Here is a 123,598-nt window from a genome sequence, read left to right as displayed (position 1 = left end):
ACTACAGCATGAAATGTATACATATGCATTTATTATCATTTGTGCTTCAAATGTTTGTTTATTGGAGTATTATTTATTATGTAATCTGTGTGCAATTAATCCATGGTTTATTTCGTAGAGGCTATATATATATATATATATATATATATATATATATATATATATATATATATATATATGTCGGCGCATATTCAGAAGATATTATCTGAGATATATTATATTTGAGGGCATTAATTTGCTCCTATATTGGCATTAGCGCAAGGTGTCATTTAGGGGTTTAGAGCCCAGAGGGTAATCTTTTATACATTTGTGAATTAAATAGATTTTGTATCTTTACATACAATCTGTATACGATTTGGCTGTGAATGATCCCATGATGATACGGTATGCTGCTCCTCAAAGGTATTGTGGAAGCAAAGTAGCCTTAATGATCATCTCTGTATCACTCACTTTTTAGACCGAAAGGGAGGTGTTAACCTACCTGAAAGGAAGTTTATTTAAGGAACGGTGTCTGGCTGTGTGTCTCTAACCTCAGATGAAGTCAGTTTGGTGAAACATGTCAGGGATTGAGCACACAGCGTTTAACTAGGGTCAGCTAAACTGCCAGAGAGACGAGAGGGGGTGTTTTTAATTAGCTATTATCCAGAAATAAGAGAACACATGGCTAATACCCTATCATCTGGTGTTTGTGCCTGCAATTTGTTTCATGAGATCACAGCATCATCTCGGGGATCTCTGCTTGAGGACGATCGGGCGGTGGATAACATAGATGGAACGATCAGCGGGACGAGCCATTCATTCCTTGATGTCCAGACACACCTAGCCCAGAATCATCCAGCAGCGTTACTAACAGTCCATGAGGAGGATTGATTAGACTACTTATTCAGGCTCTACACTTGCCGAGGTCTGGTAAGTGTTCACTTCACAGGGAGTGGGATTCATATACAGAGTGAGAGCGGGTACCAGAGAGTCTATTGCACAGCGGAGCACCATCCCTTTGATCCTCCTTTTGGAACAGTTTGTGTTTGTCATTACCAGCACTGCATTTACTGCATGTTACATCAATTAAGGATAGATGTAGGAGCACTGTTTATGTTGGTTACATCAATTAAGTATGCATATAATTGCTCTATACAATGTAATAATCCCTGGAGAAGGAGAATTACCTGCTGGTGTCTTCAGGGCTGGGGTACTGGGCCTCTAAATCTAGTACGGTGCTAGGAGCGTTGGGAATATCCATGCAGCCATTCAAATTACAGCTTACCAGATGATCCTTTGCACAAGCAAAGGCCCTGGCTGGGTTTAAGCCATGCGCCCGGTTTTGCTTGCCAGCTGGTAAGCAGGTTCTTCTTAAGGTGGTGGCACGTTTTGTTTGATCAAGCTCACTTTGGTGTTTGTTTTCAATCAGAATTTAACTGTCATTGAATACCTGTTATCTACAAGCAATTGTTTGATAAATACCTTCAAGCAGTGCAGCTTCTCTCTTCCAATGTAATAATAATACAATAGAAATTATTGCTAATATAATTACTTGCAATTAAAAATGTTTGTTCATAAGGCAACTTTTGAATAAGCACCTTTGCCTTTTTCCAGTAATAAGAAAAAAAATCTTAAAACCTCTATTCATTGTTCAGTTGAGACATGAGTCATCAGTCTCAATTATACACAGTCTAGCCCCATACCACGTCCAGTCCTTATCTTGTTATTGTAATCTAGGACTCTTAATTTACGACCTGGGAGAATATGAGATGAGGCTCTAAAAATCCTTAGTGAAAGTCTTTGTTCACAAGCAATGAACTTAGTATACAGTAAATGGACATGACCTGACACACACTGTACAAAACACATGGCGGCCTCCATCCCTGATTTAGTGGATAAAAAGGAGGAATTTTGTGGGACTTTAAATGAGGGTACGCCATGTTGAGAGAAAGTGACAACATAAATATGAAAGTACAGTACATGATTTATTTATAGCAATTTACAATACATATCAGATATTTTGTATCAAATAGATAGGTAGTCACCAGACTTACACTAAATATGCTGCTCATAGCATGCAATACAAATATAAAGTAGACATGGCAAATATACATGGTATAATAAATCGATTGAAAGACAAATATAATAAAAACAAGTAACTGTTGGCATTTAGTGGCACTCTACACGTTTCCTGCCGTTACAGCCATTCATCAGGAGTGTTATAAGGTATTGTACTAGGAAGGAAAAAACAGGGATTAATGATAGTACCTTTAGAATAAGGGGGGACAGGGGGATCAAGTCCCAATAAGGTTAATTTAACCTTCTAACAAACAGAACAAAATGGTTTCCCATATGCTCATAAAACTATGTATAAAATAATATGTATAGACCTTAGAATGGCTTCTAGGCTACCCTTTGACATACAGTTACTGCCTGGACTGATTGGATCAGGAACCTTGCCACACCCTCCTCCCATCTCCCAAGCCGCCTATTGGCCATTAAAGCTGGCCATCATAGAAATGGCCCAATAGTGGTACTTAGGAGGTGGAAGGGGGCATGTCCAGAGACCAAGAGAAACTTTGCAATGAGGACAAAGTGTTAAAGGTTAATGAAAAATTGTATTGTATGTAATAATGAAAATGCACAACATTTCTAAAGAAAACCAAATATTTTAACAAGCAGATACGATTATCATAGAAAAAAATAACAGAAAACAGAACACAAAATACGGACTACAGTATTTATGGATAACGGATATATAGACTGTAGAACTGACTTCAGCTGGTTACAGGATTGTAACTCAAAGGTGCAGTTACTTCATATCTATAACTTTCCACATACTGTATGTTAAAACCCAACTACTGTCAAATGGGTCTGTTTTTTATAAATATTATACAGGGTTTTTATAGCGCAGCACTTACAATATAAAGGGAGACAATACAGCAATAATACAATTCAATACAAGAGGGTTAGGAGGGCCCTGCTCCTGCGAGCTTACAATCTAATAGGGAGAGGCTGGAATAACAAAAGGTAGTAACTGTGAGGGATGAACTGTTGAGGGAAGTAGAAGATTCGGTTGTTAGCTGAAGGCAGGATGGGCCTCACTGAAGAAATTAGTTTTTCAGGGACTGCCAAAAAGTGGACAGAGTAGGAGATAACCAGGCAGATTGGTGTAGCGAGTTCCAGAGGATGGGAGAGGCTCTGGAGAAGTCATGGAGAAGAGCATGGGAGGACTTTTTGGATAGAGTGGAGAGGGGTGAGTACTTGCCAGGATTATATTGCTGTCTGAGACTCCATTAAGGAGATTTTAAGGAGTAGAGGAGTAGCTAGGACAGGAAGAACAAGGACAGTTATAAAAACCATGCAGAGGTTCAAACTCATCCCCACTCTACTTAATAAAAGTGTACAGTTGGTTCTCTCCTCATAGTCATTGCAAAGATTTCACATCACTTCCTCTCCCCTTGCAAGGGTGGAGAGAGCAAGGTCAAATGATGAGAATGGGGGGCACTAGAGTTGTAGGGAAGGGGCTCAGGGTAGGTTGGGGTGGCAGAATGGTTAGAGCAGAAATAGGTAGATAGGTGGGTGTGCGTGTTGTGATAGGGCAGAGTTTTGAAAAATGAAAGGGACAAGCAGAGTGGTGGGGTGTGGTAAAGGGGGTCTCAGAGTGATCTTAGCATGGGTTTGTTGGACACACAAGAGTTGCTTTTCTCCAATGGAAATATCCTTCGCCTGCATGACAGTGGGCAGTCTGTACTGCCACTAACACGCATGCGTGGGAAATCTCTGCATTATTGCGATGTAAAAACGATGGCGGAGATATATTGTGCACGTGCATTAGTGGTCAATCTGTACTGCAATGACAACACAGATGCAGGATATCGCCACTTTTTTTATACCAAAATATGGTGGAGAGACCCTCACACATAATTGGTAGACTGGTTATTACCACACATGTGCAGATAATCACCACCATATTGCTGCTGGCCCTTTGGCAGCATGGTGGTGAAGCTTTATCCTGCGCTCCCAATTTTGAATGCACATGTGTTAGCAGATTAGCAATTCTACTTTGCAGACATGGAGAAATGCTATACAAAAAAGTGATAAACAGGACACATATGGAAGATATACACATGCATGGTGAAGTCTACTAGAAATGTAAATGTCATGTTATGTGACAAAGCCGCCATATTGATAGATGGAACCCTGACACCATCCTGAGAAAATCCAATGGGGAAATGTATTCTTTGAAGATTGCCCTTTGTAAGTAAAACTTTAAGGCTGGGTATACACCTAATACTTATGTGGCTCCCAGCAGGGGTCCTGTGCGTCTCCATTCACCATTTTAGGTCCAATTTCAGCCCAAAATTTTGGCTGTATAGGGCCTGAAACGGACCAAAAGACGCACAGGGCTCCTGTGCAAATTCGCAGCGGAGATGTGTGAAGCGGCTCCATAGAGAGCTGGACAAAATCTCCTATTGTGAATTTGCAATGGTGTGAACCCAGCCTTAATTCAAACTAAGCGAACATTGTACAGTATATTCCCATATAATCCAGCGATTATCCTGTATGTTTATTATGAATTTGAATTATAATTTTCAAACTAAAACTAAGGGGGAAAATAAAACACAATTTTATTTTCTGTATTCATCTCAAAATAGAACTAAAGGATATATATATAATTCACAGCTTGAGCCTGCTGCACCAAAAGATTCTTATATTATCTGCTCTGCTACAAGCTATACCGTTACCCAGGTCTGGCATTTTTGAGTTACAAGCTTGAATCTAGTGTAAGTCAGTGTCACTCCATACATAGTGTGCATAAAAAAAAAACCTGCAGGTGTTTCAAAGCGTAATGTACCGTATTTATTGGCTTATAACACGCGCCGGCGTATAACACACACCCCAAATTTAGGAGGGCATTTTAATTAAAAAAACTTTTAGGAGGGAAGTTTAAGGAAAAAAACATTTAAATGCCCATCAATGCAGCCTTATCAGTATCCATCTGCAGCCTTGTCCATCATTGCAAAATGATCAGTGCCATTTGCAGCCTTGCCCAGTGCCATTTGCAGCCTTGATAAGTGCCATTTGCAGCCTTGCCCATTGTCATATGCAGCTTTGCCCAGTGCCTTTTGCAGCCTTGACAAGTGCCATTTGCAGCATGTAGTTGTTTAAATTTGCCGCCGCCGAGATAGACAGAGCCTGTGTACTCAGCTCCTCTCGCAGTCCTGCCCAGCTCCTATGATGGACATAACACAGGTCCAATGGCGGGACTGGGCGGGACTGCGAGTGGAGCCGAGCCGAGTTGAGTACACAGTACACTCGGCTCGGTCTTTTTCGGCAACGCTCGCTCCTCATCCTCTCAGAGACAGCAAGGATGCTGGACGGTGTGACTGTGAGCGGAGCCGAGCACTCGGCTCGGTCTTTTTAGGTGGCGCTCGTTTTTTTCCGGCGGCGCTCGCTCTTTTTCGGTGGCCCTCGCTCTTTTTCGGCTCACAGATAGTGGGGATCGGCGTATAACAAGCACCCACGATTTTCCCCTGATTTTAAGGGGAAAAAGTGCATGTTATACACTGATAAATGTAGGCTTTGGAAAAAGTTTCTTATGGCTAGGGAAAACAGATGATTACAAAAACAAATAGTTTTCTTTTTGTTTTGGAGTAAAGATGGTTCACACTGGCAGCAGTCTCTACCATCCCTCTGAAACCTGCAGTGGATTTCAAAGTTGGAGTAAACTCCCATCTCTGATGCCGCGTACACACGAACGGACTTTACGGCAGACTTTGCCCGGCGGATGGGATTTCGACGGACAATTCGATCGTGTGTGGGCTCCAGCGGACTTTGTTTTCTCAAAAGTTGGACAGACTTAGATTTGAAACATGTTTCAAATCTATCCGACGGACTCGAGTCCGGTCGAAAAGTCCGCTCGTCTGTATGCTAGTTCGACGGACAAAAAGCCACGCTAGGGCAGCTATTGGCTACTGGCTATGAACTTCCTTATTTTAGTCCGGTCATACGTCATCACGTACGAATTCGACGGACTTTGGTTGATGTGTAGGCAAGTCCGTTCATTCAGAAAGTCCGTCGTAAAGTCCGTTGCAAAGTCCGCCGGGCAAAGTCTGCCGTAAAGTCCGCTCGTGTGTACGCGGCATTACTTTTAACTACAGGTAAGCCTATAATAAGGCCTACCTATAAGTACTGTAAATATCTCCTAAACATCTACCGCTTAGGAGGTATTTACTGTAGATGCAACCGGTAACGTCACAGGCGCTCCGAATGAACAGCCATCCAGATCGTTCCTTCAGAGCCCTGTGCCAGACGGCGGCTCCCGAGTGCATGCGCGGGAGTGACGTCATCGCGGCTCCGACCACTTACACAGCCACAGAGTCCATGAACCCGGAAGGTAGACCGAGTGAAGATAAAAGCGCCTTTATCAGTGAGAGCGCGCCGCTGGAAGGCTTCGTTTTCAGGTAAGTTTCACATAATGTGCTAGTATGTGATGCACATTATGACATTACCATTCAGGTTAAAAAAAAACAAAAAAAACATGCAGCGGTTTACTACCGCTTTAAGAGGGTGGTAGTGCAGCGGCTTCAAAGCATTTAGGAGACAATACTGCCGCCTCTGTGCTTTTACTTAAACAGGAATTTTACCACTGAAATATTGCACTGCAACCACTAGCAAAATATTTGGCTCGTGCTGTGCCACAAATTCATTGACATGAGTGAGTGAGTTTGACAGGCAAAACCAAACAGAAATACATTTTCTGCAGGTGCAAAGCAAAATATCATGACGGTGGCATGTAAATGATCTCCATTGGCTGCTATGTTAGAGTTTTGGTGGACAGTAAAAATGAGGCCACTGTGCGAACAAGGCCTAAAGATCATCTTGAGATGCAGCAATTATTGCCAATTCAGTATTTCTGTGTTGCTGTCTCTTCAGATAACCCAGAGTGCTTTGGGAATCTTTTGCCATCTATTTTTTGTTTACTTGTGTCACAACAATGATATAAATATAGTTAAAAACAAATTTAAAACAGTTTAAAACATGCAAAATAAACAAACATAGAAATGACCCAAAGTATTTTTTCAAATGGGTAAATAGGTTTGTGTGCTGTTTGTATACATGCTACAGTGTGGCTGTCAATCCAGGGGGTGCAGTTACAGTCAATAAGATGAATTATGCAGTGTGGTTGTCAGTACAATGTGGGTGGTGTCGGTGAAAGGCGTTGACTCCAAGGGGTTGAGGGGTTGAGTGTAGTGTGATTTTTCATGGTGGGGGTTGAGTGGTGCACTGTGAATAGTGGTTGTCAGTCTGGGGGGGGGGGGGTACAGTTTGGTGTGCAGTATGGTTGTCAATCGGGGGGGGGGGGGGCAAGGGGGGTGTACAGTGTGGCTGTCAGTCCAGGGGATGTACAGTGGGTCAGTCTGAGAGGGCATGTGCAGTATGGTTGTCGAACGGGGGGGGGGGGTGTATAGTGTGGCTGTCTGTCCTGTCCGGGGGACAAAGGGGATGTGTAGTGTATGTGTATAAGACCATAATTTTTCACCAATTCCGTACATCTGCGTTTCTTGGGTGGTGAAGTTTGTATTAGCAGTTTGTGTGACTGAAAACCTGTAGAATATTATATTTTAAATTAACGTCCTCACGGCTGGGCTATAGCCAAAAGACAGCTTCATGCACACATTGCGAGGAGGGCGTCTATGGACTTCCTTTGGTGATCACGCAGGACACATTGGCAAGGATCTGTGTTTGCTGTGTCCTTAGGACACAGCTGATCACAGATCGGGGTAAAGAGCCAATCACAGTGTCCTGATGATCAGTGCCCTGATTATCAGTGTAGTGTAGATGTCCCCTCTATGGATTTGCCTGTTATCGGCGCCCCTCTGCTCACACACTGTCAGCACGAGGAGAGGAGATTGCCGATAACAAGCAATTCCTGTTTACACTGTGATCAGCTGTGATTGGACACAGCAGGTCACATGGTAAAGAGCCGCTGTGATAGGCTCTTTACCCTGATCTGTGATCAGCTGTGTCCTAAGGTCACAGCAATCACCACAGTGTAGCATGACTGCGCAATTGTCATTCCAAGTGTGACAGCGATGAAAGCTGAAAATTGGCCTGGGCAGGAAGAGGGTGAAAATGACCAGTAGGCAAGTGGTTAATATATGAACATCTTCTAAGCATTGTTTAAGTGGCTCTTCGGGCAAAAAATGAAAACGACTGTATATTGCAAGGTTCCCATAAAATATGGCCATTCACAATATGACTACCCTAAGTTAGTATAAGAAAATTACCTGGTGATCCTGTGACTTCTATGATAACTACATGTCTTTCTGTGCTGGACTGACAACGCTAATTCTGCCTCTATTTAATGGCTGATCACCCAAACATTGTTGGTACCCAGAAGCCCCTTTATTCTGCATGGAACTAAAGGTTCCTCTAGTAGCTGTTTACAGCACTTTGGCACTGCTCAGTGTGAAAAGTCCCATACAGCCCCTCTCCCTTCCTTCCCAGTAGTGACATAACATGTGATTTCACACCCACACGCCACAAAGCCTTAGATACAGAGGGGAATTTTTGGTCATGTGACCGTGTCTAAAAGACTTGAAAAAGGCATTTAATTTGAGATTTATAATATTTGGAAGAGTGAAAAACTGCTAAATAATGCTCTGTTGTCACGTTGCAAAGATTCTAAAGATTATTCAGTTTTGAAAACTGATAAAATAGTAACAAAACATGGCAAGTGTCACAATCCTTTGCAGAAACCGTTCTCTTATCGGCCATATTGGACAGTTCCACTGAGGACATTGAAATCTTTCTCGGTGTCCTCACAGATGGTCAGATTTGGTGGGATGCAGACAGCTTGATAAATCCATACTTCATATCTAGATCTTGGTAGTGTTGAATATAAAACCATGGCTTCTCCTCGCCCTGGAAACAACTGGTAGTAAAAAATATAGTTTCCCCCATTCGAGACATGTAAACATAACCTGCTGTGCTGCTTTCGGTTGATTTTGTTTTTAGAGATCTGTGAAGAAAGGAACATAATGTAAAAATGAAGAAACAATCTGCGTAATGCCAATAAAGATATCATTGTAGAGATGGATGTGATTCGGTCCGGTTCGGTTCGCATCCAGAAAATGTGAACGGACCGAAAGTTCACGAGCACCATTAAAGTTATGGGACTCGAACGTGAGAAATCAAAAGTGCGCATTTTAAAGGCTAATATGCAAGTTATTGTCCTAAAAATGGTTTGGGGACCCGGGTCCTGCCCTAGGGGACATGTATCAATGGAAAAGAAAGTTTTAAAAACTGACATTTTGTGAAAACATAAAAGTGAAATATTCCTTTAAATATCATACCTGGGGGGTGTTAATAGTATGCTGTAAAGTGGCGCGTGTTTCCAGTGCTTAGAACAGTCCCTGCACAAAATGACATTTCTAAAGGAATAAAAGTCATTTAAAACTGCTTGAGGCTTTTATGTAATGTCGGGTCCTGGCAATATGGATGAAAATCGGTGAGAGAAATGGCATGGGTACCCCCCCAGCCCATTACTAGGCCCTTTGGGTCTTGTGTGGATATTAAGAGGAACCCCGCACCCAAATTAAAAAAAGAAAAGGCGTTGGGCCCCAAGGCCCTATATACTCTGAACAGCAGTATACAGGCGGTGAAAACAAGACAGGGACTGTAGGTTTGTTCTTATGTAGAATCTGTTTGTAATTTGGAACAGGTACATTTTGTAAGTGTAGCTCCAGCCAAAAAATCTATTTTAAAGCTTTTTGGAAAACATAAGGAAGGGTTATCACCCCTGTAACATTTGTTTTGCTGTCTGTGCCCCTGTTCAGAAGATTTCATTTTCATAGGGGACCGCCTGTATATACTATACGGTCTGCCCTATACACTCTGTGCAAAATTGGGCCTTAGGTGTTGGTTGGTGGTACCAGAACACTGTAAGCCCTCACAGTTACTTTTGCTGGGCGCTGGAACGGGCCCTGCCGTGAAATATTATATCAAGAATTGTAATTACATGCCCCTGTTAAACAGGGGCAGAAAAATTGGGCCTTAGGCAGTGGTGGTGGTGCCACAACACTGCAACCCCTCACAGATACTCTTGTTGAGTGCAGGAACAAACCCTGCTGCAAAATATTACAGCAAAAATTGCAATTACATGCCCCTGTTAAACAGGGGCAGAAAAATTGGGCCTTATAAAAAAATGTTCTTAGAAGTTATCAACATGAACATTGAGGAGGAATAGGATAGACACTCAGCATAACAGGATAGTCACTCAGCATCAGCATAGGCAGTCTTCAAGGGATCCCACATTCATGAAAAAATTAGTCAGTTACATCAGCATCAAGTGCTTGGTAGCTGGTGATCCAAGACTGATTCACTTTGGTTGCTGGAACTGATCAGACCTTGGGGCTGCGGACTAAAAAATTGTCTGAACACATCGGTCAGACGGCCATCTTCTCCACCGCTCCTTCTGTGACTGACCGAAGCCTCAGCAACACGTTGTCCAGGAGGACCAGGAAATTGTAACCTCCCAGGCTCTGGAAACGCATTGCACAAATCTTTCTGCAAGGCCTCCCGAAGATGTTTTCATCTTCTGCTCCCTCTGCGATGGCTGAATAAGTTCCGCCACCTTACCCTTGTAAGGTGGATCAAGAAGGGTTGCCAGTACTGATCCCTCTCCTTGATACTACAAATCCGAGGGTCCTTTAGCAGGCTTTGCAGGATCAGGGAGGCCATGCAGCGTAGGTTTGCTGAGGCATTCGGTCCAGAGTCCTCTGGGTCACTAAGGACGACCTGATCCGCAGCCACCTCCTGCCAGCCACGTACAAGTCCATGGGTTTCTGGGGCCTGAAAACGATCCCTTGAAGACTGCTGCTGATTCTGAGTGCCAGGCTCCACCTCCATGCTGACACAATCCTCCTCCTCCTCCTCTTCCTGTGTGATAGGCGGGCCTGCAGGAATACTGTCTGGATAAAGGGGGCCTTGAGAGGTAAGGAAGTCCTCCCCTTCCTCCCTCTGTTCTGCCTCAAGTGCCCTGTCTATTATTCCATGCAGCGTGTGCTCCAACAGGTAGACAAGAGGGACAGTATCACTGATGCATGCACTGTCACTGTTCACCATCCTCGTGGCCTCCTCAAATGGTGACAGGACAGTGCATGCATCCTTGATCATGAGCCACTAGCGTGGCGAAAAAAAGCCAAGCTCCCTTGACCCTGTCCTGGTGCCATACTCTTACAGGTAGTCATTGATGGCCCTGCAGACCTGCCAGAATATCTTCCCCAATGTGGCTCCTGTCCCCTAAGCAGACCAACTCAAGCACCGCATGGCATCATTTTGCCTGAGTGCCTGCGTAGCCCCTAGAACGCCTACAGAGCACCGCTGGTTCCGAGGACAAATTTGCACAGGAAGAGGCCATAGAGGAAGAAGAGGAGGGGGTGGAGGAGAGAGGGGTGGCAGAATCACCACTACCAGCATTTTGGAGGCGTGGTGGCGGAACAAACTCCAACAATACTGCACCCTGTCCTGCATCCTTCCCAGCTGCCACCAGGGTTACCCAGTGCGCCATGAAAGAAAGGTAACATCCCTGTCCATAAGAAAAACCCCCATGGAGGTAACTCTTACTTGTCTATAGTATTGATTGAGAAACTGAAAGCAATTATGGAAATTTGGAATCAAGAAAGTGCTGTATCGCTTGTATGCCGCATTCATGCGGGATTGACGTGTACAAGGATTCTACGTCAATCCCCACCAATAGGGTGTCTGTCTGCACTTTTATTCCATCTATTTTCCTAAGGACGTCGCGTGTATCCTGCACATATGAGGGGAGTTCACCCACTAGTTCCTTTATCATTGCGTCAACGAATTTGCCCACTCTCTCCAGTGATCCTTTAATTGCGGACACAATAGGTCTTCCTGGAGGGTTGGTAATCGATTTATGGAGTTTGGGTATGATATAAAAGGTAGGCGTGTTAAATTCGTTGACGCAAAGATACTTTGTCTCTTTGCTGGAGAGAAGATTGCTATCGCATGCCATCCTGAGTTTGAAATTTAAGGCATCTATGATTTCAGGAAAAGGATTGTATGATAGTTTTTTGTACGTATTTTCATCTTTTAAAAGGCGCATGGTTTCCCTTTCATACAGATCCTGTGAAAGTAATACTATATTTCCGCCTTTGTCACTGCTTTTTATAATGACCTCCTTGGCCTCCTTAAGCTCTTTAAGGGCTTTTCTCTCCTCCGGTCTTAGATTATCTATTCCACGGTAATTCCAATCAAGCGTGGACAAATCCCTTTGGACTTGTTCCAAAAATGATTGAATCTGCTTGTGTTTCGAGAGGGGGGGCATTTTGAGTGACCTGATGGTTAAATTTGAGAGGCGCAGTGGTTCAGGCGAAGGACTCTTTATTTCTTCGTCAAGGTTTGAATTCTCACTCTCTTCCATACTAGTACTAGTATCTCTAAAGCTTCCCTTTCTTCCTTGGTTTTTTCATCAATGGGATTCACATCCCGATGATCGGAATGCCAGTATCTAAAAATAACCTTATGTAGAAATAGGTTTATATCTTTAAACACCTCAAATTCACTCATTGAGTTTGTAGGTGAAAAAGACAATCCTTTTTGTAAAAGTGATATGTGGTGTTGGTTGAGGGGAAAATCTGATAAATTAACTACTTTCCTATCCTGCATAGCCATTTCGTGTATGTTGTGTCTATCTTTCATATTCCCTTCATTCATTAAGTTCTCTGTGAGCCCGATCTTAGTTCCCTCTGACTTCCCTTTATGTCTCTTTCTCTTCCTTGATTTCCGTTTTTGCCCTGGGGGGGAAATTTGCCTGTTTTCACTTGACTCTTTCTGGGATTTAAGCTGTTTGGTGGATCCCCCTCTATGTCTAAAAAAGCCACTGTCTTTTCAGAGGATCCTATTTCGCTATCTGTAGAGGAATATCTGGATTGCGTTACCTTAGATCTATCCCTGCGATTTCACCTACGAGATCTACTCCTACCCCTTGGTACAGTGGGGTCAAATATATCCCCACTGTCCCAATCCTGTAGGTTTTGTTTAAATTTTTCCTATTTTGTGGACTTCAATAGCTTTTGCGTTTTTTTTCTTTCTTTAGAAGTTCATTTGTTTTAATGAATAGCGGATCCGCTTTGTAGGGTTCAAGCGATTGAACACTTATGTCAATTTCTTTGCTAATCTCCTCTAATTGTAACTGCTCTTCATCCACTATCATTTTGAGAATAGCTAGGCCACGCTCCAGACAGCTTTGTTTCCAAAGTTGGAGGGATCTGTGAGTATGCAGATGTCCTGCTGGGGTTACTCTTTCCCTCAATCCTCTTGGAATTATCCTGTGTTCAATATGCGATTTCAGTGAGGAGATGTCCCACTTCCTATTTAAAAATTTAATTGTGAGTTTTTTGTGATTTTTTTAATAGTTGTTTTAGGGTATCATCTCCCCCACTGTATATCGCAGTCGTATCGCAGGAAAATGCTGACTGTATTTCCAGGTCTATCTCTTCATTCAATAGGTATGCCATAGCTTATCTGAATGATAGAGGGGATCAATTGTTACCCACAATGTCCTTAATTGATACCAGCTATAAATATATATAAGAATTTTCTGGGGGTATGCTCAAAGTGCCCCTCAATGTGTATATTAAAAGTGGACTTGGGAGATATGGGTAAGTGGATAGGGAGAGGAGCCCCTTGGAAGGGAAGTATAATCCCACTATATTCCAAATAATCAAAGAAAAAAAGAAGAAAAACAAAAGGGGATTCTCAACTGCTCCTAAATACCGATCCGATAATCCCCCTTTAGAACATACTGGCCATATCTTGGCCTGAACCTGTAATGGGGATTTCTAAACGGTTCCACCATCTAAACCAAGTATCTCAGATGATAGATAGCAATCCAGAGACACTAGGATTTAGTAGTCCTCTGAGTTATAATTAAATCCAAAAGAAAAACGTGACAAGCACAAAGGAACTCTTCTATGAGGACAATTCAGTGATATAGGTACAAATCTTTATTAAAGACTATCCAAAAGGAAAATTCCATATATAAATGACTGTTAAACTACAACCCTATTCCCAGTACACATTAAAAGACCTAAAGTCTGGAGGAGGAAAAGGTGGCCACCATTTTCTAAATCACCTCATACAACTCTCATTCTCACACGCTCACATACACCAATAGATATTGATTGGTCATACAATCTGTTTGGATTGAAGGTGAAGTCATCAGGTGATCAATGGAATTTAGTCAATCATGATAACTGGCATAGTCTTCTAGTGACTGACATATCCAATCACCAATATTTTAACCACAGATGTAACAATCTTATAGATATTGTAAAGTGCAGGTGTGGTGTAGCATTTCCTTTTCTTTTCAGTAATACCAGCTTGTGACAATTGCAGCCTCCGTTTCACACTGTGAATATTGTCTATTCAGAATGATTCAGTAGTTAATAGCACAGTCACTGAAGCATGACAGCTAGACGATACAAAATGAAATTGAAACTGACTTTACCATATGCTGGAGTTGCACGGCAAGCAGTGTGTCATGAGAAGCAGCGGGGGAATCCCAGTACAGGAACCAACTTTCAGAAGAGATCTGTACAATCTGTTAGTAGCTGTCTCTGATGCTGGAAACAGGGATCCCACTTGCTAGACACAGTGCAGCTTCCTGCTTTCACGATGCTTGCTGTAATCAGCTGTCCATGCCTGCTGGACCATGAGTCAGCCGTAATATGCACCTTACCACTGACCGCCCTCCCCAACGAGGCCAAGACATTGCCTTCCACATGTCGGTAGAGAGCCGGAATGGCCTTCCGAGAAAAAAAATTGGCTTTTGGGAACCTGCCACTGAGGTACCGCACATTCCACAAATTCTCAAAAGGGGGCAGAGTCTACCAGCTGAAAAGGCAGCAGTTGGAGTGCTAGCAATTTAGCCAAACTAGCATTCAGCCGCTGAGCATGTGGATGGCTGGGACTGAATTTCTTTTGCCGGTTTAGCAATGGGGTAGGGAAACTTGCCTGCTATAAATCGGATGTTGGTGTACCGCTAGCAGATTGCCCGCAAGTGCTTGGGACACCTAATTCTACACCTTCATTCCTCTCAGTGCAGGTCCCTGAGAGGACTGAAGTTATAGTTATAGTTGGAGATCCCAGCTGATGAGGAGCAAGGAGAGGTCCGCCTTGTTCTTTGGTATGGGTCTTTTAAGTACTGTTGCCAACGGACTGCATGGGAGCTCGACACATGTCTGGTCAGGCATGTGGTGCCCAAGCGGCTGCTGTTTTGGTCACGCTTGATACGCTTCAGATGTATGTTGCAAACAGCAATGGTGCGATCTGCTGCACACATCTCAAAAAAGGCCCACACCAAAGAACTTTGGAAAAATGTACAGAGTCAGCAGCGCCCTGCGCATACAGAGCTCTGCAGTGTGATGCAGTCGGTTGCCTGCCCTTAAGCTGGCCCCTGGGGGGCATCCTGCCTCATTGGAGATGTGCCTCCTCCTCCTCCTCTCTTCTATCTGGCACCCACGTAGAGTCAGTGACCTCATCATTCCCTCCCTCCTCGCCACTAGAGCAAACCTGGCAGTATGCTGCAGCTGGGGGAACATGACTGCCAGTTTCTTGTCCTTCTTGGGCACCCCCTCTCTCTGGGCTCACGTTACTGCCTTCATCCTCAACCTGGGTACCATCATCAGAGCCTTCAAAACACTGCGCATCCTCCAGCAGCATGTACCCTACACTGTGGTCAAACAGTTCGGGGGACTCCTCAAGGCATGAGGGTGGGGCTAGGGAAGGAGCGACTAATGACATTGAGCCGATGGAAGAGGCTGCATTGGCAGACAAAGTACCCTGAGCCTGGGTGACAGACGATGAGGAGGATGAGGACGGCTTGGTCATCCACTCTACCAACTCTTCTGCATGTTGTGGCTCAACACGGCCAGCTGCCGAAACAAAGGACAAGCGTGCCCCACAGCCACGTGCTGAGGATGCACCGTGTCCACGACCAGCACTGTTGGCTGTAGACACAGAGCCTGCTTGCCTTCTTTTAGAGGCCTGTCTGCCCCTCCTTGGTGGCCTTCCAGACATACTGTACAATTAGAATAGCAAAACAACGCCTGAAATTTACTAAAAACAGTACACCAGGAATGGCCTACAGTCAGATATAGGCTTGGCTAGACTATATATATATATATATATATACACAAGCCTGTATATATATATATATATATATATATATATATATATATACATACAAGCCTATATATATATATATGTATATATATATATATATTAAATGAACTGCAGCTTACTGAGTCACCTGCCTGAAAGTGTCTTTGAACACATACTCCAGGAATGGCCTACTGTCAGGTATAGGCTTGGCTGGACTACAATGCAGTGGATAAATATTTTATGAACTGCACCTCACTGAATCACCTGCCTGGAAGTGTCTTAGAACACGTACTCCAGGAATGCCCTACTGTCAGGTATAGGCTTGGCTAGACTATATATACACAAGCCTGTATATATATATATATATATATATATATATATATATATATATATTAAATGAACTGCAGCTCAATGAGTCACCTGCCTGAAAGTGTCTTAGAACACGTACTCCAGGAATGGCCTACAGTCAGGTATAGGACTATATATATACAAGCCTGTATGTATGTGTATATATGTGTGTATATATATATATATATATATATGAAATACACTGCAGCTAACTGAATCAACTGGCTGCCTGAAGTATATTAGAAATAGAAACAGTACAGCAGGAATGGTCTGCAGTAAGATCTAGCTAAACTGGATCAACTGCCTGCCTGAAGTAGATTAGAAACAGTACAGCATGAATGGTCTGCAGTGAGATCTAGCTAAACTGGATCAACTGCCTGCCTGAAGTAGATTAGAAACAGTACAGCAGGAACGGTCTGCAGTGAGATCTAGCTAAACTGGATCAACTGCCTGCCTGAAGTAGATTGGAAATAGTACAGCAGGAACGGTCTGCAGTGAGATCTAGCTAACTGAATAAACTGCCTGCTCAAAGTAAATTAAATGACACACTTTCTCTCTCTCTCTCTATAACACCAGCAACACACTACACAGGGCCGACGTGCAGGTGGCCTTATATAGTGTGTGGCGTGTACTTAACCCCCTGAGCCATAATTGGTCAAAGGCACCCTGCCTTCGGAAGGAAGGAACACGCAGGGGACCCCTTTCTTTGAGTGATCATCTACCCCCTATTTTTCTCTGAATGCTGCTTACCTTACAGCAGTAAGGTAAGAAGATAGCACACCTGCAGGTGTCATTTACACCGAAGATTCACAGCACTGAAGTCACAGTGCCACCTATTGATGCTAGATAGCACCTTTCGCTCTGCACTCTGCACTTTTTTGTGGTTGGAAGATCTTATTTCTTCCAGATTGTGATTTATCTGCACCATTTGCACTTCCATTATTCACATGGACTATTTTTGAATTGTTTTCATTTATCTATGCATTGTGTACTTTTACACATCAGCACCTGAAAGTTTCATATTTTTCCATATTTATTCACTACAGTCACTTTATCTGCATTTGTTTGCACTTATATTGATCACCTTTGAATTGTTTTTACTGTTCATTTATGCACTGTGTACTTTTACACATTATTATCTGAAGGTTTATTATTTGTATTTGATATTAAGTCACAGATTAGCATTGTATTCATTTTATTTACGTTGGAGCGCAACACCATCTATTGATTTTTTTTTTATACTCTGCTGTGGGTAGTGTTTGAACCCTCACGGTGGCTGCTGAACCATAGATCACCTTACATCAGATCCCATAGTAGCGCAGGAATACCCACTTTTCCAATAACCCTTAATAGCACTCCCACACACTGAAAAACACAGTTCGGTCTCCTGAACGTTTAAAAAAAAAAAAGGTGCAGGGAACTTTTTCTTGCAGGTAACGCAGGCACAGCCGCCCATCCAAATGAATCGGCGACTGTGCCCATGCAAACGCGGAATGCAGAGCTACTCCAATCTGAACCAGAGCCAATGGACCTGTGATAGGCACTTATCAAAAGTGCCAACTGTGCCCATCATTTCTGCCTCTCTCCTTTTATTCATAGAAGCTATACTATTAAAAATTCTGAGACCCGCCTCCCACACATGAAAGCCAGCAAGATGCTGTGGCCGCATATACTGAACGTGGTGGTGCAGAAGGCCTCAGCCACGGCTTCTCTGTCCCTCCTCCTCTCCTGGTGTCCTGGTTGCCAGCTCTTGTTACCAGCTCTTCTGGAGACAGGCGGCCCCAGCCCATCGGGCAAATGCCCAGTGTGCCCTATGTCCAGTTTTTGCTGAAAAAAAAGTACTGCACGCTGTACTTTTTTCAGCATGGTGATGTGAACAGGATGGTGGGGCATTTTGCCTCATTTATGTACTGTACTGGGACTGCACTGGGCAAGTCTGCCCATCGCAGCTAATACATTTGGTGCAAACAGGTCCTTCTTCTACAGTAATACTTACAGGTTTCTTCTCTACACCCATCCTGTGGCTAGATATTGAAGGAGAAGTATCACCATAATGAGCTAATCTCTATGCCCTCTCCTCCTATCAGCACACTCCTTGTCACCACATGATCTGATTGGTTCCTGGTATTACTAATCTTTGCTGTGCAGAGACTGCAAGGGGTCGATACCAGGCCACTTGCAGGTACTACTGCCCCCAAATAAAATAAATGTAATGATGTATTAATGAATACAAAGTTGTATTGATTTTGTTGTTTATATCTGAATTGAGTTCAGCTTTAAATAAAAGGCAACTTACCTGTTATAAATAGTGGTTCGGTGATTCTCTCTATAGGACATTCCAGACTGTGGTGACCCACTTTACACATGAACATAACCCCATGGTGAGAGGAGGATGGGATGAATTGTACGGAGGTGGTACAGGAGTATCCAGAATCAGAGTATTGTGGTGGTGAAATTGTTATGGTGTAGGCTTTCCTCTGTTTCACCTCTATATATTCCTCCTGATTCTTCTCCTTCACAAACCACTTCAGAGTCAGTATACTGGGGAAGTACTTAGATATATCACACTGCACCTTCACCGATTGGCCTATTAATAGAACTGGATGGGAGATTTCTGTCACTTCAGGATGCCATGGAAAATCTGAAAACGAAAGACCCAGAAAATAATCAAATAATTAGGCTACATACCACCAAATACCCAAATTCAAACTTACCCTGGAAGACAATGTAGCACTACCCCAACTGGGTTCCCCACTCCTCCACAACCAGGCAACAAGCATTTCTGCACTTTCATCTGGACACAAGGAACAGTCTTTGAGCTTGGTTTTAGTTGTTTATTAGAAGTAATAACTTAGATGGGTATTAGGAATTATGGGATGCCCAACTTGGTTGCAACAAAACCAGGGACAACTTCCTCCCTAAGTACAAGCTCCAGAACTGTTCTCCTCCTAAATACTGACTGTCAATAATGATGATCAAAGATGCAAAAGCTCCTTAAGGACTAGAAACTCTCATGCCGCATACACACGAGCGGACTTTACAGCAGATTTTGCCCGGCGGACGGGATTTGGACGGACAATTCGATCGTGTGTGGGCTCCAGCGGACTTTGTTTTCTCAAAAGTTGGACGGACTTAGATTTGAAACATGTTTTAAATTAATCCGTCGAAATTGAGTCCGGTCAAAAAGTCAGCCGTCTGTATGCTAGTTCGACGGACAAAAAGCCACGCTAGGGCAGCTATTGGCTACTGGCTATGAACTTCCTTGTTTTAGTCCGGTCGTACGTCATCACGTACGAATTCGACGGACTTTGGTGGATTGTGTGTAGGCAAGTCCGTTCATTCAGAAAGTCCGTCGTATAGTACGTAGAAAAGTCCGCCGGGCAAAGTCCGCCGGGCAAAGTCTGCCGTAAAGTCCGCTCGTGTGTACGCGGCATTAGTCTCTTTAAAAGTAGCACAATGCATAATGAAGTATCTCCAACTCCACTGTAGACACTGATCCATGCTCTACTGCCTACAGGAACTACCAGCCCACCCATCTGCTCCGAAAATCTCCCGGGGCAAGGGAAAGGAAAGATTAAACACAACCCTGTCTTCCAGAAAAGCTTGCTACATGTGGCAGTCTCTCCCCTTGTAAGTTCCTTAGTGTGCTGATGTACTTACAATGTCCTCCTTGCACCTGCTGCTTCTTACCCTGTTTCCCCGAAAATAAGACCTAGCGTGATTGTCGGTGATGGCTGCAATATAAGCCCTACCCCCCAAATAAGCCCTACTCTATTTCCCTGAAAATAAGCCCTACCCTGAAAATAAGACCTACAAGGACTTTAACTAGGACTTATTTGGGGGGTAGGGCTTATATTGCAGCCGTCACTGACAATCACACTAGGTCTTATTTTCGGGGAAACAGGGTAGTTAACATTCCTTTCAAACCACAATGCTGTCAGGATCCTCCGAAGCCAGCACGAGGCAGAGCCCCCGAGATCAGAAGATCCCCTCTAAGGTCATTGAGTCTCTTCAGCACTCCAATTGTCCACCCAACCCCTCTGCTGGCATGACTCATCCACATTTAAGGGCTGGCTCAGCCACCATGCCAGGCCTACTGCCTGGGGATTGGTTAAGTTCCCCAAAGTATGCAGATCAACCCTCCTGGCTTCCGCCCACTAACTTCTAGAAATTTCTCTAAACTCCTAGAACTTGGTGTAAGCCTTACCTGCAGTAAACTTGTGACCCAATTAAGACTCACAAGTTAATAAGGAACTGCAGTCTGCTCACATAATTTGTAATAAAAACAGCTTTGCCATTCTGAAGCTTCCCTCCAACCACTTTGCATTTTATTTTATATATACTGTGATTCTGTACTTGCCAAATAAGCTGCAGAAATCTCCCTCCACTCAGTTTTTTCACCTTAATGCATCCTCTGTGTGCGAATGGGGCAATATTGAATGTTCTCTGCACATCGAATGTGTTAATGAGTAAAATCCCATATTATGGCCACTAGGGGGACCTGAACAGCATACTTTTTTCTATGATAGAGTATGATAATGGACCAAGTAAAACCCTGCAAAGTGATGTACTAGGATTACCTGGTGCAAAGGCAAACAATACCCCGGACTAGTAGGTCAAGGGTGTGGGGTCAGCAAAAAACAAAAACAAAACACAAAAACCTCATCCAATGTTCAAGTGGAGTTTTCAGAGTCCATATGACACTTTTTACAGCATCACACTTTTTCTAATGTTAGCAATCTCTCTTCCAAATGAGATCTGAAAACTTTCCCACCAATATCATGTAAATTAAAAAATAAAAAAACACAGGAGAAAAAGTGCCACTGTCTAAGTGTAGTATGTATGGAATATTGTAAACATATTGTTTACATATATATAAAATTCAATTCTGCGCTTACCCAAAATATAATGTAATTGGAGTGTGAGTGCTGCTACTCGAGAATCTAAATGCCAATTCAAACAATATATACAAAAATAAGTGCGCAATCACAAATTGTAACCAAATTTAAAAAGGAAATAATCCACATGAAAATAAATAAGTGTCCACTATAGTGATTAATTGTGACTCCAGAAAAAAACAAATGTCCATAGGTGCCTTAATATGGAATCTTGAAAGCTTCAAGTTTTTATGCGGTGTGTACGATGTATAACAAAGGGGGTTATTTACGAAAGGCAAATCCACTTTGCACTACAAGTTCAAACTACAAGTGCAAAGTGCACTTGAAATTGCACTGAAAGCGCACTTGGAAGTGCAGTCGCTGTTAATCTGAGGGGTAGATCTGAAACGAGGGGAAGCTCTGCTGATTTTATTATCCAATCATCTGCAAGCTAAAATGCTGTTTTTTATTTTCCTTGCATGACCCCTTCAGATCTACAGTGACTGCATTTCCAAGTGCACTTTCAGTGCAATTTCAGGTGCACTTTGCACTTGTAGTGCAAAGTGGATTTGTCTTTAATAAATAACCCCCAAAGCCTCTTACCATAAGAGATATCTTTTTTTTACCAAAGACATGTAGCAGAATACATTTAAGCATAAATATATGAAGACTTTTTTCTTTTATTGGATATGTTTTATAGAAGAAAGTGAAAGATGTTTTTTTTTTCAAATTGTTCAGTCTTTTTTCGTTTATATAATGAAAAATAAAAAACCCACTGGTGATAAAATATCAGTTAAAGTAGCGCAGTGCTGAATAGCAATAAATGCTCTGGTCATGAAGGGGGTAAAACTGTCCGGAGCTTAAGTGGTTAAATTACCATGTATAAAAAGGAAACAAATGCACTCACATATAATCAAATCGAAAGCTGCAGTAATAAAATTGTGCCAGCAGGTGTTGGGGTCCTAGGTCCCAATAGACAACCGCACTTCAGGTGTAGAATGCTGGTATGAGCCCCTCTAGTGGCCAGATGACACAGGCAACAACACAGGTACATAGTAATCAAGAAGAACCAGCTTGGATAAATTGTATAGACACAAGAGGTCTCCACTAAGGACCACAGCGAAGCCACCAGCAGCCGTGATGACATCATACATAAAGGGAAGGCGGGTCATCCTGTTGAGTACTTATTGAAATGAATCCAAGTACTTATATATAAGGGCATTACTTTTTTTTCTTTTTTTGTTGATTTTCCATACATACTACACATAGAGAGTGGCCATAATGCAGTATTTTCCCCATTTACACATTCGATCTGTAGAGAATATAGCTTGAGAAGATGCAGTTTCGATGGATGAACAATTAAGCAACTTTTTTAGAAATAATCTATGTGATCTATGTAATATGTTGTTCTATTTTCCATTTTCTGTTTTAGCTAGTAAATATGGAGGTGTGTAAAATAAACATTTCCATTTTAACTTAATTTGTAACCACAGACCACTTTTTATGCTCCAAGAATTATAATTTCTGCACTACGCTTAAAGCCCAACTTCGCATTAAAAAAGAAAATGCAGCTCAGTGCGGATAACCATAAAAAAGTAGCAGTGGCTGCAATACTCACCTCCTCTTTAGCTTTTTCCCCTGCAGTAAGACTTCTCCGCCTCTTGATGTCACTAGTGTTTTGGGTTGAATGACACCCAGCATCATTCAATCCACTTCCTGTGAGACCAGGCTGTCATGGGCACACCTTCTGACACAAGCCTGGGCTCACAGTACTCCTGGATGTCATTTTATGAACACCATGCTATTCAGCGGTAAGAACCACCCACCCATGTGGAGGAAGAACTGGTCTATGCTGGATTCATCTATTTCAAATTTTTGTTTGTTCTCCATAAAATTATGATGTGGTCTCCTTATTGGCTCTTGATGATACACCACTACCCTTGCAACAGAACATGGCATTACATTCACAATGAGATAACTGAAATCACATAGCAGTATTTACCTGCATCTCTTATACACACTTTTCTGGACTCGGGATCAGTCATACTATCATGCTTCCAGGTCACTGTGATTGTAGGATCTGGATGTGTCATATGCTCCTGAGGAACTTTGCATTTACTTGTCACATTAAATGTTTCAGCATTGTTCTCATAATCATCCTCTTTTGTCAGTGATCGTCTACAACTGCAGCTCCATTCAATTTCTATGGATTTTGGATAAAATCTATGCAGATGGAGAATCAAGATGGCTTCTCTTCTATTTGTTAGAAACCACTGTATAGGATTCTGATATATTGGGCGAGCTAGACAAAAAACAAGTTTGTTACATATTATGAGTAATTTGTAGTTTCATGTATGGAGCTAAACATATTGGGAGTAAACATATATAATATATCAATTAGCAATGGCTTTGGAGATAATGGTGGAGGAGAATTCTATTTGTAGTTGGCCCCTTTGAAGACATCCTAACAACACAGTATCTTGTTAACAGTCTAAAAATATAAGGTACCTTAAAAAATTATATTTTGTGAATTTTGTGAGGTTGTGAATTTAAAGCAGCCACTGTGTATCAAGACAGTCCAGGAAGGGTTGAAAGAACAATCAAAAATAAATAAAACACGGAGGTATCCACTGTCCACTAAAAGAGTCACCAGGGAATGTGCATCCGCCACCCAGAGGGGAAAGTAAACACGCTAACCCGAATGTGTGGACTCTACTGTCAGCGGCAAAGAGTCAAACATGCATAGAGTTTCCCCAGTTGAAGTCTTTGTGGACGAAACACATCGGGTCATTCTGAGACCTCTCCCAGTTTTTGCACTGTTTGGATTTCCATGTGATCACGCCTGTTTGTATTGATATACATATGACGTCAGACTTGATGTAAGTTTTCTACCTTTTAAATACATTTGTGAGTATTGCTTTTACACTATGCGGAGGCCTTCTGTTTTTTATGAATTATGGAGTCCAAGATCTAACTCGGGGGCTGGAAGTTGTTTAATGCTGCGGTGACAGTTCCTCAGTGACTGCTTTCCGGATCATCACCCACTGGTTCCATCTCTATGCGTTTTTGACTCCTTGCCGCTGGCAGTAGAGTCCACGCATTCTGGTAAGCGTGTTTACCCTCCCCTCTGGGTGGCAGATGCACATTTCCTGGTGACTCTTTTAGTGGACAGTGGATAACTCCGTGAACTTGGTGAACTTTTGGCGGTAATGATGTTAGGGAAGAATGACAGTGTCCAAAATCTCCAAACGACAACTCTCCAACTTCAACACCTATTTGACCAAAGTATTGAAGAGAACATATTTAATCTGGAAGCTCACTGGCTGTGATGAGGCAACTCACATGAAACCAGGCTACTCTCCAATGGATAACCAGAATGTGACTCAAAGTATACACAGCCAGGAGGAGCACCAAACCAAATGACAAAAGAGTGCAAACTGTTTTAATGGTTCACAGCAAGATCATATAAAACAGCCAATGTGTTTTTGAGGCCAAACCATTACCCATGTTTATTAGGGTTTGAAATCAAGTCAGAGCTTAAGTGGAGTCAAAAACAAGCTTTGTTAAACTGATCTGTATCAGATAGAACTAGATGGATCAGGAGAATCCATGCAAAGGTGTGCTAGTAGTGGCAGTACTATTTAATGCTTAGTGTTACCGCCACTACCACTGGCACATCTTTGTACTGATTCTTCTGATCTATCCTATTCTGACTGATAGAGGTCAATTTAATTTAGCCTATTTTAAAAAAACACTTAAAGCAGTAGTAAACTATAATAAAAAAAATGAACCCCTCCAGGGTAATATTATAATGTGCAAGTATGTACCCCATACTAGTGCATTATGACCTTAAAATGAAGCCCTGCAGTGTCGCGCTATCACAGCTGCCGGGGCTTCCATTTTCACCTGGTCTTCCTTCTGGGTTTGTAGGCTTTAGCTGTTTGAATGGCCGAACTGTGATGACATCACTGTCAGGCATGTGCACAGGAGTCACAGCCAGCAGCAAAGAGCTCTGAATGGAGGACACCAGTCCATTCAGAGTGCAGTGTGCATGCACCAATGATGTCACCGCTGCTACTAAAGTAAATAACTCCTAAATGGTGCAAGTTTAGAAGATATTTACTGTAGCTACAGGTAATGCTTATTATAGGCTTACCTTTGAGTATAAATCAAAAAGAGGACTTTACTACCACTTTACGGTCTGACTTGATTTCCAGCCCTGATGAAAATGAAGTTGCTTCGCCTCCGGAACGCATTGGCTTTTTTATGAGATCTGCAAACCATTAAAGCATTTTAAACTCTTTTACTTGTGGCTTGGTGTTCCTCCTGGCTGTGGATACTATCTAAAATCTACCCTCATTATAGTAATAGGCTATTAGGTTATCTGGCATCAACTTTCAATCTCTTCATGCTTTTTTTTTAAAGGCGATCATTTAATTTTTGCATAAAGACGCAGAGTACAATAGGTACAGTTGAGTTTGAAGGCTCATTGCAATGTACAAAAACATAGAAAAGGGGCCCAACATTGCACTACAAATATTGGCATAGCATGACCAAAAGTACAAACAAAACAAAGAAAAAGAATCAACATACACACAGCAACACACACAATACTTTCATGGATAGCATTTCTGTTTTTCCAGACTCATCAAATACATTAAAAAAATCTAAAAAATATATATAAAAATATGAAGGACAAAGATGTCACTTTGCCAGTTGACCATGGCTTCCCCCAATGCACTGTATGCCAAAAAGAAACTCACCACCGTCATGTAATGGTCTTGTACTTTTTTCTATGGGTGTCCCCAGGCTGGGGTGAGCCACTCGGCAGATGAACTCTGACTCCTGGTCATCTGGAAGTGTTGGGGTGATCAGTAAACTTGTTGTACAGCTGTATGTGTTATCTGGTTGTACCTGAGCCCTGGATGTATCTTGTCTAGATTTTGGAAGAGGGGTCAGTTTTCCATTCTTCTCTTTCTTATGCCAAGTCACAGTGAGCTCACTTGGAAAATACCGAGAGATTTTAAACTGCAGCTTGGCCTCGGTGTTCTCAAGTAATGGTGGTTCGACTATTTTCTCTATCACAGGGCGCCAGGGAAGATCTGTAAATCAAACCACATGAATTAAACATTGATTGGCTTTGTAAAGTTGATGTAGAGTTGCATGATATGCATATCTGCTTGGGAGCTGCTAGTCCATAGTCCACCTCAGGAGAGAGCAAGAGAGGGTGGCTATGTTCCTTCATACAGGGGGACCATGGAGTACAAATGTAGCCACCCTCTAACAGGAAGTCAGATCACAGCAGCAAAAATTAAACAAAGGAATTTGGAGATTTGGAGGAGGCTGAGAGCAACAGAAGACTTTTCTGAGAATAGAATACATACTTGGATAGATTTAAGTGTCAGTTTAAGCCATTGGCTACCAGGTAATACTTTAAGCTAAATTAAAGCAGACCTTAAGTCTTACCTTTTTTCCTGCCAGTAAATACCTTGTACAGCCCACTTCCTGTTTCTTGTCTGGTCATTAGCCTAGGCTTATGACATCATGCACAGCTCTCTCTCTCTCACTCTGGTGAAAGTTTGCCAGGAAGGGAGGGGGGACGAGTCATAAGAGGGCCAATGAGAGCTGCAGGGCTGGAGGTGTGTGTCTGTGTAATTCCAGGAGGTGAACAGGCAGCAGCTTTAGCTGCCCACAGTTAAAATGTGTCAGGGTTGGGCTCAGCCCTTCCTTCTCTGAGCTGGCCGCTCAGCTGTCGGCTAATTGCCAGCTCCCATCTCTTTTCAGTTACCCAGCTGTTGTTGATTCTGCTTGTCAGTCCTGCCTACTCAAAGCCGTCCAGCTTACTTCATCTCTGCCTTCACTTTTGTCAACATCACAGAGACTTTCTCCTGCGTTCCTGTTGAAGACTTGCTCGGCTGATGTCCCTTCTGGCTTCTCATCCTGCTTGCTGTACTACTACGTTTATCTCTGGCTCTCTGACATTGGCTTGGCTGACTACCCGATCTGGTTACTGAACTCTGGCTTGTTTTGACTACGCTTACTCTGTTTACCTTTTTATTATTATTATTAAACAAGTGTGATTTAACTATACTTCTGTCTCGGTCTGATTCCTGGTTCCTGATAAAATGGCTGCAGCCAGACTTAGTGGAGGATGATTTCTGCATCAAATTTGGCAAGTACATAATCATAGTATATATGAAATTATATGCAAAGTGGTTGGAGGGAAGCTTCAGAATGGCAAAGATGTTTTTATTACAAATTATGTGAGCAGACTGCAGTTTCTCTTTAAAGTGGTTGTAAACCCTTCCATATACCCAGTGAAATGACTGGCCTCAGATGATACAGGAAGAGTAAACAAATCCTCCAACATAAGTTGTTTATCTGCAGTCTTCTCTTCTCTACACCTGTTCAAAGTCCAGAATATATAAAGCTTGTCTCAGCTGTCAGAAAAAAAGGAGGTAGAAAGCTGAGATTACACACTGCAGAGCTCAGTGAGGAGAGCTCTGAGAGCTGATTGGAGGGAAGGGACACCCCCCTTCACACAGCACACAGGAACAGAGCTGAGCTGGCAGGTGATGTGGCAAGTGACAATCTGCATCTGGTGCCAAGCGACGGTGGCAAGTGACACACTCAGGGCTCCCACTGATTCTGCTTTATGGTGAGTTGAACTATTTCATTTTATATAACAATGTAATAATAGAAATAATGCGCTTTAATCATCCTGACACCATAACAACCATGATTGGAGCGCCAACACCAGCCATTTGCCTTAAAAACAATTGCCCACAAAAAAAATGTTTTTTTTGGCAGTGCCCCTCCCAAGACTAGACTCTGGATCCCCCCTGGCAGCGCTACAAGTGAATTAAAAAAAGAAAGGAAAAACATGCCAATTGTTTATGATACACAGGCCTTTGGCATATTAAAGAAGACGTAAGCTTCTTCTGCTGACATGTACCTATAGATAAGCCTATAATAAAGGCTAACCTAGAGGTAGTGAAAATATCTCCTAAACGTGTACTGTTTAGGAGATATTTAGTATAGATGCAGCCAGTGACATCACTGGCGCATGCGTCCGACCAATCACAGCGCCTGAGTCCACTAGCCATGAAGAAACTCCAGGAAAAATGTCAGCCACCTCAGCGGTGTGCGGGCGCAAGTGAGAGAGCATTGTTCTAAGGTAAGTATTTCATAATGAGCTAGTATGTGATGCATACTAGCTCATTATGCCTTTGTCTTACAGGTTTTTTTTTTTTTGTTTAAACAGGGTTTACAACCTCTTTAAATATCACCCAATTAGGGTTTACCTCTACATTTTAATATACAATATAGTCCACTTATTATATGTTTATAAATTGCAGTACCTGCTATAGACAGATCTCGGTATCCGGCCTCCTTCAGTGAGTCGTGTGTCCAGGTCACCCTCACCGAGGACATGAAATATTTCCAGGGAACGGTACATTCACTTATGGCATCGAATGTTTCCTCATTGTCAGTCTCAATGATTTTCTTGATTGATGGTAACGTTCTAGTATGGTGTTCTGTACAGCTCCATGTTATGTTAATATTTTGGGGGTAAAACTTCTTTAAACTCAGAGAACAGAGAACTTGGTCTGATCCGAGGAGAGTGAATTTTACATCTTTTGTCTCCTGTGGGGGTACTGGAAGGAAATAAAATTAACAACAGAGATTGGTGTCTGTCCGTATAATCTATCTATCTATCTATCTATCTATCTATCTATCTATCTATCTATCTATCTATCTATCTATCTATCTATCTATCTATCTATCTATCTATCTAATCTCTGCTGCAGATGAGGTGTAACTCTTTTTGAGAATAAAATCAATAACCTCTGGGTGATCAGTGTATATTATAAAGGAATTGATCAAACAATGCAGGCCCCTAACATTTTCTGTTCTGAAGAAATAGCTTGCTTCACCATGTCCCTTACAGACTTAGTGGTGTCGGGGGGGGGGGGGCAGAGGGGGCCATGGCCCCACAAGCATTATACTGTGCCTCCCAAATTAAAACACCTTTTTTTGGGTAAGGATGCTGATGCCGGGTGTCGACCCCCCCCCTCACACATTCCATAAGCCTCTGCTGCCACACAGGACACAGGCACTGAAACTAAAAGGCTCTGTGAAGAGACACAGTCAGAGCTGCATCTGTGGGGGATTTCCACCCCCCCTTCTCCTCCTCGAGCAGTTCTCATTCACCGGACCCGGCAATGCCTGCTCCTATTGGCCACATTCAGGGCCAATGGGAAACTGCCAGAGGATTATAGGACATGTAGTCCAGCGGGCCCAGGACGATTCCCTGAGAGTGGACAGCAGCCCCCAGCATGCTGAGCGGGAGGGGGAAGCGGGGGAGGGGAGAGAGGACCGGGAAAGGATTAGAGGGACCATGAGGCCTGTCGGGTGGAAGGATCCAGAGAGAAAGTGCCAGTGATTCTATTATATATCCCCCAAAATAAGAACTTACCTCCAGGTGGGGGGGTGGGCGATGGGGATGGGGAGACCAGGGATGAAGGCTTCCATTAAGGGACAGGACCTTATTACTGGTGTGACTGTGAAACCCCTCCACCTGGCTGCTCCACCCTGTCCCCTCCACCTGGCTGCGTCCAACCTGTCCTCCGCTCCACTTGGCTGCATCCACCCTGTCCTCCCCTCCACTTGGCTGCATCCACCCTGTCCTCCCCCTCCATCTGGCTGCATCCACCCTGTCCTCCCCCTCTATCTGGCTGCATCAGCCCTATTCTCCCCTCCACCCTTTCCTCCCCCTCCACCTGGCTGCATCCACCCTATCCTCCCCTCCACTAGGCTGCATCCACCCTGTCCTCCCCTCCACTTGGCTGCATCCACACTGTCCTCCCCCTCCATCTGGCTGCATCCGCCCTGTCCTCCCCCTCCATCTGACTGCATCTGCCCTGTCCTCCCCCTCCATCTGGCTGCATCCGCCCTGTCCTCCCCCTCCATCTGGCTGCGTCCATAGACACACACGGCATGGCTCGGCCCCACTCCCACACCCTCCTTATAGGATTTATATGACATCAGCAGGAGTCAATGGCTCCTGCTGCTGCTTCTGTGTCTTTTGAGAAGAGGAACAGAGAACAGCGCCTCTACAGGGGGGCACAGTGCTGGATCGAGAGAGGGATCATGTAGGTATATAGGGGGGTGAGGGGGCGAGACAATTTCTGCGACAATTTTTTTACCTTAATGCAAGGAATACCTTAAGGTAAAAAATGTCTTGTCTTTAGAACCAATTTAATCTTCTAATGAAGGAAGCTGCAGTGTCTGCATCACGTTGGTAGTGAGATGGGGGTAGGCTGCACAAGTGCAGTGGTGAGAAGGAGAGTACAGGAGCCGTGGTGGAACATGGAGTACAGGTGTGGTGGGTGCATGCATGGAGGGTGGTGAGAGAAGGGGGAGTGCAGATGTAGTAGTTGGTAAGAGGAATGGGGGTTGCAGGAGCACTGGATGCTGAGAGAAGGGAGCTGGCAGATGTAGTTGGTGCTAAGAGAAGGGGGTGTAGAATCAGTGACTAGAAGGAAAATGGGGGCTTGCAGGCAAGCTGGTTGTTGAGAGAAGGGAGATTGCAGACATGGTGAGCTACAGCCATAGTAGGTGCTGAAAAAGAGAGAGATGGCAGGTGCAACATGGTGGGGGGAATTGCAGGCTCTGTGCTCGGTTTGAGAAGTGGGGGCTCCGGTATTGTGGATGATGAGCGAATGGGGTGGGGGGATGCTGCAGGTGCATTGAGTGCTAATGGAGGGAGGGCTGCAGGGATGGAGGTAATCTAAAAGGAGTGGGGGTGTAAGGCAGTAAGTGTTGAAAGAAAGAGGGGTGTGGGATCATCAGGTGGTGAGAGAAGGGGGCCTGTGGGTGCGGTTCAGGAGGACAATTTGTTTGAGTACAGTGGGGGGTCAGTCTAAGAATGCATGGAGGTTTGGGGTTATAGTGTGTGTGGTGATGGCCGAAATTATAGGAGGGGGGTGGGGGGTTTGGGTGATAGTTTAAGCATAGGAAAGGGGTTGGGGCTGGCTGGCATTGCATGGGTGTTGGGTAATGGTGGGGATGGCTGCCATTTTAGGAAGAAGAGGGGGTTAGATGATAGTGGGGGTGTGTGAGCTGGCTGACATTTCAGAAGGTAAGGGGTTTTAGGTGATAGTGGGGGGTGATGGTGGGGGGGGGGAGCTGGCTGACATTGCAGAAGGGGGGGGGATGTAGCATTCTCTTGAGCTGTATCTCTCCACGGTGACGGATTCTGTGCAGGAAATGAAACTGTGCTGAGAAAAAAAAAATACTGTAGCTTTTATATTATTAGGATCTTAGTGCAGACTTCAGATAAAATCAGTCAGCCAATCACAAAAGCAGCTCCTTGTATTTTATTTCTACCTTTCCCAGTCTGGGCCCTGCTGTACATGGGACTGCAAGAGGCCAATATAGTAAGATTCTGGTATTTTCACTGCTTCTACTTAATAAAAAATAAATATAATTATGTATTGAATCAAATAGAATATTGAATAGAGAGCTGTGTTCCTTTTGTCTTTTGTATCTGCACAGCGTTTAGCTTTATTATTGCTGATACAATGGCTAATTTGAAAGATACGTTTATTTCTGTTATAAAACTCACCATTTATGGTAGATGCTCCTGTTCTTCGTTCTATTGGGTGTTCCAGGCTGGGATGTTCCACTCTGCAGATAAATTCCAGATCCTCCTTGTCTGATATCGGTGTGAAGGATAAGGAAGGGGAGCACTGATAGGTGTTATCAGCCATTCTCTCATGTCTTATATCAGGTATATGGTACTTGGAAGATTTATTTATAAGAACAGATAAAGTTTTCCCTCTCTTTTCCAGCCAAGTCACTCTCAGGTTTCCCGGGAAATAACTGGAGATTTTACACGTCACTTTGGTCTCCTGACCGACTTGCAGAATGAGAGGGCTCATATCTTCAATTCTCGGACGCCATGGAAAATCTAAAACGTATTAACACAAAATCATACATTTCAGGTACACAGTTGTAAGTTTGTGTACAATGCAAAGTTCTGACCCACAATTACACCCTTGTGTATGGACTTTGTAGCTCTGTCTGTGCCAAGCCTAATATATATTCTATATACAGTCCTGTGCAGAAGTTAAAGGCAGGTGTGAAGAAATGTTGTAAAGTAAGAACGCCCTTAAACATATACATTTTAATTGTTTATTTTTATCACTTTACAAAATGCAAAGTGAGCGAACAGAAGAGAAATTTAAATCAAGTCAACATTTAGTGTGACCACCCTTTGGCTTCAGTTCAATTCATCAAGCTTATTTGAAGAAGCACAGAAAACAGGCAATGTTGGAAACCGTAGATGCAGTGGTCAGCCAAGGAAACTTATTTCAGCAGATGAAAGACACATCATGCTCACTTCCCTTCAATATCGGAAGATGTCCAGCAGTGCCATCAGCACAGAACTGGCGGAAACCAGTAAGACCCAGGTACACCCATCTACTGTCCGGAGAAGTCTGGCCAGAAGAGGTCTTCATAGAAGAGGATTTGGTCAGGGTCAGCGGTGTCCTCAATGCTGAGAAATACAGGCAGATACTTATCCATCATGCCATACCATCAGGGAAGTGTGTGGTTGGCCCCAAATTTATTCTGCAGCAGGACAACCACCCCAAACATACAGCCAATGACATTAAGGACTATCTTCAGTTTAAAGAAGAACAAGGAGTCCTGGAAGTGATGATTAGGCCCCCACAGAGCCCTGATCTCTACATCATTAAATCTGTCTGGGATTACATGAAGAGACAGAAGGATTTGAGGCAGCCTACAAAATTCCTTCAAAACTTAACTTGTGTGCAAGTGTACCTAGACAAATTGATGCCGGCTTGAAGGCAAAGAGAGGGGGGGGGGGCGGGTCACACCAAATATTGATTTGATTTGGATTTTCTTCTGTTTATTTACTTTTCATTTTGTTAATTGAAAAAAAAAAACTATTAACACAATTTCTGAAAGCATACTTTATTTATTTTTTCACACCTGACTAAAACCTTTACACAGTAGTGTATGTACTTTGCAGAAATCAACCACCAATCTGGCTGGCTCCCTCAATTCCTGGTGCCGTGTCTGCTTTTTTTATAACATTCTGCTACTTTGTATTACAGTCTGCCCAGTGGCGTCACTATAGAGGGGGCAGGGGGGGGCAATTGCCTCCACTAGCTTATTCCTCCCCCCTATATGCCCCCTCTGCTTTAGGCTGCTGGGCAGTGGCGAAACTACCAGGGTAGTCCAGCTGCTGCTACTTGCAAAGCTGCAGCCAATCCCTGTGAGTGTGCTGAGTACGCTCCTGCACCCGGCCGGCACAAGTTGTGTAATAACTACAGTCATTTACATGTCAGGTGGAGTGATCTGAGTCCGATAGGGATTCCTAGTCTCAGCCTGACGTCACGGATCAGGAGGAGGTCTTGAAGAGGAGAAGAGTGCTGCGGCTGTGACCTGAGGAGCATTCCTCTTGAAGTGAGTGAGCAGAGAGAGGATTATATAATTACTTTAGGCAACAGTGTGTCACGGTGTCTTAGTTATGTTAAATGAAGTGGCTACATTTTTTTGGGGTGGGTTAATTAATTTTCAATACTATTTGTTATATGCCGCATAGAGGGGGTTAATGTAATGCCACTGGTCACTAATGCATTAGTGACCAATGGCATTTAATTAACCCCTTTGTGCTGCATTAGTGGCTCCAGTGTCAGTGTTAATTGACCCCTGTATGCTGCAGCATGAAGTGGTTTGTAAACACTGACTCTGGTGCCACTAATGCAGCACAAAGGGATTCATTAACTCGGACCTTGGTGCCCTATGAGAGTCGGCTCCATGGAGGAAACCACAGGCTTGTCTCCCAGACCCTCCTTCCCATCATAAACAGATCTCAAATATATATTTGTATGCTAATTTAAAACAGTTTTTTGCTATTATTTATTAATATTTACTCTACAGTGCCTTGAAAAAGTATTCATACCCCTTGGCATGTTACAACCAAAAACGTAAATGCATTTTACTGGGTTTTATGTGCTAGACCAACACAAAGTGGCACATAATTGTGAAGTAGAAAAAAAAATTATAAATGGTTTTTAACATTTTTTACAAATAAATATGTGAAAAGTGTGGGGTGCATTTGTATTCAATACTTTGTAGAACCCCCTTTCTCTGCAATTACAGCTGCAAGTCTTTTTGGGGATGTCTCTACCAGCTTTGCACATCTAGAGAGGGACATTTTTGCCCATTCTTGTTTGCAAAATAGCTCAAGCTCTGTCAGATTGGATGGAAAGCATCTGTGACCAGCAATTTTCAGGTCTTGCCACAGATTCTCAATTGGATTTAGGTCTCGACTTTGACTGAGCCATTCTAACACATGAATATGCTTTGATCTAATCCATTCCATTGTAGCTCTGGCTGTATGTTTAGGGTTGTTGTCCTGCTGGAAGGTGAACCTCCTCCCCAGTCTCAAGTCTTTTGTAGACTCTAACAGGTTTTCTTCTTATGCCGCGTACACACGACCGCAATTTCCAGCAGAAAAGGTCTGATGGAATCATTCCGTCGGACATTCCGATCATGTGTGGGCTTCATCTAACTTTTTCTTTCTAAAATTCTGACGGACCTAGAAATAGAACAAGTTTCAAATCTTTCCGACGGAATCAGTTCCTATCAGGAAAACCGCTCGTCTGTATGCTATTCCGACGGACCAAAAACGACACAAGGGCAGCTATTGGCTACTGGCCATTGAACTTCCTTGTCTAGTCCGGTCGTACGTCATCACGTTCGAAACGATCGGACTTTGGTTTGATCGTGTGTAGGCAAGTCCATTTCATTGGAACACCATCGGAACTCTGTAAAAAAGTCCTTCGGAGTTCAGTCCAACGAGAAGTCCGCTAGTGTGTACGCGGCATTACAGGTTTTCTTCTAAGATTACCCTGTATTTGGCTCCATCCGTCTTCTTATCAACTGACCAGCTTCCCTGTCCCTGCTGAAAAAAAGCATCCCCACAACATGATGCTGCCACCACCATGGTGTGTTCAGGGAGATGTGCAGTGTTAGTTTTCCAAAAAGTGTAGCAAATAAGTCAGCGCTGTCCTTAAAATAGCAGCTAACACACCAAATTGGATAAATGGCAAAATAGGCGAAAACAAATAGTGTAGCGCTAAGAGATAATGTGACACAAAAATCAAAATAAGGGCAGTGAGCCCAAATAACACTCAAATATACAAAAACATAAATGTGTATATAGATAAATAAAAATAAATATAAATGATGAATGTCCACACAAGGAAAACTGATACTATTCGACAAAAATAGTTCAAGACTTCATATGAGTAAGTACAGAACTCCCTCGTGAGAAACTTCAATGTAAATGTCCCTTCAGAAAACCAGGATGTGTAGTTGAAGTGAGAAGAACCACCACCATATGAAAAGGAGGCTTACCGGAATGTTTGAACACGCAAGAACATGTATTTTGCGTGTCAAACAGACTTGTGTTGTGATACAATCAACAGGGATGGACACGGGAACCCTTCAGTAGCCTGGAACGGAGACTCCCAATTTTCATCAAGGTGGAGATATGTAAACAGGTGTATCTCATGCAGGACAATACTCAGAGATCCATAGATGTATTGGAAATGGTTAGGTGAGAAAAAACAAAGGGGGGCCACATAGTGTCATTCCGTTGAGTAAAAAATGGTAAATTTTAATGAGAGTAAGAAAACTCACATTTTTGCAGATAAAAACAGCTCTTGTATAAAATCAAATGGTGGCAGTGGAGACCTTCCCGACGCGTTTCATCTCCAAGGACATCGTCTGGGGTGTTCCAATACATCTATGGATCTCTGAGTATTGTCCTACATGAGATACACCTGTTTACATATCTCCACCTTGATGAAAATCGGGAGTCTCCGTTCCAGGCTACTGACAGTTCCAGTGTCCATCCCTGTTGGTTGTATCACAACACAAGTCTGTTTGACACGCAGAATATATGTTCTTGCGTGTTCAAACATTCCGGTAAGCCTCCTTTTCATATGGTGGTGGTTCTTCTCACTTCAACTACACATCCCAGTGTTAGTTTTCCGCCATACATAGGGTTTTGCTTTTAGGACGAAAAGTTACATTTTGGTCTCATCTGACCAGAGCACCTTCTTCCACATGTTTGCTGTGTTCTCCACATGGCTTCTCACAACTGCAAACAGGACTTTTTATGGCTTTCTTCTTGCCACTCTTCCATAAAGGCTTCACAGAACAGCTGTATTTATACTGAGATTAAATTACACACAGGTGGACTCTATTTACTAATTAGGTGGCTTCTGAAGGCAATTGGTTTCACTAGATTTTAGTTAGGGGTATTAAAGTAAAGGGGGCTGAATATAAATGCACGCCACACTTTTCAGATATTTATTTGTAAAAAAATTTTTTAAACCATTTATCATTTTCCTTCCACTTCACAATTATGCGCCACTTTGTGTTGGTCTATCACATAAAATCCCAATAAAATACATTTACGTTTTTGGTTGTAACATGACAAAATGTGGAAAATTTCAAGGGGTGTGAATACAAGGCATTGTATATTCCAAAGGCTGATTTTTTTAAAATTTTGAACATGTGACCAGCAGGACTAGAAGCTCCTCCTGCCATTGTTTCCCTGCAGACAGGCTGGGAGAGATTTGTGTCATGTGACAGCTGTATATCGATTAGGAAAAAGGTACTTGGATATTTTTTTTTTAACCACTTCAGCCCCGGAGGATTTGGCTGTTCAATGACCAGGCCATTTTTTGCGATTCGGCACTGCGTTGCTTTAACTGACAATTGCGCGGTCGCGCGACGTTGCACCCAAACAAAATTGATGTCCTTTTTTTCCTACAAATAGAGCTTTCTTTTGGTGGTATTTGATCACCTCTGCAGTTTTTATTTTTTGCGCTATAAACAAAAAAAGAGTGACAATTTTGAAAAAAAAAGCAATATTTTTTGCAATAATAAATATCCCCCAAAATTATATAAAAAAACTAATTTTTTCCTCAGTTTAGGCCGATATGTATTCTTCTACATATTTTTGGTAAAAAAAAAAAAAAAATCGCAATAAGGTATATTGATTGGTTTGCTCAAAAGTTATAGCATCTACAAAATAGGGGATAGTTTTGTGGCATTTTTATTATTATTTTTTTTATTAGTAATGGCGGCGATCAGCGGTTGTTATCGTGATTATGGCGGACACATCGGACACTTTTGAGGCTATTTTGCGACCATTGTCATTTATACAGCGATCAGTGCTATAAAACTGCACTGATTACTGTGTAAATGACACTGGCAGGGAAGGGGTTAACCACTAGGGGGCGAGGAAGGGGTCAAGTGTGTCCTAGGGAGTGATTCTAACTGCGGGGGGAGGGGCTACAAGTGACACGACAGTGATCACTGTTCCTGATGACAGGGAGCAGTAGATCAGTGTGCTGTCACAAGGCAGAACAGGGATATGCCTTGTTTACACAGGCATCCCCCTGTTCTACAGCTCCATGACAGATCACGGGACACCAGCGGACATCGAGTCCGTGGGTCCCGCGGGCATGGAGCTCGAGGCAGGGGCGCACGCATGCCCGCACGGCGTGAAATTCAAAGTGACGTATATATATATATACGTTACTTTGTGCAGCCGAGCCATTCTGCCGACGTAAATGTTTGTGACATGGTCTGCAAGTGGTTATTACAATGCCATCATCCATATACAGAAATAGAAGGCACAATGTAAATTAAACAGTGTGTGTTTAGTAGCACTTTAAGGGCTTGTTTACACTTGTGGCTGAGGGGCAGTAAAATCATGCAATTGAGACACATTTTTACTACCCGCCAACCACTGCATCTTTAGCTGCAAAAGGTGATAGCCGGGGGTGTACACATGCCGTGGCAGGAATTATACCCCTTGTCACGTTTGATGGGCACTACTGTCTGCTAAACACAACCCATTCAACCCCTCAAACAAAGGAACAAAGCACCATTTTAAAAATGAATGGTGGGGCAGAAAGAGAACCTGTCATCTTGCCCTGATTGCCCTATGGTGTGCCTGGTAATTTAATATTATACCTCACCTGGATCTTGTATGGAGATCTCTCTGTATTCTGGCCTTTCCATGCTTTCATGTTTCCATGTGACTTTCATGATAAATTTTGTGTTCTCTAGGAGTTTTCCTGGAATTTTATATTGACTGTCAAGTCTAAATGTGCCATTTTGATTGCCAATGACCTTGTTCTCTGGCATGTTCTCTTTGTATTGGATGGGATTGCAGGTCCAAATAACCGTTATATCTTGGGGGTAAAAGTTTATAAGGGTTAAACAACCCACCACATCCCCGGAGTCTGTGACTGAGAGTTGTATTGGCTGCTGGAGTTCAGGTGTAGCTGCAAAAGAAAAATATGAAATATGTAGATCATTCACCTGGGAAAGGTTTATAAAACAAAAATGTGTCTAACATTTTGGTGTGGTTAGTAGTGTTGAGCTACCCCCATAGGAGCCGCCTGCATTAAAAAGGTCCACCTTGTGTGTGCAGCCAGGCAGGAGGCGTTCCAGCCCGACAGCCAAGCAACCAGCATTTGTAACAGAGAACAGTCAATAGAATTGTTGTTTTTATATTTATTAAGGGATTTTAACCACCTAAGGACTGGGCCTATTTTTCAAACTTGTTGTTTACACGTTAAAATCATTTTTTTTTTGCTTAGGAAATTACTTAGAACCCCCAAACATTATATATATATATATATATATATATATATATATATATATATATTTTTTTTTTTTTTTTTTTTCAAACACCCTAGAGAATAAAATGGCGGTCGTTGCAATACTTTATGTCACACCGTATTTGCGCAAGCGGTCTTACAAACGCAATACACTTTTTTGAATTAAAAAATAAGAAAACAGAAAAGTTAGCAGTTTGTTTCTATATTGTGAAAGATAATGTTACGCCGAGTAAATTGATACCCAACATGTCATGCTTCAAAATTGCGCCCACTTGTGGAATGGCGACAAACTTTGGTACCATAGGTGACATTTAAAATTTTCTACAGCTAACCAGTTTTAAGTTACCGAGAAGATCTAGTGCTAGAATTATTGCTCTCAATGTAACAATCGCGGCGATATCTCACATGTGTGGTTTGAACACGATTTACATATGTGGGCACGACTTGCGTATGCTTTCAATCTGCGCAGGAGGGGGGGCACCTCTCCTGTCGCCGATAAAAGTAATCTTGCAGCGAATCCGCCACAGAGACCACTTTTATCTAAAAGCAGACCGCCGTTTAAGAGGATACCAGGGGTTATTCCACGTCAAAGTACCGTCGTATAACGACGGCGGGCGGTCCGTAAGTGGTTAACTTGGATGGGGTTTGGGAAAGGTCCAGGTTGCCATTAATACATTAACGTTAAACATTGAGGACTCTGTCACTTCAGCTATTTGCCAACCAGCCGCCGTCGTTATACGCCGGTAAGTTGGCTCCCCTGTAGCTGTACGGCGGCCACTTTAAGGGGTAGGCGTGACGCCGGAGCCGATGCGCATGGCCTGCGGCCGTGATGTCTGCTGGTGACCTGTAGCGGTGTGACGTCAGCACGTCCTTGGGAGCCGCGCGCAATTTGATCTGACCTATCCTCACACGGATCCAACAGCTGATCTAACAGCTGATGTCAGCTTTCCCCTGCAGCCACGCACCATACAACAGCAACGGCGCTTCAGCGGCCCCACAGTGAGGGACGGCTCTTTACCAACCTACACTCCTAGTGAGCCATACAGAAGCATCTGTCCACAGAGAGACTTCAACACCAAGGACCATTACAGTCTGACGACGGATACAGTGCGGTTAGTGAGATCCTTCCACTCTACTCAGCACTTCAAAAAACGTATGTCAGTTTTTCTCTATGTCTCCTTAAATGCTGTCTCCATGGACATTTATCTTGCTGCCTATGTAGATGACTCTACAATTTTCCTTGCTGCAACCTGGGAAGCGTTTGCAATCTACTTATCAGCTGTGGTTTAAACAATCACTGAGTGCAATGATCCCTTGAGAGATCGCTCCATCTATTATTATTATTATTATTATTATTCAGGATTTATATAGCGCCAACAGTTTACGCAGCGCTTTACAATATAAAAGGGAGACAATACAGTTATAATATAATACAATACAATAGGATTAAGAGGGCCCTGCTCAGAAGAGCTTACAATCTAATAGATGGTCCATACCTTATGATTTATCGGTTTGTCAGATCACCCACCCATTTACATCACCTCAAAATTAATGGTGTAGGACTGTTCCTGCCCAACTGGATAGTCTCTATTAGGAATACCCTCCATCAAATCGCCATTCTTACTGTGCAGGACTATCCTTATTTTTACTATACCCCATTACACAGTGTGCATGATGTGTATGAGTGGGTGTGTAGCCGCGGCCCCCATTAGTTTTTAATATCCCCTGTGACAACGTTGTCCAATTTTTTAATTGGTTTGTGGTAACCGTCTGTCCATATTGCAAATTTTTCACCTTTTGTACTATTAATTGGTTTATTTTTTGGTAATTAATAAAGCTGGTTTTGTATTCACATTAGTGTTCTCTGTTGACCCACTTTAGAGAAATTCTCAGTTTCTCCTGTTTTCCCAATATGTATAAAAGGGCAACTTGAACTGCATCCAGGCTTTTGTCTGTATGAGAGGTCTATACTTACCCGCTGAAATTGGCCACCACCGTTAATACTTACTGGTTGATCCGGGCAAAACTTCTGTTTTTTGTCTGCTGGTGACCTGTGATCGATCCTGAGAGAGACAGAACAGAGATCTGACAATGTAAACAGACAGATCCCCGTTCTGTCAGGGAAGTAGAGGGAGATCTGCTGTTCCTAGTAATCAGGAACAGCGATCTCTTTCTACTCCCTGTCAGTCCCCTCCACTCACAGTTAGAAATACCTCCCAGGGAACACATTTAACCCCTTGATCGCCCCCTAGTGTTCACCCCTTCCCTGCCAGTGACATTTATACAGTACTGAGTGGCTATTTTTAGCATTGATCGCTCTATAAATTACTATTATTATTATACAGGATTTATATAGCGCCAACAGTTTATGTAGTGCTTTACAACTTGAGGATAGACAGTACAAATTTAGCTGTCCAAGAAAGTTCCTGCCCATTGCTTTGACAAGAATTACACAAAGCGTTGTAGGTTTCTTCTTTTCAATTTTTTTTGGATGTCAACAGATTGGCTTTAGAGCCCTTTCACACTGAGGCGGTTTGCAGGCGCTATCGCACTAATAATAGCGCCTGCAAACCGACCCGAAAGTGCCGCTGCTTTGCCTCCAGTGTGAAAGCCCCGAGGGCTTTCACACTGGAGCGGTGCGCTAGCAGGACGGGAAAAAAAGGCCCCGCTAGCAGCATCACAGGTCACCAGCGGACATCACGGCTGCAGACCATGCGCATCAGCTCCGGCGTCACGCCTACCCCTTAAAGTGGCCGCCGTACAGCTACAGGGGAGCCAACTTACTGGCGTATAACGACGGCGGCTGGTTGGCAAATAGCTGAAGTGACAGAGTCCTCAATGTTTAAAGTTAATGTATTAATGGCAACCTGGACCTTTCCCAAACCCCATTCAAGTTAACCACTTACGGACCGCCCGCCGTCGTTATACGGCAGCATCTTCGGAGCGGTGAAGGAGCGGAGTGTATACCGCTCCTTTACCGCTCCTGCCCATTGAAATCAATGGGCAGAGACGCTTTGCGGTGGTTTTTAACCCTTTCTTGGCCGCTAGCGGGGGGTAAAACCACCCCACTAGCGGCCTAATACTAACGGTAAAGCTCCGCTTACAATAGCGGCGCTTTACTGCCGACGCCGCCCCCGCCTCAGTGTGAAAGGGCCCTTAAACATTTACAAGTCAAAAGCCTAGAAGCTATGAATTTATTTCTAGTATTTACAAGATTGAGTGCAGGGCATTATGGACCCCTGAGGGGCATTACTGAGGCTCTCTGGACCCACAGTGAAATGATTCATCATTGAGGGCAGCCCACCAGTAGGAAAGGTCCAAAGAGGAAGAGGCATGTCATGTTTCTGGCCTGAAGAAATCAGGAAAAGGGAAGTATAAAAGTAAAAAGCAAAAAATACACCGGGGAGAGCAGGGGAGGGGAAGCATTAGAATTACCATTCCCCACCTTCCATGTTAGATCTGTAAATACATTTACAGACTTCCAAAGCCAGCAAATCCATCTCCTCAACACACGGCCTGCCCAGAAGCAGGGATCATGTTTCCTCTAAAAGCAATGTGAATGTACTGAGTCCCACTGTGAAGAATAATGACCATTACTTCTTTATGGGGCAGGCAATGGGAAAATTATTTATTGGCATCTGAGGTCTGTCTGTGTATTTCCAAATTTGATGAGGAGGGTGGAAGCTGGGCTGGAATTCTGCTTTTGTTATAAAGTGAAGTTACCCTTTAACCACTTGCCGACCAGCCGCCGCAGTTTACTGCGGCAACATGGCTCGGCTGGGCGAAACGACGTTATGTTATGCCGCTTCGCCCTGTGGCCACTAGGGGCGCTGCGAGTCGATGCGAGTGCCCGGGGGGCGCGATGACTGCTGGGCTTCCGCAATCGCTCGTGACACAGAGAGAACCGGGAGCTGTGTGTGTAAACACACAGCTCCCGGTTCTCTTAGGGGAGAAATGACTGATCTTCTGTTCATACAATGTATGAACAACGATTTGTCATTTCCCCTAGTAAGTCCCATCCCCCTTCAGTTAGAACTCAGAGAGGGAACACAGTTAACCCCTTGATCACCCCCTAGTGTTAACCCCTTCCCTGCCAGTGACATTTTTACAGTAATCAGTGCATTTTTATAGCACTAATCGCTGTAAAATTGTCAATGGTCCCAAAAATGTGTCAAAGGTGTCTGATATGTCCGCCATAATATCGCAGTCCCAATAAAAATTGCAGACTGCTGCCATTACTAGTAAAATAATATTAATAATAATAATGCCATAATTCTATCCCCTATTTTGTAGACGCTATAACTTTTGTGCAAACCAATCAATATACGCTTATTATGTTTTTACTTACCAGAAATATGTAGAAGAATACATATTGGCCTAAACTGAGGAAAAAATAGTTTTTTTTGAAAAATGTGGGATATTTATTATAGCAAAAAGTAAAAAATATTGTGTTTTTTTTTTTTTTTTAAATTGTCGCTGTTGTTTTGTTTATAGCGCAAAAAATAAAAACCGCAGAGGTGATCAAATACCACCAAAAGAAAACTCTATTTGTTTGTTTGGGTACAACGTTGCACGACCACGCAATTGTCAGTTAAAGCGACGCTGTGCCAAATTGTAAAAAGTGCTCTGGTCAGGAAGGAGTTAAAATCTTCCGGGGCTGAAGCAGTTAAAGAAACCAAAAGAAGAGCTTTTGTACTCACCCAGCACCTGTAAGGGTCCAGTTGTCTTCTCTATTGGTTCCTTCAGACTGGGATGGCTCACTCTGCAGATGACCTCTGACCCCACATCTTCTAGTAATGGGGTGAATTCCAGAAGTGCTGTATGGGTGAATGTTTTATCTGGTTGGAGATGAGATCTGCTGTCAGGCATTTTGTATCTCCCGCTGTTATTTATAGGAAATTCCTTCTTTCCCTTTTCTTTCATTAACCAATTCACTGTCAGGTCATCAGGGTAAAAGTGCGACGCTGTGCATTGCAGTTGTGTTTGTTTATTGACATATAATTTTGGTATTCGTATTATCCCGACTTCTGGCCGGGCAAGAAAATCTAGAAGAGATAATAGCATAAAAATATTTATTTCCTATGCAATAAGTTTTTGTTTTGTTTTTTTAAATTAAAAGCTTTTATTTTACTAAGTACCAATCATAGAGAAGGAAAAGAAATGTAGAAGGATAAGCAACAGAGGCATGTACAAGTGTATGAGATATATTATGGGAGCAAATGTGAATGGGGGATTTACTCCTGCAGGGCAAATCAATAGGTTCACTTTAATAAAGGTTCAATAAGCAGCTTCCTCCTTGCTCTGTTTAGACACTGGAAGTGAAGAGAAATAATGTTCTATGAGCTATAGGTCTTGACTTAGGGCTGAGGTCAACCCCCCATGTAACAGTGCTGGGTGCTTGTGCAGCCAATCAATAAGCACCAATCTTGTCACATGTGAGGAAGAGAATTCAGTCACATGCTCATCTATATTTTGAAGTACTGGGTTGTCTGCAACAGGAGAGGGAAGGGAAGGTGAATATGTACTGCCGGTGGATCAACTGTTAAATTACTGATAGCTTAAAGTGGTTGTAACCCTTAAAAAAGAGATCCTGTTCCCTCATAGCAGGTTAACCTGTCCCTTTGTAAGCTGTAAAAACTAGCTGATCCTGCCTATTCCTGTGTCCCTCTCTGTGTGCTGACCACGGTAATCATGGCTGCTGAGCTCTGGTACCGTGGTCAGTTTACGTGCCTCCATCAACCGCTGTCTCTCTCCCCCCCACCTCCCTGCCTGTCAGCTCCTGTATCTGTGCGAGTCATCTCCCCTCCACCCTCCTGCTGCTATTAGTACTAAAAAAAACTTTAAACAATGTCACTGCCAGCCCCTCTGTTTTATGCAGCCATAACACACTGTGTAAATGTTTTTTTTTAAAACAAAACATCTAAATACCTTTTTCAGAGATCTTCAGGCCGGTCATGTGATGGGGGGACGGGCGTGAGCCTCGAAAAATACAGCGGCGGCGGTGACCTGCGGAGGGAGCCGCCTCTGGACACAGAGAGGAGGAAGAGGAGGGAGGGGAGCACTCTGGCGCTTCAGCGCCCCCACCTCTCTGGCGCCCGGGTGCACTGCACCCCATGCACCCCGACTGGGATCGGCCCTGGGTTAGTGTTTTCACAGAGAGAATATCCATCCTTATTCTGGCCATACACTAGTAGATTTTCAAAACAAAAACTTGTAAGAACATTCATATGAAAATTCTCTGAACATTCAATGATTCTTTTGCGTTCAGGAGAGGGAGGTTAGGGATGGTTGAGCTTTGGCAAAAAAGCACCAAAAGCTCCTAAATTCAAGTTTAGAAGCTGTAGTGTACATGAGCTCTTAGTTACAGGTTTCTGATTGTACCATTTGTATTTGTGTCATTAAGGCATTCTTACAGTGACTTGACAGGTAAGACATTGAAAACCAGTAATTTTGGTGAAATGATGGGTGTTATTTTGTATTTGGGCTTCAACCATGTCAGATTTTATGACAATGTTGTCTTTAACAAAATATTGACCATACCTCTGTTACCTTTATCATCGCTTCTCCATTCTCTGTTTTTTGAGTGTTTCAGTTTGCTGTGTTCCACCATGGCTTGGACAACATATGCCCCATCTTCCTGGATCACCCCTCTGAGGCTTTCACAAGTGCTGATGGCATTGAAGGTTCCATCTTGGTTTTGAGTTTTTATAATGGTAGAGTTTATGGGACGAGGCTGTGTGATTGATGGTGGCTGGATTACCTCCCACAATACAGTAATATTTTCTGGTTTAAAATGATCCACATCTAAGCTGAAAATACCACCTGGGGAACGAGTGATATCCCTCACCTTTGGAATGCCTGTAACACCAAGGAGATACTTTTAGATATTATCTTAACAGAGACACAGAAGTAGCGCAAAATCAGAAAGTTGGTAATGGAATCATTTAAGGGTCACTGTACTTTTAATGCAGTTATTATATCTTTTAAATGCACCCTACCCCAGTATCCACTCAAGTCTTATACTTATCTGTCGCCACTCTTCTAAAATGTAGGCTGTGGGAGCAACACACATATTCATCAAGAGTGTCCATGTCTGGCTTCTGTCTCCATGTATTCATATGGAAAGTCCATCCACTGATAGGACAAATAATAGGTGGTCTTTTCAAATGGTTGAATAGACATTCTTTCACTGAAGGAGTTCAGCCTAGCCAGGAGACTTTGGGAGAAGAGGCTGCACTGGTTATGTAGCAACGATTTAGAAGGTCAGGGACAGGTAAGTATAAGACTTGGGGAAAGTGGAAATGGGCATTTAAAGGATAATTGTCCCAAAAGTGCTGCTAACTTTTAATAGTTACTGAGAAGAATATCAACTTTTATGAGCACAAAAAAGCATTATAAGAAGTTAAAGCGTATCTTGGGAGGAGTAGATACGCATTCCAACTTTATTTCTTTCTATGTCCTCACTAGGGAGATTCACGCTCTTGAATTGTCTTCTTGAGCACTGTTACAAGAACAGAAAGTGATGGGAAATCTAAAATGTTCTTTGTGCGACAGGAAGTGAGTATAAATTTTCCACTGGGGTCTCCAGTTCCTATGAAAGCTGCCTGAGAGAGGATTTTCCTTCACTTGTTGTATCTCTAGAAAATGTCCTTAACAAGACAAAGGCAAGAACATAAAAATGACAGGGGTCATAACTATTCCCTGCTGTGTACAAAGCAAAAGAAAATCACTATAGGGACACTTTAAATGAAATGTGCAACATGTATATTAGTATATAAACTGTAAATATGGCTAAATCCTCTGATGGATAAGAGTGGGTCAGTTTACGATAAGTGAAGGCCTATAGTATGCAGACTTTGCATTTGGGAAACTAATAATGCTCAGGTAAAACCAAACACTCATTCTAGCCACATATGTAAAAACCTTGTCCAGGTGCAATCAACTTATAGCTTGTTGCTATTTATCCATAAGCATGCTCCATATACACATCTTAAAGAGACCCTATAATGAGGGTGACCCCATGTCCCATATTGCCCGGGACAGTCCCGCATTTTGCAGGTCTGTCCCGCGTCCTGGGCACCTTCATTTCGGGACAATACAGTGTCCAGGAATGAAACTGACAGAGCCAGCAAACCCGGCGGTAATGCTGGCTCTGCCTCCGCCTCCACCTGAGACTCTCACTCTACTGGCCACTGGTTGCTAGAGCCGCGTGGCATCTAGCAACCAGTGACATTACAGCCGAGACTCCTTGCCGGCGCTTTGTTGACAGGGCTGCATGTGGTGGTGAGTAGTGAGCACTTCAACTGTGCTGCCGGACAGACCACCTACGAGAAGACACAGAGAACCCCCTACCTTCACCCCCAGCAGGCTTGGAGTTCAATTGGGACTCGGGGAGAAGGTGCTGCCGCTCCCAAGATGACTGTGCCAGGTATCACTAAATGGTGGATCAGCAGCCTGGGTGTCCTGTCCTCTCCCATGTGACTCCACCTCCGCTTTCATCTTTACAAAGCAGGTAGAAGACAGAAGATGCGGCATGTCTGAGCAACAGGCAGGAGCTGTCCAACTTTGCAAGTTAAAAAGCCTGTGATTCGTGGCTGGGGACGGTCCCAGCAACCAATCATCTGTCTGTTAAATGCAAAGTCGGACAGCTCCCGCCCTCTGCTCAGACATACCACATCTTCTGTCTTCTACTTGCTTTGTAAGGTAAGGGAGTGGGCATTTACATAAAAGGGACTGGGTTGCAAAGAAGAAAGGCGGCTGTAAAGGGGACCGGGATACCAGAAAGGTGAGGACTGTGAAAGGGAGTGGGGTGCAAGTAAATGGAGAGGGGGGCAGCTGTAGAAGAGACTAGGATACAAGGAGGAGGATGGTGGGGGGGGTACTGGGATACATGGAAGGAGGGCCTGGGATGCTGGGAGGGGGACTGTGGGAGGGACTCGGACACAAGGAGGGGGACTGGGATACATGGAAAAAGAGCCTGGGATGCAGGGAGGGGGACTGTTGAGGGGACTGGGATATAAGAAGGGAGACTTTGGGGGGGGGCTGGTATAAAAGGTAGGGGGCTGTGGGGGGGACTGAGATACATGGAAGGAGGGCCTGGGATACAAGGAGGGGGGTTGTGATACATGGAGGGAGGGCCTGGGATTCGGGGAGGGGGACTGTGGAGGGGACTGGAATAGAAGAAGGGGGACTGTGGGGGGGACTGGGATACAAGGAGAGGGGCTGTTGAGGGGACTGGGATACAAGGAGGGGGGCTGTTGAGGGGACTGGGATACATGGAAGGAGGGCCTGGGCTGCAGGGAGGAGGAATGTGAAGGGGACTGGGATACACAGAAGGAGGGGTTGGGAAACAGGGAGGAGGGCTGTTGAGGGGACTGAGGTGCAAGAAAGGGGGGCTGTAAATGGTATTGTGATACAAGGAGTGGGGATTTGCATGGTTCTGTGGTGCAATTAAGGGGGGCAGCTGTGAAGGGGACTGTGGTGCAAGTAAGGAGGGGCTGGAAAAGGGACTGGGGTACATGTAAAGGTGGGTTGTAAAGGGGACTGGGGTACAAGGGGGGCTCTGAAGGAGAATGAGGTGCAAAGAAAGGGAGATGTGAAAGGGACTTGGATGCAAGGAAGAGGGGCTGAGGACACTGATGGGGAAAGGTCTGTGATGTAAACTGGTGGACTTGGATGCAAAGATGTGTGTGATGTAAAGCGGGCACTGTATTGTAAAGGGGTGCAATGTGATGAAAAGAGGGCTGTATTGTAAAGAGGGGTGCGGTGGTGTAAAAGGGAGCGCTGTGATGTAAAGGGGAGAATTGATGATGTAATGTAAGGGGGTGGGACTGTGATATTAAGCATCCCGAATAATAGCACAAACATGAGACTGGGATCTCTGCTGGTTGAAAATTTTAAATACCAGACCTCTGAGAATTTTTATTCAATACCCCTGCTGTAGTTCAGGCGAGAAGGAGAACATATGTGTGGAGCCTTTTGAGTCTGCACCTCTCCATCCAACTGACCCAGCCATTTCTATACTCCACCCCACAAGTTACATCTCTTCTTCCTAGCACTCTATGATAGAGATAGCTGCGCAGGAGGTAAAGTAGTGACCGATTCTATAGTCGTCGACGATTTTGAAATCATCTTTTTTGGGAGGGAGGGGGGGTTCCTGAATGGCAGTTTGGAAATGTGGTTACTATACCTGTAATCTTGCCAGTGCATGTGGCCTCCCCCCCAAATCTCTTGAGGCCAAAGGAGGAGGGGGTGGGCAATGAGGCCTCCCCACAAAGTCCTTATATTGACCCTAACAGTGGTCTCTCTCTGCTCCTTCCTCCTGTACAGCCATCCACAATACCTCTCCTGGTCAGTTCTCCAGTCCAAATGTTAGGCCCCGGCACTGTCAAGTGTGTGGGGGGAGGAATTTGGCAACACTGTCATTTCATCCTATATGGCAAGGTAGCTGTGACTTTTTTTTGGCCCATTTACACTAAAGCAGTCTGGTGCAGTGCAATAACACACACATGTTAACATGCATTGTAGCATTAAAGTGTGTTTTGTTAACCACTTACCGCCTGGCACATTTTTGTAAATATTTTATTATATCTTTTCATGTGACAACACTGAAGAAATTACACTTTGGGGGTTATTTACTAAAGGCAACTCCACTTTGCACTACAAGTGCACTTGGAAGTGCAGTCACTGTAGATCTGAGAGGGACATGCAAGGAAAATAAAAAATAGCAATTTTGCTTGTACATGGATGATAAAATCTGTGCTTCCCCTCATTTCAGATCTTCCCCTCAGATCTACAGCGACTGCACCTCCAAGTGTACTTGCAGTACACCTGTGGTGCAGAGTGGATTTGCCTTTAGTAAATAACTCCTTTGCTACAAAGTAAAGTAGTGAGTGTACAGCTTGTATAACAGTGTAAATTTGCTGTCCCCTCAAAATACACAGCCAGGGGCGTAACTAGAAATAGCAGGGCCCCATAGCAAAATGTTGTATGGGGCCCCCCTGCAAACAGCCCCCCCCACAGGTGACCTGTGCCACATACAGCGTGACCTGTGCCCAATGCAGCGTGACCTGTGCCCAATACAGCGTGACCTGTGCCCAATACAGCGTGACCTGTGCCCCATACAGCGTGACCTGTGCCCAATACAGCCTGGTCTGCCTGTGCCCCAAACAGCCCCACTTATGCAGAGGAAGAGGCAAGCCACCTGGATCAGCAGAGAGCGGGATTGCCCGCTGTAATAGCTTTCATTTCAATTTCCTGTCTTCCCGGGGCTCATCGTCACATAGCCCCACCTCTTGGCCTGACACCTTTGATGACGTCACATGTCCCGCATTGGATCGGCGTTCTGTCTATCAAAGTCACCGGGCCAAAAGGTGGAGCTATGTGACATGAGCCCCGGGAACACTGGAAGTTCTAATGAAAGCTCTTACATCGGGCAATTCAGCTCTCTGCTGATACGGACAGCTCGCCTCTTCCTTTCCTCTCTCTTCCCCTGGCTTGGAGACTGTGCCGGCGGTGCTCTTATCCTCACTGGGCCCCACTCGGCTGCGGGCCCCATAGCGCCCGCATGGGTCGCTATGGTGGTAGTTACGCCCCTGCACACAGCCATTAATGTCTAAACCACTGGCAACAAAAGTGAGTACACCCCTAAGTGAAAATGTCCAAATTGGGAACAAAGTGTCAATATTTTGTGTGGCCACCATTATTTTCCAGCATTGCCTTAACCCTCTTGGGCATGGAGTTCAGGTATTAACATAATACCAAAAGCTTTGGAATAAACCAAAGAGGATTATGTGGTGAAATATGTCCAGGGGGTCTCAATTCCTTTCTTAAAGACGAGATGTCAGGAGTCTTAGATATTTTACCCAAGCCCCCCCCAATAAAAAGTAAAAATAATTTAAAAATAATAACACATTGTAAAAAAATTGTACCAAAATTTTTTTTTAAAAATATGAAAAATAATAATAATTTTTAAAAATTAAAAAAATTATTATAATTTTTGTTTTCAGTTATAAACTTTAAAGGATAAGTTCACCTTTTTGGGCAGAATTTAACTTTTCATAATAAATAGAAGCGTTTTCCAATGCCATTCCTGACCCAGCTCCCCCAATGTGCTTTTCTCCTACTTACCTCATTTACATGATATTTAGAACCGTGTCAGCCTTGTTGTATCTTTGAATGGATTTTCAGGTTCCATCACTTCCTGTGTCTTGTATCAGCATTCACTTCCTGTTAGGTCATCTCCCAGAAACCATCACTTCCTTGTTGCATCACAGAAGAGGGCGTGATAGGGTGTGTTCACCACTCTGGACCACACCTCCCTCATTACACTACTACCACCACCAATATCCCACTTGAATGGGCTGGCCTACGCGCAACAATCGTCCCAGAGAAGCTGTAGAACTAATTTTGGAGCGGCACATGGTGTGTTACTGCAGTTTCCAGTGTGTTTGCCACACTTGGGGAGCCTTTAACATGTGATGACCACACAAGCACGATGAACATTTGCAGCATTTATGAAACGCATGGCAAAGCACACATTTTCTGTGCAGTTTGCCATGTGTTTGGAAACGCACAGATGTAAATGGAGCCTCATTGTTTTTCTGTAAATGCACCAATTTCACTTTCAGGCCCCATTCACACCTAGAGTTCAATGAGCTGTGCTCCACCTGGCAAAGTAGCTCATAGGACATTTTTGTAAATTTGTTACCGCATTTGTCACCTGTTTTTTCATGTGGCAAATGTGTGTTTTCTTCTGTGTTTGGTGTGCTGTTAACAATTAATGACACTGAAAGCCCAACTTGGTAATTTTAGGTGTATAAATGTGGCCATACATTATAGAATCTGATTGTACAATCTCTTTACAATCTTCTTTAGATTTACCAAAACTATATAATAGGAGGAGACACCATCAATCCAATCACACTGGATCCAACCAGGTAGGTACTTGCACTACATCAGGGATGTCCCGCAGGCTGCATGTGGCCCCAGGGAATTTAGCATGCACCCTGAGCCCATCCAAAGGGACGCTGGGGAAGTCAGGCAAATTCACACATGGGGGAATGCCGGGGGTACTGTGAAAACTTAGTTGATGGGTGTGCTAATGAGGACACCTGGTAAACTCCTTCCTGGGTCATACTGGCTGGTCCATCCTGTGTTTATACCAGGAAGTTTCTGAAATGATCTGAAAACTACAGCCATTAATGGAGATGAGGCCTGGTCTTAAAAACCAAAGAAAACTTGTATTTTTATGCAACAGAGGTACATTACTGGTATATTGGTATATAGGGGAGCTGGATTTTAGAAAAAAAATGTGAACTTAGCCTTTAATTTAAAAAAAAAGGATTTTTTTTTAATAATTTAAAAAAATGAAGGGCTCATTCACAAGGGTTCTCTGGCCCATACAGTGTGAATGAGCGATTTGTGTGGCGGGAGCCACCTGTCAGTCTATGATGGGCCCTAAAATTATCTAAGAAAGAGTTGTAGAAGATATTAAAATGTTTTGTAAAGGACATGAAGATACATTCTTACAAGGTGGTGCTACAGATACTTATTAATGTAACAGACAGAACACAAGTCTTTACTATAATGAAATAAAATGTTTTCAGTCACTTACGCTTTCTTCTTTCCTTAATGAGTAACAGAACAATGATTAAAAACGCGATAATTGAAATCAGTGATATACTGGATATTTTGACAAGGAGTTTATACCGTGCCTTTAGATCTGAAAACAAAAGGAAAGTAGAATACTGTTTATTTGTACTCATTACATTTACACTGATATTAAAGGGGTTGTAAACCCTGATGTTTTTTTCACCTTAATGCATCCTATATTTTTTTTTTATTATTGCATTTTAAGTCATAGTGTAAATATTAGATCTGAGGTCTTTTTTTTTTTCTCTAGTAGTAAACACCACACTGAGCATGTGCAGAGTGCCCCCAAGGCTCTGTACTATCAGCAGATGGATCGGGGACTGTGGAAGAAGGGGAGGATCAGAGAAGATAGGATCAAACAGCCTTATTACACAATACAGAGGATTAACCCCTTAGGTTCCACAGTGAGTATAGCAAGCATGCTTTACTACATATACAGACTGATTTTACTGTTGTGGGTTTAGTAACACTTTAATACCCATGTGTGGGCAGTTTCCATATGATGTCTGTCCTGCAATCCACTCTAATGTACCATGATGTTTCCTTTCTTTGCAATGTGTGTCAAGGAATTTTATAACTATGTTCACATTTTTCCTTATGTTTTGTTAACCTTTGAAATCAATAAAAGTTATTAAAAAAATAAATTAATTAAAGGACAAAGATGAAATGTTTTGTTGAATCTAAGGGGCACAATATATTACTAATAATTGAATTCACTCACAGTCACGCATAGTCGAACGCAGGGGCGGATCCAGAGTCTAGTCTCGGGAGGGGCACTGACAGAAAATAAGTTTTTTTGTGGGCAATTTATCGAGGAAATGGCTGGTGTTGGCGCTTCAATTATCCCAGCACCATGGTTGTTATTTCTATTAATATATTGTAATATAAAATTTAATGGTTCAACTCACCATAATGCAGAATCAGTGGGAGCTCGTCGCCTGCCACACATTGCGGATTATCACTTGCCACGTCACCTGCCACACGTTGCAGATTGTCACTTGCCTGCCACCAGATGCAGATTGTCACCTGCCACATGTTGCGGATTGTCACTCGCCACGTCACCGGCCACACATTGCGGATTGTCACTTGCCACGTCACCTGCCACCAGATGCGGATTGTCACTTGCCACGTCACCTGCCACACATTGCAGATTGTCACTTGCCTGCCACCAGATGCAGATTGTCACCTGCCACATGTTGCGGATTGTCACTTGCCACGTCACCTGCCACACCTTGCACATTGTCACTTGCCACGTCACCTGCCACACATTGCAGATTGTCACGTCACCTGCCACCAGATGCAGATTGTCACTTGCCACACATTGAGGATTGTCACTTGCCACATCACCTGACACACCTTGCGGATTGTAACGTAGCTGCTAAGGTGGTGTTTTGCTTGCCTCTTGCTTCTTTGTCCCAGATCAGGCAGCAGAGAGATAATGTAATCTCTCTGCTGCCCACACTGCCTGAACAGTGAGGGCAGAAGTTACTGCAGGGATGCGGGGCAGTGAGAGATGATGTCATCTGATTGGCCCTGATTGGCCAGCCGCCCACTCACACCTAACCTGCTCTCACCCGCCCACACACTGAGCCACACGCCCACTCACAAACCGAGCTGCCCGGTCCTCCTGCAGAGCCGCCCGCTCTCTCATCTACTCGGGGAGCCGCCCCGCTCCCTCATCTGCTCAGGGAGCCGCCCGCTCCCTCATCCGCCCGCTCCCTCATCTGCTCGGGGAGCCACCCGCTCCCTCATCCGCCCGCTTTCTCACCCACCTGGGCCGCAACAAATTTCTCGGTGGTGGCAATTGCCCCATTTCCCCCCCCCCCAGGATCCGCCCCTGGTCGAACGTTTACTCTATGAACATCAAGAAACTGACATGGTACTCCAAAGAAAAGTCATTTAAAATTAGTCGAGTCCATGAGGGCACCATCGAATGGTCAGATGAGTGACTTTTATGTTTTCTCATTCTAACAAAATTTGACAGGTGTAACCCAGCATTAGCCTGGCTTGATCTGCAGATGCCATGGTGCTGCACATCTGATCAGTTATGACACCAGCCATTTGATGGTTTGACAGTTCAGTTAAGAACATAAGCAACTGTGACAGATATCATTCACGGTAAGCCATGAATGTAACAGTTAAATCAATGAGTTTAGTTATGCTGAGTGGGTAGCCCTGTCAGCCCTGTTCTATATGACAAAACTGATTGTTCAATCAACTTTTGTCAAAGAAGCCTCCTGGAAAATGTTCATCCATAGAGCATCTGCATTCAATCAGATGCAACTACCATGCTGCCACAACTGCTCTGTGGTCAATATTGGGAGGTAGGACTCTCTAGTGAAAAAGGATGTGGGGGTCTTAGAACTCTGATAGGAAAGGGGGGTAGGGAGGATTCTGATATGAAGGGAGGGGGGAAAACAGAAGATGCTGATGTGAAAGATTGGAGGGGGGAACAGGGGCTCTGATCTGAAAGGGAAGGGAGCCAAGAACTATGATTTGAGAATGGGGCTTCTGATGTGATAGAGGACCCCATTTTAGAATGAGGTGCCACAAGATTTTGTGTATTTTCAAAGGGTGCTGTAAATAAAGGTTGAGAAACACTGCTGTACTGTACATAGTGCCTAGTGCCATGTTGTATTTCATGTCATCCCAGTCATTGCTCATTAGGGCATCAGAACCACTGCGTCCACCCAATTCCCAGGGATGCAGTCTAGAGAGACCATGCTTTCTGATTTTAAAATTTTTCCATTTTTCTAACATACCTCTGTTAAATCAGGTGTCACTCACCTGTGCTTTGTATCAACAGTCTCTCCACATGTGGGTTGGTGAGGGTTTCATGTTCCACCACACATCTTAACTCCATGCCCCAGTTCTGCGATGTTGGGGTGAAGGGGTAGGAAGATTCCACAGCTGATCTGCTGATCCTCCAGGTCTTGGCTTTTTCCACCAGGGTCTCATTTAAGAACCAGTTCACAGTGATGGATTCTGGGTAAAACCCATAAACGCTGCACACCAAGTTCTGCTCTACATTCAACTTAAATTCTTGGGAAATGATGTGAACAGATGGGATAGCTGCAATAAAAGGGATATATATGTTATTTTAATGCTATCTTCTTGTTTACTTTATACTACTGCAAAGCTAAATAAGTAATTACAGCTATCTGCTCATCCCCTTCTCTCTCAGCCCCGGCATCTTTGGGGGCGGGAAGGTCTGCCAGATCATGTGACCACTGTGATTAGCTGTCACAGTGGTCACATGATTGGGAGGCGGTCCTGCCAGCTCTCAATCATTACTAGAGACTGTATGGTGTCTTTAACTACCCCATTACTGTGCTGGGAGCGCACAGTGAGCCTGATCTCAGCACAGAAACCTCTGCTGCTCATTTACACATATGTGGAGCATGTGGTGGTTGTTCAAGCCAACCCTGTTTGCCACCACACATATGTGTTAGCTGGATTAAAACAAGTTACATTTAGTGTGGAATAAAATGTTTTAATTTAAACAATTTGTATGCAAAATCCTCTCCGCGTGGTGAAGGAACTAATCTTGTTGAATTAGTAATTTAACTTATCTGTATTTCCAAAAGATTTAAAGTGCTAATTAATGTGCATATATCCAAATAACAAGAAAAATTATGTATCTCTCACTGTCGCTACTGTAAAATTCTTATAAAATACCAACTCTTATGCCTTGTACACACGATCGGACATTGATCTGACATTCCGACAAAAAAATCCATCGGATTTTTAACGACGGATTTTGGGCCAAACTTGTCTTGCATACACACGGTCGCACAAAGTTGTTGGAAAATCCGATCGTTCTGAACGTGGTGACGTAAAACACGTACGTGGGGACTATAAATGGGGCAGTAGCCAATAGCTTTTGTCTCTTAATTTATTCTGAGCATGCGTGGCACTTTGTGCCTCGGATTTGTGTACACAAGATTGTAATTTCAACCATCGGATTTTGTTGTCGGAAAATTTTATATCCTGCTCTCAAACTTTGTGTGTCGGAAATTCCAACGGAAAAAGTCAGATGGAGCCCACACACGATCGGAATTTCCGACAACACAATTCGATCGCACTTTTTTCATTGGAAAATCCGACCGTGTGTACAGGGCATTAAAGTGCAAATATTCTACTTCAAAGTAGTACTGTATATCCATACTCATTTACATGGGGGGTGGGATCTGGGGTCTTCCAGATTCTGATAATCCCCCCGCCCGCAGACCCCCACAACCGTAGCCCAGGGTTGTGGGAAAGAGACCCTTGTCCCCATCAACATGGGGACAAGGTGCTTTGGGGTGTGGGGTGGTGGAGCCCCCCCGCCCCAAAGCAACCCCCTATATTGAGAGCATGTGGCCTGGTATGGTTCAGGACGGGGGGGCACTCGCTCCCCCCCCTTTTCTGACCTGCCAGGCTGCATGCTCTCGGATAAGGGTCTGGTATGAATCTTGAGGGGGCCCACGCCATTTTTTTATTTTGGCGTGGGGTCCCCTAAAAACTTATACCAGACTCATGTAGTTTTTTTCTTTATTTTTTTGCTGGGTGCCGGAAATGCAACCGCGAGTCAATTTAAATGTGATTTGACTGTTTTTTTTTTTTTCTTTAGAAATGCCAGTTTTGTTGCATCATGTTCTATACATGCTATAGATGCGCCACTTTACAGGCAGACTAAGGGGACCCCCCATGCACTATATTTAACCCCTTCGCTGCCAGGCCCTGTGCTCCATTTTGTACACTGAGGTGGCCAAACCATTTTTGCAATTTTTCCTTTGATTTTGTATTTTTCACTTATAGCTTTCAAAGTTTGTAAACAACCCCCCAAACTATATATTTTCTGAAAGCACATGACCAGTAGAATTAAAAGAAAGTGCTACTGATTTCTAAGGTCCCATGATATTTGTGCAAATGTATATCAAAACCATATTTTTGCTAAAGACACACTAAAACCATTATAAGCAGATAAAAACACAGCTAATTTTACAAAATTCCTGCTAAATTCCAACTTAATATAAAAGCTTAACCTGTATGGAGTCAATACATAATTCATATTTGTAATTTTTACATTGCGCTCTTTTACAAAATGGTTAAAATTGGATGCACGCAAAAATGTAAATATACAAATTTCTCTAAAAATCGTCATACTTTTAGCGGCTAAAATACCAATAGCACCTGCATGTAAATCGCCTGTAATCAATGTCACCCTGGTGGAGAACAACGTATCCTGGATTATGATCAATGAAAAACTGGCCAGTATACCACAGGATAGGCAAGCTAGGTTGTGAGAGTATGGAATCCCTGGATTGCTTATCTCCAGGCTCCTAGATGGCTGGGTTATTTTGTGAGGGGAGGCCGAGGTCGAGGGGACCCATCCCACTCAGCACTAATATATCAGATTTTTAATTTCCTCCTTCTTTTTTGTTTTTTGGGGAGGATTTGTTTATTTTTTATTTTTTCCCTCCCTCCTTTCCCTCACTTTTCTTCACATTGGTTTGGTTATACAATAATAAAGGAAGAGGAAGGGGAGAAGGTGGGGATATTATTATTATTATTATACAGGATTTATATAGTGCCAACAGTTTACGTAGCGCTTTACAACATAAGGGCAGACAGTACAATACAAATCAATACAGGAGGGATCAGAGGGCCCTGCTCGTTAGAGCTTGCAATCTAGAAGGGAGGGTCAAGTGGAAACAAAAGGTAATAACTGTGGGGGGGTGAGCTGATGGTGATAATGAAAATACAGTTGTTAGGTGTGGGTAGGGTAGGCTTCTCTGAAGAGAAGGGTTTTCAGGAATTGTCTAAAAGCTAATAAAGTAGGAGATAAGCAGACAGATTGGGGTAGGGCATTCCATAGGATTGGAGAGGCTTTGGAAAAGTCCTGGAGGCGAGCATGGGAGGAGGTGAGCAGGAAGAGAGCAGGAAGTCTTCAGAGGAACGAAGAGATCGAGTAGGTTGGTATTTAGAGACTAGGCTAGTGATGTAACTGGGGGCAAAATTGTGAATGGCTTTGTATGTAGTTGTTAGTATTTTGAATTGAATTCTTTGGCCGAGCGGAAGCCAGTGGAGGGATTCACAGAGAGGAGTAGCAGACACAGAGCGATTGGTAAGGTGGATGAGTCTGGCAGCAGCATTCATGATGGACTGAAGAGGTGATAGACTATGTAGAGGTAAGCCAATGAGAAGGGAGTTAAAAAACAAAATAAGTGTAGCGCTAGGAATAGGGGTCAGAAAATGGAGTCTATGGATTGACAGTTCAAAGTTCGTGTGTTTAAAGGAACATCCCTGGAGAGGATATGAAAAGTCCTCTGGAACAGATCTCAACAAGGGTGTGAATCATCTGTGGAGGGGAGCCCACACACCACCAATAGAAGTAAAAAAAGGCTTACCGGACTCGGTGGACCCAACAAGGCATACGCCAGGTAGAGTCAATCAGGCTTAGGTGGTGCTGGACTACAGATGGCCCGGACGGGCAAAGTAGGTGGAGTGGCTACAACGTGGCTGTATTCCTCAAACGTAATCGGGCCCAAAGATATGGAGTACGGCACCCATAAATCATATCCCTCCGATCAGCGTTGGAACCAGCAATATCAGCAGCAAAATGAAGGAAGAGAAGGAATGGCCAAATAGTGTAAATCCGTTTAATTGGAAATATATTAAAAGAAGTATACACTCACATGAAAATATATCTAAAAACAGCGCTGTGAAGAAGTGGCGACAGTGGGACCCCACTGTCGCCACTTCTTCACAGCGCTGTTTTTAGATATATTTTCATGTGAGTGTATACTTCTTTTAATATATTTCCAATTAAACGGATTTACACTATTTGGCCATTCCTTCTCTTCCTTCATTTTGCTGCTGATATTGCTGGTTCCAACGCTGATCGGAGGGATACGATTTATGGGTGCCGTACTCCATATCTTTGGGCCCGATTACGTTTGAGGAATACAGCCACGTTGTAGTCACTCCACCTACTTTGCCCGTCCGGGCCATCTGTAGTCCAGCACCACCTAAGCCTGATTGACTCTACCTGGCGTATGCCTTGTTGGGTCCACCGAGTCCGGTAAGCCTTTTCACTTCTATTGGTGGTGTGTGGGCTCCCCTCCACAGATGATTCACACCCTTGTTGAGATCTGTTCCAGAGGACTTTTCATATCCTCTCCATGGATGTTCCTTTAAACACACGAACTTTGAACTGTCAATCCATAGACTCCATTTTCTGACCCCTATTCCTAGCGCTACACTTATTTTGTTTTTTGACATTGTTTACACTTGCTGGTTGTGTTAGCTGCTGTTATATTCCCCTTTTTGGTAGCGCAGAATTATTGTGTATATATTTCTAATGAGAAGGGAGTTGCAGTAGTCGAGGCGAGAGATGACCAGCGAGTGAATTAAGAGCTTTGTTGTGTCATTGGTTAGAAAGGGGCATATTTTGGAGATGTTGTGGAGGTTGAGGAGGCAGGATTTGGACAGTGATTGGACGTGTCGCTTAAAGGAGAGTTCAGAGTCCAGGACTACACCTAGAACCTTGGCATGTAGGGATGGGCTTATAGTTGTGCCATCGATTTTGACAGAGAGATCAGGGGAAGGAGCATATGAGGGAGGAAAAATTATAAGTTCGGTTTAGGATAGATTGAGTTTGAGGAAGTGGTGTGACATCCAGACTGATATATCTGATAGTAAATTAGTGATACGTGAGGAGACAGAGGGAGTGAGCTGAGGGGTAGAGAAATAGATTTGGGTGTTGTCAGCGTAGAGGTGGTATTGAAAGCCATGGGAGACTATCAGCTGACCTAGGGAGGAGGTGTAGATTGAAAATAGGAGAGATCCAAGAACGGAACCTTGGGGGACCCCAACAGAGAAAGAAAGAGGGGAGGAGGAAGTAGAGTTGTAAGAAATGCTAAAGGTGCGGTTGGATAAGTAGAAAGAGAACCAGCAAAGAGTACAGTCACAGAGACCAAAGGCGTGGAGTCTTTTGAGGAGGAGGCAGCAGAGAGGTCCAGGAGTAGGAGTACAGAATAGTGTTGACTGGTTTTGGCCGTTAGTAGATCATTTGTTCGTTTTAGGAGAGCAGTTTCTGTGGAGTGTTGAGGACGAAATCCAGACTGAAGAGGATCAAGAAGGCTATTATCAGCGAGGTGGATGCTCAGACGGTTGTAGACCAGACGTTCCAGGAGTTTGGATAAGAAGGGGAGTAAGCAGATGGGGCATAGGTTGTTAAGATTGGATGGGTCCAGTGAGGGCTTTTTAAGTATGGGTCTGACAAGTGCATGTTTTAGAGAGTTGGGGAAGATGCCAGAAGAGAGGGAGAGATTGAAGATGTGGGTTAGAGAGTGTAGCATAGAGCCAGAGGGTGAACGTAGCATTTGTGAGGGAACATGATCCAGAGGACAGACGGTAAGGTGGACATTACCAATTGGTTTAGCAACCTCGTCTATAGTGGTGGGGTTGAAAGAGGGAAGTAATGATTGTGCCTGTGGGCATGAAGTGTAAAGCGTGGAGGGTATCGAAACAGTAGAGATCTCCTCGCGAATTGTATCAATCTTCTGTTTCAAGTGATTGGCGATCTCCTGGGCAGTGAGTGAGTTGGCGGGTGGAGGTGGTGGAGGACGAAGTAGAGAGTTGAAGGTAGAGAAGATTTCACAGGGACAGGATGATAAGTTGCTAATGAGAGTGATAAAATAGGTCTGCTTGGCAGAGAGGAGGCTGGAATTGTATTTTTGGTGGGCAGATTTTTATTGGTTGAAATCTCTCTGAGACCTAGGCTGGCCATACACTATACAATTTTCTTGTTCAACTTTCCTTTAGATTTACCAAAACCATATAATATGAGGTCAAACCTAAACCTTTTCAATTTGTATGCAATCAGGCAGACCCTTGCACCACATAGTTGAAGGTAAATCTAAAGAAAATTGAATAAGAAAATTGTATGGTGTATGGCCAGCTTTAGTCTTATGCCACAGGCGCTCATGAGCACGACTACGTTTTTTCAGACTTCTAGTATCATCTGTTTGCCAAGGTTGAAGGGTCGGGGCCTGATTCTGTGTGTAGTGAGAGGGGCCAGTGAGTCCAGTGAGGCTAGAAGTGAAGCGTTGCCACAGAAGTGGCTAGGTTGGTGCAGGATAGGGGTGAGATTTTGTCGTAGAGGTTGTCGATAGCAGAGTAGAGAAGAGAAGGGTTGAGATGACGTAGGTTTCTGCAGGTAACTTTTAGGCGGTTGGAGGGAGAGGAGGTGGAGGAGAGGGAGAGAGTGAAACTAATAAGGTAGTGATCAGAGAGAGGGATTGAATAGTTATAGAGGTGGCATAGAGTGCAAAGGTGAGAGAAAACGAGGTCAAGGGTATTGCCTTCGGAGTGAGTAGGAGCGTGTATCCACTGCTTCAGGTCAAAGGAGGAGGTTAGGCTGAGAAGTTTGGAAGGGGCAGGAGTGTTAGTATTATTAGGGATGTTGAAGTCCCTGAGAATGATTGTGGGGATTTCAGAGGAAAGAAAGTAGGGTAGCCAGGCAGAGAAGTCATCAAGAAAGGATGATACTGGTCCAGGGGGCCTGTAGATCACAGCTATCCTTAGAGAAACTGGAGTGAAAAGATGAATGCAGTGTGCTCCGAAAGAGGAGAGTGACAGAGAGGGAGGTGGCTGAAGTACCTGAAAGGTGCTATGTGGGGCTAGAAGGATTCCGACACCTCCTCTCTTACCTCTACTGGATCTGGGGGAGTGAGTCCAGGGAAGACCAACATGGGATAGGGCAGCAGAAGACGCAGTGTCGGACTTGTGGAGCCAGGTTTCGGTAATGGCGAGTAGGTTAGATGAGTTGGCGATAAGGAGGTCATGGAGAGAGGTGAGTTTGTTGCAGACAGAGTGGGAGTTCAAAAGGGCACAAGAGAAAGGGAGTCTGGTCTTGGGAAGAATAGAATTGGGAACTAAATTGAATATATAGTTTTGTAGGATGCTACAAGGGGACAATAAAGTCTCTCTAACCAATTTATAACCTTTATTATTATGGTTTATGTGTAAAGGAGAAGGGTCAATGATCACACCGAATAATGCATCCTTCAGTCATTGATTTTCTGATGAATATTTGAGCATAAAATTCTGTATGCTGTTTTGAAATTGTAATAAAAATTATTGGAACAAAAATTTTCTCAAAAAATCTGATCATATTTTAGGTTAATAACTTTGATCAGTGGGATGATCAGAGTTTTAGAATTGTTCAGCAGAGTCTGCTGAACAATTCTGCTATAAGTTTATGGTCATTGAAGTGACCCTGAGCTTATAGGAGAGGGGGAAATGAGGTCCGTACGTTGTACAGACTTGGCCACCTGTAGGCACTTCTGTAGGTCTGTACGGTGTACGGACCTGGCAGTGAAAGGGTTAAAGGGATTTTTCATTTTTATTGTTTCACTTTAAGCATTATTAAAATCGCTGCTCCTGAATAAACAATCATTTTAAAAAACATTTTTTGCCAATTACTTGCATATAAGCCTTCAGAATGGGCACTTTTGATTTCTCATGTTTGGCTCCCAAAGACTTCAATGGAGTTCGCAGTTTGGGGCAGAAGTTTTCCCCTGTTCGGGAGTTCTACTGCGAACCAAACTGGAGAGTGTTTGGCACATCTCTAGTGCACAGCTGTGACCAGGGACAGAGTGGAGAGAGTGCTGGGGGTACCATCAGAGGAAAGAAAGGCACCCTGCCCAGAACTATCTTAGAGAGAAAGCTGAAAGACAGAGCTGCTGCCAGTATACAGTCCCTGCTGTGTCATCCATCAGTGTCTCCAAGGGCAACCAAGGGTCACAAAACACTCACCCGGAGGGGTAACTGCATCGCTGGGTCTGGTGAGAGAGTCGGCCATTACCTGTTATCTACTTATAGACTAAGCCACTTGAAGCGTGACACGTTGGGTATCAATTTACTCGGTGTAACATTATCTTTCACAATATAAAAAAACATTGGACTAACTTTACTGTTGTCCTATTTTTTTCATTAAAAAGCGTGTATTGTTTCCAAAAAAAGTGCGCTTGTAAGACCACTGCACAAATACAGTGTGACAGAAAGTATTGCAACGACCGCCATTTTATTCTCTAGGGCAGTGATGGCGAACTTTGGCACCCCAGATGTTTTGGAACTACATTTCCCATGATGCTCATCCACTCTGCAGTGTACTTGAGCATCATGGGAAATGTAGTTCCAAAACATCTGGAGTGCCAAGGTTCGCCATCACTGCTCTAGGGTGTTAGAAAAAAATATATATATATGTTTGGGGGTTCTAAGTAATTTTTTAGCAAAAAAAGTTAGAAAAAAAATATATATGTTTGGGGGTTCTAAGTAATTTTCTAGCAAAAAAAAAAAATCTGATTTTAACTTGTAAACACCAAGTCTGAAAAATAGGCCCGGTCCTTAAGTGGTTAACACATTCTATACATTAAGATAAAAAGCCTTCTGGGGTTGTGAACGGCAGGAGGGAGGAGCCGGATGTGGGCGAGGTCGGACTGCTAGAGCTGTGAGCTGGAGGCTCGGCATCCCTCCAGCCGTGATGTGCACCAGGGGCCCACGGATTGAAAGTTAGTTCTCCGTCCTCCCGCTCCCTCGTCCCGGAGAGCTGTGCAGCGTAAGCGGCTCTCACTCCTCCGCTTCATCCGAGACCCCTCTCCGGCTCTGACAGCAACAGCAAGGGGGTGGGTGGGGAGAGCGGCGATCCCGAGCAGCAGCAGACAGGAACAGCGAGTGACCGGGAACACGCTCGGATTCGCCGCACCATCTCCCCCCGCTCGACGCAGAGATCAGTGGACCACCAGGGGGGAAACTCCACAAGAGGGGACCGTTGCCGAGGCCAGCGCTGTAGGGGCTGAACACCCATGAATGACAGCATCGTGAAGGCGAGATTGGGAAGTTGTGGAAGCACCCAGGAGATACTAGGAAACTGCAAAAGGACAAGGGGGTAACAGTAAAACAGCAAGCAAAACAGCAAGCCTGGTGGGTAAGATCCTGCAAAGTTCCCTTTCTTTTCAACAAGTAGGGTAAGTGACTTTTTACTTAAACCCCTATTCAAGAGTGAACTGCATAGATACACCCCCTTTCCAGGATTCTATGGAGTACTATCTATAGTTGATTTCTCACCTGTAATACCAAATGAATGACTGATTGCTCATTACCCCTATACCCCTTCTGCAGTAATCTTTATTAGGTGTATATGAAGACACATGCGGCAGTGGGGTGTGTGTGGGTAGAGGGGCGGGTAGAGGCAAAGGCCGGAGGGAGGTAAAAAGTGAAGGGACGCAACAAAATATAAGTGGTTTTTTGACCCTCCTTGCCGTTGCTGGTACCTGGAGTGAAGGAAGTGGTGTTTTGCTCCTCTGGGCCTGGGAGGCCTGGGATTGTGCGAGAGTGAAGGGCAACCAGCTGAGCAGCATAAACCCCAGATCGAGAGCCCAGACTGGAGTGAAAGGACTGCACAAGACAGGGAGAAAATACCTAATAGACTCAGAATATATCTGGGTAAATAAGGGAGAAAACGTAAATAAAAACCGTAAACCAACCACACGCCAACACCACTTTCTGAGACCCCCCTGTTGGTGGTCCGTCTATACTGAACATACTACTGGCCCGCTCTTTGAGGGGCCGAAACAAAAAGAGAAATGAGAGGGAAGTCGACGAGAGGGACCACAGTGAATCCACCCAGGACAAGTGCAAGCCCAGGCACAATCATGAGATATATGGTAAATGATGGTGGGAAGGAGAATCTGGGAGATCCAACCGGGGCAACAGCGGCTACAGGTGCAAAAAGTAAAACACCAGAACGCTCAGGTAAAGCGGGGTCAAGAAGGCAAACGACTGAAGGGGATGTAAGATACCAAGGAAGCAACATTGAAGCCGAATCGCTAGTTGAAACTCAGTATGACAGAACACTTCCCACCAAGGAGGAAATCGCAGAGATGTTCGCAAGGTTGGAGATTTCAATCAAAGAAGAGTTCAGCACGGTACGTGAAAATATGGGACACATTCTCAAAAGAGTGGAGGAGGTTGAATCTTCAGTGGACAAACATGGAGTTGAAATCCAAAATTTAAAACACAAGATGGAAGCGATGCAGGTGGAACAGAGAAACATCAAATACGCCTTGGAAGACCAGGAGAAACGCAGTAGAAGAAAAAACCTCCGGATTAGAGGACTCCCAGAATCGCAAGAAGGAACAGAGAACTTGCAACTCAAAATGGAAGAAATCTTCAGAGATCTGATGGACCCAGCAGAAGCCGGCAGAAAGCTCAAATTGGACAGAGTGCACAGAGTAAGAAAACCACCAGAAATTAGGGGAGATGCACCACAAGACATCATCGTGCGATTTCACAACTTCGCGGATAAAGAACAGATAACCTCTAACCTAAAGAAGAATCGCCAGGCCAAATATGGAGAAACAAACCTTCACATCTTCCAAGACCTCACAGTGGCAACCCTTAATAGGAGAAGAATTCAGAAACCCCTCCTAGCAACTTTAAAATCGCATGGAGTCCAATACTCCTGGGGCTTCCCTGCTTGCCTAATTGGACGCAAAGAAGGCCGAAAGGCCGTGCTCAGATTCCCGGAAGACACACAAAAATTTTGTGAGCGACTAGAGATACCCCTGGTGGAAATCCCAGGCTGGTGGGAGAGGAACACTAGCCAGGAACCAACAGGGGAAACACCTAGCTGGAGGCTTGTAGGCAACCCGTAACTGATCTGCGGTAAACCTAAAATTTAAATCAAACACTAGGATCAATAATGAGGGAAACAAAAAAAAAAAACCAATGATGTCTCAATAGGCCATGGAGCCGGTAGGGAGGGGGCTGAGGGGGGGAGCGGGACGAGGGAGGCGGGAGATACGAGGGGGGGATTGCCGGGACTGACAGCTATCTCACAAGCAATGAAAAACTTGCAGTATCGATCTTATCCCGCCCCGAGCTCAACCTCTGGGGGACGACCGGGGGGCCAGGAGGTGGAGGGGGGCCACGGTTATTTTTTAGGTCGAGCTAAGACCTGTTTTACCCCAAAAATTAGGGGAAGGGAATGGGGGGGGAGGGGGGTTTCTGGAGGGTAGGGAGGGGATGGGCGGAGGGAGGGGGTGGGGGGACACGAGAGAGCCCAACAGAGCCAGATACGTCAGGAGCCTGTCGATCAGGAAACAGAGCGCAAAAAACAGAGCGCAATGACAGCTAGCTTAAAAGTTATCTCTTATAACGTAAGGGGTTTAAATGCCTGTGTAAAGCGAGCCAATATCCTAGAGGAATTGAAGTACCTAAAGGCCGAGGTAGCAATGCTTCAGGAGACACATCTCAGCGTCAATAGAAACCAAAAAATCTATTCTAGAGATTTCCCAAGGTGGTACTACAGCGACACTCCAATCAGGGGCGCAAGAGGAGTGGCCATAGGGTTTGCCAAGGGAACTAGATTTGAATTAGAGGAGAGGCTGTCTGACCCGGAGGGGAGGTTTCTCTTCCTTAAAGGAAAAATTAATGGTTGGAACTGTTCCCTGGCAAACATTTATGGGCCAAATAAAAATACTCACAGATACGTAACAAGCATACTGACTAAATTTGGGATATTTAGGTCGGGGAGGGCCATAGTGGGTGGAGATTTCAACCTGTGTCTGGACCCGGAGAGAGATTGTTCGTCTTGTGCGCGGGGGAGGGGAGGAGTGTGGGCCGAGAAATTAAAAAAAAAGATGCACCAACTCCAGCTAGTAGATGTCTGGAGGATACAGCAAGGTGAAGCAAGGGACTACACTTACTTCTCCCCCGTGCACGAGACATACTCAAGACTCGATTTCTTCTTGGTGGAGCATAGGCTGCTGGAGGAGATCACGGGTGTTGCCATTGGTAATATGACATTCTCGGACCACTCACCCGTGATCTTGCATATAAAGTTAGGAGAAGCTGATAGGCAGAGTACGGGGTGGAGATTGAACGAGGATTTGTTAGCCGACAAAGATACTTTAAGGAGAATAAAAGTAGAGCTGGAGTGGTTCTTTAAAATCAATACCCCCGGGGAGGTAAATGAGGCAACAATTTGGGAAGCCCATAAAACTTATATAAGGGGTATCCTTCTGATGATCGGGGGGGGGGGAAATAAGAGAGCAAAGAATCACAAGATAGCCCTGATCAAGGAGATACAAGAACTGGAACAACAACATAAAGCATCAGGAGGGAGGGAGATATGGGCAAAACTACTTAGAAGGAGGGAAGAGCTGAGGACCTCCCTGGAACATGAGACACGCAAAACTTATTTTTTGGTTAAAAAAGAGAGATATCTTAATGGAAACAAACCCGGTAGACTCTTAGCAAGTGCTTTAAAAAAGAAGAAGGCGAGCCAATACATTGAAAGAATTAGGACCAGTTCAGGCGAGATTAAGCATAGAACGCGAGATATAGCTAATGCCTTTCAAGCATTTTACAGGTCATTGTACGCAATTAACGCGGATGACTCTCGGGAACGGGATAAACATAAGCATGAGGCTAGCAAAGTGTTCCTAAGGGAGGCAAACTTAAAAAAGATCACGGAAGAAGACAGTAACATATTAGATGCCCCGGTGACCCTACAGGAACTAAGGAAAGCCATCCAGGATATTCCAAACGGGAAAAGCCCAGGGCCCGATGGGTTGACTGCCCTCTACTACAAAAAGCTACAGGAGCCACTGCTCCCCATACTGTGCTCTTATATTAATGGGATAGGGGAAAGCTGGGAAATGCGAAAGGAAGCCCAAGAAGCGCACATTACTGTTATAAAAAAGGAGGGAAAGGATGGCACCTTGTGCTCCTGCTATAGACCCATCTCACTCCTGAACGTAGATACGAAGATCTACGCAAAGATTCTTGCAGAAAGACTTAAAAAGGTTATAAAAGAAGTGATCCACTCTGACCAGGTAGGATTCGTACCCGGGAGGGAGGGGAAGGACAACAGCATTAAAACATTAATGCTGACCCAGATAATGAGGGACAGGGGAGCCCCAGGTCTACTCCTGTCGGTGGATGCGGAAAAAGCATTCGACAGGGTAGACTGGGGCTTCATGTGGAATACCCTGAAAGAGATCGGCTTGGGGAATAAAATGATTGGAAGGATTAAGGCCCTGTATACCAACCCCACCGCCAGAGTGAAAATCAATGGCACCCTGTCCGGACCCATCGCGCTGCGGAATGGTACCAGGCAGGGATGCCCGCTCTCCCCACTGTTGTTCGTGTTGACACTGGAGCCGTTGTTGGCCAAGATAAGATCTAACCCCGATATTAGTGGAGTAAAAATCGGGGAAGACGAGTTCAAAATCGCAGCATTCGCTGATGATGTCCTGCTATATGTCACCCGTCCGAGGATAACACTCCCCAACTTACTAGAGACCCTTAGAAACTATAGCCAAATATCTAATTTCCGGGTAAATACGACCAAGTCGGAAGTAATGGAAGTGGTAAAAGATAAGGAAGGGGATAAGGCCTACCAAAAGAGTCTGCCATTTAAGTGGGGGATAAAAGAACTGAGCTACTTGGGGGTTAAAATATCATCAACAAAAGAGACATTGTTCCAAGCTAACTTTATGACCCTCCTAAATGAGATTAGGGCTGAGCTAAATAGATTCCCACGGAACCGACTATCTTGGGGAGGCAGAATAAACGTAATCAAAATGTCAATTCTCCCCAAAATCACATACAAAATTCAAATGCTTCCAATAGCAATCTCACAAAGTTTTTTGAATAAAATACACACATTATTTTTAAGATTTATTTGGAGGGGGAAGAAGCCACGAGTAAAGTATGCACAATTAGTGAACGCCAGAAGGAGGGGGGGCTGGGGGGCACCAGATATTAAAAGATATTACACAGCAATAATACTATCACGAATCCCGGAATGGATCAACAATAATAAAGATAAACAATGGGTGAGAATAGAGAGCACAAGGAGTGGGGTAGATTTAGGGAAAAATGTTTGGATACCACCACAATTTAGAAATATGAGCACAAATGTATTTGATATTACGAAACACGTCTTGAACACTTGGGACACAATATTCACTAAAGAGAAGTGGAGATACAACTCGCCATTAGTCCCAATTAAGGGTACGGATTATTTTCCCCCGGGGAAGGAGGACATAGCTGGAAGATGGATTCTGAGTGATGAAGTACAGCTTAAAGATATTACCAGTCAGGGAACGCTGTGTGCCTACCAGGAACTTAAGGCAAAAGAAAATTGGTTTGTTCTGGATAATTGGAAATACAGGCAACTGAAGCATTTTGTAGAATCCCTCCCTCAGCCAATCAGGCTGATAGAAGATCTATACCCCCTTGAAAAAGCCTGTATAAAAAAAAATAGGAGAGGAGGAATGTCCAGGATCTATAGAACCTTGGTAGGAATGGGGGAGGTTGAGCGCCCAGGATTCCTTCGGAAATGGGAGGAGGAGATAGGTAACAAGATTAGTGAAAAGGAGGCGAGGAGGGTCCTGAGTAGAGTAAACGCTACATCAGTAAACTATAAGATAGCGGAAATGAACTTTAGAATTTTGGCCAGAATGTATTTCACCCTGGACCTGGCGCATAAGATCCAGGATTGTACCTCACAGTACTGCTGGAGGGGATGTGGGGAAGTGGGGACAATGCTACATGTCTGGTGGTCGTGTCCGGTACTGAAAAAATTTTGGGAGGAGATAAGGAAGACCATATATTTGATTACCAACCAGAATGTACCAGACGACCCTTGGGTATGCCTGCACCATGGCAGCAACATCTCCTCCAAGCGTTACCGGAGAATACTGCTACCACACCTCCTCAACGCAGCTAAGAGTCTCATCCCTAGACACTGGCGGGACATTAGGAGGCCTTCACTGCGGGAGTGGTTCGACAAAATAGATGAAATTTACTGTATGGAATACCTAAGATACAGTGAAGGGTTGGAGATGGAGGATTACGAAGAGACATGGAGAGATTGGGTTAGGTTCAAAACATCAAACCAGCTGGCGGAGGTGAGGGAGGAAGATGCAGACAATTCGCTTTAACAAAAATTAACAAAAATAATAAAAATACTGAAACACAAAAGTGGATAAAAATTTATAAAAAAAAATAAATAAATAAATAAAAAAAAAAAAAAAAAGATAAAAAGCCTTCTGTTCTGTGTGCAGCAGCCCCCCAGCCCCTCTAATACTTACCTGAGTCTCCTCTCTAACCAGAGATGTCCACGAGTGAATCAGCCATCCGGGGCTCTCCCTCTTGATTGGCTGAGACACAGAAGCGGCGCCGTTGACTCCTGCTGCTGTCAATCAAACTCTGTTAGCCAATCAGGACAGAGAGGAAGCGTGGCCGAACATGAAGCTGCAGCTTGGCTTGGATGTCCCCATAGAATGCTGCTTGCTGTGGGGGCACTCAACAGGAGGGAGGGTCCAGGAGCTCCAGCCAGGGACCCAAGAAGAGGAGGATCCGGGCTGCTCTGTGCAAAACCACTAAGGTAAGGCAGGTAAGTATAACATGCTTGTTATTTGAATAGAAAAAAAAATGTAGACATAACAATCACTTTAAATTTAATTTAAAGCTAAATTTAAAGTTCAATTGAAATCATGGAATGTAAGCAGTGGCTACTCCATAGAGCACCTCCTGCAAAGTCAGACTAATAGTCAAGCAATCGGCGCAGCTCCCGCTACCTGCTGATTGAAGAGCTCAAGCTCAGACCTCTACAGAGAGACCACTGTTTCCACACAGAGAGCAAGGGTCCCTACAAGAAAGAAACTATCTAAACCATGATAAAGAGAAAAAAAATACTGTCAGCTATAGACATTTACAAAAGGTATGGAAGGACTCAATGGATTACTGTTACCGGTAATCAGTTATCATGTGGTCACTATGATTGCTCATAGTGATCACATGATTACAATGTAAACTTAACAGTCATTAAAAGAGAAGTATAGAATTTTATTTTTATTTTAGATTCATACTTGCCTAGGTGGATGCAGCATCGGTCCAATGCTGTATCTGTCCCCTGCCGGCTCTAAGGCTGAGAACTGAGCAATCAAACACCACTGATCGCTTGGTCCTCAAAGCTCCCTGAGCAGAGAGCTGGTGACTCTGTTACCGCTGTCTGCTCTCCCCCTCCAGTACTCACTGGAGTGCTGGGCTGTGGAGGGGGAGGGAGCAGCTGACTCAGGCTCTCAGACATGTGGGCGGATCCCCACCATATGGTCGCTATCTTTCCTGAACAGAAAGTATGTTTGGCTGTACTTCTCCTTTAATGGTTTGCATTCCTGACTGCTTGCTAAGTGTTGTGAAGCTGTGATTGGCTCACAGCTATCACATGGTACCTGCCTACCTGTACCATGAGATTAGCTGTAGCCAATCACAGCATGTCAGCGGTAACTAAGCTGTCATGAATGTTAACCCATTCATAACAGCTAAAACTACTTCACTGATATAATTAATAACAGTGTAAAAAAAAATTGGGACTGCTCAGATGTGATCAGGGAAGGAATGCTCAGCATAGAAACACACTGAAAACTGAGCATGTGCACTAGCTGCCAACGCTGCTCTGCAGAACCCCTAGCTGCAGTGGAGATATGAACAGAAGTGAGGAACAGTGAACAGCAGGATTAACCAGTTTTTTTTGCATAATACAGAAGATGAATCCCATGGTGACTGAGTGATTATCATCAGCATGTAATACAGCATTTATTAATAGTTTTTAATAATGTGGGTTTAATGACAAATTAAATGCACTTTGTAAAAATACATTACCTTCATACACCAGCTGGAAGTCTTCCTGGAAGGGTATAGTAAGAGACTCGTGTTGGACTCTACAGGAGAAAGTTGGTTCTCTGTCCTCCTTAGTGGGTGTTATTGTTACTGAGCTCCTCACACTGTACGTCCCATCTGGGTGTCTCTGAGGATTCTCCATGATAACTTTGTCCAGTGTTTCTCCATCTCTGAGCCATTTAATGTCGATGTCCACCGGGTGGAACCCAGAGATGAAACTACGTAGAGAACTCTCTTTATTTGTTACCACAAACTTGTCTGTAATGTTGATCTGTGGAGGAGCTGAAACATACAGTATATATCATGTCAATATATATATTGTAATAAATTTACCAAAATCTTTCTATACATAGTACTATCTTCAGATATTCAGTATGTGGGCTTGTGTGTTTGTGTGTATATATACATGTTAAAGTCAACCTTTCACTATGGGGTCTAAAAAAAGTAATGAAACCCTGTGTTAAAACCCACGGAGCTTAATCTCCTAAACGTACCCCGTCAAGAGGGACGTTTAGGAGCATTCTAATCACTCGGCGCTGTCACATGACTGGCGCTGACCAATCAGAACCCACATAGCCCGTCCTCTCAGCAGAGAAGAAGGAGAAAGAAAGCTGAGGGGATTTCTAGGCGCCGGAACCGTGAGGTGTTTATACCGGGGCTCATAACGGGAGATCACCGCCATGCAGGTCAGCGGGACTGGGAGGAGGGTGAGGAGGGGGTCCTGTGTAGGTTCACTGTACAGATTTTTCTGTAAAGGTGAACTTACACTTTAACTGTCACGTGCTTTCATTTTTTCTGCTGGCTCCTACTTAACTACAGGAATGGTAAGTGGGATACACCAACACTCTGTCCTGGGACCAATTCTGTTTAATTTATTCATAAATGATATAGAGGTTGACATAAATAACTCAATCTCAGTGTTTGCTGATAATACAAAGCTAAACAGGGCAATAACTTCACAGTAGGATGTTGAAACTTTATAAGACCTCAATAAAATAAAGGGGTGGGCAACTACATAGCAAATTAGGTTCAATGTTGAAAAAATTTAAAGTATGCATTTTGGACTAAAAACATGCATGCAAGTTACTCTCTAGTGATAGTACCTTTGGGGGAATCCAGAATGAAAAAGATCTGGGGGTCCTAGTAGATCACAGGCTCAGCAATGGCATGCAATGCCAAGCTACAGCAAACAAAACAAGCTTAATATTAGCGTGCATTAAAAAGGGTATTTACTCAAGGGATAAAATCACATTTCTACCACTTTACACGACTCTGGTTAGGCCACATCTTGAGTATGCGATCCAGTTCTGGTCACCAGTCCTCAGGAAGGATGTGCTGGAACTGGAGAGAGCCCAGAGGAGAGCAACAAAGCTAATGAGGGACTGGAGGACATCTGTACGAGGAATGACTACAAGCATTATGCCCAACAATATAGTCTGAAAAAGTAACCAGTTGATTTTTGCTGTAACTTGAGCATAGAATTGAATTGCAGGGGTTGAACAAAAATATGGAAATGCTACATGACTTGCAGGTGTGAAAGTGAAAACATGTTTTGCGTTGAAAGCAGAAGTGATTTAACATTCTTTTGCTTTCAACATAAATCCAGATAAAACGTATGTCAAGGGCGCTCAGAATATCAGGACCAGGCAGATGGTGTCTTTATTGGATAGATGAAGTAGTCTTCAAACACTTAGGGCTGCACTCAAAGAGGGAAGCAATCTCTAATAGAAAACAAATAAAAGAAAAAAAGGCGCCTCTAAGTGCAGAATTAAAACTTTTAATATCCCCAAACAAGATTAAAAACACTTACAGAATCAAGGATAAGAAGAAGCATAACATGGATGTATGAAGCAGGTGATCCGGCATCAGGAGGTCCCAGTTATCACAGCTTTCCAGGGATAACGATATGCGGCAGCAGAAGGTCCCAGGATAACCAGCAGGTGAACACCCAAGGCTCTGGGAACACTGGTGAAGCAATCGCGTCATCTGAGTCAGCGTGGAGCATGAATCCCGGAAATGACGTCAGCGGGAGCGGACAACAACCAGCATGGGCCGCAAACAGGAAATATGTCATCAAAATGGGACGCGTTTCGGAACTACTGATTGGTTCCTTCTTCAAGCCAATGACAACAGGTTTGTTAAGCTTTGCTAAGCTTCTTATAGTCTATGGGTGGAGCTGTGGGTGGGGCTATGGGCGGTGATAAGGGAAGAAAAACAATGCTGCAGCATCCCAGGAAGTAGTGTGATCCATGGGCATAGAACTGCACAGTAAACATAAAGACAGAGCGGGATGCAGCTCGTACACGAAAAGGGCAAGACAAATACAGCAAGACATTACAAAAGTATATATAAGGAAAGGAACTTAAAATCAATGAAAAAATATATCTAAAATGGAACAAAACGGTCAAACCGTACATTGCTCCTCAATAGCAGATGCCACTAAAAATGAATCGTTTAAAAGACGATCATTGGATCAATATATGGGGATAACAAACAGAATAAAGTACATAGGTATACATGCGTGTGCATGCATGCGCGCACAAGAAACAACCACAGACGCAAAAAAGCATAGATGCAAAAAAAATGCATAGATGCAAAAACGAAACAAAAACGCATAGATGCCAAAAAACGCATAGATGCAAGAAAAAACGCAAACAAACATCCATTGGATGAATCATTATGCGCACACGCATGCACACACACATGTACACATCCTATAGGAAAAACCGAATACAATTGGCCAATGGAGGACATACCTAAGGGGAATATGGGCACTGTATAATGAGCATACGTATGAAAATGAGGATGTAATGGTGAATGAAGTTCTAAAGTATGGCACTGATTTCAAAATCCTCATTTAACCCTCCAGGGGCCAAAACATTCAAAGAGAAAATCTAATACATCTCTCTGTGGCAAAGCTTTTGGAAACGCTCAGCTGGGGGGCGGTCTCTAGTCAACACCTCAATAACCCAAACCATTAGACCATCAGTGGATTTGTTATGGTATTTGAGATAGTGCCTAGGGACACTATGAGTGTCTAATCCATCAGTAATGAAACGGCGATGTTTGCCAAATCACTTACATAATGATCTGATAGTACGCCCAACATAAAAAAGTCCGCATGGGCATGTCAAACAATAGACTACATGGTCAGAAGAGCATGTGTGAAAGCCCTTGATAGGGTATGTTTTACCTTTCACACAAAAATCCTTCTGGTCATGTTTAACAAACCGACAGGTCTTACATAGCGTCTTGTGGCATTGATACATGCCCGAGATGGCCAGAAAAGTTGGAAGGGAATAACCTGGGGGTAATGGCTTACCTTTAAGTTTACTAGGTGCCACCTTACTTTTAATATTAGGGGCCTTTCTATAGGAAAATTTGGGCTTATTAGATAGGACAGGAAGAAGGTGCTCGTCCTGAAGCAGCAAAGGCCAATGCTTCCGCACGATACCCTCCATCTGTCTGTAACGAGAGTGAAATTTGGTAAAAAATCGCAGATTATCTTTATTGTTGTCAGGATGAGTGATAGGATGTGGTTGGATAGGTGCATCTCTGTAGTGAGAGTAAGCTGTTTGCACAATATCAGCTGGAAATTCTTTGTCAAGAAATTTATCTTCCAAGATCTTACTCTGGATGTCATAGTCACTGCTTCTAGTACAGTTCTTTTGGAGTCTACAGTATTGGCTTTTAGGTATGGTATTAAGCCATTGGGGGTGGTGGCAGCTTTTATAATGAAGAAAAGAGTTTCCCGCTGTTGGCTTAGTAAAATTCCTAGCATGGATCACCTTTCCAGCGAAGAATAGTTCCAAGTCAAGGAAGGCCAACTTTTCCTCATCCATGACAGAGGTAAAGTGCAAACCCATGTAGCGCTGGTAGATTTACAATCTACCGCAGATTAGGTAAATTTAGTAAATTGTGTGTTAGGAAGGTTAAAAGTTCGCCTCTGTTCCAGCTTGGCTGACATTGTGTGTGCTTCTGTGCTGACCGGTGGGTGTCGTTGTTACCATTAGTCAGTGTTGGAAGGGCAACGTGTAGAAGTGTATAGATGCTCCTTTGTCTCGGAGACAAGCTCGGTGGAGGTGGTCCTCCGAGTTGCATTCTGGGAAGAGGGTATTTATGGGACAGACGCCATGTTCTGGGGTCGTTTTACAGCCACCTGCTGGCCCTCCTGGCCGACAGGTATGCGTTAGGGAGCTACCTCGTGGTCCTCCGATCGGGAGGCCCACAATGCTACGGCGCAGGGGTGGGTCCAGAGGCTTGTCTGGGGCCTACCACCGCGGCCGAGGAATGGTCCTGAGCTGTCGGTCCTGTGTGACGAAGCTGGACAGTCGAGGAGATCCCAGGGGAGAACCCGTCTTGGAGAGATCACACAGCGTGCTGGTCTGTAGAGGGGCCTGGTGACTCAGTTGTAGGACGTATCCAAAAGAAGTGGTTATACAGCATAGTGTCGCCATTTCGGCTTAAAGGTTCAGGCACTGTGACTGACTGTTCACTGCAGAAGATCTGATACATCCTGTGGCAGAGGATCGTGCAGATTTACCCCCCCAAGTTAGTCTGTGGCAGAGACTTTAGATTCGTGCTGCGTACTGGCTGCTAGACCGGTGAGAGAGGCCTATCCAGACGAGCAGAGAGTGTGTCCCTTGAGAGGAACGCATTCCACATAATTATCTGAATTCTACCGGGACATTTGTTGCTAAGATCTTGTAAGAAGATATTTGAGTTTCTCCTGAAAGTTTCCTTTTCCGCCTTTTTCCTGCTACTTCCTAAAGTTTGACTGTTCAATAAAGCATTGAAAACGTACTCCAGTTTTGGTGCGTGTGTCGTCTAGCAGTAAACTCAACGGAACCCCTAGACCCAGTGCCGGTGAAACAGAGGGAAGCAAAGTGAAGGTAACAGACCCGCTTAAACCAGCAGCTCCACCGTGAGTTAGTGCTATACCCATATTATTATTGTTGCAATGTGCAACAAAATCAGAAACTGTAGATGCATTACCATCCCAAATGATGATCACATCATCTATATACCTGCCATAAAAAACAATGTGGGAAGAGAAGGGGTTGTTATGCCAAATATGAGACGATTCCCAATACCCCATGGTAATGTTCGCATATGAAGGTGCAAAGTTTGCCCCCATAGCTGTCCCATTAACCTGTAGGAAAAACTCATTGTCAAAATTGAAATAGTCATGGGTGAGACAGAAGGCAGTAGCCTCTACAATAAAGGAGGCTTGCCTGGGATTCAGCATGGGGTCCTTACACAAAAAGGATTGTATGGCACATAGTCCCACATTGTGCGGTATAGAGGTATACAGTGATTGAACATCAAGGGAAACCCACAAATAGGTGGGTTCCCAAGAATAAGGGGAGAGAAGTTCTAACAGGTGGGTGCCATCTCTAATATATGACTGTAGGGATTGGGCAAGTGGCTGAAGGAACTGGTCCAAATATTGTGAAAAAACACTTGTTATGCTTCCCATGGCTGCAACAATCGGTCGTCCGGGAGGATTGACTACATTTTTATGCACCTTAGGCAGGTGGTAAAAGTACGGGGTGTAATGAACAGCCTTAACCAAAAAAGAAGCTTCCTGCTGAGTAATAATATGGTCGCTAAGTGCAATGGGTCAGTCTTTAACTTGATGTATGTGTTGGTATCTGACAGGAGTCTAGTAGCCTCTGCGACATAATCGGCTCCAGTGGGACAGGAGGCCCGGGAAGAGCAGCGGTGGGAGGGGGGACGTTCCCTACCGCACCTTTAATCACTTCATACCCCGCCCATAGTGATATGACATCCGCAGGAGGGATCTCCCATCTTGGGCGGAGGCGTCATATGACGTCCTGGACTTCCCGGCTGCCTAGGGGGTGCACCCACGATTGCCGGATAACAGAGCAGGACCGTGGATCAGTGTGTGTGAACACACAGATCCACGTCCTGTCAGGTGAGAGAAGACCGTTGGTGTGTTCCCATTACAGAGGAACACCGATCAGTCTCCTCCCCTTGTGAGTCCCCTCCCCCTACAGTTAGAATCACTCCCTAGGTAACACATTTAACCCCTTGATCGCCCCCTAGTGTTAACCCCTTCCATGCCAGTGACATTCACACAGTAATCAGTGCATTTTTATAGCACTGATCGTTGTATAAATGTGAATGGTCCCAAAAATGTGTCAAAAGTGTCCGATATGTCTGCTGCAATGTCACGGTCACGATAAAAATTGCAAAACCCTATTTTGTAGACGCTATAGCTTTTGTGCAAACCAATCAATATACACTTATTGCGATTTTTTTTTTTTTTTTTTTACCAAAAATATGTAGAAGAATACATATCGGCCTAAACTGAGGAAAATTGTTTAAAAAAAAAAATGGGATATTTATTATAGCAAATGTAAAAGACATGGTGTTTTTTCAAACTTGTCACTCTTCTTTTTTTTATAGCGCAAAAAATAAGGACCGCAGAGGTGATCAAATACCACCAAAAGAAAGCTCTATTTGTGGAGAAAAAAATCATAAAAATTTCATTTGGGTACAGTGCTGCATGACTGCGCAATTGTCATTCAAATTGTGACAGCGCTGAAAACTAAAAATTGGCCTGGGCAGGAAGGGGGTGAAAATGCCCTGTATTAAAGTGGCTAGGATAACAGCCGAGCGGCTTTTAACCACTTCAGTTGTTATCACAAAAGAGCCAACCCTCCGCCCAAAAAAAGCGTTACTGGGTTGATGCCTGCAGCTGTCTCCTGAATGGGAGCCCTGAGCTCTATCAATGGGATGTTTATAAACCCAGCCCACAGGTGTGTAATCAGCATGCCTGTGTTTACCAAAACCAGGGTGAAAGTGCTAATCCACATAGAAAAACGGGGTCGCCTCTCCACAGTACACCATCACAGATTATGTGGAATAATAATTGGATTATGGAAATAGAACAGGGAGGCTTTTCAAACGGTCACCCCTCCCATCTTGTTCCTGAACAATCAGCATCTGCCTTGACACATTCTATGGTAATCAGATTAAAGTGGCTGATTTACCTGTGTAACTCTTATGCCCCATACACATGAGCGGAATTTCCGTCAGAAAAATCTTGGATGGTTTTTCCGACGGAATTCCGCTCAACCTTGCCTTGAATACACTCGGTCATACAAAAGTTCTCTGAACTTTTGACCGTCAAGAACGCGGTGATGTACAACACTACGACAAGCCTTTAATGAAGTTTAATGCTTCCAAACATGCGTCGAATGGTTTCCGAGCATGCGTGTTTTTTTTGCGCGTCGGAATTGCATACAGACGAACGGAATTTCCGTCAAGAACTTTTTCCGTCGAAAAAATAGAGAACCAGCTCTCAATCATTTGTTGGCGGAAATTCAGACAGAAAAAGTTGGATGGAGCATACGCACGGTTGGAATATCCGACCAAAAGCTGCCATCACACTTTTTTTGACGGAAATTCCGCTCGTGTGTACGGGGCATAAGGCTGCTTTCACACTGAGGTGCTTTGCAGGCGCTAAAGTGCTAAAAATAGCGCCTGCAAAGCGCCCTGAAAGAGCTACTCATTTCACTCCAATGTGAAAGCCCACTGGAGCGGTGCGCTTGCAGGACGGTCAAAAAAGTCCTGAAAGCCGCATCTTTGGAGCGCTGTAGGAGCGGAGTATTCACCACTCCTAAAGCGCCCCTTCCCATTGAAAACAATGGGGCAGAGCTGCAAACCCGCTGGCAAAGCACCACTGCAGCGGCCCTTTTTCGGCCATTGCGGGGGTTAAAACCGCCCCACTAGCGGCCAAATAGCGCCACTAAAATGACGCTAAAGCGGCGTTAAATATAGAGCCGCTTTACCGCCAGCCTCAGTGTGAAAGCAGCCTTAATGCTGGGAAATGTTCCTGACACTCGTTAGAGTTGAAGAAGATAATTGGAATGGCAGTGAAACATATCTGGGTTGATATGGCGTTTCATATATTTTTCTTAGCACAAATTTGATTAAACGTATTTAAAAACAAAAAAGAAATCGTTTTAGATGTGTGAGTGTAGAAGGATTAGAACTCCTGTCAGGTTTGTATTGCAGTCTGTGCCCCATTCGAGAGATTCACCTTCTCTATTTACTGCTATTATCAAGTGAAAGTGAAAGAAAATCCAACTTTTGGGTTGTCACCAGGAATAGTGGGACTTCTTCTACACAAAGTCCAGTGACAACTAAGGATTCCTTCACTTTGGAGTTGTTTCCTTTTGACTTTCTGTTTTGGCTATGGGGGCAGGAAGACATGGCAAAATCGAGACGTGTGATCCTCCTAATGGGAGACAATAAAACCCTGATGGAGGTTCTAACCTTACCCTCTGCTATTCATAATACAGAAAAGTTTAGGCTGGAGTTGGGCATTGTTTATTTGATGAAACTTTAAGATGTATCTGCCAAAAGTAACAGTTTTTAGATTAGATATAAACTGCATACCTGTTATATCTAGTCGGATCTGCTTCTCTTCCTTCACTGATCTGTCTGACCTGTACAGTATGGAGCACTTATAGATCCCTCCGTCCATTATAGTGATGTTTGATATTGACAGATCAGCGATTCCATCCTCTGCCCGGTCTGTATAGGACACACGAGGATCTGTAGATTTCACTGCTGTATTCTGAACACTTAATATTTCCTTTCCCTGGAAGTACCAAATTATTGAGAGATCTTTGCGATCAATAGGAGGGCTCTTGACTGTGAAGGAGCAGGGAATGTTCACATCTTTCCCCATCATGGCTTTCTGGGCAGACAACTTCAATGCCCAACCTGTAGATAGTAAAAAACCTAATTATACATAAAGCTATATATATATTACATAAAGGGCAATTTTCTTAACCACTTCCAAACATTATATATGTTTTTTTTAGCAGACACCCTAGGGAATAAAATGGCGGTCATTGCAACTTTTTATCTCGCACGGTATTTGCACAATATTTTTTCAAACGCCTTTTTTTTTGGAAAAAAAGCGGTTTCATGAATAAAAAAAAAACAAAACAGTAATTTTAGCCCAACTTTTTTGTATAATGTGAAAGATGATGTTACGCCGAGTAAATAGATACCTAACATGTCACGCTTTAAAATTGTGCACACTCATGGAATGGCACCAAACCTCGGCACTTAAAAATCTTCATAGGTGACGCTTTAAAAATGTTTACAGGTTAGCAGTTTAGAGTTACAGAGGAGGTCTAGAATTGTTGCTCGGGCTCTAACGCACGTGGCGATACCTCACATGTGTGGTTTGAACGGCGTTTACATATGTTTACGTGTGTGTTCGCTTCTGTGCGCGAGCTACTGGGGACAGGGGCGTTTTAATTTTTTTTTTTTTTTTTTATTTAATTTTTTATTTTACTTAATTTTTTTATTTTTACACTTTTTTTTTAACCACTTCAATACCGGGCACTTATACACCTTCCTGCCCAGACCAATTTTCAGCTTTCAGTGCTGTCGCAGTTTGAATGACAATTGTGCGGTCATCCATCACTGTACCCAAACTAAATTTGTATCATTTTGTTCCCACAAATAGAGCTTTCTTTTGGTGGTATTTGATCACCTCTGTGGTTTTTATTTTTTGCTAAACAAATAAAAAAAGACCGAAAATTTGGAAAAAAATAAAAGTTTTGCTTTTGTTTCTGTTATAAAATTTTGTAAATAAGTAAGTTTTCTCTTTCACTGATGGGCACTGATAGGCACTGATAAGGCGGCACTTATGAGGTGGCACTAATGAGCGGGCACTGATGGGCACTGATATGCGGCACTGATGGGCACTGGTAGGCGGCACTGATGGGTGGCACTGATATGCAGCACTGATGGGCATTGATAGGCGGCACTGATGGGCACACATGGGTGGCACTTGTGGGCACTGATGGGCACTGATAGGCGACACTGATGGGCACTGAAAGGCTGCAAAGATGGGTTCTTATGGGTGGCACTGATAGGCGGCATTGCTGGGCACTGATAGGTGGCACTGCTGGGCACTGATGGGCATTGATACGTGGCGCTGATGGGCACTAATACCCGGCACTGATATGAGGCACTGATAGGCATCTCTGGTGGCACTGGCAGTGGTAGGCATTGTGAGTGGGCACTGATTGGCAGCTGCCTGGGCATTGATTGGCAGCTCCCTGGGCACAGATTAGTATTTCCCTGGTCTAGGGGGGCATAACTGGTGGTCCAGTGTGGATGGCCATCCTGGTGGTCCTGGGCGGCATGATGGTGGTCCTGGGCGGGATCCGAGGGGGGGCTGTGCTGATAAACAATCAGCACAGACCCCCCCTGTCAGGAGAGCAGCCGATCGGCTATCCTCTACTCGCGTCTATCAGACGCGAGTGAGGAAAAGCCGATCACCGGCTCTTCCTGTTTACATCATGATCAGCCTGATTGGACACGGCTGATCACATGGTAAAGAGTCTCCGTCAGAGACTCTTTACCTAGATCGGTGTTGCGGGGTGTTGGACTGACACCCTGCAACAATGGGGGCACGCAGCAGCTTAATATCCTGAGGACGTCATATGACGCCTAGTCGGGATATTGAAACCACTTTGCCGCCGTCATTCTGCTATATGGCGGGCGGCAAGTGGTTCAATTTTTATTTTTTTGATCACTTTTATTCCTATTACAAGGAATATAAACATCCCTTGTAATAGGGATCTATTGTGACAGGTCCTCTTTATGGAGAGATGGGGGGTCAATAAGACCCCCCATCTCTCCTCCAGGCTGGAAAGCATGAGATCGAGAAAAAAAATTCACCGATCTCATGCTGACAATCGCGGCTTTGTTTACATAATGTCGCGCCCGGGCCTCCGACAGTCATAGAGATGACTGGTTACCATCCGGTCACTGGAAATCTCTATCAGTGTCATCCGGCATCGACCGATTCTTTCTCCAGGCCGCCGATAGCATTGGAGAGCCCGGAGAAGCACTGGATGGCGGCGGGAGCGGGGAACGTCCCCTCCCGTCGCCCATAAGAACGATCAAGCGGTGGAACTGCCGCTATGATCATTCTTATCGTGCACAGAATCGCCGGCTGGAAATAATGATATCTGAATGATGCCTGTAGCTGCAGGCATCATTCAGATATCCGCGCTGAAAGTCCAGGATGTCATATGACGTCCTTGGGCTGTAAGTGGTTGGAAGATATAATGGATTTTGTCATTTTTTGTCACAGCATTTTTGTTTTTATGTCTACAAAACATACATGTTCTAGTTTTTTGTATTTGTGGAAATTCTTTACTTTACAGTACAGGATACATTTTTAAGGCCGGTTCACATCAGAATGTCATGCAGGAAAGGCTTGTTCAATGCACATTTCTCACACCACAGGTGACTGTGCTGCCCTGGCAATCTGCATGTGGGTGCCAATGTTTTGACCACGCCACCCCCAACGCAGATGCATGTGCGGGCACCAAATCTCACAGTGCCATCAGTTTGATGCTGTGCATTTTTAAAAGTAGTGCAAGTACTACTTTATCTGTGGCCCAGTGCGTTTTGAAGGCTGTCAAAATGCACCACAAGGGAACATGCAGACATTGCTCTACTTTATATTTGTTACATGTTCCCATCAACATAATGTCATATAGTAGTAGGATTAGGATTGATAATTATTATTTGAGTTATTCCCGCAGCAACTAGGTTCATCCAGAGAGATGTATTTATTGAGTCCCAGCACAGAACGAATTCCACAAGATACTTGCAACAGATGACAAAATCCAAAGTGTTTGTAAATATCAGGGTGGATACGATTTAAATAAAGTCTATTTAAATTACAATTTAAATCATGATTTAAATCACTAGTAAAAAGGCTTGATTTAAATTACAATTTTTAAAGAGCAACTGTCATCTCTGTCCTGCAGTGGCTCCTCCTCTGACCTGCTGTTGACTCCCCATTTGGAATCTGTTGCTGTCAACTCTCAATATGAGATCCAAAGAGCTGTCACTATCAGTGAAGCAAGCCATCATTAGGTTGAAAAAACAAAGCAAACCCATCAGAGAGACAGCAAAAACATTAGGTGTGGCCAAATTAACTGTTTGGAACATCCTTAAAAAGAAAGAATGCACCGGTGAGCTCAGCAACACCAAAAGACCCGGAAGACCATGGAAAACAACTGTGGTGGATGACCGAAGAATTCTTTCCCTGGTGAAGAAAACACCCTTCACAAGAGTTGGCCAGATCAAGAACACTCTCCAGGAGGTAGGTGTATGTGTGTCAAAGTCAACAATCAAGAGAAGACTTCACCAAAATGAATACAGAGGGTTCCCCACAAGATGTAAACCATTGGTGAGCCTCAAAAACAGGAAGGCCAGATTAGAGTTTGCCAAACAACATCTAAAAAAGCTTTCACAGTTCTGGAACAACATCCTATGGACAGATGAGACCAAGATCAACTTGTACCAGAGTGATGGGAAGAGAAGAGTATGGAGAAGGAAAGGAACTGCTCATGATCCAAAGCATACCACCTCATCAGTGAAGCATGATGGTGGTAGTGTCATGGCGTGGGCATGTATGGCTGCCAATGGAACTGGTTCTCTTGTATTTATTGATGTGACTGCTGACAAAAGCAGCAGGATGAATTCTGAAGTGTTTCAGGCAATATTATCTGCTCATATTCAGCAAAATGCTTCAGAACTCATTGGACGGCGCTTTACAGTACAGATGGACAATGACCCGAAGCATACTGCGAAAGCAACCAAAGAGTTTTTTAAGGGAAAGAAGTGGAATGTTATGCAATGGCCAAGTCAATCACCTGACCTGAATCCAATTGAGCATGCATTTCACTTGCTGAAGACAAAACTGAAGGGAAAATGCCCCAAGAACAAGCAGGAACTGAAGACAGTTGCAGTAGAGGCCTGGCAGAGCATCACCAGGGATGAAACCCAGCGTCTGGTGATGTCTATGCAACCAAGTATTAAAAAGTAAAAGTTTGATGGATGATTGTTAATCTGTCCCATTACTTTTGGTCCCTTAAAAAGTGGGAGGCACATATACAAACTGTTGTAATTCCTACACCGTTCACCTGATTTGGATATAATTAAAATAATTAAAGCTGAAAATCTGCAGTTAAAGCACATCTTGGTCGTTTCATTTCAAATCCATTGTGGTGGTGTATAGAGCCAAAAAGATTAGAATTGTGTTGATGTCCCAATATTTATGGACCTGACTGTAGCTCATGTTACATTCACAGACTGGACTTGCTGCTGCCTGTCTTGTGTCCCCTGTGATTTATTCAGAGACTTGAAGTCTTGATGGCTCACTCATTTTACAAATCATGAGCTGAGGCTGTTGTTTTCAGCTCCCTCCCTACTTATCCTGAAACGGAAGGATCTTTGACAATGAATTGAATCAGATTCACTTTCATGATTCAATTCATTCAAACTCTGTAGTGAGTTGATTCACTGATTCGATTCAGTAGCCAAGCCTCCTGTACACATAACCCCCCTCCCTATACACAGCCCCTCCTGTACACATAACCCCCCTCCCTATACACAGCCCCTCCTGTACACATACATTACCACCATACACTTTGGCAGCCATCTCCCTCCACATTACACTCTTTCTGCACACAAACCTACCCTCACCATTCTACTTGCTGAGACACGGAGCTAATAATTTCTCAGCCTGGCAAGGGTTAAAGCTGATGCGGGCGGTGTGCTTTCTCCACTGGGCTCAGATCTGGAGATTCCCACATTCAGGAAGCTGTAAATCACCCACAGTAGTGACAGTCTGCCCACATTCCTGACATTGTCTAGCTGCAAATTCCCAAAGAACACACTGAGGACACCAGGTCTGGTACAAAGAGCTGATTGGCTGCAGCGCACTACTAGCCCTGATTGGAAGCTTCCCAGGCAGTGAACTTTAGTTTACCTGGGGCAGTCAAGGAGGGAGCAACCAGCTTCTGTTCCACAGCACTGCTGCAGGTCCAGTATACAGTCATTGCACTGGACTTGCAGCTGCCGCCAAATGTGACGTCATAGCGCGGGACAAAACCCATTGCTGCGGGATGCCGGGAAAATGTTGAGATTGTGGGATTTTCCCGCAGAGACCGGGATGGTTGGGACTTGGGAGTAGGGTTGCCACCTGTCCAGGATTCACCCGGACAGTTCGGGTTTTGAATCATGTGTCCGGGTTCCAGTCTGCCTGAAACCCGGCCACAAAATTCAGACAGTAATGTGCCTCGGAACAGGGGCTGATAGAAGGGTGAGGGGGCACTATGCGTGCAACATTACTATTCTCTTTGAAGTGCCCTAAGATCTCCTAGGTCTGTTACAATCCAATAATGTATAGGAACAAAAACAATTGCTGTGCGCCGCTAAAGTGTTCGGGTTTGGCTTGAAGAAAAAGTGGCAACCCTACTTGGGAGGTATGATAGAAGTGGCCCAAATTAGAGCCACCTAAGTTTAACGCATGAGTTGCTGTCAGAACCAAAACCATAGCTCCCAACTGTCCCTGATTTGGAGCAATGTCCCTCTGTCCCTCTTTCCTCCTCATTTGTCCCTCATTTTGGTCTGATCTATATAGTTGTATATAAAATGCACTTTTTTATCTATCAAAAAGTGTTTCCCAGTGCTAAACCTTTCATCCAAATTCTAAATTGCTGCATTTGTAAATTCCAAAAGCCAATATAAAGGAATAGTAGTGATTAAGGATGAGCTCCGGCGTGGTCGCGCAGCCCACGTGCGGAGCCCGCCAGGAAGTCGGCACTGCGCTGCGCTAATCACAGGCAGTGAGACATTGTCCCGATGCGCGGCTGCAGAGAGATCGGGAAATGTCTCACCGCCTGTGATTAGCGCAGCGCCGACTTCCTGGCGGGCTCTGCACGTGGGCTGTGCGAACACGCCTGAGCGCATCCTTAGTAGTGGTAGAAAAAGCACTTTTGGGTTTAACCAATCATTTTTTTTGTACAATTCTCCTTTAAGGGGGCGTAACTTGGGGGTGTGTCCTATGCCTACATACTTTTGATAATAGGTGTCCCTCGTTCCCATCTCAAAAAGTTGGGAGGCATGCCAAAGCTGTAGCAGATGTTTCTTGAATTAGGTGCGTTGTTATTGTTGTGTTCTACTGTATGGCCCCTTTCACACGGGCGGCTGTTCTGCCGCTGTTAAAAGCATGTTTTGTTATTTTGAAATTCAGAGAATCCTGGCACAGAGTTCACTTGTGTGACGAAAATATAAGCGTAGGATAGTTTTGCCTTAACTAGATGTGGTGTGATCTGTAGTAGTGTAATTGTAGATGTAGTTTAATTCTGGGTTATTAGAAATATAGTATTCTATGTCAGTCATGCACATATGTTCTTTCATTAGCATTTGAAAAGGACAGAGATAGTTTTTTCTAGGATCGAAGTGACACCTAGATGCCAATAAAAGCTCCCATTAGAGTAAACATAGATTGCCACCTTCCTGAGGCTCAAAGAAACTGCTAGTCATCTTGGCCACACGGATCTGCAGGGGGCATTCACAAGACTCCGGACAGTCTGCAAAGCTTTGATTAATATCAAGAGATCTAAGGAACCTATTTTATCTCTCATAAAATCTAAAATATTAACGGCAGAGAGATGAAAATAATTCCTTGTGATCGTACACCTGATGGGTTACGTGTACATGTAACTCTGTATGTTTAGCAGGTGTGGAAACCTAGAGAACCACACAAAACCGTTATATGGCGCCTGATTGCGGCAGGCAGGCAGTGATTGGTACTGTTGTGATCGGCATGATGCGCTGGTATCGGAAATCCTATCCATGACCCAGCAATCAGCGCCGTTCTGGGCCAATTTGACTCTGGTTATTTCAGAACACAAAACATTTGTGGGCTGAGACAGGAACACCCCCCCAGGGTTGATTGGCCAAGGGCTAAAGTCCAGCCCACATCCATAGTTCAATAAATTGGGTAGCCTGAGATATGGACATGGTTCTTCCACAAAGCCAGTTCGAAACTGGGGAGTTCCCACATGTTCCAGTATGCTTCTACTAACGGATAGATTTACTTGGTAAAGTTTATTTCTGTTTTTATCCCTTTTTATTTTCATAGCAAATTGCCAATTGTGTGTCTTTCTGCATTTTTTGTATCTTTTTTGGTAAATCTTTTTTCTTTGTATATCTTATATGCACTGCCCACTTTCGGGATATTAAATGATAAAATTAATAAGTGACTTCTGTGTACTAAGCTAGGACTCATATCTCTGGAGAGTTTGTTGTATTTTAGTGCCTAAGTACTCGGTTTAAGTTACGTACCAATCGGTATGCAATTGCACTGTGTGTTGGCAGATTGCATGCAGATTGTAAGCTAACAGATCTGCCAGACGCAGATCTGTGTGTGTGGTGGCTCAGCAGACCAGTCTGCGGACAAACTGTTGGGTGGTGGCAGGCTATTGTTTATTGTGTGTCTGGTGTGTGGGTGTGGGGACAGTGGGAAGAGTGATTAACACCGGGGTTCAAGCTTGCAGGATAGCTGGAGGAACCCTAGAAGTGTATAGTAATTGCTAGACTGCTCCCCAACCCTTAGAGTGCACCAGATTGTATGTAAGATTTGTATCTGCCTGTGTGTGGTCAGCTAGCTGGATTGGAGTGGAGTCTCCCTCTAGTGGTGGCCAAAGGTAGTGTAGGCTGTGAAAGTACCGCAGCCAGTCTTACATGCGCAGTATAAGTTCCCCCTTATTCCCTTAGTTCCTCATATACCCCGGTCACGGAACGCACGTCGCGGTTAGTTAGTAGCTGTGGGAGTGGGAATTCGTGACAACTTGCAGTTGTACATTGCGATTAGCTGCGTTTACATGCGGCTGCAATTAGCTGCGTTTGCGTGCTTTTACATGCGGCTGCATTTGGAACATTCTTGCCATTTCTGATGTGCAAAATTGTGCTGTTGTTTTTCTTTCCTTGTTGTCGCTGCTATCTGCAGGAGAAATAGTACACTGCGATTACTTGCATTACCTTTATTTTTTCTATCTGCACAAAACCGCATGTAAAAAAAACGTCACTAAACGCAGTGTGTGACTGGGGCCATAGGAAAGCATTATGTGCATTAAGATGCTGTAGATAACTTCATCTGTCCGCAGCTAAAAGCACAATTCTATCCGCCCGTGTGAAAGGGGCCTAAGTGTAATCAGTTATATGCAGCTGGGGACATGCTACAGAGATCCCAACCCCTCCTCTCCTTATCCTGTATAGAAAATCGATCCCAGTTTTCATTGTCCCCCCCCCCCCACCACCCTGTTTGTTCTAATACAGGGTAGTCACCATATTTTCAGAGGATTACCTGTTTGTAGAAGGCAGAGAAGGAGCAGAACGTGTGCAGCCATTGCGTCTTCTTGGATGTTCATCACTGCTGAGATTTTTGTTATTACTTTCACTTTCACATTGGGACAGTTCCTCTTTCCTCTTACTGTATAAATAGCAGTTTCTATAAGAAGAAAGGTCACATAACCAACTAAGGTAACAGTCATTTAGGCTGCAGTCACACTATAGCTTTTTGAGACCGCATTAAAAAAAATATTTTTTTTTTTTTTTTTTTTCCGCATTTATGTCAAATTGTACTGTTAACCACTTAAGCCCCGGACCATTTGGCTGGCAAAAGACCAGAGCGTTTTTTTGTGATTCGGCACTGTGTCATTTTAACTGACAATTGCGAGGTCATACGACGTGGCTCCCAAACAAAATTGACGTCATTTTTTTCCCCACAAATAGAGCTTTCTTTTGGTGGTATTTGATCACCTCTGCAGTTTTTATTTTTTGCGCTATAAACAAAAAAATGTGTTTGTTTGAAAAAAATGCATTATTTTTTGCTATAATAAATATCCTCAAAAAATATATAATTTTTTTCTCCCCTCAGTTTAGGTCTATACATATTCTTCTACATATTTTTGGTAAAAAAAAATTGCAATAAGCGTTTATTGATTGGTTTGCGCAAAAGTTATAGCGGGATAGATAGTTTTATGGCATTTTTATTAATTTTTTTTTTTTTTTACTAGTAATGGCGACGATCAGCGATTTTTATCGTGACTGCGACACTATGGTGGACAGATTGGACACTTTTGGTGCTATTTTGGGACCATTCACATTTATACAGCGAGCAGTGCGATTAAAAATACATTGATTATTGTGTAAATGTGACTGGCAGTGAAGGGGTTAACCACTAGGGGGCGCTGTAGCGGTTAAGTGTGTCCTAGGGAGTGATTCTAACTGTGGGGGGGGGGGCTATGTGTGACACGACACCGATCACTGCTCCCGATTACAGGGGCAGTGATTAGTGTCCTGTCACTAGGCAGAACGGGAAATTCCTTGTTTACATTAGCATTCCCCCGTTCTTCCTCTCAGTGAGACGATCGCGGGTATCCCTGCGGACATCGAGTCCACAGGACCCGCGCTCACACTCACGGAGGTCGCGGCGGGCATGCGAACCGCTTCTTAAAGGGCAACGCACAGGTACGTTAATCTGCCTGTACGTGCCCTTCTGTCGACGTATAATAGGGGGGGCCGGTCGGCAAACGGTCAAAAAAAAGCTGTATTAACTATTCTGAGCCTTGAAAAATGGTGCATTTTATCGTGTGTTGATGTAATGTGTGATTTAATTGGTTGTTGCGCTTTTTTTTGCCATTTATATGTATATGTCTCACTGGCACAAAAAAATCTATAAATATATAAAAAATGTGTTTTTAAATAGCGGATCTGCTGCAGTCATACATTCCCCACCAATACAGCCACAATAGAGATATGTGAAACGACTCCATAGGGAGCCGGTCACAATCTCCTGTCATGCGAATTGGACGCGGCGAAAACTGACATCCAATTCGCAAAAGTGTGAACCCAGCCTTAGTGTCTAATCACAGGCTGGGGGAGGGACAAGACCTGTAAATGTACCTAAAGTGTTACTAAACCCAGGAGCCTGCATTCACTATATCTGAACATGGAAATGCAATTATTTTAGTTTAATATAAAATGATAAGTTGAAAAGCTGGCCGCAGGCCAGCCTGCATTTGTGGGAGGAGTCCCTCCTTCACAGCTAAGTTCAGCGTTCGCTCTACTCCTGGGTTGCCGACGTAATTTCCGGTGGATTCACTCAGCTCAGTGCACCGCAGCACCTCGTAGAGTCATCCAGTCGTGTGGGCAGAAGGTAGGTGGCGGAGGTGCCCCTCTTCGATGGCTCGGGGGGGGGGGTGTCAGGGCATGTGGCTCACACACTTACGGTAAGGTATGTTTTTTTTCTCAAATGTTTCTTGTTGTTTTTCAACTTAGATTCAACCATGTCACACGTGTCAGAAAGCGATGAGTTCACCTTGATTTCTCCATCCCTTACTGGGGGGGGTTCGGAGCACGGCAGCACCCCGTCACTAAGAAGTGGGACTGTGCTCACGGCAGAACTTCGCCGCAAGGGCATTTCTTCTCCAGCCACGGCCAGGAAGGCTGAACTTTTTAGGTTATTGTTCCCCAATCTGGCGCAGCCACTCCCTTCTACCAGTTTGAGTCAGGTGTCGGTGCACAATTCGCTCATGCAGATCCATGCGTTGCTAAATACACTTTCCACATCCATGTCTCAGATGCAGGACAGAATGGAGGTGGTGGAAGCACATGCAGCCAGAACCCAGGTGTCACCTGCACCCCCAGCTCCAGCTCTTCCCAGTGTTCCCGCAGGTAATGTTGCTGTTTCCTTGCCGGTGGCAGCTCCATCACCTTTAGCAACTTTCCCGTCTGTTTCAACATCTCATTTCATTCCTGCCAACCTCAAGAAAGACATATTGGAAGGGAAGGACGTTAATTTGGCTTCCCTGCTGATAGCTTCACAAGATGTCACGGAAAACAAGTCCTATGCTTGTGGTGATGTGTCGGTTGTCTTAAAAACCAAAGACCCCAGGCTCAACCGCAAGCTTAGTGTGGCTGAATTCGTGCTCGCATTCGGCATCTTCCGTGATATCATTTGTGCGGTCAGTCCGGATAGGAGGGTGGAGTTAGATTTGTATCTTCACAAGGTGGTGGATCTGGCGCACAAGTACGGAGGGTGTAGTTTTTATGACTATCACTGGTCGTTCTCGGCCAAAGCGGCGGCCACTTGGACTCAGCTCCAGGTGGTCATGTGTTGGGGCAACATAGGTATGGACCTTTTCTCTTTACGCACTTTGCCAGCCAGAAGTCTCCGGTATGCAGCACCTGCCAGTCCTCTGCGCATACGTCCGCTTGGTGTCCAGTTTTTGAGGCCCCAGGTTCATCAGGGCTTAGCAAGCAGGGGGCCGGTGTGTCCTCCACAGGACCGTCCGGACAGGTGGACAAGTTGGGTAGGACCATTCATTTCTTAGGCAAATCGCAGGTATGCAACAATTTTAATCATTCCGGCTGCAATTACAACCAGTGTAGGCTCCTGCACGTGTGTTCTAATTGCTTTCGGGCACATCCCAAGTCTTCCTGTTTGGTCAAACCCTTCAGTTCGGCATGACTAAGCCAAGTGGAGGTTTCCATTCTAGGGACTTATCTAGAGGGTCACCCATCCTCTGGTGTCAGGCAATTCCTGTTAGATGGGTTCACATTTGGGTTCCACACAGGGTTAATCACGTTGCCTACTGAGACCTTTGAATGTAGGAATCTTTTGTCTGCGGACCACCATGCTTCGCTAGTAGACGATCTGTTGGCTATAGAGGTGGATGAGGGTTTGTGATTGGGCCTTTCAAGTCTTCACCTTTCGGTATGTGGAGGGTCAACCCGATTGGGGTTTTGTGTGGAAAACTTTCCAATAAACATCGTCTTATTTTTGATTTGTCCGCACCTCATTTTTCGCACGTTCCGAGTCTCAATTTACTGATCCCCTCTGAGGAATTTCCGTTGAAATATTCTTCTGTGGATTCAGCCATTCAGCTCATTCTTCAGTTGGGTAAGGGGGCTTGGTTGTCAAGAGCTGACATTGCTCATGCCTTCATGCTTCTGCCTATTAGTACTGTGCTGTCATTACTATTTTGCTACCAAATTAACTTTTGAGTCAAAGAGTAGTCCCTGTTTGTTCGACATTTTCTCCCAGGCTCTACATTGGATCTTGGGTCACTGCAAAGGTTGTCTTGGTGTGGTACACTACCTTGATGATTTTTTGCTCGTCAAGGACCCTGGCCGGCCACCCAGGGATTTGCAGTGTCTCACAGATCTGTTTGCTGAATTGAATGTGCCTCTGGCAATTCACAAGGTGGAAGGTCCTGCCAATATCATCAAATTTTTAGGTATCATGTTGGATTCCGATCGCATGATTGCTAGTCTGGCCAAAGAGAAGTTTGACAGAATTCGGCAGACCATACACGCATTCGTCCGGTCTCCAGTCTGCTCAAAGCAAGAGTTGCAGTCGCTCTTGGGCATGCTAAATCATGCGATGAGGATCATTCCGCAAGGTAGGGCTTTTGTCTCTAGGTTTCTGGCCCTTTTGCCCCTTTTTCAGGAGGGTGTTGCTGGTGTCAGCTTGCTAGCAGACGCACGCGCTGATCTGGTCATGTGGGACCAGTTTCTGCGGGACTGGAATGGCATTTCTTTGCTCATTCCCCAGCCTTCCAGCACATCGCCCAGGGTTTTCACTGATGCAGCTGCGTCAGGGGGGTTCGCGCCCATGTGTGAGGTTGAATGGCTGGCCGTTGGCCCCGGGAAGTTTTTCTTTTACCTAAATTTGCACAGACTTCAGCGTTATTCGAAATCTACCCGATTGTGGCGGCAGCTGTCACTTGGGGGCCAGGCTGGGCAGGTAGTTCAGTCATCTTCTTCACGGACAATCTGGCTACCGCCAACATTATCAACAAAGGCAGGTCAGGGTCCCTGGTCATCATGTCTTTCTTGCGCAGGTTGACTTGGTTAGGTTTGACCTACAGGTTCCATTTCCAAGGGGAATTCATCAGCGGGGATTTCAAATTTCAAATTTGACAAATTTTTCTTGCAGCACTCAGAAGCAGAGAGGGTGGCCAAACTGGTACCTCCTTTCTCCCTGCTCACCATGGACTGAAAAGGTTCTGGACACAGGCGATCGGTTTGGCCAACGCATCTTTATCCAGCAACACGTTCAAAGTGTACTCCACGGGTTGGATGAATTTTTTGGAGCTTCATCCTTCTAGCCGTCCATGGGACATCAAATCTGTAATGGCATTTGCGGCCTATTGCCACAGTGTGTTGGCTTTGTCCGCTAGTACCATCAAGTTGTATCTGGCAGACGTACAGCATTTCAAGACCCTTCAAGACCCTTCTAGTCCATCCATCTTTGCTGCTCACCCTCTCAAGGCCTTGTTGAGGGGTATTCTGAAATCACAAGGTCAAGCGCAGGTTTCCAGACTGCCGATCACTGGCCAGATGGTACGGGATATTTCGGACTTACTGTCATCCCCTTTTGGTATAGGCCCCAGTCTGGTGATTAAAGCTGCGGTGTACTTAAGTTTCTTTGGGTTACTCAGACCAGGGGAGGTTTCACGGGTCAATCTTCAGGCACCTTTACTGTCCAAGGGCAGTCTCAGTAGGTATCCCGACCATTTCGCCCTGCAGCTTAACAACAATAAAACTAGACAGGTGGGTCAAGGTTATGTGGTCAAGTTTTACGGCACCAATAGCAGATGGTGTCCGTTTAAGGTTCTGGACTCACTTTCCAGATTTCTGGCTACTTCCTCACCGGACAGGCCATTGTTGCCATTTCCCTTAGATCCTCTAACTTCCAAACAGTTCATGGCACTTAGGATCTTGATCGCTAAATTAGGCTTAAATCCAACACTATTTACCAACCATTCTTTTAGGATCGGGGCGGCGTCTGCCGCTTCCAAACAGGGGGCACCTTCTTTCATCATCAAGCACATGGGGAGATGGAGATCCTCCTGTTTTAGCAGGTTCATTCCTGAACCACATGCGGAGGTCATTAGGGCATTTACCTGTTTGTTGGGTTGATCTTTTGTTATCTCATTTTCATTAAACTTTCTTCACACCTACTCGTGTGTTTTTTGCCCTCTTTTCAGGTATACCGACCAATCAGACCAAGGCACACCACAGGTCTTGGTAAATCACTATTGTCGGTTCAGGAGGACTCTGACTACAAGTTGAAAGGCTGGCCGCAGGCCAGCCTGCATTTGTGGGAGGAGTCCGGGACTATATAGCTCTCCTTCACAGCTGAGTTCAGCGTCGGCTCTACTTCCGGGTTCCCACCCTCCCGGTTCCCTAACTCTTTTCAGTTATAATTGCTCAGTCTTACTCAGTTTCATTCATACAGGGTATGCCCTCTTTTCAGGTATACCGACCAATCAGACCAAGGCACACCGCAGGTCTTGGTAAATCACTATTGTCGGTTCAGGAGGACTCTGACTACAAATACCCTTTCTCATCAGCGGTATATAACAGTCTTATGACTTCTTTTAGTGTCTGGTTAAAGATTGTAGGAGGAGTTTTCATTCTACTCTGACTGTCCTATGAGGCTGCATGACCCCTGACCCTCTGTCTGGACAGTGCTGATTGACCCTGTGCTGATCACATGCACCCTCCCAAGAAAAAAAAAAACTCCAAAGATATACAAAAGATTTATAGATGACATACTGATTGTCTGGAAAGGCAGCCAGGATGACCGCAACAAATTTGTAAAACATATAGGCACAAATGAATATGGCATCAGGTTTACTGTAAATGTACATCAAACAACTACCAATTTTCTAGACCTGGAGATTTTGAAAAATGGGGGCAGTTGAATACTAGAACGCACTTTAGGACACAGACCATAACGGTTACATCCCTTTCAGTAGCTGCCATCATCCCCAGTGGAAAAGCGCTATACGCAAAGGCCAATTCATCAGAATTAGGTTTAATTGTGACCTGATAGGAGACTATCTCGCACAAACAAGCGTCCTAATCGGAAGATTTGTGGACAAGGGCTATGAAAGTAGAGAACTGGAGCGCACTAGAGATAAAGTAGGAAGTCTGAATAGAGATATTGTGCTACAGAACAAAACAAGGAAAAAAACAGAAAGAAATTATGTGCCATTTGTAACGGATTTAATACTGAGTAGAGTACTAGAGGGGATTGTAAAGAGAAATTGGCCAATTATTTGTAACAACCCCCTCCTAAGCAAGATTCTACCATCCAAACCCAAGTTCATCTACAGAAGGGCGAGGAGAAGAAGAGACGGGATTGTGAAAAATGTACCTGACCCACCTAAAAAAATGGTAACCTTTTTTGACCATAAGGGTTTTTATAAGTGTGGCAAATGGAAACCCTGCAGAACTACTAACAAAGGAACAAGAAAAACAATGGAATTCCAATCTAATACAACAATGTTAAAACATAACATTGAAAATGTATCACGTGCTGTAGTACCCATGTAACCTATATATTGGAATGTAGCTGTGGGCTACAGTACGTGGGGAGAACAACGAGAAAACTCTCCATTAGGATAGGGGAACATATTAAAAATATAAGGAAGGGGTTCAGACACCATAGTATCTCGAAGCATTTTAGGAACACACATAATAGGGACCCCACAACACCTGAAATTTTATGCTATAGACAAGGTAGACCAAAATTGGAGGAATTCAAATTTACGCAGGGAGATATCACGTAATGAAACTTATTGGATTTTTAAATTGAATGCGATGAAACCTAATGGGTTGAATGTAGAATTGGATATCAACTGTTTTATAGAAGATTATTAGATCAAGAATTCATTTTTCTATTTTATTTTTGTTTTTATTTATTATTTTTATTTTATTTTATTTTTATTTTTATCCCATCTCTCCATAAAGAGGACCTGTCATGATAGATTCCTATTACAAGGGATGTTTACATTCCTTGTAATAGAAATAAAAGTGATAAAAAAAAAAGAAAAAAAAGTAAAATAAAAAAATTTTAAACGCCCCTGTAGCTCGTGAACACACACGTAAGTCCCGTCCACATATGTAAATGGCGTTCAAACCACACATGTGAGGTATCCCTGCATGCGTTAGAGCGTGAGCAACAATTCTAGCACTGGAACTCCTCTGTAACTCTAAACTAGTAGCCTGTAGACATTTTAAAGCGTCGCCTATGGAGATTTTTAAGTACTGAAGTTTGGCGCCATTCCATGAGTGTGCACAATTTTAAAGCGTGACATGTTGGGTATCTATTTACTCTGTGTAATATCATCTTTCACATTATACAAAAAAATTGGGCTAACTTTACTGTTTTGTTATTTTTTCATTCATTAAACTGTTTTTTTTTTTAAACGCATTTGAAACATTCTTGCGCAAATACGTGCAAGATAAAAAGTTGCAACAACCGCCATTTTATTCCCTAGGGTGTCTGCTAAAAAAAAACATATATAATGTTTGGGGGTTCTGAGTAATTTTCTAGCAAAAAAAAAATATGACTTTTACATGTAGGAGAGGAATGCCAGAATAGGCCTGGTATGAAAGTGGTTAAACCACTCTTTTTTTCTGCTTGAACACAACAATGTAAACATTTTGTTTTGTTTATTATCACAAAGAGCATTTTGTGATCTTTTAAAAATGTATAGTTATTATTAAATTTATATCACGCAAAAATGCAAGAATTGCATCTGATAATGAAACCCTACACGACTTGAAATGTCTCAATGATCATGGCAAGCTTGTAAAAAAGAATTCACAGGGGGAGGTCTGTAGCAGGATTATAGAAGACTTTGGGTTAGAACTGGATTCTAACAAGAAAGCAAAATGTAAGAACATACAGTTAAAGTATAACTAAAGGCAAACATTTTGGATAAAGTGGAGAGGCATTAGAACACATATTAGGATTTTATTGTTGTCTGTGCCCCTGTTTGGGGAGATACACACTCTCTATTTGTCCTGTTTACTATTATTAAAAGTAAAAGAAAATCCCAAATCTTGGGTTGTCCTCAGAAAAGTAATAGAAGGGAAATCTTCTAATGAGGACACTAGTTCTGGTGACCTGGGAGTCCCCAATGAATTCCCTTGATTTTCTGGGGTTTCTTCTGACTTCCACTTTGGGGTGAGACAGGAAGTGAGGGCAAATCACCACAATAGGACACAGGTGACAAACAAAAATCTGACAGGGGTTATAACTCTCCCTTAATCTATTCAAAGTGAAGAAAAAAAAAGTTTTGCCTATAGTTCTACTTTAATAATTTCCATATGCTATTTGTTTCCTCTCAAGCCTTTTCTTTACATTCATTTTCAGTATATCTTATCCTTCAAAAGTGTATAAAGTTGAAATTCAGGCATGTAACCTGCCACCTGTCCTACCTCACCCCCAAAAAACCCAGTGGTGTTCTATTTAAACCTCTACATATCTTTTTTGTAGTCTTCTAGTTGGTCTGGTGACATCACAGAAGGTTCCTCTTCTTCTTCTTCCAGCAGCGGTGGGGGGCAGACATTCTTTCAGGACTGAGCAGCTTTTGCATAATGTTGTGTGAGTACTGCTTAGTCCAGGGAGCCCAACCTTTTGAAGAGCAAGAGCCACTTAAGCGACCTGACAGCTGGTCGCGGGCCACAATGAGCAGAGCAGGCAGATGACAGGTCTGTGTCCACTCTGCATATGCAGAGCAGACAGGGACACAGCCCGCTGTACTCTATGGGCCCTCCAATCCATCCAGACAGAAGGGGACAGATTCCCTTCTGTTTTTTAAGTGGACCGGATTGGAGATAGGCAGATGTAAACTGGCACAATTCCTTTTTTCATCTGCTGCTCTATAGAGGTGAATGAAGGGTCTGATTGGGTCCACCTAAAAAACAGACAGGTGGACACGATCGGAACGATCGTGTGAAAGAGGCCTAAGGCTGCTTTCACACGGATACACTGCGGTTTACCTGCACCTTAACTGACCTCAATCTTCACTTCTTCCTCAGGATTTCCACAGGTATTGCTGGTTGCTGCTTTCCCCCAGGTGGGTATGGCTAGTGGCTGCTGCTGGCTGTCCTTCAGGGTGGGTATGGCTGGTGGGTCCTGCTGGCTGGTACTGGCGGGTACTGCTTTGTGGTACTGGTGGGTACTGCTTTGTGGTACTGGCGGGTACTGCTGGCTGTTACTGGTGCATACTGCTGGCAAGTACTGCTGGGTGGTACTGGGAAGTACTACTGATGAATATTGGTGGGTACTGCTGGCGAGTACTGGTGGGTACTGCTGCCTGGTACTGGTCGGGACTGCTGGCTGGTACTGGTGGATACTGCTGGGTGGTACTGGTGGGTGCTGCTGGCTGGTACTGGCGGGTGCTACTGGCTGCTACTGATGGGTACTGCTGGCTGCTACTGGTGGGTACTGCTGGATGGTACTTCTGGGTACTGGTCGGTACTACTGGCTGGTACTGCTGGCTGGTACTTCTGGATATTGGTGGGTACAGCTGGCTGGTACTTCTGACCGGTACTGGTGGGTACTTTTTGGTTCTGCTGGGTGGTGCTTCTGGGTACTGCTGTCTGGTACTTCTGGGTACTGGTGGGTACTGGTGGCTGGTACTTCTGGGTACTGCCGGGTGGTACTTCTGGGTACTGGTAGGTTCTTTTTTTATACTGCTGGCTGGTACTTCTGGGTACTGGTGGGTACTTTTTGGTACTGCTGGGTGGTATTCCTGGGTACTGGTGGCTGGTGCGTCTGGGTACTGCTGGCTGGTACTTCTGGGTACTGTTGCCTGGATGCGTCTGGGTACTGCTGGGTGGTACTTCTGGGTACTGCTGGGTACTTCTGGGTATTGCTGGGTGGTACTTCTGGATACTGCTGGCTGGTATTTCTGGGTACTGCTGGCTGGTTCTTGATCCCCCATACCTGCTATCAGTGTGACAGGAGCAACACTGGAGGAAGCATGCGGCTGCAGTAGAGAGCAGAGCCGATGCTTCCTGTATCGTATTGAAACTGTCACAGGCGAAGCACATTTGGTATCACTCCGCCTGAGACAGAAGCCGGCACTATACAGGAAGCATCAGCTCTGCTTCCTCTAACGCTGGCTCGGATCTTCCTGCTGATGCTCGGGAGGGCGAGTTGCCAACCCGCCATCCCAGAGCAGGAGGCGTGGGCCACATCAGAGGACGCCGTGGGCCACAGGTCAGCGGTTGGGCACCCAAGGCTTAGTCCAATAGTGTTGTGAACCCAGCCTGCATGATGAGGCGCCCCCTAGAGGGAGATCATAAATGACAGGCTGGGATCACAGGAAATGGGCTGCATGATGGAGTGTTCTTCTGCCCTTAGAGAGGACCGCTAACACTGGATGGAGGATGAAGTCAAGGACAGAACTGGAGCATGGCAAGGGTAAATGAAGATTGGCAATATTTTTTTTCATAGAATAGGGGAAACCTAGAAATAATTAAAAAAAAAACCCAGAAGTTCTACTTAAAATCCTTTTTAGATTCCTTCAGAACAGAGTACGTGTGCCGCCCCAATGGGGCATAGAATTTATATAGACTGTTTTCTATATATATTTATATATATATATATATATATATATATATATATATATATATATATAAAATCTTCCTGTTATTGTACTTCCTGTGTCATGGATTCAGCTACAAGTCGCATGTAGCAGGGCACATGTATTCTTCATTGTAAGCGACAGACAATATCATCTTTTGACCGCATAAATACCACAACCTATTTATCTGTTTGTATCCTGTCATCTGCTGTAACCCGATGTCCAGAATAAAAGCACCTTTGTGGATGGAATCAGTATTTGGTGAGTTCAAACTATCTGATGAGGATTGTCCTCAGTGATTATATCTTATACAGGCCAGGCATAGAGGTCTCCTAAGGGATAAATCGCTTCACAACTATCGGAGTCAGAATAGTACGACAGCCAAACTTTTCAGTACAAGAGACTATTTCCATTTTTTTACAGATAATCATGTTCCAAATAAATTTGTTTTATAAAAAGAATTAAAAGGCATGACTATTTTTTTCCTTGGAGTTTATTTTTGTAATCAGCATGATGTGATTTAGAACAACAGAAACGATTTCACTAAAATAAAGCAGAGAAATCCCAAATAAATGTGAGCCCATTAGGGTCCCCATCAACTTCCCACTTACATCGGAACCCCCTTACACCAGAGCCCCCCTTTACATTGGAATCCATATCAATGTCCCTCTTATATTGGAGTCACCCTTACATAAGAGGACACCTTTACATGAGAGTACCCATCAGAGTTCCCCCTTACATCAGGTTTCCCATCAGAGTCCCCTCTTACATCAGAGGGCCAAATTCAATTTTGCAGTAGGCTGAATTTGGCCCGTGGGCCACAGATTGGAGACCCCTGGTCTAGTCTATTTTCTGTCTATAGTGGATAAAAGGCAGTGAGTAAAGGTACACCATTTTTAATAGAGGCTATTAATGCACAGCCATATACCACAATGATTTTTAAAAGAACATTTATGACCTCCTTTCACTCATATATCTGTGCAAATTTCAAATCAATTTCTGATTGATGATCATTTTTTAAAAAATATTTGTTAGGTTTTATGTCTACTCAGATGGGAACTAAACACATAGAAATACTCACCTCTTTATTCCAGCAATGCAGTGGTTAAATCCATCACCGGTCGCTGTCATCTACCCGGCTAGCTCTGGAGCCAGGTTTTCAGTCTCTTGATTAGCCGGTGCTGAAGTAATGTTATCCCACACATGTACACAGGGGTCTGTCATTCTGGAACACTGACAGAATTTGCTAGGAATGCATGCTGAGCTGTATATGCATAGCTCAGTGTGCAAGGCAAGTATTTGTTATTGCAGAAGAGACATGGTACGCTTCCTCTGCAATAAAGAGCTACCTGCTCATGTTTTTTTTAATTATTATTTAGTTCCACTTTAACCACTTAACAACCGGCCCATCGCCGAATGACTGCTGCAGGACAGTTGCTTAACTCTGGGAGGGCGTACTATGACGTCCTCCCAGAATTCCCCTCTCGCGCGCCCCCTGAGGTGCGCACCCCAACACATCCATGACCGCCGGGTTCGGAGGACCTGGTGCATCACGGATCCCGGTAAATGGCCGCTGATCGCGGCCGTTTACCATGTGTTTGCGCCGTCAAATGAAGGCGCAATCACATGTAAACAAACCGGCGTCATCTGATGACGCCGGTTCCTCTCCTCCCCTTCTGTGTACCGATCGGTACACTGTGAGCGGAGAGGGGGATGGATGGATGGCTGCAGCACTGTGGGCTGGATGTGTAGTGCCCACAGCGCTGCACAGTGACATTCAGCCATCCATCCATCCATGCTCAGCCATCCCTACTACCCTGCAATGCTGTGCAATACTCTGCAAAGCCCCACATTACCCTGCAATACCCCGCATTACCCCACAATACCCCGCCATACTCCGCAATACCCCACCATACTCCGCCATACCCCGCCATACTCCGCCATACCCCGCCATACTCCGCCATAACCCGCCATACTCCGCCATAACCCGCCATACTCCGCCATACCCCACTATATTCCGCCATACCCCGCCATACTCCGCCATACCTCGCCATACTCCGCCATACCTCGCCATACTCCGCCATACCCTGCCATACTCCACAATACCCCGCCATACTCCACAATACCCCGCCATACTCCGCCATACCCCGCCATACTCCGCCATACCCCGCCATACTCCGCCATACCCCACCATACTCCGCCATACCCCGCCATACCCCGCCATACTCCGCCATACCCTGCCATACTCCCTTATACCCCGCCATACCCCGCCATACTCCGCAATACCCCACCATACTCCGCCATACCCCACCATACTCCGCCATACCCCGCCATAACCCGCCATACCCCGCCATACTCCCTTATACCCCGCCATACCCCGCCATACTCCGCAATACCCCGCCATACTCCGCCATACTCCGCCATACCCCGCTATACTCCGCCATACCCCGCCATACTCCGCCATACCTCGCCATACCTCGCCATACTCCGCCATACCCTGCCATACTCCCTTATACCCCGCCATACCCCGCCATACTCCACAATACCCCGCCATACTCCGCCATACCCCGCCATACTCCGCCATACCCCACCATACTCCGCCATACCCCGCCATACTCCGCCATACCCCGCCATACTCCGCCATACCCTGCCATACTCCCTTATACCCCGCCATACCCCGCCATACTCCGCAATACCCCACCATACTCCGCCATACCCCGCCATACTCCGCCATACCTCACCATACTCCGCCATACCCCGCCATACTCCGCCATACCCCGCCATAACCCGCCATACCCCGCCATACTCCCTTATACCCCGCCATACCCCGCCATACTCCGCAATACCCCGCTATACCCAGCCATACCCTGCCATGCTCGACTGTACTCGGCCTCTGTATGTGGCCAGGCTGTGGAAGTCTGACACATGTGTTATCGCCGTACTCAGGAGGAGTAGGAGAATCTATTTTGGGGTGTCATTTTTGGTATGTACATGTTATGTGGTAGAAATATTGTATAAATGGACAACTTTGTGTTAAATTCAGATATCAGCTTTTTCAGCCGGCGATTCCCTACACCATAAGAACGATCATAGCGGCTGTTCCACTGCTTGATCGTTCTTACGGGAGGCGAGAGGGGATGTCCCCCCCTCCCGAGCTTCTACCGACTCACCGCTACGATCGAAGCCAGGATCTTTTTTTTTTTTTTTATTTCAGGCTTCCCAGCCTAGAGGTGAGATGTGGGGTCTTATTGACCCCATATCTCACTGTAAAGAGGACCTGTCATGCCATATTCCTATTACAAGGATGTTTACATTCCTTGTAATAGGAATAAAAGCGGTCAAAAATTTTTTTGGAAAAAAGCATCAAACTAAAATAAATAAAGTAAAATGAAAATTTTTTTAAAGCGCCCCTGTCCCTGTTTGCTCGAATGCAGAAGCGAACGCATACATAAGTCCCGCCTACATATGAAAACGGTGTTCAAACCACACATGTGAGGTATCGCTACAATCGGTAGAGCGAGAGCAATAATTTTGGCCCTAGACCTCCTCTGCAACTCAAAACATGTAACCAGTAAAAAATGTTAAAGCGTCGCCTATGGGGATTTTTGAGTAGCAAAGTTTGGCGCCATTCCACAAGCGCGTGCAATTTTGAAAGGTGACATGTTGGGTATCTATTTACTCGGCGTAACTTCATCTTTCACATTATGCAAAAACATTGGGCTAACTTTACTGTTTTGGTTTTTGTAAAGCACAAAAGTTTTTTTTCCAAAAAAAACGCGTTAAAAAAATTGCTGCGCAAATACCGTGCGAGATAAAAAGTTGCAACGACCGCCATTGTATTCTCTAGGGTCTTTGCTAAAAAAACATATATAATGTTTTGGGGTTCTATGTAATTTTCTAGCTAATAAATGATGATATTTACATGTAGGAGAAAAATGTCAGAATTGGCCTGGGCACTCCAGAACGCCTGAAGGTGCTCCCCTGCATGTTGGGCCTCTGTATGTGGCCACGCTGTGTAAAAGTCTCACACATGTGGTATCGCCATACTCGGGAGTAATAGCAGAATGTGTTTTGGGGTGTAATTTGTGGTATGCATATGCTGTGTGTGAGAAATACCCTGCTAATATGACAATTTTGTGGGAAAAAAAAAAGTAAAAAAAAAACCTTGATTTTGCAAAGAATTGTGGGAAAAAATGACAACTTCAAAAAACTCACTATGCATCTTTCTAAATACCTTGGAATGTCTTCTTTCCAAAAAGGGGTCATTTGGGGGGTATTTGTACTTTTTTGGCATGTTAGGGTCTCAAGAAATTAGATAGGCCGTCAGTACTTCAGGTGTGATCAATTTTCAGATATTCGCACCATAGCTTTTGGACTCTATAACTTTCACAAAGACCAAATAATATCCACCGATTTGGGTTATTTTTACCAAAGATATGTAACGGTATAAATTTTGGCCAAAATATATGAAGAAAAATTACTAATTTGCAAAATATTATAACAGAAACAAAGAAAAATGAATTTTTTTACAGATTTTTCGGTCTTTTTTCTTTTATAGCGCAAAAAATAAAGAACCCAGCGGTGATTAAATACCACCAAAAGAAAGCTCTATTTGTGTGAAAAAAAGGACAAAAATTTCATATAGATACAGTGTTGCTTGACTGAGTAATGTGAGAGCACCAAAAGCTGAAAATTGTTCTGGTTAGGAAGGGGGTTTAAGTGCCCAGTTGTCAAGTGGTTAATAGAAAAAAAAGTATTTTATGCATGAATTGTAAAAGCAAATAGACAAACGGAATAAAGGACTATTCACTAGTAATTTCTGTTGTCTCCCTGTAGCTAATCCTTGTTCCATAACTGACTTGCCATACTTTGTTTTACACCAGGGAACATTCTAAACAAAGGGCCAGTTTACTGAGCTTCAGACTTTAGGGGGGGGGGGTCGGGCCATGGCCGATGGAAATGGAATATGTCCCAGCATCAGTAGGATTAAACAGTGTCCCATCTTTGTTACTAGGGGAATTGTTGTTGTTCAGTCATTTAGTCGTGTCCGACTCTTCGTGATTTCATGGACCATAGTACGCCAGGCTTTTCTGTCCTCCACTGCCTCCCGGAGCTTGCTTATTTTCCTATTAGGGGAACTTTTAGTGCCCTATCATTAGTATCAGTAGAAGGAATAGTGCCTTATCATTGATGTCAGTGGAAAGAATAGTGCCACATTGTTGGTGTTAGTGGGAGGAATAGTCCCCCATTATGGATGTCAGTGCAGGAATTATTGCCCTATTGTTGGTGTCAGTGGAAGGAATAGTGCTTTAAGGGCCAGATAAAGGCAAGCAAAGGGCCACATTTTGCCCCCGCAACGCAGTTTGGAGACCACTGTTCTACACTGTAGGTCTGCCTGAAACATCCATCTTTGCAGAGGAAGGGTTCAAGAGACTGAGGAAACGTATATCTACACAATGAATTAAGCAAAATGCTGGGGGATACTTGCACTGCAGATCTTCAGGTATAGCTTCCTCTTCAGCAAAAAGAACAGTGAGAAGCACAGCAGTAACATCTCCAAATCTCACTTCAAATCTCCTAAGACTAGCAGTTGGAGGTAGCAATAATCTCATGCTGCAGACATACAGCTATGAGGCTCAAGATGCAGGAGTGGCTATGTATATAAAGTGCACTGCAAGAGGAAATCAGGATGAACGTGAAATTTACATTTCTAGATGTTTCCTATTAAATACTCTATCTTTAATTTTTTTTTTTTTTTTTTTTTTTTTAATTGTTTATTTATGCCAGGAGACAAGTCCACAGGGACCCTCATTACACATTACATATAAAACATGTCAATGATATATACATTGGGTATCAGTGATTACAGCAAATAATATTTAAAATTCTGTTGGATCCATAATGACAAGCTACCATATAGTAAATTATTAGTGTGTATTGTAATATTTAAACCTGTGCTTAGTATTCATATGCTTCTTCCCTCTCTAGACCTCTGCGAATGTTTGTAGTATAACGGGAATTATTCTCATATCTGACATTGTAAGCATACAATTTTTCTACTCCGTGGTCCCGTCTCCTATTCTTTTTCTAATTAACCTAAGAACATGAAACATGGTAAATAATAATAAAGAAAAATAAAATCTATAGCGAGGGGAAAAAAAAAAAAAAAAGGGGGGGGGGGTAAATTATGGGGGGGGGGGGAGTAGTAGTTAGAGGGCAATAAGAAGGAGAGAGTGAGGGGGGGGGGGTTCACGGGCTTGCACAGCACACTTTATGTGTTATTGCTACCATCGGCAGCACACCACTTCCCTATCATCGAAAGTTGTCTTATGTGCACGTGTTGTGGGGGGTGCTCCTTATGGCTTGTCCTTCTTCTGAGTACTTAAATATATTCCACAGTTGCCATGTCTTGGAATATCTTTCCTGTCTATTGTGGTGTGTTAGGATAAGATCCTCCATTTGGTTTATTTCCTCTATTTTCCTAAACCATAAGTCTATAGTCGGCGGGTGTGTTGATTTCCAAGTGAGCGGAATGCATGCTTTGGCTGCATCTAGCAAATGGCGTACTACCGATTTTTTATACACTCTTGCCGGGGTATCTGTTACATGTAGGAGGAAGTATGCTGGATTGTCTGGGACTTTGCGGTCGGTGAATTTTTGTATTATTCGACGCACCTCCCCCCAAAAAGCTTTGATTCGTGGACAGGACCAAAAGATATGAAGCAAAGTTCCTTTATTTTGTGTACAGCGCCAGCATATATCTGACGTTGTTGGGTAAAACTTTTTGAGAACTGATGGGGTTCTGTACCAACGTGTGAGGATTTTGTAATTGGTCTCCTGTATTTTGGCACAGATTGATGACTTGTGTGTGAATGTCAATATATGTTGTTTCTGCGTGTCTGTGAATTGACAACTTAGGTCCTCTTCCCATTTGTCAATGTGTAGGTTTCGGTATTCCTCTGTAGGCGTTATTAGTAGTTTGTACATGAGAGATAGTGTGTGTAGAATTGTTCCCGTCTCTGTACATATCTCTTCCAGAGTCGTGAGAGGCATGTCGGTAGTGTTAGGTGGGTTCATTGTGTTAAGAAAATGGTGTAGCTGTAGAGCTCTAAAGAAGTCTAGTTTGTATTGGCCTGATGAGTCCGAAAGCTCTGTTAATGTTCTCCAACGACCCGCGGTACTGAAATGAGATGCTTGATGGAGGCCTAATTCCTTTAAAGTGTGGAATTTCAAGTCGGACATTCCCGGTGTAAAAAGTGGGTTGCCTAGAATTGGCCGAAGAGATGAATTGGCATGTGACAGGGAGTTTTGGGAAAATAGGTGGGCGCACAGGCTGATAGTACATCCAATCAATGGGTGTCGTCTAATGTCAAAAGGCAGATCCTCATGACACCAGGGTGTTCTGTTTAAGGGAAAGCTACTTTGTGCCTGTTCTATCTGCGTCCAGAGTTTGTACTCTCTATGCCTGCACCAGTCGATAAGTCTGCTCAAGTGCACCGCGTGATAGTAGGTTTTGATGTCAGGCATCGCTATGCCTCCTCGCAGTTTTGGAAGTGATAATATTCTTTTGCTTATTCTGGGTTTTTTCCCCGCCCAAAGGAACTTTATAAATGCAGTATTCACTTGTTTAAAGAAGGATGCGGGAATGTGGATGGGGACTGCTTGCAGTAGATAGAGGAATTTTGGCAGAATAGTCATTTTAAGTATGCTACACCGGCCGAACCACGAGTGGAGGCCGCTATCCCAGTTGGTAAGTAACCTTTGGACTTCTTTCAAAAGGGTTGGGAAATTTAATTTGAATGTTTGGGCAATTTTTGGTGGGATATATGTTCCTAAGTATTTCAATGCTGTGTTCGTCCATTTCAGACTAAAATTGGCTTTGAGATTGTCTAGTTGTGAAGCCGGGATTCCTACACCCATTGCTTCTGATTTGGTGAAATTTATTTTTAGGTTGGAAAGTCTTCCGTATATCGCAAATTTGTTCATTAAATTGGGGAGTGAGATGTTTGGTTTTGTGATTGTGAATAACATGTCATCTGCATACGCCGATACTTTATACTGTGTATTGTTAATTTCTATTCCCATGATGTCTGGGTTTGAACGGATATGACAAAGGAATGGCTCCAAGGATAGTGCAAACAATAATGGAGAAAGTGGGCAACCTTGCCTAGTCCCGTTAGTGATCGAAAAAGGTTCTGAAATTACACCGTTTGCTCTGACTCTCGCCGTCGGGTTTGAGTAAACTGCCCTAATCCAATTAAGCATTTTGTTGCCGACTCCTATATGTTGTAGAGTAGCAAACATGAATTGCCAGTTCACGCGGTCGAATGCCTTTTCGGCGTCCGTACCTAAGAATATGCTCGGTATGTTGTTTTTATTGGCTAGATGGAGTAGGTTGAGGACTTTGATGGTGTTGTCCCTAGCTTCTCTGGTCGGGACAAAGCCGACTTGGTCTAGATGGATTAGGTTTGGAAGATGGTGTTGTAGTCTGGAGGCAATGATTTTAGTGAAGAGTTTTAAGTCTGTGTTTAGCAGAGAGATGGGGCGGTAACTCCCACAGTGTGAAGGATCCTTCCCATCTTTCAGTATCACAGATATCTGTGCTTGTAATGTCGAATTATGTAGGTTCTTTCCTGTGCTGAGGTCGTTGAATAGATCGACCATATGATTACCTAAGGAGGGGAGTAGGGTTTTGTAATATCCGATGGTAAGCCCGTCCGGCCCTGGAGCTTTCCCTGTCTTCATTTTCCTAATAGCCAGTTGGAGTTCTGATAATGTGATTGGCTCCTCTAGAGTGGTTTGGTCTTCGGTTGTCAAAGTTGGCATATGGGCTGTATTTAAATATTCTACTGTTTCATTTAAGTGTGTGGGCGGATTATCCAAATTATATAGAGAGTCATAAAATGATCTAAACTCCTTTGATATCTCTTGGGGTAGTGATAATTTCTGGCCTGCGGAAGAAGTGATATGTGGTATATATGATGCCTGTTTCTGTATACAAAGGGATTGAGCTAATAATTTCCCACACTTGTTTCCCGACTCATAAATTTTCTTCCTGCTAATTTGTAGTGCCGCTTTGGCCTTAAAATGTAAGAGATCTGTAATCTGTCTGCGAGTAAGATCCAGTTCTGTGTAAACGCTCTCGGACGATGTCTGTTTGTGTTTCAACTCTAGTGCGTGTAGTTTGTGAAGCAATGAGTTTAGTTGAGCCGTCCTCTGTCGTTTGAGTCTGGACCCATGTTTAATAAGGATACCCCTAACCACAGTTTTGTGTGCCTCCCAAACCACCCCAGGTGTGCTGTCCGGTGTAGTGTTAGAAGGGAAGTACTGCCTCAACTCCTGCACTATCTCCTTTAAGACCTCAGGGTCTTGGAGTAGGCTTTTGTTTAATCTCCAGGGTGGTCTCTGTGTTTTGTAGATGTCTGTCAGTGCATATCGTAGTGTGATCGGGGCATGGTCTGACCAGGTGATTGATTCAATTGTGGTGGCTTTTATTGCGTGTAATTGTCTATGAGGGATCAGAAAATAATCAATGCGTGAGTAGGACTGGTGCGGTCTAGAGTAGAATGTATAGTCGCGCTCCCCGGGATGGAAAAGACGCCACACGTCGATCAGCTGCGCAGTGTGTAGTGATGTAGAAATTCTTTTTCGCATTTCCCGTGAGGTCGAGGACAGTCCAGAGGATGTGTCCACTGTTGGCGTCAAGGGGATATTAAAGTCTCCTCCAATAATGAGTTGCCCTTCTGCGTATTGTGTGAGACGGTTTAGATGGCGTGTCAGAAATGTGTCTTGGTAGGTGTTTGGAACATAGAAGTTCGCCAAAGTCACTTTCACCTCTCCAATTTGCCCTTTCAGGAATAAATAGCGTCCGTCTTTGTCAGTCTGTATATCTGTCAAAGACCATGGTATCTTGGCCGAGATTAGAATAGAGACCCCTCTGGATTTCGACTCGGTATACATAGAGTGATACACCGTGTGGTAATACCTGTTTTTGAGTATTGGGAGGGCATTTTTTCTAAAGTGGGTTTCCTGTAGAAGGACAATGTCGGCCTTCAAGCGCCTCATATCATGGAGCATCATCCTCCTTTTTTCTGGTGTATTTAAGCCCTTCACATTTAACGAGATTATATGTAGTTCGTCCATGTCCGTGAATTTGTGAGTGGGTAAGTAGGTAATATTAAATAGGGCAGGTATCGAGGCAGGGAATGAAGGGAAGAAAAGGAGACCGGGCTACTGGTGAAATTAGTCAAAAAAGAGGCAGGAGGCGGAGCCTAGCAGAGCAGACATGCATTGTTAGAGCTCCACACCGCTGAGGAGAGAAGAGAAGGACAAAGCGGAGCCTGCAGGCTCAAAAGGTATCCATTTGAACCTTTTTGCCCCAGGGAACAAATTGTGAAAGTTTGGGCAGGAAATATGGTACTGGGAGGAAACCGTGGCAGAAATAAAAATCACCTCACAAAGAGCTCACAGGCACTCACTGCAGCTGAAGCAGCTCCAGTCACCTCACAAGATACAGCATCAGGGCACTCTCACAGACAGAAAATGTCACAGCAAGACTCTCTATTTGAGTCAGATACAGAACAAATCCTCTCACAAACTTCTCCACAAGCCTCCTCAGTATCCCCAGTAATATTATTACAATTTGAAAAGATGCTTCATAAGGCTTTAAAACAAACCTCAGACCAAATAACAAAAAGCCTAACCAAAGAAATAAGAGAGCTGGGAAACCGCACCGCAGCCTTAGAAATAAAAATGGATGAAATTGAAATTACAACCCAAGAAAATATAACAGAATTGGAACAATTAAAAAAAGAGAATTTAATACTTCAAACTAAGCTCGAAGATTACGAAAATAGAGCCAGACGTTCAAACTTGCGCATAAGGGGAATACCTGAAACTGTGACAGACCTGCAATCTACTATTACTGCTCTATTACAAGAACTAAAGCCAGATATCCCTATTGAACGTTTAGAACTGGACAGAGTACACAGAGCCCTCACAGCCAAAAAGAAAGATGGACCCCCACGTGATATAATCACAAAATTTCATTATTACAGAACGAAAGAACAAATACTAATTGCTGCAAGAGAAAAAAAGGAACTTAATTTTCAAGGACACAATTATCAAATTTTTGCTGACCTATCCCAACTTACTATTACTAAAAGACGATCCATGAAACCCCAACTAATGGAACTGCAACGCCACAACATTATGTATCAATGGGGCTTCCCCTTTTCAGTCAGATTTAACTACCAAGGTACAATTTACAGAAGCAGATCAGCAGATGAACTACAACAAACCCTTTTAAAATTAAATCTGACAGAACCCACAAGCAGCAACTCCCCCACACGCAGAAGAATGGCATCATCTTCACCTTCAGGCAGCACCCAGAAAATTTCAGAACAAAATGGGAATCATCATTCTCACAAAAGAGGCCGTTATGCCACATCATCCATGGACCAAGAAGATTCAATGGACTGACATCCTAATTCCTGATATCTCTTCATTTATTATACTAAGAGATGGTTCTCTATAAAAAACCTATATTTATAACTGAATGTAACTGCATTCTGATAGTCACACACTGTGTGGGATCATGTTACATTCCAGTTATATTTCTTATTACTTCTGATTCATATAGCCTTAGAATATATAAGTGAAATAAGGAAATTCTTGTTCAGTTATATCGTATCAGGTAATAACAATAGATTTATTACTTTTTAGGACAAATATGTTCAATAATCCAGAAGTAATGGAAGCTTTTTCTTTCTTTTCTTAAAACAAATATATTATTACCTAACTAGTTCCTAGAATTATGTTTTTGTTTATTCTAATCTGAAGCAATACAACCTCAATTTTATGAGTTAACATATCTAAACAGTTACATATGAATAAAATATGTAATTGTTTACTCTAAAAGGGTTAAAATCCCAAAATAATTCAAACTATCTTCATCAATACCAAAGTTATTAACAGTACCTTTCTAACTGAATTATTTAGCCTAGGGCAAGACTAACCATATACAACCACCCTGGAATAAATAATTTCAACAAAAACTATATTCTGCACTCCAATTAATGAAACATCATTTTGATGTCTTTTGACATAGCACTTCTCTCCTGTAAGCGGAAGATCCGTGTACCCCCATTAGCCCTCCTCATTCTCCCAACCATATTATGTGGGAGTGTGACGAAGGCACTTATTCCCCTGAGAGAGATATTTATTCTCTTTCACGGGTAAATTGTGATTACTTGCAAAAAATAATTTATACAATGTATCATCTAATCTCATATGTTTTTTGTTTACTCTTTACTCCAGAATTCACTGGTTTCTTTTCTATCTATTCATCTCTTCAGTCCACACAGGTTGATCTGCGCAGTCAGCTCTGCATAACAAAAAGTAAGTCAAAACTATTTGATCTATTGCCATGGCACCACTGAATATACTCTCCCTGAATGTTCAGGGAATAAATGTCCCTCAAAAAAGGACCAAAGCCTTCCGTACTTTCCATAACAAGAAGGCTCACATAGTATGCCTCCAAGAAACACACTTCACCAAAGATTCTACTCCAAAATATATTTCTCCTTTTTATCAACAAATTTACACGGCTTCTGCCTGTACCAAGCAAAGGGGAACTCTAATTGCATTTCACCGATCCACACCATTCACCTTATCATCAGAAATTAAAGACCCAGAAGGTAGATACCTGATACTCATGGGTTATATAATGGATACAGCAATCACGGTGATTTCCTACTACGCTCCTAACAAACAACCTACACCATTCCTCTCACATATATTACAAGTGATTAATACACACAAAATAGGAACAGTGATAATGTGTGGGGATTCGAACCAGGTCCTTCTCCCATTTCTAGATAAATCACCTTTTACACCATCCAAAATAACCTCTAGATTACCTTTTTCTCAACTTCTTTCCAAATATAATCTGGTAGATTCATGGAGAGAAAGTAACCCGATGAAAAAGAAATTCACTTATTTCTCGCACCCTCATCAAACCTTCACCAGAATAGATCATATTTTTTTAACAATAGGAATGATACCAGAAATTATTGCATCAGATATAATTCCGATTCCGTGGTCTGACCATAATGCAGTATACACTACTATAGCCTCAGCCATACCAAAAGCGCATGACCCAACGTGGTACTTACCGGACATAATGCTCAAACACCCACTACATCAGATGGCCATTGAACAAGCTTTAAAGGAATACATATCAATTAATAATACAACAGACATCTCCCCAATAACACTGTGGGAAGCTCATAAGCCTGTCTTGCGTGGTACAATACAAAGACAAATGGCACTATTTAAACGGGAACGCAAAAATCTAGCAAAAAAACTAGAACTCAATTTTAATGCAGCCTACATATCATTTCAAGATAATCCATCTCAGAGTACAAAATCTCATCTGGAAAAATCTAGATTGGAATACGATCTATTTCTCACTGAGTCAGTTGATAAATCCCTCAAACGCTCCAAACACAATTTCTACATGAATACAAACAAACCAGGTACATATTTGGCTCGGGCATTAAATTCAACTAACAAATCTTTCAAACCAATACGTTTGAAATTATCAAAAAATGTTTACACTTGTAATCCAGTTAAAATAGTCCATAAATTTCACTCACATCTCGCAACTTTATACAAGACAAACAATGAATTTAATCCTACAGAAGCTGAATCCTTCTTCTCAAAAATAACCTTACCTGAGTTATCTCAGAATCAAAAAAGCAGTTTGGATGAGCCTATAACTATAGATGAAGTTGCTAACGCCATAAAAGACCTAAAACTTAACAAAAGACCAGGCCCAGACGGCTACTCGGCTTTATACTATAAAACATTCTCAGAAATACTCTCTCCCATTCTCACTGAAACTTTTAACAAACTTTTAGATGGACATTCTTTTCGGCAAGAAACACTAATGGCAATTGTTTGTATGATCCCAAAACCCCTTTCTGATGATACTTCCTGTGTGAATTATCGGCCTATCTCTCTGTTAAACCTCGATATTAAATTATTAGCAAAAATAATAGCAAAACGCCTCAATAGCATTATAGGAAAATTAATACATAGAGATCAAGTAGGCTTCATGCCAAATAGACAGGCAGGCGATAATATACGCAGGGCAGTGTTATTGGCACATATTGCTAAAAAACGGAAAATCCCTTTATGTTTTCTATCTCTCGATATTAAGAGGGCATTTGACACAGTATCCTGGCAATATATGCAATATTCATTACAAAAATGGGGTTTTGGACCCCACTTTTTAACATGGATCAAAGCATTATATAATAAACCCAAAGCCTATATAAAATATGCTGGATACAAATCTGAAGCCTTTAATATCGAAAGAGGTACCCGACAGGGTTGCCCATTATCTCCCTTATTATTTGCCCTTATACTCGAACCCATGGCCCAATACATCAGAACAAACCAAACTATAACTGGCATTGAAGTAGGAGGTATTACACACAAATTATGTATATTTGCAGACGATATATTACTTTTTCTATCATCACCACAGGTCTCTGGTCCTAACTTAATACCAGCTCTTGATGGATTTGCAGCCCTATCCGGCCTTATGATTAATCCTAAAAAATGCCTAGTGCTTAATATTTCACTCACAAACATGGAATTGATCCCGGCTAGGGCTGCACTCCCATTCACATGGGCAGAAAATTCAATCCCATATCTTGGAATTCATTTAACAGCATCTCATTCTGACTTATTCTCAACCAATTATCCTCCTGTATTAAGACAGATCACAAATCTAATAAAACAATGGTCGCAACTTCCTTTATCCTGGATAGGGAAGATTAATGCAATCAAAATGACTATTCTACCCAAATTGCTTTATCTATTCAGAGTCCTCCCTATTCCAATTCCTTCCTATTTTTTGAGAACAGTACAAAAAAGAGCAACTTCGTTTATATGGGGCTCTTCTAAACCACGTATACCTATACACACACTACATCTTCCCAAAAATAAAGGAGGCCTGGGATACCCTAATTTTACTAACTACTACAGAGCAGCACATTTGGCCAGTCTGTCCAAATACCATGCAAAACAGGAAATCCCATTATGGGTATTTATAGAGGCTTCAGAAAATGACCCTCTATTAATATCAAATTTATTATGGCTTGATCCTAAAGACCGCTTTAAAATTCATAATCCCATAACTAAACACTTCTTATCTCTCTGGGATAAACTAAAAACCAAATATCAGTTACAATCTCCACACAATCCTCTCCTTTCTTTTATCAGAAATCCGGCCTTTTATCCGGCATGGATCTACCCAAATTCTTTTAAAGCTTGGACAACATCAGGCATTCAGACACTAAATGACTTCATAGCATCTAAATCATTCCTTTCATTCCCATCGCTTAGAGAAAAATATGATCTACCAAACTCTGAGATATTTAGATATCTCCAAATCAAAAATTTCTATACACCATTCCTAAAGAGGGATACACCATTATCCCAATTATCCATTTTTGAATCAATCTGTACAAAAGATCCATTTGCTAAAGGTACAATTTCATCACTTTATAATCAATTATATGGAGTAGCAAATCTTAATAGACCCTCTTACGTTCAGAGGTGGGAGGAGGACCTGGGACGAACTTTAGAAGACACGGACTGGTCTAACATATGGCTCACATCTAAGTCATCTTCACCCAACATCTTAGCACTGGAGACAAATTATAAAGTCCTAACTCGCTGGTACCTTGTACCCGCTAGAGTGGCAAAATATTCACCTAATACCTCAGCTCTTTGTTTTCGAGGATGCCCAGAAATAGGCACATATTTACACATATGGTGGACGTGCCCAGTAATCCAAACCTTCTGGAAGGAAGTCTTCGTGATTGCATCTAAAATATTTAAAAAAATAATACAACCAGATCCATATTTAACTTTACTTAATCTAAAACCGGAATGGTTAACACTCTCTCAATTCAAACTTATGATCCAACTAATAACGGCTGCAAAACAAACAGTGGCCAAGGCATGGAAATCTCCTACATTGGTACTAGCAGAAACAATTCACAGAATGAATAATACAATGTCCCATGCTAAGATGGTAGCCATCGATCAAAATCAAATTCCAAAATTTGAAAAACGTTGGCATCCTTGGATAAAACAACAGTTCCTGTCAAACTTCAATGACTCTGTCCTGTTGCCATGGTAACAGATTAAATGACTTACAGAGACACCCATTCTAAGGCTTCAAAGAGAACTAAAAAGAATAATAAACTGACGAGCGGGACAACCTTGTGGACCATACCTCTACCTTTCAACCCTTTTTCTTCTTTCTCTTTCCTTTTCTCCACCTTACGATTAAAGCTCATTATCATAATTTATTTGACCTATATACACTCTACTTGTAAACAATATGTATAGTAGGTATAAATCATTTAAATACCTACAAAAGTAACTAAGGAAATTATATATATCTTTAATTTAGGTTTACGTGAACCCAATGTTTAATATTTGAAATTTCATGATATTTACCTATATAAACCCTACTGTAAAACAAAAAAAAAAAAAAAAAAAAAAAAAAAAGAAATTAGTCAAAAAAAAAAAAAAAAAAAGGGGGGGGGGGATAGAAGGTCTGCACAAAGCGCAGGACCCCTAGAAAAAGTAAGTGCTAACGTAGCTGTTCACAGCTAATACGCTCCCCAGTGTTTGCTGGGCTATGAGCGCAGACCTATGTGGGTTAGTGGATAGACAGAGCCGCGAAGCGAGCCCCACGGCCCCTCCCCCCACCCACGGCAATTGTAACTATAATGCCTGAATTCGCAATACAATCAAAGTAAATGACAATAAACTGTTTTTTATTATCGTATAAAACTTGCCACATATGTTAAGGCAACTAGTGACCTGAACTTTGAGACACCATAAAGTGTAATAAACTTGTGAGCTTGTTTTCTATCAATACTTTACTGTATGCTCCCTCCTAAGGTCTTATTAAGGTCACATGCTCTCCCTCAGGTTTCATCAAATCTCAGTCTTATCTTAAAAAGTCTAATCCCCATCATATATGCTGCTTTCCTTCCTTTCCCTCCTATAAAACAACAGTTATAATGAACATCAAAAGAAAGGAGAAAAGGAAAATAACAGAACCGCAAAGTGGGGTACATTGCAAAATGGTGATCGTGGATGTTGGGAGTGGGTTAGAGTTCAGTTCCTCACATCTCACAGTCCCCCAGTGGCTCCCCCCCCAACCCCCGCCCCAAACAGGGCCCCCCAGGGAAAAATAGGTGTAGCTCACACAGAGAATTAGTGCAAGCTTCTGTCAGCTGCTTGGCAAAACACTCCTACATTGTTAAGAGAATCCCCTCTCCTGTGTTCCAGGGTCTTCCAATTGCCTGCTACAAATCGGAAGGGAGCATCTGGCGTGTGTGTCCTTCCCAATTCTGTGTCTTCCAGCCATGTTACAACTGCATACAGGCATCTATCCCTCGTCAAACATAGGTGGAGCTGATGCGACCACTTCCCCAAGCCTCCAAGATCAGCTCCTTAGGTGTTTTATGATCTAGGCTGGATCGTCGTCACAAACAACCAGACCACTTGCCGATCAATCAGAGATTGGAGGGAGATCTCCATTTTGTCCAAGTTTTAATTAAAATAATAAAGTTTTAATGTCCAAGTTTAAATGTTAGCAGTGCTGCATGTGGGATAGGGGAGGGGGGGGGACCCGGGAGGGGGGAGCACCGAGAGTTCACTCCCCTGTATCCAACTTAGAGGGCACTTGAGACTGCGAGAAACACTGAGGGCATGTCAGAGCAGGGGCATACACATTATGTTGCGGTTGTGTAGGTTACTCACGTTGCCCCTCTCCCGGTTCCGCTCTGGACCTCCTTCTGTTTCTCTGCAGACGTTGTGGGGCCGGACCTCTGTACATGGAAGGACCTGATCTGCCTGCAGGGCGCGGAAGCAGCTGAAGCCAGTCCGGGACTTGTATCCGGTCTGTGTCCAAGAAGCGAAACAGCTCAGGAAGGTCCGCTGGTGTCTGCAGTGTGAAGGCGCCTCCATCTTTCCTGAATGTTACCGCCAACGGGTACCCCCATCTGTAGGTGAAGCCCTTCTGTTTTGCCAGGTCTAGCACTGGCTTGAGCATGGCTCTACGGCGTAGGGTAGCCCTGGAGAGGTCAGGTAAGACAGTGATGTGTGTGCCATCCAGACGGATCCCTCCTTGTTCCCAGGCTCTCCGTAGTATGGCATCCTTCTGCGGGTAGCGGGCTAGCCTGCAGATCACATCCCTGGGTCGTCCAGGGTCTGCCGGTCTCGGTCCCAGTGCTCTGTGTGCGCGGTCTATGTCCACCACGCTTTCAGGGTCTCCTAGGATGGCGCGGAACATACCCTGCACCGTCTCCTCCAGGGACCCGGTCTCTACCGTTTCCGGCAGGCCACGGAGCCGCAGATTGTTCCTGCGGCTCCGGTCCTCCACATCTTCCAGATGGAGCTGGAGGGCGACAGCTGTGTCCCTGTGTTGGTCCCCGGATCGTTCCAATTCTGTCACGCTACGTTCCAGTGTTGTGAAGGAGGCTTCTCCCGAGGTGACTCTCTCAGCTAGAGTGTTCACGTCCTCTCTCACCTCTTGGATGTCCCGGCGGTGGGTTTCCTCCAGCTTCAGGATAAGTGCCTCTATATCCGTTCTTGTGGGGAGGGCTTGTATGAGAGCCCTAATGTCCTGGTCTGCTTGTGATTGCTTAGGTGTCTCCATTACGGGATGCAGCGTTCCCGTAGTACACGGGGATCTCTCTGATGGTTCAGGAATGGAGTGCCCCACGTCTCCCTTTTGGGCCTCTGTATTGCCTCCACGTGGGCTGCCGCGCTGTGCTGTCGCTCTGGCTCCGGTGGAGCTCCGGTGTTTGTGGCTAAAATAGCGGTGTAGGTCTCCGGCGGGTAGGCTGAGTCGGGTCTCCCTGGATACAGCTCTTGTTTTATACTTCTTAGAAGATTGCATTCCGATTAATTATGCCAATATTGCCGTGAGTAGAAGGCCAGGGCCAGGAGCTCTAAAAAAGTGCAGCCTCACTCAGCCATGTCCAGGCCACGCCCCCCCTCTATCTTTAATTTTTGAGTTTGGGTGCGCTTTAAGAAACTTTGAATGGCCACGGTTCTCTCTTCACACCACAGTGGATGCACCTGATTCAAATAACGACTTTGAAATCGCTGATCCAGAACCAATAGTAGATGTACCTGATTCAAATGGAGACTGTTAATCCAGAACCGCCTAAATCTATGTCTCCTTCAGAAACTAGAGAGGAACCTGATGAGCTCCAGATTTCTGAGGCCATAGAAACTGAGCTCTTACTGATGAAGAAGATGAAAGTGCCAAAAGAAAAACGGTCCATCAGACCACCAAAGAGACTAACGTATGACGTGCTGGGCGAGAGCTCAGAGGAAGTTATTCAATCAAGTCAATGGACTCTTGATAAGCCAGTCCTTTGCACTGCCAATTGTGTGAGGGGCAAAGTACCTCACTCTCTGACACCTCTGGGTGGGTCACCTCTGAAATAATATCTAAACAAAGTAACCTCACCCTCTCTAACAATTGGTGGGAGGTTCCGCTATCAGGCTCTTTATACCATATTATGAACCATTTACTTTTATGTTCTTGAAAAAAAAAAGGGTGTTTCTTATCCTATAGACCAGGGATATGCAATAAGCGGACCAGATGTTGCATCATGCCTCTGCCTCTGGGTGTCATGCTTGTGGCTGTCAGAGTCTTGCTATGCCTCATGGGACTTGTAGTTCTGCAACAGCTGGAGGTCCGCTAATTGCATATCCCTGCTATAGACGTTTTTACTTGCATTTATATTGAGCTTTTCAAACTCTGTTGGTTTAAGAGCAAATTATAGTACTTTGGGGACCAAAGAGATTTAGTGGGGGGAGTATGTAACAAGGCTCATTGTAACTGAAATGTGCAGGTTTACTAATGTATTGTCATATTTATTCTTTATTGCCACAAGATGGAGCTTTGTGAACTTGGATTCATCATGAGTAAAGAGGATTGCATTTTGTTTAATAAGTTTTTATTAAAGAAAAAGTAAAGCAAAGATGTACATAAATCACAAAATAGATACATCCTTGGAGATAGGACAATATAAGTTTCAGTGCTCACAGAATACAACGGTTATGTAAAAGCCAAATAAAAATCCAAAAGATGTCTCTGGAGATGTACACATTGCAGTTGTAATAACCAAATAAACTGAGGATTCTTTCTATGTGAGCATTTGAAGCAAAACATAATTAGGAGAAAACTTTGCTTTGGTTTAAAGAGAATAGGGAAGAAGAGAGCAGTAAAGAAGGGATTGGGGAAATTGAATGATGAGAAAGAAATTAGATAAGAAAAAGAAAAGTAAAGAAGGTAAGGGAAAAGATGGTGGGAGGGAGGAGAAGGGGTAGGGATTGGGATTGCTGGCATGCATGTCAACACATTGAAAAAAGGTTGAGTTATTGAGATTTATTGAGATTTATTGAGATTTGAATGGCCAAGCTTAATTGAAATACCTAAGGGGTTTGCGTTATAAGGTCTTTATAGGAGAAGGTGGACTGAAACTTTATCCAGGGAGCCCAGGTTAAAGAATGTTTCTTTGAAGTACCTCTAATACCATGGGTAATACTCTCCATAAGGTGTACCTCATCAACCCTATGTAGCCATACTTTTATAGAAGGGGTTATTGGTTGGCCCCATAAAGAAGGAATTAAAGCTTTGGCAGTGTTCAAAAGATGAGGAATGAGTGAACGTCTGTTTAAGCTTATGGGAGTTTTCGTAGCATGGAAAAGGATAGTCCATGGGTCATTAGGTATGTCAACATCCGAGATCTGTAAGATCAGATCGCGAAAGGACATCCCAAAAAGGTCGAATAAGTGGACAAAACCACCATATATGTGCATGAATAACTTTGTTCCCACAGTTCCTCCAACACAACGGGGAACTGGCGGGGAACATTTTGTGTAATCTAGATGGGGTGTAATGCCACCTGGTAAGCAGTTTATAGTTGACCTCTGACATTTTTGAGGCCAGGGAGGAGGTGTGGGCTAATTGTAGGATCTTATCTTTTTGGTTGTCAGTGAGGGAGGAGTTCAGGTCTATTTCCCATTTAGTCAAAAAAGGTGGAAAGTCGGGGTTTTGAAGAGCGATAAGAGCTTTATAGAATAGAGAAATACCATGTGGGGGGGGGTCTTTTGGCTGAAATATTTCTTCTATACCGTTTAAATTGCGTATATCTCTAAGCGGACTGGGGAGGGAGCTTAAGAAGTGTTGTAGTTGGTGGTACCTCCATTTTATCTAAAAACGTGACAAGTTTAGGAGCAAGGATCAGTTGTAATGGTTTAAGTGCGTTGTCTCGAAGAACATGATGTAACCGGAGAGGCTCTTCCAATCCTTATGATTTAAAGCGGGGGTCCAGTAAACCTGGTAGAAAATATTTATGGTTGAGGAGAGGCAATAGAGGAGAATCATAATTCCATGAGAATTTTTTATGCAGGCCATCCCATATATCTAAAGAGGATATGGTAAGAGCTGAGGTAGTTCGGGCAAAGTTCCTGCAAGAACGGGGTATCCAAGGTGCTATTGAGAGATCTATTCGACTTAAAAAATATTCAAGTTGTACCCATAATTTTGATTTAAAAGCATATTTCCAATCAGCCAATCTGGACAGAATAACCGCCTGATAATATGCCTTAAATTAGGAAGCGCTAAACCTCCTGAGAATTTGGAGCGAAACAATAGCCCTCTAGATATTCTGGGATGACTGTTCTTCCAGATAAATCATGAAATCAAGGTTTGTAAAAGAACCCCACTGGTACACCTAGTGGGAGCATTTGAAAGATAAATAGGATGCGGGGTAATATATTCATTTTAATGATATTTACTCTCCCTAACCATGTGTGTGATAGGTTGGACCATTTTCGTAAGTCATCTCTAATCCTATTTAGCAAGGGGATATAATTATAACGAAAAAGGGACTGGAGATTAGAAGTAAGATAGATACCTAGGTATTTCATGCATGTCGGTTCCCACTTAAAGGGAAAAAGGGGTTTAAGGGAAAGTGCCTCGGCCTTGGGGATATTAATGTTTAAAATTTCGGATTTGGATAAGTTTATTTTGAAGTTAGAAATTGAGTGAAAGGTAGAAAATGCAGACATTAAATTGGGAAGTGAAATGCGTGGTTGCTGAATAAAAAAATAGTACGTCATCAGCATAAGCTGCGTATTTATGGGATCTATTGCCTATTTGTATGCCTTTGATGTTAACATTATTCCTAATTGTAGCTAGGAAGGGTTCTAAGGTAAAAGCAAAGAGGAGGGGACAGGGGACAACCCTGCCTGGTACCATTATGTAAGACAAAAAGGGTCACTCAACGTTCTATTAATTCTTATTTGTGCTGTGGGGTTAGAGTAAAGGGATGAGATACGATGAAACATCTTAGGTCCCAACCCAAAGTGTCGTAAAGTCAACTTAAGATAGTCCCAGTCCACCCTATCAAAAGCCTTTTCCACGTCAGTGGAAAGGAGCAGGGTGGGCTGGGTGCATCTTTGGACATATTGGATTAGGGAAATTGCTTGAAGGGAATTGTCTTTAGCTTCTCTATTTGGTATGAAACCTGATTGGTCGGCTGAAATCCAGCTGGGCAGTAGGGGGAGCAAGCGATTTGCCATTACTTTGGCTAATAAT

At 43.7% G+C, this 123,598-nt stretch overlaps 1 protein-coding gene across 1 annotated transcript; it reads right to left on the bottom strand.

Annotated features, from left to right (window-relative positions):
- Window positions 1-7,351: 7,351 nt before the first annotated feature.
- On the bottom strand, window positions 7,352-89,982 carry LOC141148598 (uncharacterized). Its single transcript, XM_073636197.1, has 14 exons — window positions 89,784-89,982; window positions 80,978-81,307; window positions 72,530-72,829; window positions 55,589-55,873; window positions 52,764-52,871; window positions 45,689-46,006; window positions 43,849-44,193; window positions 38,501-38,809; window positions 32,032-32,376; window positions 28,763-29,059; window positions 26,165-26,503; window positions 23,404-23,703; window positions 18,821-19,165; window positions 7,352-9,007 (listed from the first exon to the last, which is right to left on the bottom strand). Exons 1-14 carry the CDS (start codon window positions 89,968-89,970, stop codon window positions 9,000-9,002), a joined length of 3,816 nt encoding a protein of 1,271 aa, XP_073492298.1. The 5' UTR covers window positions 89,971-89,982; the 3' UTR covers window positions 7,352-8,999.
- Between the last annotated feature and the right edge of the window lie 33,616 nt (window positions 89,983-123,598).

Source organism: Aquarana catesbeiana, linkage group LG06 (genome assembly GCF_042186555.1).
Source record: "Aquarana catesbeiana isolate 2022-GZ linkage group LG06, ASM4218655v1, whole genome shotgun sequence".
NCBI lineage: Eukaryota > Metazoa > Chordata > Amphibia > Anura > Ranidae > Aquarana > Aquarana catesbeiana.
This window is presented reverse-complemented; position numbering and strand designations above follow the sequence as displayed.

Bases quoted from the DNA above. Each gene is read 5' to 3' on its own strand.
- LOC141148598 (XM_073636197.1), bottom strand. From the start codon at position 89,970: ATGACTGTTACCTTAGTTGGTTATGTGACCTTTCTTCTTATAGAAACT. The intron at 72,830-80,977 runs GTATGCAGTTTA...TGTATGTTTCAG, and splicing joins GATCCGACTAGATATAACAG to CTCCTCCACAGATCAACATT. The intron at 29,060-32,031 runs GTGAGTTTTATA...ATTTCCTTCCAG, and splicing joins AGGAGCATCTACCATAAATG to TACCCCCACAGGAGACAAAA.